The sequence below is a fragment of the Tinamus guttatus genome, unplaced genomic scaffold (assembly GCF_059628265.1).
Source record: "Tinamus guttatus ecotype Peru unplaced genomic scaffold, ASM5962826v1 Tinamus_guttatus_pri_ptg000376l, whole genome shotgun sequence".
Classification (NCBI taxonomy): domain Eukaryota; kingdom Metazoa; phylum Chordata; class Aves; order Tinamiformes; family Tinamidae; genus Tinamus; species Tinamus guttatus.
In genome coordinates, this window is record NW_028288910.1 from 1963136 (window position 1) to 2103290 (window position 140155).

The window sequence follows — 140155 nt, forward strand, 5'->3', positions numbered from 1 at the left end:
GAACAACTTGCCCTTCCAAAGAAAAGGCACCAATTAGCCGGGGATTTTTCCTCCGAGCCGTGAGAGCAGCTCTCGTGTGGCCGGGCAATGATGAGCGCCGCTGAACGCGAGCGCAGCCGGAGCGGCGGGTGGCACCGCTCGGACTCGCCGCCCCGCGCGGTGCTGGCGCTGCCGCTGCGCCGCCCGCTCCTCGCGGGACGCCCTCCTCGCCCACGGGCCGCGTTTGCAGCCTCCTCTTCCCTCCGTCCAACAGCCCCTCTGCCCCCGGCGCAGCCCGCGTCGGGCCCTGCTCCCATCCCGCCTCCCGCTCCTCGCACGGGAACGGCAGGGGAAGGGAGATGCCTCGAGCCAGGCACAAGCGCGCGGCCCTGCTCCATTCCCAACACTCGCTGAACCCGCCGACATTTAAATTCATTTTCCTCTTTTCCATTTGTCTCCCGTAGCCCCTCATACACCCCAGCGCGTTCAGACTCGGGGCCCTCATGCAGGAAGAAGTTGTGAAGTTGCAGTGACTGCCCTAGAAAGACCCCGCAGGACCTCTTTTCCCACAGAGAGATTTTGTGGTTTCACTTCCAGTGAAGTGATCTCACCAAGACAAATATTAACTCCCTGCATTGTGTTGGGTGCTATTCGTGAGAACCAAGTTTAAACAACAGCATTTTTCTGTCTGAAAAAATGAACAGCATCTCTCGGCATCAGAAGAATCCACCTGGACTCCATGGACATGAGAAGCAAGGTCTGAACACGAGCCTGGAGGGCTGAAGCTTGAAAACAATCCAAGTGCACTGAATATCCACAAAGTTTTGGGGTTATACAGGACGATTTCAAGCAAATCCAACAGAATTCCTCCACTCGCTCCTGCACAGGAGCTAGAGACACCGACCCAGTGTTTGTTCGCCAGCCGCCCCCGCTGCCCGGGGCGTTTCGAGCTGCACGGACACGGGTCCCGCTCCTCGTGCAGCAGCCAGACACGGGGCCGAGCAGCGGTGGGACGTGCCCCGCTCACGGCAGGCGCCGGGCGCGCGGCTGCGACCGCCCGAGCACCGCGCGCAGGAGCCGCCTCCGCACACGGATTTACCGGGTCCTGTCGCTCCATCCGCAGCCAGACCTCAACCCACCTCAGCAGACAAATGTGGGGAGAAACGAGAGGTCCTTGGCATAACCTTGCTATGCAAGTAACCATGTTTGTACCATAAAACAATTCCCAACAAATTGAGATGGATTTATGCTGTCTACCACACATTCATGTCTAAAGTCTTCAATATTTGTTAACATGAGCTGAAAAGCTGCACGGTGACAGGGGTACCAAGAGCTGCGTTTGGGTGGTGTCCCCTGCCTGCCCGCAGCGCCCTGCGCAGCCGGGCCCCCATCCAGCCCCGGCCCAGGAGCCGCTGCTCCGACACCGTCACGCAGGGCCGGTCCTCCTGCTCGCGGGGACGGGGCTCTCGGCTCGCTCAGCGTGGAAGGTTCGTCTCGGCCACGCTCGGATCACGGTTCCACCATCACCTCTGCCCGCAGGGCCGCGGGCACGGCCTTCACGGTGCGAGCTCAGCCCCGCAGCGCCTGCCGCCCCCTTCCCCGCGCGTCCCACAAACCCAATGCGGAGATGTGGTCTCGCCGAGGCGCCCGGGCTGCGCTCGTGGGCTCCCCGGCTGCGCGCACGGGCTCCTCACAGGCACCCTGGCAGCGCGCACGGGCTCCTCGCGGCCTCCCCGGCACGCACAGCAGCAGCTCCGAGCGCAGCGCCGCGCCGCAGCAGGGCTCTGCTTGAGCCGCACCTGCCTCCAGGGAGCCGGCAGCCTCCCGCGAGGGACCCTCTTCCCAAAGGCAGGGCCGAAGCCTCCAGGCCAGCCGCAAACAGCGCGTGGGAGCTCGGGACGCGGGGCCCGTCCTGCCGATGCGACAGGAGGGAAGGGAGGAGAGACCAGGACCCCCAGCTCAGGCCAGCCCCTCACCGAGCGCGGCCCTGCGCGAGGCCCCAGTCTGAGCGCTGCCCGTCGGGTCGGTGCCACCAAGGTCCCAGTGCCACCTAGTGGTGCCCGCCACGAAACCCGCTCGGAGCAGGAGGGCTCAGGAGCCCCGTAGCACCGGGACGCGGCGGTGCGAGCGCACGGCCCTGCGGCCGCGGGGACGGCAGCCCCGACCACTCGGCTCCACGGCCGCCACGTAACGATGCCGCTTCAGAGGCTAAGGTTTCCTCTCCACGCAGGACCGTGCACCTCCTCCTCTGCCGTCCCTGCACCGGGATGCCCTGCGACTACCCCGCACATGTCGGGCAATCACTGCTGTGTGGTAACACGTTATTGCTGCTCAGCAGCCCTCCTACCCTCAGCTCGGGTAAAGCCGCCACGTCTTTAGAAGACAACTTAACCAGACAGGTCTTGTTGGAAGGCTGCAGCCTCCACATCCACGAGAGCTGTTCAGAGGCCAAGACGGGCAGGCTTCGACACAGCCCAGCCTCAAAACGAGGGCACTCACAGCAGACAACACACCGGGAGAACGGAAGCAATGCCCTGCCAGCATTGCCTTTGGAAACCCAAGGACAGGTTTGCAGGTAACGCTGTTTCTGAAAATTAGAAAACCCATTGGGAGTTCAGACAAGGGGAAGAGGTTGCAAAACTGCCAAGGGCAGAAAGGCAACAGAACAGAACCACATTATCTGACCCCCGAAAGAGATGGAAACAAGAAGCCAGCACTTTAAAGCACATCACACTCTTCCCAGGCATTTGTAAGAAATCGTTAAGCCCCCCGACCTCACTCAGGAGCGCGGTGCAGGACCTGCAGCTCCAGCTGCCTCTGCTGAGCGCCCTCCTTCCCCCTTTCCTCTCGCAGACCATTCTGGCAAGTCTTGCACTCGTACCTGCCGCTTCTGAGCTTCGCAGACCGCGTTTCCTGGCAGGAATCTGCATGGAATTTTTTCCAAAGGGGTCTCATTTCTCACCGCTATATTGTGCTTGTTTATTGCTAAAGTCATTCTGCACTGACCAAGGGCTATTAGGCAGGGTTTCTGTGTGAAGAGGGCCTTGAACTCTGACCAGTGCTCACCAGAAATATAATTTAAACCACAGGTATATTCAGAAAAGCCATTTTGGAAAAGAGTTTTTAAAACAGTAACATTCAACACCTATGTGAGATCCACTAGTATTCGCCACTTTAATACACAATTGAAGTACAGATTTTAAAGCTGGCTATCGTTTTCCCAACAGCTTTCAAGGAAACGGGCTCTGACATTGTACATACACCCAGGATGGCATCACCTGCAGCGAGTGAAACATCAGAGCTGTCTGACAGGCTCTCGTGACCTTTCAAAACAGTGCCAGGAGCGCAGGTAAAGCCTAGCAGCACATGAGAGTTTTGTTATGGAACAATATCCAGGAATTTTACTCAACCAGCACCCTAAACATGAAGTACCAAAACTTGACATTCTCCTGTAAATAAAGTTTAAGGTAAAAAGCACTGAACACAAGTTAGAACAGCAAAAAGCTGTTTGCTGCTAATAAACCAAATACTGGATAGTACACAAAATACATACACCAAGAAAACGCAACGCATTTGTAGCAGCCTTACATCTCCACACAGTTCTCATGCAAATATACCATCGGTTACCTGCAGATTGCCAAGTGAGAGGGAAGAGCGGCCGTTACCTCTTGGCTATCTTTGCTCTGGTTTGCCCGGAAAATCTTGTGGTAAAGCGTCTCCGCTGAATTGCTGGAATCCGATCTGTCCAAACAGTGCCGATCCAGCATCTCTGGGGTGTAAAACTCGGCTGATGGTCACCCCTGGAAGTGGGAGCGAAGGGAGAAAAGGTTACACAGGAGACGGCCGAGGAGCGGAGCGAGCCGGCTCCGCAGAAGCACGAGCGCTGCCGCGCAGCGAGGGACGTCTCTGCCCAGCGACCGCGGCGGGGGCTCAGGCTCGGCCGCTGGCGGCAGCTGCAGCCGCTTCCGACGGGAAGGAAGGAGCCAGCAGAGGAATGAGCCGACGGGGACGGGTTGAGGCGCCAGCAGGCAGCTCTGCGGAGGGCCAGGCCCAGCCACGACACCCAAGCGCAGCTCGCTCACCCGGAGAGGTGTTTGCAGGAGCCCCGGGCTGAGGCTTCCCCATTCTAGGGAGCGCTCCGCTAGCAACATCCTCCGAGCGCCGCACGAGCGGGTGAAAACGGACACGTCTGCACGGAGCCCGCTCCGAGAAAGGCTCTGTGACAGCAAAGGGCTCCGGCACGCTGGGACCACGAGCAGCATGAGCACCCACACGAGCCTTGCCTGGGGTTTATCTCGTTGCTGGGGACTGTTCTCACTAGCCAGAGCGTGATTTACTCATATCTTTTTGTTATGGAGAAGAATGCTCAAATACAATCGCCACAAAGCAACAGAGGAACTTGAGGACAAGAGAAATGGCCTCGAGTTGTGCCAGGGGAAGTTCAGGTTAGGTATTAAGAAAAATTTCTACGTGGAAAGAGTGGTGAAGCCTTGGAACAGGCTGCCAGGGAAGTAGTGGAGTCACTATCCCCGGCAGTGTCAATAAACGTGTGGATGAGGCACTCAGAGACGTGGTTTAGCAGGATGGTGTTAAAGGCTTTCAGCTGGACTCAAGGATCTTGAAGGTCTTTTCCAACCATAATGATTCCATGACTCCGTGTTTTCTAATTTTGTGTGTTTTAATGCACACATTTCCTGCAGAAGCCTCTGCCCTATCAAGCCCTACCTAAGCACCATCCACAGTCCTCAGCTGGACACGCAGCTGGGGCCAGGAGCCGGCAGTATCCAACCCGAATCTGGACCCTCCGTCTCTACCAACACACCCACATTAATGCTCAATCACTAGTCCCAAACCAGGTGGAAATGGTGACCGGCACCAACACTGCACCCGTCTGTCACACTGTCCTATCCATTACTAGGACCGGTCATAGGGCAACAGGACCATACCCAAAGCAGGGCAGATTTAACCCGAGGCGGCCGACACCTGTTCCCCGTTTGCCTTGCCTCACCTGCAGCCGATTCCCGGCCGAAGGGCCGCGGCACCTCCGCAGCGCCGGCCCTCTGCGTTATCTGCTGCTCCACCTCAGAAACCTCGGCCCGAACCTGCAAGAGTCGCTAATTAGCTGGTGCTGGGGAGTCACAATTACCATTTCTCAGCATGTCAGATTTCTCAGCAGGAGCCAGATACCCTGCAGTGTTCCATAATACTTCCTACATTTGGAAACAACAAATTTAAGTGTGTTCTGTTCAAATGCTTTTGTCTGTTAAACATCATCTAGTGAAATAAAAGATATTTTCCATTTGATCATGATATGCAACTCAGCCAAAGCTAACCTCCACTGTGCCTGTGTCACATACAGTACAAATACAGTACAGTACAATACAGTTCAAAAAGCTGCTTATTTGCCCTTTTACATCTTGGAGTAATTTTAGTTAAATAGCTGAAAGCATCTGAACAACAACTTAAATTCCTGATATTTTCAGCACACAGATGAAGTACAAACCAAGCTTATCAAGAGGTAGCACATCACTAGTCCAGAACTACAGAAACATCCAAACCAGAGCGCTAACGAGCACAAAATCACTCTGGCACTCAGAACAGATCTCTGCAATGGGACAAAGGAAAAACCTTACCTGCTGATTAAATGCTGAATTTCCACTTGGCACAGGTAAACTGGATGGAGCAATTTGAAGTAAATCCAGCGGCGAGCCTGGATTAAGGTTCTTATTCTCATTCGTGGAATAATTCCACACCAAGGCACTTGGGCAACAAGGAGTTACAGTCTGCAAGCAACAAGATAAAACACTCAGCAGAAATTCCTTTGGAAAAACACGTGCAACAGGTAAGACCAAAAGCAGAGTCGGAGCAGCCGGACCCCAGGTCTCCCGCGCAGGACGAGCCCCGTCCCGTCCCGTCCCTCCTGCCTGCGGCCCCCGAGGGCTCCAGTAAAAACACATATGACAGCCCAGCAAGCACGCACCTATTGCACGCTAACCCACAAAGGATTTCCATGTGAATAGATGCAGTCATCACTCTAGCCAGGCTATCAGTTTAATAAGATTAATTCCCCGCAGAGGGAGTTAACTAATCCCCTGGAGAGGCGGATTCCTGCCGCTGAGCATCACCGCGTTGCTGCACAACGGAGCCGCAGGGCACGAGCCCGCCCGGGCCAAGGTGACACGATGTCCTGCCAGGCCGGCAGGGGCAGCACACACTGCGGTGTGCGTCCCCGCCGCACCGGCAGCGCCCGGGGCCCGCACCGCGGGGACCAGCACCTCGCACCGGGCCCGGGCTCGGCGCTAAGGGACACCCGTCCCGCCCGGGGCCCGGCGCCCCCTGGGCACGGGGGCCTCCTCCCGGGCAGACCCTGCCGGCCGCTCCCGCTCGCGCCACGTTCCTCGCGGGGCCGCCCCGGGGCGCGCAGCCCCCACGCGGGACCGCCCCGAGGCAGCCGGTGCCCCGCGCGGCCGCCCCTCCCCGGGCTGGCCCCGCCGCGTCCCCGCGGTCCCACCTCCCTCCGCGCGGGCCCTGCGGGTCCTGCGGACACACGCGGCGCGGCCCGAGGCGCGAGCGCTGCTCCCGCTGCGGGGCCGCCATGGCCGCGCGCGGCCCCGCAACGGGGCGGGGCCTGGGGCGGGGGGTGGGCGGGGCCTGGGGCGGGGGGCGGGGCCTCGGGCAGGGGGGCGGGGCCGAGCGCGGCGGCCGCGGGCAGGCGCAGAGCGGCGGCGCCGCCGGGCGGTGACGGCGCCCCCCGCTGGCCGAGCCGGGCGCAGCAGCGCGCGGCCGCCCGGGCGCGTCCCCGCCGGCGGGAGCGGAGCCCGCGGACCGGGACCGCCCCGGACCGAACCCCCCCGCTCCGGACCGAACCCCGCCGGCCGGGAGCGGAGCCCGCGGGCCAGCACCGCCCCGGACCGAACCCCGCGGGTCGGGACCGAACTCCGCCGCCCCGGACCGCCCGCGAGCCGCCCGGCGGGTGCGCGCAGCGCCCAAGCCCTGCTTGCCTCCGTGCCGGCAGCGCGGGCGCGCTCCGGTCACAAAAACATCTTTTTTTTTTAAATTTTTGATTTTTAAAAAGCCTTGAGGTGCTCCGTGAGGCAAGGGGGCGGGTTCCTGCTCCCGCTGCAGGCTGTGCCCGGTTGTGCCCGCGCCGCTGCGCGCAGGCCGGTGCAGCGGAGGAGGCTGCTTTGGCGGCTGCTGCGCGGGGGGAGCTGAGCGTCGTGCCTGGCCCTGAGCAGCGACTGCGGCCGTCGCTCCCTGCGTGACATTACCCGAAACCTCTGTAATTCGGTGCTGCTGAGGGAGGACACGAGGTGCCGTTGCTGCGCACAAGGAGGACGTGTTACGAAAGCTGCCGAGAAGTTCACCATGGGGCACCCGCTTTCCACAGCCATCAGACTCCGGGGCGCCGGGAGTTCAGCTTAACTGCCCAGAGAGCAACAGGGGTTCCCGGCCTGTGAGCACAGGCCTGTCCACACCGTGCCTGGAGGTGTCCGCACCGTGCCTGGTGTCCACACCGTGCCTGGTGTCCACACCGTGCCTGGTGTCCACACCGTGCTTGGTGTCTGCACCATGCCAGGTCCTCACGGCCAGAGCTGGAGCGGCACGTGCTGCCTCTGACACTGATGGTTTTGCAGCGAGCGCCGTGTCCATCCCCAGAAAAGCAGAGGGTCCAGGCATGACCCACGTGAGGAAAGGGGACATGGCGACACCGCGGTGGGGCTCTGGTGAAGAGCAGTGCTTCTGTAAGACACGATCCACAGAGGTGACACGGGCAGCCCGCAGCCGCCCGCCCCGCTGCAGCGTGACGTGTGGCCAGCATCGTTTTACAGCCCGTTTCACTGCGTTAGCGCGGCGCAGCGAGCGGCGGAGCGAGCGGCCGCGCCGGGGCCATGGGGAGGCCGCGGCGACGGCGCCGGGCCCTGCTGTGCGCCGCGGGGCTGCTCAGCCTGGCCGGGGCGCTGGGGGCGGCGGCGGCGCTGGGGGCCCCGCGCTGGGTGCGGGCGGCCCCGCTGTGCCGCACCGGCGCGCTGCTCGTCAACGCGTCGGGCCCCGAGCTGCCGCTCTTCCTGGGCGAGCTGCGCTACGGGCTCTTCGGGGGGCAGCGCCTGCGGCAGTGCGGCCTGGGCGGCCGGGCCCTGCACTTCGCCTGTGAGTACCGCGGCGCGCGCCCGCGCCACCGGCCGTGCCCCGCGCTGCGCGATGCCGCGCGGGCCTCTGCACGAGCCTGGCGATGGCCCCTCGCTCCTGTGCTGCGCTGAGCAGCCTCCAAATGCCATCATTTAATTTATTTTAAATGAGCATTTTTGCTGCATGCATGTTGTGGCGGTGCCCTCGGCTGCGTCGTGGCAGGCGGACAGGGCCGTGGAGGAACAGGGGCTCTGAGGAGCCAGGGAGCGGGGAGGCGAGCGGTGCGAACGGCGCGAGCAGCTCCCGCTCCCGCCGAGCCTGCGCCGCGGCCCGGCCCGTGTCGCCGCCGCCTCCCCGCAGCAGTGTTGCCTTACATGCAGCGCAGTCTGCAAGGAGAGGCGGGTGGGCTGCGTGACGGCCGGGCTCACGCGCAGGTCACCGCGGGCTGCATTAGGACCTCCCTGTCTTTGACTCGCAAAGAGCCCCCGGGGGCTTCACCATAGGCGGCTCCGCGCAGAGCGCTCGCCCGGGCTGCACGAGCTCGGCCCAGCGGAGCCTGGAGACGCCGTGGGATCCGCCAGGAGCGTCCCGGGCTGCGGGATCAGCGCCCGCGGTGCCCAGGGCGCACGGCAGCGCGGGGGAGCTGGCAGCGGGACAGGGGTCACTGCGCCTCCGCGCTCCCGCTGCCCACGCCGTCCCCGGAGCCACGGGTGGAGGTGCCCGGCAGCGGCCCCGCTCCCGTGGCCCCTCTGCTCCATTTGTCCCGTGGGACTCGCTGTCTGGCAGCCGCAGCTTGCGCAGGCGCGTGCAGCGCGCAGGGGTGCCGGCCTCCAGAGGCTGCAGCGCTGCTGCAATTAATTCTCCCTGATATGTCACCTCTAAAATGTTGATGGTATATAAAGAAGACCTCTAAATGCAGGTGCCGAGGGAAACGTTCGATACAAAGCAACTACATGCTTCCTCAAAACAAGCAATGCGAGCGTGCATTATTAAACACAGTTCGTATTCCTCCCGCAGGATTAAATGGCGCGGCAGGAATTGATGCAGTTCCTCGCAGGAGCATTGCCCAGCAGGGCCGCTCCGCGCCGCGCGGGGAGCCGGGACAGGCCGCGGCGCCGCGACGCTGCGCGCGGGGCTCCGGGACACGGGGTCCGGCCGCTCGCGGTTCCTCTGCCCCGCGCGTCGCGGCGAGGAGGAGCCTGGGGTGCAGCGATGCTGAGCACAGCCCTGCGGGCGCCGCGGCCTCGTCCCGCGCTGCCGCTGGCCCCGCCACCGGGCGCTGACGGAGGGGCACGTGGCAGGGCCCCGCTCACACCTGCCCGGGGTACCGGGACGACCCCGCTGGCCCTCCAGAGCGATTCCGTGGCCTGCTGCTTGTCGTCATCACTGCTCTGTTTCAGTTTTCCCAGACCTGCTCAGGGTGATCCCTGCGAGCATCCACGTGAGCGTCATCGTCTTCTGCGTGGTGCTGGTGGCTGCGGCACTCGTGGGGACGGGCTTCTTCATGTACAACGCCTTCGGCAGCCCCTACGAGACGCTGCACGGGCCGGCGGGGCTCTACCTGTGCAGCTTCATCTGCGGTGAGCGCGGCGCGGGGCCGGGACGCTGCGCGGCTCCACGCTGCCCCGCGCCGGGGTCACCGGCGCCCCTCGCTCCCTTGCAGGTTCCTGCGGCTGCCTCATCCTGGTCCTCTTCTCCTCGGAGGTGAAGGTCCACCACCTCTCCGAGAAGATTGCGAACTTCAAGGAGGGCAGCTTCACCTTCAAGACGCACAGCGAGCAGTTCGGCAGCTCCTTCTGGACCATCCTGGTGTGCTCCCTGGCGCATTTGCTCAACATTGTCCTGATACGCTTCGCGGGATTCGAATTCCCCTTCTCAAAACCAAAGGACTCGGGGGCCAGCACGGGAGGAGCTGACCTGATGTACTGACACCTGTGCACGCTGGAGAACGTTGAAGCAAAGGGCTTCCTCGCTGCCGCGCTCAGCGAACACCAAGGGTGCTAACTTTCAACGATCGGGTCGAATGGTATTAAACAAAAAAGATTTCAAATAAATGTCAGCATGACTATGCAATAAAGGGAAGGGGAAAAATGAAGGAAAACAGAAGGAATGAAAGAGGCAAAAAATCAAAGGAATAAAACAGTTAAAAGCAGGGCAGATGTGATGTTTAATGGTGCTGAGACCTACTTTCCTGCTTCACGGCCCCAGGCCCCGTCGTGTTCGGGCAGCTCCGCGGCAGCCCCGTGTGCCGAGGGCAGCCGAGCCCCGGCCACGTGTCCGGGGTGGCCACCGGGGCGACCCTCGCAGCCCCCAAGGAGCTTCCCTTAGTTCTGTCTCAATTAACGCGTGTGTTCGTCTCCATTAGGACCACCCGTGGGCACTGCACAGCCCCCTCTGCTCGCGCCGAAGCCCAGGGAAACGACGGGCGTTTCCTTTTCCTACCTATTTCTCTTGTCTTGCTCCGTCCAAGCCGTCCCTTCTGCTTCCCTTTTTCCCTAGCAGTCCTACAGATCAGCTGTCCTTTACCACACACAGACTCCCCTTTTCCACACGTCCAGATTTCCGAGTTTTCCCTTCATTTGTCCTGTCCGCGTTTCCAGCCCCATTCCTCCTCACCCGGTCCCACCTGGGGCAGCCTCTCTCGCCACGCTGGGGGAGTCACTGAAGCTGGCTTGTCTTTGAAGGCCCCTTTCCTGCAGGCACATCATACAGGCCTTCAAACCTCACTCATAACCTCCAGTTTTCCTGGGAAAAACCCCAACGATACTCACCATGGAACTGCTGGAATCTTCCTCTAGAGGAGCTGCATCTCCTGAGGTGGCCCCTTCCTCGTCTTACTTAATGTAAACGCCCATTTCAGGACAGGCCAGTGCAGAAATGCAACTGTCCAAGAGATGAGTGCGGAGCTGCTAGCTGGGTTTAAGGAAAAAGACACAATTTCTGTACATACATGCATGTGTATATACACTTACGTATGCCATTTACACATGCATGTATGTATATACATATTTAAACAGACATATAAAACACATATTCGTTTGTCCTCTATCTTTGGTGTGCCGACATGTCCCAGGCAGACTGGAGGAAGCAGCAGAGAAGAGAGGGGAAGATCTGCGAGCTCGGCAGCCATCCCGGCCGCCCCCGCGCGCCCTTGCGGACGCTGCAAGGCCGGGAGGTGCTGTCGGGGCCCTGCGCGGGCCGCAAGCGGCCGCCGAGCCAGCGCGGCGCAGCCCCGCGCCGGGGAGCGCACGCACGGCGCTCCGCAGCGCGCTCCCGCTCTGCCGCCAACAGCGACGGTGTCCAGCAGCGACAGCGCCTGCGCAACGGCCGTCCCGCAGGGAGCTCGTGGGAACACTGACGGGAACCCCTTGACGTGCGGAACACAAAGCGACACTCCGAGCATATACTGCACTTCGTAAGAGAGGTCAACTTACTGTAACTTACTAGTGCTCCGAGAAGTTAATACTGAGAGCATAGATGTTGTAAGAAAGTGCAGTATTGCCATATACTTAGGCGAAACACCCACTAGTGATGACCTAGTGACACTGCGAGGCGAATGCCAACGCAGTTAAGATTATCAGCAGAATACAGCATAAAGACAGCAGGTAAAAGCACTGCGGTGAAGATAACCAGGGCCAAGACCAGCAGTTCAGGTGGTGGGTGCAGACACAGGCGAGAGCTGGGGGCGTCCGCCCGTCCCCGCCAGGCCCTGCACAGATACAACAGCCGCCATACAGGTTTCATAGAGACAGACAGAGACATTTATAGATTATCTGTATTCTTTTTTAAGCAAGAAAGAGGAACAGAAACCTTGCATCACCAAACCCAAAAGGCTCTTGCGCTCGCTGCCTCCCTCGGCTCTTTCCTCCTCCCCCACGTTCAGTGTCTTTTTATAACCAGGGCAGCGCGCGGGTGGATTCAGGCTGCTAATTCCCCTCAACGAGGACCGAGCTCTTGTGCATTTCTGCAAGGCAACACCCCGCTTCTGGGTGCTTTAAAAATAAGTAGCAATAATGACACAACCTGGCTGTTCATCACACTTGTCTGGAAACAGCAGGGAGGACCGGGCATTGAGCAGCTCCAACCCTTGCAAAGCTCAGTGTTCACGACAGGGGGAATCGCTGTCGCTTTTCGCTTCCACTTCAGAGATGTCTTTACCCAAGAGGAACAGCCCTGCAAACCCCACAGCTGTGCAGGGGTGTCACCACGCTCTCAACCCTGGGCTCAGGGGGATCCAACACAGCTCCAAGCTGTGGCAAAGACATGGGAAACAATCCCCAGTGGTTATTAGCGAAGCCCTGCCACGTTCTGCACCTTGCAGGAGTCGCTCTCCAAAAGAAAACGAGTCTCTGAGCCTTGGGGGGCTCGTGGAGGCCGGAAAGTTTTGGCCTCAGGAGAGGCAGACAGGAGGGAAGGCGCAGGCCGAGCCGGAGGAGGAGGCTCCCGAGCGCTGCTCGTCACCGTCGCAGACCAACCTGCACGCTGCGCTGGAGGAAGCCGCGACGCGCGTCGACCCTGGGGTCTCCGGGTCCCGCAGCTGCAGCGGACACCGCAGAGGACGGGCATTGCACAATCGCTGCATGTTCTGCTTCCTCTTTCAGTGCTCAGGGCCATGAAACACAAATCTTTAAAATTAAAACAAAAAATCAATAAACTCTATATAAGACAAGAAACGTGTGCTTATGTTTGCAGTGACGCTGCATCAAGCGTCAGGTGAGATCCAGCCCGCACGGGGTGCTGGCTGCCTCTTTACCCGTTACTCTGCTCGGGCTCTTGCTGTGAGAACCGGCCGGCCGTGCCGCAGCTGGCAGCAGTTTGCTGGGCGGCGGGGGCAGCCCGCCACGCGCTGCGCTCCTGCACCAGCTCCCCCGACGCCGCGGAGCTGCTCGGTGCTCGTTTACGGGGCTCTCCCGCTCCGCGGGGCTCGGCGCAGCGCTGTCGCCGCGGGGCTGCGCAGCTCCGCTCCTCGCGCCCCGCTCACCGCAGCCGCAGGGCTCCCTCGCGCGCGCCGCCCTTTCCCCGGCCTCTGTGCCGAGGGCGGCACCTCAGCCGCAGCCGTCCTGGGGGAGCAGAGCTCTCCCGGCCGATACGTGCGCTGGTCACACGAGCGGTTTGGGGAGGAGGCCGCGGTGGCAGGACACGCCGGCAGCCCCGAGGCCAGCACGAGGCCGGCGCTGGCTGAACCGGGCGGCCTGAAACGCCCTGGAAGACACCCCGCAGCGCGAGGGGCGGCCTCACCGGCAGCCTGGGCAACGCGAGTGCCAGCGGGCGCCTGCCTCCGCGCTGCCCTTGGAGAGCGGCGCCCGCTGCACGCCAGCGCTGCCTGGGGCGGGCGCAGGAGGCCCCGGCGCTGCTCCAGAGGCAGCGCCAGCGCCAGGACAACGAGGACAGCGGCGCGCAGAGCCGAGGCGAAGCCCCCGCCGCGGGGCCGTCACGCTGGTGCCTCTGCTGCCCCGAGACACCCGCGTGTCCTGGGCTCCCAGCCGCCGCGTCCCGCGGCTCCTCTGCATCCCTTCCCAGCACTCCGGTTCTGCTCCCAGACGTCCCCCACGTCCAGCGGGAGGAGAGGAGGAGGCGTCCCCGTCCCTGTGCGCGGCTGCCGTCCCCGCTGCCCCCCGTCCCCGCCGCGCTCTGCAGCCGCGATGCCCCACGGGCCGGCGAGCTGGGGCTGCCGCCCTGGCTGAGCCGCTCCAGCCCGACCTGCGGCGTCTCCCCATTTACCCGGGCGGAACGAGCGGGCTCCTGCCGGGCCATCCTTAAACAAGACACAGAGCTTCCAGAAACCGCTTTGTGCCCCAGCTATTTAGGAGGCGCCTTTGGGTTGCTAAAAAAAGTGCAACGGCCACATCCTAACATTTAATCAAACAGATCAAGCTTAAATTATTTAACTTAAAATTATTCTCTGCTATCAAATGCTCACAAAAACATGTTTTATTTGTATAAACATCCACAGTGCTCCAGGCTATTTGTGGAAAGTTTCTTACTTTTTCTGTCTCCTTCCTATACCACAGAATACAAATTAAACCACAGGACAGTAATGAGACTTCTCTCCAAGACCGTAGGAACATTCTTGCCCTGTTTGTGCTCCAGATTTCTCCAGTGAAACCTGCGCTGCAGAGAGCCCCACCGCAGGCTTTCCTCGAAGCGGGGCTCCCAGGCCTGCTCAAGAAGGAGCACAGCTTGAGTTCACCTACAAAGGCCAGAGAAAAAGTATTCTCACGTGGCCAGACACACTTTGGGCACTTCCAGACAACAAGCTGCAGAGAGACCTTCACCGGCTCTGCTCAGTCGGGTCTGCCGTTCCTCCCGCTCCGTCTCCGAGGGCAGCCGGGAGCCCCTCTCCCCGCGGATTCGCTGACCGGAGTCTGCCTGCAGAGGCCTCAGCGGCCTCGCGCTGCAAACGCGCCCCAGCGAGACACAAAAGCGAGCACTCGCGCAAAGGGCAGCGCGGCCGGGCGAGCCTGCCCCGCGCGGCGCCCTCCCTGCCAGCCGACGGAGCCCGCAGGAGCGGCGCGGGCACGGGCAGAGCGGCGCGAGCCAGGGCTGCTGCGCGCTGCGGGGCACCCGCGACCACGGGCTCCGCGGAGGCAGAGAACAGCTTTGGGGTTTTTCACCCAAAGGGAGAGAAACTCTCCTTTGTTGTTGTTCGATTCGCAAGCGCTTGCAGGTCTCCCAAGCCAGCTGCATCCTTTATTCCCCAAACCCCTGGACACAGGTTCTGCTGTGCCGTTCCCCGACCCCTCCTCGGCACAGCCCCTCTCCCGGCTCTCTGCAGGGAACGTCTCCAACAGGCACCACGCAGGCAGCCCATTAGCTCCCATGAGACCCAGCAGGAATTCAGGCTAAAACTCCCGTTTGCACCTCTGGACACTTCCCTGTGGAGTTTCCGGCTGAGACACCGTTGATTTTGATCTCATAAAGTGCAGGACTTTTTCATTATGTGTGAACGTGCTGTGCGTTACTGTAGGGCTTCCCAAAACACCACGGAAAACACCATAAAACACTCCATTACCAGAAACGCGTTACCAAACGCTGCGGAGAGTTTGGTGGGCGCTGCTGAACCCGGAAGGTTTAGACGCCTCGGGCTGGAGCCAGCAAAGGTCTAAAACGGCGCGTTTATCCCCAGAGCGGCCGGGCAGCAACTCGCTGCAACGAGAGCGCCTGGGCTGCCCGTGCCGAGCCCTGCCGGGGGCACCGGCACCAGCACCGGCATCGGCACCGGGCCTCGCTGCTGCACCAGGCGGGCGGCCGCAACGGTCACAACGGTCCCAACGGCCACAACGGCCGCAGCGACCGCCCCAACGGAGGCGCCCGCGCCGGGCCCCGCCCCGGCAGGCCCCGCCCCGCCCCGCCGGGCTTCGCCCCGCCCCGGCAGGCCCCGCCCCGCCCCGCCGGGCTCCGCCCCGCCCCGGCAGGCCCCGCCCCCCCGGCAGGCCCCGCCCCGCTCCTCCCTCCCTCCCTCCCTCCGGCCGCCCCTTCCCGGTCCGCCCGGCCGGTCCCGGCGCGGGGGCGGAGGAGGCGGCGGCCCCCGCCCCGCCCCGGTCTGCCCCTCCCCGGCCCGGCCCGTCCCGTCCCGCCCCGCCCCGGCCCGTCCCGCCGCCCGTGGCGTCACCGCGGCGCGGAGGGGGCGGCGAGGCCGCGCTGACAGCGGCGCGCGCGGCCCGGCCCGGCTCGGCGCGGCCCGGCCCGGCCCCGGCCCGGCGCGCTCCCATGGTGCCCGCGGCGCGCCATGAGCCGCCCCTCGTCCGCCGGGCCCGGCGCTAGCAAGCCCTGCGGCAAGCAGCCGCCGCACGGCCCGCCCGCCGCGCCCGCCGCCATCGCGGCCGCCGGCGCCGCCGCCTCCCCCGCGGCGCCCGCCGCCGCCGCCGTGCTGTCGGCGCCGGGCGCGGCGGGCGGGCCGGCCTCGCCGCAGCACCACGAGCTCACGTCGCTCTTCGAGTGCCCCGTGTGCTTCGACTATGTGCTGCCGCCCATCCTGCAGTGCCAGGCCGGCCACCTGGTGTGCAACCCATGCCGGCAGAAGCTGAGCCTGTGCCCCACGTGCCGCGGCGCCCTCTCGCCCAGCATCCGCAACCTGGCCATGGAGAAGGTGGCCTCCGCCGTGCTCTTCCCCTGCAAGGTAGGCGCGCGCCGCTGTCCCGGCAGCTCGCGCAGCACCGGGGACCTCCCTGCGCCGGGGCCTCCGCCTGCGCCCCGCTCCCTGCACCGGGGATCTCCACCTGAGCCCCGCTCCCTGCGCCGGGGATCTCCACCTGAGCCCCGCTCCCTGCACCAGGGACCTCCGCCTGCGCCCCGCTCCCTGCGCTGGGGCCTCCACCTGCGCCCCGCTCCCTGCACCGGGAGCCTCTGCTAGGTACCCTGCTCCCTGCGCCGGGGCCTCTGCCGGGCACCCCGCTCCCTGCGCCGGGGATCTCCACCTGAGCCCCGCTCCCTGCACCAGGGACCTCTGCCTGCACCCCACTCCCTGCGCCGGGGGCCTCTGCTAGGCGCCCCGTTCCCGGCGGCCAGGGCCCCTTCCCTGCATGCGCAGAGATGCGTGCAGGAAGGGATGCACGAGCCCTGCGCCAGCGCTCGGCCGGGCCCTGCTCGTCTCCCTCGCAGCAGCTTCCCCCGGGCACCGCGGGGAGCGCAGGTGTCTGCCCTTGTTGGTGCGGAGCTGGCTGGAAATGCCCTTCTTTTGCGCCTGGGCGGTTCTGGGCCCAAACCTCGCGGGTCGGTACCGCAGGGGACGGGAGCGGTGCGGCGGCGGCTGGTGACAGCCGGGCCGGGCTGTGTCTCATCCCGCCGCTGGCTCGCTGCAGGAATGCTGCAGCACCTGACGACACTGAGGGATTTGCTAAGACCGATCCCACCTAAAGCGCCCGGTGAACCTGCCGTCCCTGGTGTGCAGTGATGATTCCTTGCTGCTTCTTTGGGAATACTGCCCCTGCTCTCCCTGCACGCACCGTGGAGCTCCCTGCGCCGCTCCTCACAGGGAAGGGGAAAACCAGAGCCCTGGCGCGTCCCCGGGACGCAGACCCGCAGCTCCGCAGGGTCTTCGCTTGCCCTGGGCTGCATCGTCTTCCCTCGATTCTTCCCCATCATCAAAAATGGAAAGGAAAAGGAGGTGTTTGCGTGACCTCCATTAGGCTGTTTCATGTGTCTGCAGATTTCTAAGTCAAATAACATGGTGGGAATGTCAACAAACTTTAAAAACAAAACTGCTAGTTATTCCTTCTGGTTCGCTGGAAGTCCTGCTCTAAGTCCGGGCGTTTGGCGCAATCAGTAGTTACAAAGGCCAACTTTGTAACTTTTTTTCTTCAAAAATGTTAATCTGATACTTAATAGTGAAGACGTGACAGGAGGAGCCCCTGGTTGGGGTGTCTCTGGCTAGTTCCCTGCTGCCCTCCTCCCGCTCAGGCCAGCAGTTACCTCAGAATTCCTCTTTTTCAAGGCTGTCTGACTGTCTCGGACTCCTTCAAGTACCTGGATTGGATGTTCAAGTCTCGAGCTGTTCTGAGCGATCTGTCCTTAGCGGAGCCGGGTGCACGCGCGGCTCGGGATGGCGGATGGCGCCCGTGCCGCCGGGAGCGCCGCGCCGTGCCGGGAGCGCTTCCAAAGCGCAGCACGCGGCCGGAGCAGCCGGCCTGGCGCGGGCGACGCTCGGAGCCCTGCAAGGAGCCCCGCAAGGCCTCGATGCACCGGTGCCCTCCGCGTGGCGCCGTGCAGGTGCCCGCGCGGCAGGCGCTGTCTGTGCTGGAGCCCCTGCTCGTGCGGCCTGGCGCGACGGCGAGGCCGAGCACGCGGCCTGGTGTGATGGCCCCGTGTTGTGGAGCACCGCGCTGCCCTGCGCTCGGCTCTGCGCGGCCGCGGCTCTCGTGACGGTGACAACGGGGGCGCGCGGCGCTGATGCCTTATGCTGAACAGAGCAAGGCGCTCGGTGAGCCGCACGCCCCGCTGTGACTTAGCCTAAGGGATTAAAAACACTCGGGGCTTTTATTTTCCCTGCAGTGCTGGCCTGGTTTTCGTTTTCCAAGGCCAGGCTCCTCGGCAGCAGCTGGCGTTGGCGGCCGTGCCGGGGAGGGGACGCTGGCACCAGGACAGCCCTCCTGCAGCGCCGAGGCCGGCGCGGCCGCGTCGGGGCCGCTCCGAGCGCGGGGGAGCAGGGACCCGCGCGGCCCTCCCTGCAGGAAGGGCTGGGGCGCTCCTCGCCGTCACCCCACAGGCCTTGTTCACTTGGTAATAGCAAGGTTTGAGCCCCTAACCCATGGGGTTGGCTTGTTCATTCCTGAAGTTTTTCTTCCTCTGTGGGTAGAGCAGTAAGCAGCAGCAGAGAAGCATGCGCAGACATCCCTCCCCCCCAGGAAAACCCGCATCTGAATAAAGATCGCTGCGTCTTTCAGGCGAGTTTCAGTTTACACAGGTCGGTTGTTAGCCCTTCTCCAGTGGGGCACTCTTTAAATAATAATCAGAGCAGGCCCTGTAACAAGAGCGTGTTTGCAGGCCTTCCTTCGGCCCTTGGCTCTGCGAGGACGGGCCGGGCCAGCCCAGCTTCCCGACAGCGCCGGAGGGGTCGGCAAAGCGAGGAGGAGGAGGAGGAGGAGGGCCTGGATGCAGGGGCTGGCAGGGCACCCTGCTCACGGGTACCCTGCTCAGGGCACTGCCGGGCTCGGGCTCCGAGCTGCCTCGCGGTCGGGCTGGTGATGTTTCGTGATCGCTGAAATGACCACGACTCCAGCGCGCGCCTCTGTGCTGTTCCGCGGGGGCCGCAGGGCTGCGGTGGCAGCGCCCCACACCACCCGCAGAGCCGTGGGGCTGCCCTGTGCTGCCCGCAGAGCTGTGGGGCCATCCCGCACTGCCAGCCGTGGGGCCGCCCCGCGCCATCAGCTGTGGGGCCGCCCCGCACCACCAACCGTGGGGCCGTGCCACCCGCAGAGTCGCGCTCGTCCTCCCCGGCCTCCCCCGCTCTCCCAGCAGCGCCACGTGAAGCAGCTCGGTCGCTGCCCGCCCCGCAGCAGCGAGGCCCTCACCTCACACGTCCCGCCGCCCGCGCGCCCCGGCCCGGGGCTGCCCCAGCCGCACGCAGCCCGGCGCCCGCGAGGGACCCGCCGCCCTGCCGCGCTCCTCGCCTGGCCTCGGCGCCGGCCGCGGGCGCTGCAGCGCGTGCAGGAGCAGAGCACGCGCTGCGGCCTGCCTGGCCAGCTGCAGTGTCAGAAATGAGCAGGGTTCTGGAACGACGCTGGCCCGAGATGCGATAGAGCTAGCAGAAAACAGGGATTTGAAGTTACTTGTGGCTGTAGCTGCTCTGAGGATCCATAAGTGCTTTAAGAACTATAATTATTGCAGTCCTGCACTTCACGGGGCTTCTGCAACAAATCCAAAGGGGGATTTAAATCTCAAAGTTACAGTGCAGTTGCTGAAAATATAAAATGCTTTTCAATGCTCTAAGCAATCTGCAGAAGTTAAAATGCACATCATAAATGTACTCAAACTCCTAATTAATGAATGCCCAAAGGACCCCAGTACTTTTCCTTCTTTTAAAGAAGTGAAAGTAGAAGTAATACAAACTGCTGCTTAGTCATGGATATGATTTAATTTGGGTTTAGCTTCTGCTGTGACTTCAGGTGTTTACGTCCAGTACTGGATATGAGGGAAAATAAATCTCGTGATTTGGAAGCTGCGGGAACAGGCAGCAGAATCTATTTTTATAGCATTTATGTGAAATAAACCGCGACTGTTAACTGCTAAAACTGCGAGCTGTGGCCTGGCTAAGCGCAGCCGGGGGAGAGGAGCGTTTCTAGATTGAACCAAAGCTCTGTTGTAAACACGTCGAGTTGCACATATTTGTTTTCGGGCACCGAAGCTTCGCGTGCCCCCCTGCCGCAGCCTCCACGCGCGTCGTGCCGCGTTCCCGGCGGTGACGGCCCTGGGCAAACAGAGCGGCGGCCGCCCGCGCCCGCGGCCACAGCAATGACACGAGAGCAGCGAAACTCTAGACGGTTCCTGCTTGTGTTTCAGCCCGTAGCGGAACTGGCCTCTGAGGACACGGCCCAGGGCAGCCGCGGGGACGCGCGCCCTGCGCCGCGGGTTTGCTCCAGCTGCAGGAACGCTCCCGCAGAGCGGGCAGGGAGCGCGGCCGCCGCCGCCAATCCACAGCGCCTTTACGTGCAATGAGGAAAACAGACTTTTTTTTCCGTGTGTGCACTGACGGGAAGAGCCAAGCACGTGAGGCTTGTTTTTTTTTTTTTTTTTTTTTTTTCCAGGAAATTCAACCCCCCATTTTTCCCTAGATTTCCTGAGTGTTGATTTGCACCTTGGGAGTTAGGCCACCTTGCACGGAATGCGCCTCCCACACAGCAGCTCTAACTAGAGGACTGACACGTTTCGGAGCCTTCTCCTGGCGCTGACGCTCTAGCAGAGCGTGGATGCAGTCGCTGCAGTGCGCTGACCCCCGCAGCCAGGAGGACAGTGGGCAGACCCGCTCTGTGTCCTCGGACAGGGGCTGCACCCCCCGTTCCAGGAGAAGGGAGAGCTGAGTGCCCATGGGAGCAAACAGGGAACCCACGGGAACTGCACGTTCATGTCTTTAGTGTATACAAACTTCTGTATGTTGACTGGTTTTGTGTGTATGTATGTCTGTATATGGATTAATCTACTAATGGTGACTCCACAGCAGTCTTTTCAGAGCTTTTATTTCATTAAAGAAAAAAAATGGTCATATTAAAGGTTTTAAGGCAGTAAACTAAGCCCAAATAAGGTTTCCCTTTCTATTTTGCAGACGCGGTAGATTGCAGTAAAGCGTTCCTGCGTGTCCCTCCCTGTGCTCCCGGTCGGTTCTCGCTCGCCGCCCCGGGCGCTGCGCTCCGCTCCGCGGGCTCTGCTCGCAGCGCTCGTGCGCGCGGGACGGGCCACGAGCCCCGGCCTTCCCCGCGGGAAGCGGCTTTGGCGGCGGAGCAGGTTCATACCCACCCGTCGGGGCGGCGCTCGTGGCCTGGCGCCTCCCGTGCGGGCGCTGCACTCAACGGGCTGCCCGCGGCGCGGAGCCTCCTTCTCCCGGGACCCCCAGCCCGCCTGGATGCCGCCCTGCGCCCCGTGCTCCGGGTGTCCCTGCCGGAGCAGGGGCTGGACCAGGCGATCCTCCGGATCCCCAAGCATCCTCCGGGAGCCCAGCACGTTCTTCGCGGCAGCCTCGGCCGCGTGACGGGCTCTGACCGTGGATCGGCTCTCCTGGTGCAGACGCTCAAACACGGGCTGCGCGGGCAGGGCGTCCTGGCACGGACAGGAGCTCAGGACGCGCGCGGACACCGTGTGCGCGGGGCAGCGCAAGCCGCCCGACACCCGGCAGCGTCGGGACCAGCGGGCCGAGGGGCAGCGCCGCGGCCGCGCTCGCCACGGGGCTTCCAGGGAGCTGCAACAACGTCCCCGCGTCGGCAGCAGCGCGGGGAGGCCCAGGCCTCCTGCGGGCTCTGCGCAGCGCGCCGTCCCCGCACAGCCCGTGCCCCGTGCGGTCCTGCCCGCGGAGAGCGGCCATGGCCGGGCGCGCCGTGGCGAGGGCGGCTGGACAGAGGGACGAGCTCGGCCTCCGCACGCGCTGCGCGGGGAGCTCCTTCCCGGGGCACGGCCAGAGCCACTGCGAAACGAGGAAGCGCCCAGCAAGGTGCCCGGGGGCTCGGAGCGCGCGTTGCGTCACCGTGCTCCCAGCTTGTGCTGAGCGAAGACTCACCTGCGCGCTTGCTTTAGCGTTGGAACTGAATTAAAACTGCCGGGATTCTGCACTGGAATTTAATGGAAGTGCTTTTGCTCTGTGATGGTAATAGAGTATATTTATTAAAAATATTTCACTGTAGTAGATGTTAGCTGGAATCCTTTGCTCTTTATAAAGACAAGAAAATCCATAGCACGGCCACCTCAGCTGGCCTGGCCTGATCAGATCTAACAATCCCTTTCATCTAAGTGCTCACATTAGGAAGGCAACCACAAAGCGCAGCAGAAGAACCTATTTGGAGCGAGGCCTGCACAGACCAAAGCTCAGCTCTGAGCCCGGGGCTGCCCGCAGGGTTTGCGCCGGGAGCGGGGCCGGGGCGACGCGGGGCTCCCCGTCGCGGGCCGCGCTCCCTCACGGTGTCTCTCTCGCTTCGCAGTACGCCACCACGGGCTGCTCGCTGACGCTCCACCACACAGAAAAGCCAGAGCACGAAGACATCTGCGAGTACCGGCCCTACTCCTGCCCGTGCCCCGGCGCCTCCTGCAAGTGGCAGGGCTCTCTGGAGGCCGTCATGTCGCACCTCATGCACGCCCACAAGAGCATCACCACCCTGCAGGGCGAAGACATCGTTTTCCTGGCCACAGACATTAACCTCCCGGGCGCCGTGGACTGGGTCATGATGCAGTCCTGCTTTGGCCACCACTTCATGCTGGTGCTGGAGAAGCAGGAGAAGTACGAGGGGCACCAGCAGTTTTTCGCCATCGTGCTGCTCATCGGCACGCGCAAGCAGGCGGAGAACTTCGCGTACAGACTGGAGCTGAACGGCAACCGGCGCCGGCTGACGTGGGAGGCGACGCCGCGCTCCATCCACGACGGCGTGTCCGCCGCCATCCTCAACAGTGACTGCCTGGTGTTCGACACGGCCATAGCGCACCTCTTTGCTGACAACGGAAACCTTGGGATTAACGTGACTATTTCTACGTGTTGTCCGTGATGTGTCTGTGTAGCTAGTGAAGCCGTGATGCCTAGGCTATCTGGACATAGTGCTTTACATTTACAGAGTTTCCTTTTGGGTTCTGCTTTTTTCTGTTTTTTTTTTTTTTTTTAATGATCCTCAACTATGTCTTCATGTACATTAAGGTTCCTAACCAGCCAACACTTTTAACTTTGGAGGGAAAATGAACAGGAGTGTCCTGTGAGTAATATGAGCAGGAGCAGTTTTTTTAAATACTTGGGTGCCTTAGGAAGATTCCCCACACAGAGTTGGTGTTTTTTTTTGTTTTTTTTTTTTTTTTTTGAAAGAGTGCTTCCATTAGACACGTGGCTGCTGGCCGCAGGGACGAGGAGGACGGCGTTCCCGCTCAGCGTGCGCCCAAAAGCCCTCCCGGCAGGAAACCCGCTCTGCGCCCTGCCCTGGCGCAGGAGCCTCCTCCGAGAGCTGCCGCGGGCGGGAAGGGCGGCCGGGCCGGCAGCTCCCGGGGCTGCCGGTGCTGCGGGGCCGCGGCTCCCGTTCTGCTCCCTCCGCGCCAGCCCGGCTGGCACTGCAGCACCTGCTGGGTCCTTCAACGGATGGAGCGGGATGCGGGGACAGGGCGGCCGTGCAGAGCTCGGGCGCTGCTGCCTCCCGTCCCCGCGGGCGGCTCCGAGCCCAGCGCACGGCAGAGGCGCTCACGGGTGGGCGCTGCGGAAGCAGGAGGCCGAGTCTAACATCCCCAAACAGCTAGAGCCGATAATATACACCTATATGCGGGCTGTCTACACGCAGCTTCTCTTGGAGACAGACTTGATTACTGATTATTGTATCTAAGACTAATTAGAATAATACAGCAAGAGCTTTATGGCCAGTGTCATGTCATTTGCTATTTAAGTTTTGTTGCCATATTTCCTTTTATTTTGTAATAAATATTTTGCAAAAACTACCCTGTGTTATGTGCTGCGCTAAGGAGCGAGCGAGCGCGCAGGCTGTTCCTGCTGGGTCACTTGCACCCTGCGGCGCCCTGGACCCGCTGGGCCCTTCCTGCAGGGCGCCGGGAGGAGCCCGGCAGCCTCGTGGCACGGGCTGCGTGGCCGGGGGATCTGCCGCCCCGCTTCAGAGGTAGCCCCTGACCCATGTGAACGGGAACGCCCTGCGGTGCCGCGGGGCTGCACCTGCCGCCTCTGCTCTGTCTGCATCGCTCCCAAAAACAGCAGCTCTGCGCGCGGCCGCGACGCCCCGAGCCGCTCGGGACGGGCAATGGGCCGCGCCGCCTGCCCCGTCGCCGGCGCTCGCAGACCTCGTCCCACCGCGGGAGCGGCACCCAAATAAACGTCCCCACTGCAGCGGGAGCAAGGCCGGCCTGGCCGCAGCCGTGTGGGGAGCAGCTCCCCGGCCGAGGACACAGCCCGTGCCAGCGGCCTCGCTGCTCCTTAGCGGTCCCGAGGCACACGGCAGGATTACAGGGAAGCCCGAGGGCAAGGACGCTCGCTCCGTCCCGGGAACTGCGAAGCGCTGTGAAAACACCTGCCGAGGAATGCCTGTGCTCTGCACACCCAGCGGCGGGGAGGCCCCGCGGCGACGGAGCCAACCCCTCTGCTGCGGCGCAGCAGGGACCGAGGCCCCATGTGTGGCGGTGGAGCCAACCCCTCTGCTGCGGTGCAGCAGGGACCGAGGCCCCACATGGCGACGGAGCCAACCCCTCTGCTGCGGTGCAGCAGGGATCGAGGCCCCGCATGGCGGTGGAGCCAACCCCTCTGCTGCGGCGCAGCAGGGACCGAGGCCCCGCATGGCGGTGGAGCCAACCCCTCTGCTGCGGTGCAGCAGGGACCGAGGCCCCACATGGCGGTGGAGCCAACCCCTCTGCTGCGGTGCAGCAGGGATCGAGGCCCCGCATGGCGGTGGAGCCAACCCCTCTGCTGCGGTGCAGCAGGGACCGAGGCCCCACATGGCGGTGGAGCCAACCCCTCTGCTGCGGTGCAGCAGGGATCGAGGCCCCGCATGGCGGTGGAGCCAACCCCTCTGCTGCGGTGCAGCAGGGATCGAGGCCCCACATGGCGGTGGAGCCAACCCCTCTGCTGCGGCGCAGCAGGGACCGAGGCCCCGTGCGTGGCAGTGGAGCCAACCCCTCTGCTGCGGTGCAGCAGGGATCAAGGCCCCGCACGGCGGTGGAGCCAACCCCTCTGCTGCGGTGCAGCAGGGATCAAGGCCCCGCATGGCGGTGGAGCCAACCCCTCTGCTGCGGCGCAGCAGGGACCGAGGCCCCGCATGGCGGTGGAGCCAACCCCTCTGCTGCGGCGCAGCAGGGACCGAGGCCCCACATGGCGGTGGAGCCAACCCCTCTGCTGCGGTGCAGCAGGGATCGAGGCCCCGTGTGTGGCGGTGGAGCCAACCCCTCTGCTGCGGTGCAGCAGGGATCAAGGACCCGCACGGTGACGCTGCCGGAGGTGCCTGGCTCTACCGGGGCCAGGCAGGAACCCCCCAGCACAACCGCCGTCCCCATCTCCGCTCGAGTCGCAGCGCGAGAGCGGCCGAGTCCCCGTGGCTGGGCGGAAAGAGCTCCTTGCACCGAGCAAGGCAGCTCTGGAGTGCGCCCTTGAGCGCGGGAGGATTCATGGAGCAGGCGATTTCCCTGATGTTCCTTAAAGCCCACACTAAATCTTTTGAGAGACTTTTTTTCATTAGGGCTTTCTACAGCATCTTTTTTTTTTTTCCTGAAGGCACAGAGATCCCATATCTCAAAGGAAAAAAGAAGGTTTTTTTCCTATTCTATGCCACATTCTGCCGCTGAATTGCAGAAGGGCCCCCGCGCTGCCGAGGGGCGCCGCGTTCCACGGGGACACGGGTCTCGCGGCTCCGGACCGGCCCGGACCGGCCCCTCCCAGCAGCCCTCGCGCCGCGGCCCGTCCCAGCAGCGCCAGCGTCGCCATGGAGACGCGCGGGGCCGCCGGGCCGCGCCTGCGCGGGCAGCGATGGAGGGGCCGGGGCGGTGCGGGCGGGGCCGGGGCGGTGCGGGCGGGGCCGGGGCGGGACGGGATGGGGGCGCAGGGCCGGGATAGGGCAGCGCGGGGCGGCGGCGGGGCCGGGGCCGACTCGGGCGCGGTGCGGGGCCCGTCGCTCCCCGGCGCCCACGCGCTCCCCTCCGCGCAGGTCGCCGCGGGACGGGCGCTCGGACGGGAGCCCGGCGGGCAGCGAAGCCGCGGCCTTGGGCAGCGCTCAGGGGCGCGCGGAGCAGCCGGGTTCGGCTCCGGAGAAAGGTACCGCGGTGCCGCTGGTGCCCGCGCCCCGTGGGCAGAGCTGGCGCGTCCCGCAGGCCCGCGGGGACCGTCCCCTGCAGTAGGGGCGCCCCAGCACTCGCTGCCCCAGCACGGGATGTGGTTCCCCAGCCACGCACAAGTGTCTGGAGGGGGGACTGCCTGCAGCAACCCCCCCTTTAGAAGCTGCCCGTGAACTTGGGGGGCAGGACGGGGCTCTGCTCTGCGCAGCCCGTGCAGTGTGGGCCGCCCCGCGGGCCCCGCTCGGCTGTGTGACACCCGCTGCACGCGTGTCCCTGCTCCCGCAGGCTCCCTGCCGCCCACCGGCCGCCCGCGCGTCCTGGGAGGCGTCAGGAGGGAATCGGCCCTGCCGCCGCTGCGCGCGCTGGGGTGAGCAGGGCCGTTGGGGCGAGCAGGGCTGCCGGGGCGAGCAGGGCCGCCGGGGCGAGCAGGGCCGTTGGGGTGAGCAGGGCCGTTGGGGCGAGCAGGGCCGCCGGGGTGAGCAGAGCCGTTGGGGTGAGCAGGGCCGTTGGGGCGAGCAGAGCCGTTGGGGCGAGCAGGGCCGTTGGGGCGAGCAGGGCCGCCGGGGCGAGCAGGGCCGTTGGGGCGAGCAGGGCCGCCGGGGCGAGCAGGGCCGCCGGGGCGAGCAGGGCCGTTGGGGCGAGCAGGGCCGCCGGGGCGAGCAGGGCCGTTGGGGCGAGCAGGGCCGTTGGGGCGAGCAGGGCCGTTGGGGCGAGCAGGGCCGCCGGGGCGAGCAGGGCCGTTGGGGCGAGCAGGGCCGCCGGGGCGAGCAGGGCCGCCGGGGCGAGCAGGGCCGTTGGGGCGAGCAGGGCCGCCGGGGCGAGCAGGGCCGTTGGGGCGAGCAGGGCCGTTGGGGCGAGCAGGGCCGTTGGGGCGAGCAGGGCCGCCGGGGCGAGCAGGGCCGTTGGGGCGAGCAGGGCCGCCGGGGCGAGCAGGGCCGCCGGGGCGGGCAGGGCCTTGCTGCCGGCCGGGCAAAACCCTGCGGGGAGCAGCTGGCACATCGTCATTTTGCTGGTTTTCCCGGTCACCCTTTGTACCCCCCCTGTAGTTCTCGTGGGCTGCAGTGTCCACCCGCCAGGAAAGCCAAGCCAAGGCGGTTTTGGTGGGAGGTTCCCCGGCCGCCCCTGCCCCGGGCGCCGCTTTGCCCAGGTTCGGGAGCGCTGCCGCGAGCCTTGTGCCGCAGCAGCCTGCGGGGCTGCACCGGGCGCCCCTTTGGCCCCCGGCACTGCCCGGGAACGCTCCTTTGGTCCTCAGCTGGCCACAGCCGGCACAGTTCATTCCCCTGTTTTGCTAATTACCAGCTGCTTCCTATAGCGTTAGGGCATGCAGGCTGGAAAAGGGGATCGCAGGGGGATGCTCATGCACACAGACAGCACGGTGAGGGCAGTGCTTGGCCTTGAGTGGGCTGGCACTTTTCCCCCCTTTGCATTTTATAGGATATTTTGCTTAGAAAAAGAATGGTGCTGCCCTGTGGTGTGATTTCTTCCTCCTGCCTGCCTCTCTTTCCACTGTGAAGCTAAATCTCCCCACACTTTCCCCCCCCCCCCCCCTCCAAACACTTGAAAAAAGTTCCTGTTTTCTCCTGTGGTGAGAGCTGATGTATAGATGCTAGGAAATATGAAGTAACCAAATCAAGTACTTAATTTTTAAATAGGCACCATGAAGGAAAAAAGTTGGTCAAGCATCTGTCAGCATCTGCCCCACTGCACGGGTTTAATTACTTCTGCTTTCTCAGCTTTCATACACTTCATTTCAGTTTTTAATATGAAAGATAAATAGACTTAAGTAGTTGACATATTAATCAGATCATCCTGACACTCGTGGTAAAGGAGATTATGTAGAAGAAAATGTTTGTGAGTGTTATGAAACAGTTAGAAATTTACTTGGGACTTGTATGACAAATTCAAAGACTTCCTTAAGGCTTCCTTAAGGCTTTTAGACTTGATCCATCTTCGGCCAGGACAGCAAAACTGGCCAAGTCCCACTTGCTACATCTAAACTGTGTTTTTAATAAAATATTTTTGCCAGCGTCTCTTCTTCAAGGGAAATGGAAACATGTGCCGGTGCCCCCGCTGCGGTGAGGCCGCTGGGCGTTGCAGTGGCAATGCAGACAGAAGGCAGCTGGCTGTATGAGCAGTTCTGCCGGAAGGCAGGTGAGCAGCGGCCGTGCGCTCCGGACGCGGGTCACCCACGTGCCCGACGCCCGGCCGAGCGGCCCGGCGCCCGCGTAGCCGCTGTGGAAGGCACCACCACCGCGGGTTGCGGGAGCTGGCGGCAGCTCTGGGCGCAGGAGGCAGGAATCCCCCCGGCCCTTGAGCTCTGCAGAGCAGCTCCCAGGCGCGACCCGCGCGTTCAGGCGTTGGGGAACGGCAGGAACGTTGCCCGCTGCCCTCCTGGGAAAGGGACCGCAGAGCCTTTAAGGAGAGCTGGAAATGTGTCACCTTTTTTCTCCTGCTCAGCTGAGTCATCCTGGCGCATGACTGAGTAGCGGCTCCTTCCCTTCCCAGCATCGCGCTTAGGCGTTTAGTGCCAGGTTTCGCCTGATCCTGTTCTTCCTGGGCACCACCTCAAGCCTCCTTCGTGCTTCCTTTCCAAGCCAGGCAGCTGTTCTCTATAGGGGAGCATCCCTCATCTCCTGTGCCCCCAAGGGCAGGAGGAGAGATAAGGGCCACAACACACAGCCTGCCAGCTGGAAGCACTGAGAGAAGCTGCACGCAGCTCCATCCCGGCAGAAAAGGGGCACATACATCCTACAGCAGATAAAGTGCTCCCTCTTCTAGCCTTGGCAGGAGATTTGTTTGGAATTTCACTCTGAATGCATTTGCAGGAGAAGGTATTAGAGGCAGGATAGCGCCTTACGTGTCTTTGACATGAGCGTCACCGTAGTGATCACAGTACAGAGCAATCACACTTGTGCCAGCAGTTAATCATCTACCCGGGGTTCGGGCGCTGCAGAACCCCCAGGGAAGCTGAGAGCGGAGCCGGCGCTGCCGGGCGCGGGGCAGGCCAGGGCAGCGGCGCCTCGGGAGAGCCCGGCACGCCGGAAATCCCTGGAAAAGAGGAAAACAGCAGCCACCTCATTCATCCCTCAAGAAGGATAAGCGATTCCCAGCGTTCGGCTTCTTCTCTAGGAGCATTTAGTTAATTCCCAGATGTGTTCCAGAGCTGCAGTTCCCATTGCAGGCCCGTCAGCTGGGGTGTTAACCAGGGACTGTCATGTTATTTTTTTTATTTTATTATTTTTACTCCATTCTTTTCAAATATGTGTTCTGATTTGTTAATACTTTCCAAAGAGAAGAGTGTAGAAAGGAATGTGAAACCTGCCTGGGGTTTTATCTGGCCAAGCATTTTCTGGAAAGCGGGGCAAGCTGACTTAGGAGAACACAAATTCTACAGGATTAGGGGACTGAAATTCCAGCTAGGGCTGTGCTGGGTTTCCGCGGAGGGGAGGGCATGCCGAGCAGCGTGCTGCAGCCGATGGAGGTGTCGCGGGAGGGCCGCGGTGCTGCCTGCGCCCTGCGGTGCTGCCCGCAGCACGGCCGCCCCGGCGGGACCCCGGCCTTGTCGACAGCGGCGCTAGAAACCCCGCCGGGGCCGCGGGCGCTTTGTGGGGCCTCCAGGTCCCCAAACACCTTCCCGAGCCCTCGCAGCGTGTGGGCTGCGCTCCGAGATGAGAAGAGCTGCTGCTGCCTCTAAGGCTCTTTCTTCCCGGGATGAGAGTCTGGAAATGCTTTGGAATGAGGCAGTGTTAGGCTGGTGCTCTGAGCTGTGGGCCCCGGGCTGTAAGCCATCTCCCTGCCTTCTGGAGGACTTTCTAAAGTTATCTCTGATCCAATGATGCACTTTAACTTGGTTCAGGGTCCCAATGAATGTCAGGCAGCTGACAAGGGTGGCTGAAAGAGGAAAGGTGCCCAAGGGGCCCAAAAGTCTGCTTTTGGGGATCCCAGCAAGTAATTCTCATTATTGCTATTGCTTGCAGCGCTGTCAGAAGAGCTCAGCCGCTTAGATATCCTGTGTGACTTGGAGGTAAGGGCGCTCGCAGTTCCTGCAGTTGCAGCTTTCGTTCCTGATGGTTTTACCCCTGAACAAAGGACTGACTCCACCTTGTTATTGGCATTTTCCCCTCTGAGTTCAAAGAAGATTTTGTGAAGCTGTTCAGGAAGTCACTGTGCACGCTCCCCTCTGTTGGGCTCCCTGCTCTGCTGGCCTACAGACCACAGTCGTCCCGAGAAAACATACAGATTGAGGTGAGGACTTGGCGGGGGGGTTATCCTAAGGTCACATGTAGGAAGAATAAAAATAATGCCAGTTAGAATCATAGAATCATTTGTCAAACTCGTGCAAGAGTTTCTTTATGACCGAGAGTCTTTCTTTGGTTAGGCTGTTGAAATGATGCTCGTTGTACATGCCTAAACAGCGGGAGGCTCTACAACTCCTCTCCCCATCACGTTTCCTGCACTGAGAATTTCCTAGCAGATTTGTCCCTTTGTCTAAAACAGAGATAAAAACTTAATGTAGGTACTAGGTTTATAGTCAAACGCCATAAGCAGAGCACAGAATTCCAAGTAACCCTGAGTCAAACAGGTGTTATTCCTAGGCATGAGGTGGGAAGCAAGGCAAATTTCAGCATTTCAAAATTACATGTTCAGAAGATAATTTTAATGATAAATTTAACTATAGTTTCTGGTGTACCTAGGCTATAGTAAACAAAATGTGAATGTATAGCCCTAGCTAAGTTGTCCGTGAGAAGTACCCATTCAGCCTTACGCCTCTGTGTGGTCGCTGACTCTCTGAGGAGTGAGTACATTTCGCAGTGTGCTCTTGGCAGTGTCACCTTCTATAACTGAGATACAAGAGTTCTTTTAAAAATAGATAGATAAATTATTTACAATATTTAGAGAATCATTCTCAAAACACATTAGCGCAGAAGCCTTGTTTTGCATCAGACGTGCTCAGCTGGTTTGGTCCACAAATCTGATGAGTCCTGCTGAACTCCCCCATGGATTTTTGCTGTGGCGCACAAAGTACAGCAGTCAGGGAACGTTTTCTCTACAAACCCCGAGTGACGTGTTTGAAATGGCTGGTGAATGAGCACAGACTGCAGCGTTCTGCTTGCTCTGAAGTTTTCCTTCATTCGGAATGAAGGGATCTTACCACTACTGTTGTAATTCCACTTCTTTGAGCAACATAGAGATTTTAAACAAATATAGATCTGCTTTTCTTCTTAGGAAATTTCCTGAATTTAATGGCTTGAGTTAAACCTTTCCGAGTATCACAGACACTTTTTTTTTTTTTGAAGCTGTTCTTACATGCTTTAAATATTGTATTTCGAGCAAATCGTTCTTTCACCAAGGTAAAACATGGATTTGTGTGCTGATATGTATTTCTATCCTCCTCTCTCCCTCACCTCGACTTTAGATGGGGGAGGACTATATTCCAAAGTGCGAATACTGTGGTAACCTGCTGAAACTGTTTCCTTCCTTTGAAACTGTGTGCCTGCCGTCGGCGGACTATAAATCGGTAAGGGCACGGGGAGGATGAGCACAGCCTCGCCGGGGAGCCGCGCGCTGCCCGACGCTGCCCTGTGCCTGCAGAAATTCTGCTGCGAGCGGTACCAGGAGCTCTACGAGTTCATCCTCGAGGAGAGGAGGCGCCACGAAGCCGCCTGGAGCAACCCCATTGCTATCGGCCCCCACGAGTCCCACGGCAACGAGACGGAGCGGCGCCTGGCGAAGGAGCGCGCCTACCAGAGGTGCCTGCGCTGGCGGGGCGGGCGCGGGGCTGGCGCGTGACGTACCCGCGCGGCAGGAGCACAGCGTGGAGCTCAGCCGCTGTTAGACACGCACATACGGAAGAAGCTAGACAAGAGGAGAGGGGCTGCTCTTGGACATTACCTGTTTGGTTGGTCTAATGGGCAGCATTGCTTTTTTTTCCACATAAAATCTTCATATAAAAATCCTTCATAAAAAATCCATTACTGTGCTTAGCTCTATTATCAGTAGAACTGATGCCATTGCAGTCATAAAGTCTGTTCACTAAATATTTCATCATAGTACTTTGCATTGGAGCAATTTTAATTTTTGAGGTTTTATTACATTGGTGCCATTCCATGGCCTCCAACAGTTATTTGCAATTATGTGAGTGGAGAGAAAAGCACGTTCAGCAGCTTGCATTCCCAGTAAGGACAATGTAATAAGGATAGGACAGTATCCTAAGGATATCCAGTACTACTTTACATCTGAACAAGATGTGTGAAATGTATGTCAAGAACAGTTCTATTTTGCAGGCAGCAGGAGAGACAAATGGCCAAACAGTTAGCTTTCCTGGCAACGGAGCCTGCAAGTTTACCTGAATGTGAGTTTGCATTTATTTATGTATTTATTTATTGCAACAGGAAGTTAAACCGAGCTGCTTGTGTCTAATGCTGCTCTGATCAAATAGGAGGATTTATGCAGGGGCATGTTAGTTCATTATCTAGTGTGAAATCCCATTAAATCAGGTTCTGCTGAGTTAAATGGTTCCTCACTTTTCTTTTTTTTAAAAAAAAGGCAGTTAGCTTTTCATTGCAAAGACAGGGTCCCCTTGCGGTTATTTTCAGTACTTAAATGTGAATATTCCATCTGAGATGCACAGAAACTGACCTTAAGGAGCAGTAAGTGGGCAGAGCTGAGCTGGGAAGGTAGGAACAGCCGGTATAGCGGACTGTGTTCTGCCTGGCGGGCGAACACCCGGAATTGCTGGTCCTGGCTGTGGGTGCCGAGCAGCTCCCTGGATGCAGCCTTGTGTGCCCAGCTGAGCTTGCAGCGCGGCTGCGTCTGCACGGGGTGGCCGGGCAGCGCGGCCCATGGCAGCTCTGTCCTCCCGAGCACTGCCAGCGCTTTCCAGAGAAAATGTCAGTATTTACGCACACACACACAGATAGATAAAATTATGGGGGGAAATACTTTGTTTTTCCCTACCGCTGTTCTCTGAAACAGGTGAGCAGTTTGGACCGTTCTCGCTGGGCAGACATGCCCAGGTGCAGACTGCAGCGTTGCAGCCAACCCCCAGACCTGCAGCCTCTTTCCAGAGGCGCCGTCACCCCGCGTGACGCACGGACCCTTCTTTGCCCCTCAGTGTCGAGCGAAGTCGATACCATCTCGTACCTGCTGTCCCGGGAGCCGCCGTCGCGCAGCGGCCGGACGCTGCCGCGCGAGGGGAGCGCCGCGGCGCCGCCCGACGAGGGGCCCTGCAGCGTCGCCTGCTGCGACTTCGCCCTGGGGGCCGGCAAGGTGCGAGCGCGGTGGCGCCCGCGCGGCCTCGGCCTCGGCCTCGCGCTCAGCGTCCCCTCTCCGCCCGCAGCTGCTGAAGGGCGAGTTCCTGGAAAAGCACTACAAGCACGGAGGGAAGTTCCTCACCATACTGCCAGACGGGACAGCGCAGCTCTTGTATCCTTCATGGGGCTCGTTTGCCTCCCTTGCTCCAGGGCTGTAACTCTGATTTTTAGTTTTTCTAGTCTGCTTTACCATAAAGTAATCTGGCCCACCAGGTATATTTACTTCTAAAACCCCCCCAAAAAAGAGGAGGGGGGCAAGCACCAGGGTGCTGCGACGAGCGGTACCATGTTAAGAAACAAAACCAGAAGGGCTTTCACCAAAGGACCCTGTAATTTCAGGCTGACTTTGCCATTATCTAAACCACAATGTTTTTAAGTCATCGAACTTTTCCTTACTGTGATTCACTTCTTTCTGACTCAGGGATGTAAGAAATGAGTCTGAGATCTGCTCCCAAGGCAGACAGGCCGCTGCCCACGGCTGCAACAAACCCAGTGCCATAAACGCATGCGCTCCCAGTAAGGCCTTGCTGGAGAGAGGCTGCTGCGAAGCAGAATAGCTGCTGTTTGGATACACCCGAGGCAGGCGGGGTCGGGGCAGAGCCTTTTACTCTCACCCTCTTGTCTGTTTTTCCTCCCGGGAGAATAAGACCTGACCCATTTTCTCTGCTCTTATTCAAGCTCAGTAAGTTGAATCATCAACCTTACAGACCCCAAGAATGTCTGTTTAATATAAGCTTGCGAAGTACTTCTGCCTGGGTGATTGGTTAAAAAGCAAAAGTATCTTTATCTCTAATTATTTTGTGCCAGTGTATAGAAAAAAATAACGTAGAGAAAAGTTTGGCAGCCTCCCAATTAAAACTGGAACCTCATTCTGGCTTCAACACAGTAATCTAGATAATATGTCATTTCTTACACCCCAAAGTGGTGCTCTGCAATATTTACTGATAGCTGCCCCGCCAAGCGAAGCGGTTGTGGAGCCCTTATCCGGCGCGGCTATCCGTCGGGAAACCTGGCGGCCGTGGTGGCGCGCGCCGCGGAGCGCTTCGTCTGCGTGGTGCGCGAGGACGCGGCCAGCACCGCCGCCATGCGGGCCGTGTTCCAGTCCACCGGCACCGGCACCTGCTACCACCCCAACGGCTCCGTGTGGTAGGTCTGCGCCGGGCAGCGCCTCTCTGCTGAGCGCCTCATACGGCAGAGGTTATACAGGGTATTTTTAACGGTGCTCAAACGTTGAAGGGAAAACATGTAGCGCAGGGGAGAGGCGAGCTGCAGGGAAAGGAAGGATTTTTTTTTGCAAAGGCTCATTAGTACCACTGGAAACAGCCCAGGCCTTCGGCGCGCCGCAGCACTTGCTGAGGGGGTCGCTGTGTGCCGCAGCATCGCGGGCGATGAGGCAGGAGGCCTTGGCCCGGAGGACTCGGGGAGAAATCAGTGCCATCTTCCACCTGCCCGCTCCCTCTCGCGGCACCGGGGAAATGTGTTTGTCCTGGTAATGTTCAAAGCCAAGCTGTTTGGCTGTTGTGGTTTTTATATATTACATAGTGTAAGGAGGACAAAGCACTCGGTGGGCTTCAGGCCTCTTGTTTTACCACTTTTTTTTGTATTCTGGTCCCTGCCAGAAGGGTTTCCCAGGAGCTGAACACACCTGGGAGGTGCTGGGCTGTCTCAGCCACTGCATCGAGCTCGTGGGGTCCTGCTTTAGAACCACAGAATCATTATGGTTGGAGAAGACCTTCCCAATCATTGAGTCCAAGCGAGCATCTGAGGTGCCCCAGAGCAGAAAGGCCCCAGGACTGCGTTGCAGGAGCAGGAAGATGTGTGTGTTGGGTCAGAGCCCAGGAGGGGGCTCGGCTCGTGCCCGCCTGGCCGCGCGTGCGGTCCCTCCGCCGCGGGGAGCTGGGCACAGGCTGCTGCCGCTGCCGGCCGCGTTAGCTCGGCTGCGGAGCCGCCCTTTCCTCCTTCCCGTTAGGATACACATGAATATTCATGGCGGGCAGTACTTGGACCAGGCAGGCAACAGGGTGAGAACGTGGACGTGGCCGAACGCCAGAGCGTCGCCAGGGCCGCCCGTCCCGCTGAGTCCCATCTTCATCTCCCTGAACCGGCACGTGGGAGTCCGCATCCTGGGCCAGGACAAGATCGCAGTTTCCTTCCTCGCCATGGGGCAACAAGCCAAATTCAACGTGGGAACGAGAGTCGAGGTACTGCTCAGAAGCACCCGCGTAGCGCGAGAAGGGGGTGGCCGTGCGGCGGGACGAGGGACCCCGCGGGCCGGAGGAGAGCCCGGCCGCTCTGCGGGCTGGAGCGGGACCTGCCCGCCAGTGAACGGGGCTCTGCGGGGAGGCGCTCGGCCTCGCGCTGCCCGCCGCCCTCGGACAGCCGGGGCCGAGGTGCCCCGGGCGGGGAGCGGGGCCGGGATCCTGCTCCGGAGCGAGCGCTGCAGCCGCCCGCGCTGACGCCCGTCGCCTCCGCTCCGCAGGGCAGCGCCGCGGGACAGCTGCCTCCACGCGCCCCGCTCGGGGAGGAGCAGCTCCTGCTGCTCGCCTTCAGGATAAGGATCCGGCAGCTCTTCGACAAGCTGCGCGGATGCTTAACCTTTCCTTCTAACGAGCAGTGGGACAAAATCAGCCCTCCAGCCTACCTCAGCAGCCAGGCTTTGAAGATCACAGAGCTCTGCAAGACCTCGGATGTAAGGGAAGAGGTTCACAGCTTGGTGAGGGCTATAATAAACCCGCGGGTCTGAGCAGCCTGTGTCTAGCGTGTGGGCAAAGTCAGCCGATCTGGGCAGAGAGCCCGGATTTACCTGAAGGCAGCGCGGCGGCGGGGCCGCGCTCGGGCAGGACGCGTGCCCTTGGTGCAGGCGCAGCCCCCGAGCAGCTCCCCGCCAGCCCGGGCAGGAGCAGCCCAGCCTCGAGAGCCCGTGAGCTCCGGGCGGCCGGCGCAGGGGCAGGAGCGAACGCAGCCCCGAGGCCTGGGCTGCCGGGCAAGGAGGGGCGGCGCTGCCCGCCCGGGCGCCGGGCTCAGCCGTGCCGGGGACGGCCCCGCAGGGCGAGCGGGCAGAGCCCGGGGGCTGCCGCGGGGCAGGAGCGCGGCCCTGCTCCCATGCCGAGGGGACAAGAGGCCGCGCTTAGCCACAGGCAACGGGCAGTCCCCATCTCGGCTACCTGCTGGGGACAGCAGCTGGGTACCGCGGGCGCGGGGCAGCTTGCTGAGCCCCAGCCCCGGGGAGGCTTCCCCGGAGCTCCCCAGCGCAGGGGAGGGCTCCACGTCCCGCAGCCCTGGAGCCGCGGCGGGGCCGGACGGGCCCTTCGGGAGCGGGGCGCCGCGGGCCTGGCCCCCACGCAGCTCCCCACCGTGCAGACGGCTGGCACCTCCACCTTCCCCAGCCCTCCTGCAGACCACAGCTTACAGTTACCAAGTTAGAAATTCAGCTTAAAAAATACAGGGCAGCTTTTCAAGGTATGCACCAAAAAACCCGCTGTCCTAAGAACACTATTTCCTAAAGAAGGACAAGTTCCTTCCACCCCCCTCCCTCTGTAAGCGTGTACGTAGCTACCCTTGGTCTTGCCTTTGGCACAAGGACCTTGCGCTGTCAGTGAACCGGGGCGCTCCCGGGTCCCACGTCCCGCGGCTCGCGCTCCAACGGCACCCGCAGCCTCTGCCGAGCACCAGGCGCCACCACCCAGCGTCTCGCGGCCCCCAGCGCACGAGGTGTGGGGTCTGGCAAGGGGGGGGTTTTACACATTTTCTCCTTGCGGGTCCAGGAATCTGATCACCATCCGTGACTCGGTACTTCACACAGTAAATGAGAACTCTTTATTTAAATTAATTTTCTTAGTTTATGTTTAGGACATTAGAAAGGCCCGGCTTTTCACCTCCTCAGCCTGGCCCAGGAAAGGCCTCTGCAGCTGGCCAGCACAATTTAAAAGCAGTTGGTCTCAGTTTTTACTGACGTCACAAAATGATGTAATTACTCTGCATATAATTTTGTTCATATAATTTTGTATATAATGCACGTTCAACTCTGCCATATATTTTGAAAAATATACAAACCTGCTATAACCACATTAGAGATTTGATAGACAGCTGTCAATTATTTTACAATTTAGGACAATATCAGACACTCCTATAATTCCATTTTGAACTACAAAAAGAACATAAATTCATATAAAATACAACAGATTAAACAAACTTTTTCCAAGGAAAAAATCAGATATCAACTCAATCGGCCATTGTGTGAAACATGAATATAAAATAAGTTACAATTAGTAATGCCTGCATTGTTGAGCTATGAACTGGTCGAATGAAATCTTAAAAAAACTATACAGTATTATTGCACTCCATGACTGTGCAGTATCGGGAAAGGCGCCAGCACTGAAACGTGTCCGTCATTAAGGTGTCCCCGGGAGGCGCAGCGTGACCGCGAGAAGCATCCGGTCTGAACCAACAGCGGGCTGTCTTCGGCACAGGCCTTCACGGGCGCGGGCGCGCTGCCCCGGGGCCGCCGCTTAACGCCTGCAACGGGAGCGGAGCGTTACCGCCGCGAGCGCGCGGAGCCGGCGCCTCGCAGCGCCGGGACGCACGGGCCAGGGCGGCAGCGCCGCGCTCAGCCAGCCCCGGCACCGAGCTGCCCCCATGCACAGCGAGCCCGGACACGGGGCGGCAGCGCCGCGCTCAGCCACCCCGCACACTGGGCCGGACACGGGGCGGCAGCGCCACATCACAGGCCAGGGCTCGCGGCGAGAGGAACACCACGGTGTTATTCCTGGCAGCCGGCTACAAGGCCATCAGAACACTACACTAGCGTGACTTTAAATAAGGCCATAGGAGGCAAAATCGGTAAGCTTCACTATCACTTTCCCAACATGCAATACTACTCCCATAAAGAGGGTAATCAACTGAGTTTCCTTTTTAAAATATATATTCACTTAAAAATCAACATAGCAGTTTTAGCATGTTTTATAAGCTTCAAAATCATGCCATTGCCTCACAAGCCATAATCTACTTTCCTGCACAAAACGCTTGAGACCTTCTCAATCAATACATAAAGGACACTGGGCTTCAGGGAGCCTCTCTGCAAAGCACAGGGCATAACTAGTTTTATGAAGCAACTTATTTGATGGCCAGGATGACTTTTGCTAAATTAAAGCAACCGAAAGTCAACGGTTTCTCATGCTCCCTGCACTCGTACTTCGAGGTAGCAAGGGCCCTGAACACGTGTGCGAGGATCAGCGCAGGAGAGCACGGCAGGGCACAGAGCGGGGACAAGGCCCAGGCTCGGAGCGGAGCCGGCGCCCTCGCCGCGCTGCCTCGTCCGCACGGCCCCGGCGCTGCTCCCTGGCGCTGCTCCTTGCGGGGAGCCCTCGCCGCGCTCAGCAGCTCCCACGCGGCCCGCTCCGGCGCTGGCACAAGCCACGCGATGGCAGCCCACAGCAGCGGCAGCGCTCGGTCTGTCCCGCGAGACACCGCCAAACGTGCAGCCTCTCAACCCAGAGGGTTCTTGTGCAAGAAAACTGCCACGAGTGAAGTATTGTGCTGCTTTTGCTGCCAGTCAGTGCTCTGCCAGCACATGAACGTTCCCACAAAGGACTGCAAGCTAAGCGCTTCAGAAGCCACATCTCACTAAGGCACTTGAAGTCTAGAAGCACGGAAGAATATTTGCGAAAGGTTGAGGCAGCACAGCACCATGGATACACTAGACACTGGGAAGCAGGAAAACAGGTCCTAATTTCTAGGGTCGTGAAATTCATACAGTGCAAGTTACAGAGGAAACCTCTGCACACTAAATATTCTAAAGCATGGGATGAAATATGTTTTCTGATCTCTGCATAACCCAGTTTATTTACTTAGGCTTCCTGCATACACAAATACCTTTTGTTTTCCCCTGGTTGGAGGAAAAACAGTTTCCAATTTTGAAACAGGTAAGCACACACAAAAAAACCCCACATACCCAAACCAAAACCTCTCATCAAAACAGCAGCTGTGAAATCACATAAGTGTTTACTGGAAGTTACTAGAGTGGTGAGTTTTTTTTTTTTTTTCTTTTTGCTAAAGCACTTTCAAAATGGGAATCGGTTCATTAAAAGGAAGCTCAATCTCCAAAACATGGTCCTTTACACGAGTCAACAGGTAGCCAGCAGCTGTAAAAAGACTTACCAGAAGTTTCAGTGCTGATAGATGGGGCTATGATCGATGATGAGGCATTGACTCCATGTGCACATTGAGCTTCATTTCGTTATCGAGAATTTGTACAAGCTGCTGCATGGAAGGAAGGTGGCCAGACTCCAGCTTAGACCACACCGGAACATCTAGCACAAAACACGTGATCACACGACACGGTAAGAAAACACAGGGCTAGTTCCACGTGGAAACCTGCCACCACCTCGTACTGAAGAACACTGGCCCAACACCGCGTCGAGCCTCCGATGCACTCAGACACGCTCCAGCTACAACAGCCCAGCTTCTCCTTAGAGTGTTCCTTAAGGATTTACAGACCCCAAATACCCATTCTACTACTAGAATGTCTAAAATTAGACCGATGAGTGGCCGGATAATGCACTAGGTTTCTAAACTATAGCTACACCTTGGAAAGGTGTGGATTCCGTCAGGTTTCAGCTCCCTTTTGGCCAGCTTTTAAGGCTGCCCCCCAAAAGCCCTGTCAAGGTCTGGCTTTGAAGGTTCCACTCATAATGTAACAGCAAGTGCTTTGGGGAGGGAACATAAGGCACGGCCAGTAACACTTTCGGGTAAGCACAACTTTCATTTCTGACATTGCTGTGGACTTTTCCCAACCTACAGCACTTCCCGACCCCACAGCAAAAGATACAGTTGTGGCCACCTGGTGAAAACCAGAACTTCATTGTCCCTAAAAGCCAAACGGGAGCTTTATTAAACCCACATGTGATGCTCATCCCTAGGGAGGCTCTGCGCCAACCCTAACCTGAGATTTAGAACTACAAATGCAGCAAATTCTACCGCTTTGGGGCAACACAGCCAGTCTTTAAAAAGATTGTGGGGTGTAAGACTTGACTTAGAAACCACTAGGTTGAAATGCAGCCTGCACAGTTATAAACTGAGAAATAAACCATATTTGCAATATGTACTTGTGCCTAGAAATCGACAAATTCTGTACATTCATTTTAAAATGATTACATTTGAAGGCCTAATTATTTGAAGACCTAAATTAAAGAGGAAGCTCCACAGGAAACTCAGGAGGAGAAAAAAAAAAAAAAAAGTACTGCTGTGCACAAGCATTAAAAATCTGGTAATAGCAATAGATTCATTAAGATCAAGTATTAACCATACTAAGAAACAGAACAGGAAAAGCATGTAACAAACTGGAGAGAAGTTTCCCTAGTTGAGCATTTCTTCATTAATGTTCGCTGCATACAAAAAAAGAACATTCCAAGTTATTACGTATGACCAAGCAATCCCCTAAACATAAGCTTTTTGCAGAGCCATTTTTTTAAAAATAAGCATAACTGAAGTTTAGAGGAACTGCTCCGTAAGGCTTCCACATTTGTTATCACGTGTGGTAACAGCCAAGGCTGTCTCAGGACAGAAGGCAGACGGCCCACGCGGTCACGCCGAGCCGTGCCACGCTCCATAGCACAGCCCCGGCGCCGCGCGAGCCCCGCGGACGGGCGCTTGGGACTCACCGTTCAACGTTATCTCGAATGCGCCCGTGGACATACACTGGTTTTCAATCATGTTGCTCAGGAAGAAAACCATCATACAAGCATAAACCTAGAAGAGAATGGTGAGAACCTCAGGCGCTTTGGCTTCGTAAACTACAGCTTATTTTAGATACTCTTAATTTCTGACCATTTGCAAGTACCTTCATACTCTTCCTTTACTCCTTAGCAAGCAAGTTTAAAGGGGCACTGACACCTTCCTTTCTCATTCCTTTAGAAAACAGTACAAACACTTTTTTTCCCCTCAAGACAGACATCAAGCTAGTTCTGAAACCACCTCAAGTCACAACTTAGACTCCAGCAAGTGCAGCAGCCTCTTCTCCCTCTTTTCCTCCACAGATCCAAGCATACCCAAACAGGCCGTTAGCAAAAGCAGCGCATGGCTCCCGCGGCACTCGCAGGATGCCAAAGGAACCATTCCTACATATGGCCTCTTCTGGGTAATGCTTCAGATCGGGACGCACAGGCTCGCACAGAAACAGCAGAGCGGGTCGAGCTGTATCTGTCCAGCAGAACTGCCGACCCTTGGAGCATTTCCTCAGGATAACCACCTAGATCTTAGTTTCTGTCTGGAGGCCTCGGGATGAGGTGCGGGAACCTGCAGCCACGCAGAGCCTCGTGCTGCGTTAGCACACGAGTAACCCCCTTCTCGGGCACAGGGCACATTCCCAGGGCTGCCACAATGCCCAAGAACCCCGCACGTGAAATCACTGGGGCTTGGGGCGCCGCAGAACTTCCATCAGATGTGCCACACACAGGGGAGTTCAGTGCTACACGTGGACCATTTAATTAAGCAGGACACATTACACAGTATGCTTTCTATGCATTCAAAGAGACTCACTGCACTGAACAGTTCACTTTGAGAACTTGTGCACCAGCAAGATATGTAATGGTTCATATACCTAAAAATGTCTTTTGCTTAGTAGAATAAATCTGGAATAAGGTTATAAAACAGAGTACAGTGGCATGAATGTGTCAGCATCAACAGTACTGACTCAGAAGAATATTCACCTCATAAGATGCAGAGTCCCTCATGCCCAAATCCTGCAAAATTTCAGTACGGTTTTTCAAACCACCATCAAATAGTGGGTCTTAAACAGTTGCAAAACTCATGAAAGCAACAAATGCAAAATAGTCATGAGTCAACAGCAAAGGGAAGCCATGATTTTAAAGCCAGCAAAAGCACCCTGAAATTCTCCTGGTCCCCAAGTAAACCCTTTGCTTCCTACTAACAGGAGTCTTTCTTTAGCAACCAGTGCTGCAAGGCTGCACTCGAGCAGCGGTGCCGGCCGCCCCGCTCGCTCCAACGGGCCGCTCCGACGGCAGCGCGGGCGGATGAGGCTGCAACGCTCCCAGCGCGCTCCACGAAACCCCTCTGGAAACACTCTTCCAAAATTAAGAAATCAAGAGGTTTACCTTATTTTCTTGGCCCCACTGCCAGATGCTCGGAGCTTGCATGCCAAAGAAAGCAAATGGATCCTTGCCAACAATTATTAAGCCTATTAATACTAGTTTGAAGACGGACAGGAAGGATGCTATGTGCCTGTCGAAAGACAAAACACGGAAGTCCCTTAGGCGGTTCTTAGTTACCTTACTGCTCCACTGCTGTAACTTACCTCCTTAGAATCACTTTGATAACGTTTCATTAAGTACTTTGCAATAAACAAAACTTTTCTAGTACATTTATTTGCCTGTAAGAATATGTGTGTAACATCTGTATAATAATACATAAGAATACTCCCCAAAATTAAAACACTAACAAAAACATGCCCCAGAACACCACCACTGTAATATACCATGCACACAGATTTATTCTTTCTCTGTCAGCAGATCTCAAATTGAGATTTGCTTTCAATTTGTACACTTGTCTAAACCAGAGAGTACATTTAGTTTCTTAGAGAAGCTGTTCCAAACCCTAGAGACATGTTTAATTGACATTCACTCCTTCCTCTCAAAACGTGTTGCGAGCAAGTGCCAAAACCCCACAGATCCCACTGAGGATTAAGCATTTAGCCAGACAGCAAATTAACATGGAGGTATTCAGTTCCCAGCATTTACTCTCACCATTGCAATTACTACAGTAATTAGGTCGAGAAGTGGTTCAGAAGCTGCGACCGTCACTATGGCATCGCTCCCCAGCAGGTAAACAAGGGTAGCGGGAACACTATTCCAGCCCTGCCTTTTCCCAGCCCTCCGTTGCGCATGGGGTTCCCTCCCGCCCCCAAACTATGGCTAAGGAAATCCCATCGGCCTCTCCAGGGAAGCTCCCCTGCCCCAAGTTTGATGCTAAACACAAGTTCTTGTCTCCAACGCAGCCTTAACATATTTCAGAAATGAGTCTCTAAGTACACAAGTCTGAGCAACAAGAGCAGCAACGGCAAATTGGTGTCCAGGCATCATAGTGTAAAAAGGGGAAAATTTACTGTGAAAAAAATGTGAATTATGTAATTTACTTCCAATTGCCTCGAAACACAGCAGGCCTCATCACACAGATAGCTGCATCAAGTTTCCATAGAAATACTACCATCTGGAGCACAGGAGCAGAGAAGACAAACCCATCTCGCCCGCAGCCGCGGTGCGTGCGAGTGCCCGTTCCGAACCCCGCTGGGTTAAACAACGCGCAGCCTCCCCAGCCCCGCGGCACGCCGCCGGCTCACCTGTAGATCGGCTGCGGAAGGTAGTTCTCCCCTTCGATGCGGATGTCTGGGTACCGCTGGCTGATGACCCGCATGTACTCCTCAAACACCCGGCGGTACCCTCAGGACACGCTGCGACAGACACGCGCGTGAGCGGCCAAGCTCCGAGCCCCCCGCGCGACCCGCCGCAGAGCGGGGCGTTTCCACGCGGATACCTTCGGATGGAGCCCGCTCCGCAGGGAATTACTTGTTTCCCACGTGAAGAAAGCACAGCGGTTGAAAGCTAAAGCAAGCGTGACCGCGCTCTGCACCACCCTCCAAAGGACAAGGAAAACCCTTCCTGGCACCGCGCTTCACGGCTCTGCGGGGCTCAGCGGCACCGGTTTGGTGGCGGCTTCACTCACTGCACGGGCCGGGCGGCCTCCAGACGCGCAACGTTCCGCTGCGCCTTCACACGGAGGCCTCGGTCACGGCGGAACGGTTGGATGTTCCAGGGCCGCCCTCCGGCCCGCGCTTCCTGCGCGCCGCCTCTCCGGGGACAGGAAGGGGGCCGGGGAGCTGCCGGGGGGCGCCCCGGCCCGGGCCCTTCCCCGCGGGGCTGCGCCGGGGCCCGCGGCCGCCTCCCGCCCTCCGTCCCGCCGCCATGTTCGCGCCCTCACCAGATCTGGAACTTGAGCAGCGGCCCGGTGGCGTAGGCCATGCGCAGCTTCTTGGCGGGCAGCGCGCCCTGCTCGGCCGCGCCGCCGCCCGCCGCCAGCGCCGCCGCCGCCGCCAGCACCAGCACGGCCGCCGCCGCCCGCATGGCGGAACCCCGGGAGCGAGCGCGGAGCGAGCGCGGAGCGAGCGCGGAGCGAGCGAGCCCCGAGCGCCGCGCGAGCCGCAGCGCCCGCCCCGCCGCGACAAGGTCACGCGGGCGCCGCCCCGCGCTGCGCACGCGCCGCCCCGCCCCAACGGCCGCCCCGCCCCGCCCCAACGGCCGCCCCGCCCCGCCCCAACGGCCGCCGCCCGCGCGGGCAGGGAGGGGGGCGGGGCGCGGCTCTGAGGCGCCCGCGCGGCTGCGCCCCCCCCCCCTTTTTTAAATTCTTCTTTTTTGTCCGTTTTTCGGTTCCCCCCGCCCGGCCCCCCCGTGCCCGCCCGGCCCCTGCCCCCCGCCCCGCACCCCCGGGGCCGCCGCTGGCCCCTTCCGGGCTCCCCCCGCCGCCATCGCCCGGAGAGGAGCAGCAGCCGCCCCGGAACCCGCAGACACGCGGGTCTCCAAAGACCCTGAAGGGGTTAAATCACTTAATGCCTCAAACCAGGTCTCTGCTATTTTCCCAAAATTTATTATTTAAAATCCCTCCCTTTTTATTTATTGCATAAGCAAAGAGGCAAAACATGTACACCAAATATTAATAATCATCACGACCATGAACTCTATCCTGGAAATAGAATTTTATGAAATTCTAAGGGGTGCAAAACACCTAAATACTCATAAACCATTAAATTTAATAGGTATAGGGTACTGTCAGCTTGGAAAAGCTCATTGATGTTGGATTGAAATACATAAAGCTAAAGAGCAAATTAACATTATTGCCCAGACATTAAAAACTGTCTTTGTTGTAACAGGCAATGCACTATAGAACTGAGCCTAATATTACTCCAGATAAAAGGATCAGCAAATCTTTTGTGTGTGTGATTTTGACAACATAGTGTAATAAATGTCTTACCATATTTTCTCTGCATATTTAGTCTTTTCTTTTTAAGGGTTACAAATAATGGATCAGAAAAAAAAAAAGGAAGGGTAAAAACAATTTAAAAAGAAGGATAATACAATCAGTAATAATCGTGCAAAGGTCACCATAGCAGTTGCAGTATTTGAAACTTCATTCAACCTTAGCAGTGAATTATCTTTGATATTGGTGACATGGCCTCATTAGTTTTTAAATTCTGCCCTTGTAACAAAAAACAGAAGTACTTCGATTATTAAATGCTCTTTATTTTGTCTACATCCTATTGCTGCATAAAGACCCTATGTCTTTTAAACAGAATAAAGCTTTCAAATGGGGTAAAGCTCATTTCCTTTCCCTCCTCACCCCAAAAAAGGGAAAGACAAACCAACATGCTTCTGTTTTTTTAAGCAATATGCTTTCAGAACATAAGCACATTTCTGTTTTGAACAGCAGCAAAAACAGCTGATGTGACATTCTTCACTTGTTTACAATTTTGCATGTGCACAAATCTTTATGAAAGGTTTTAGAAAGGTAAGTGCAGCAAATCTGTAAACTTTTGCATTCTCAGTCATTTGCTGAAACATTTTATTGTGTTCAAGTTAATACACATATTTTGCATGAATTTTGTGTTAAAGCCCCACTGGATTAACACAGATCTTTAGAGACCCAGTTCTAGATCTTCTAATTCTTGAAGGAGAGCAGTTTCTTTCTGAATCTTCTCAAGCTAGAAAAACAAAAACATGAGATATCACAGATCTAGGTTGTTATATGGGGAATCAGAAGAACAAAATTTATGGAAGCAGAACAAAGTCATGTGCAACTCCAATCTACAGCAGAACAAGAGATTAAAAATACACCATAAACGACCAGGAATGGGGTTGGATGAGCAGACGGGCAAACACGGCCGTGCTGCGCCTGCCCTGCCCGGCCACCCCACGCCGCCTGTGCCCGCAGCAGCCGGGGTGCCGCGGCCCCGGCCGAGCGGGCACACGCGTCCCGCCGGGTCGCAGCAGGGCGCCCGCTTGGGTTCCCTCGCCGCCCGAAGCCAGCGGGAACGCCAGCTCCGACCTGGCTACACAGGGCACTGCCATTGCCTTGCCCGGTACCATCTGCACGGGTTGCGTCCAATGAACAGCAGGAAACGCGTTCAACGTCCTGCTTCTCGGCACAAGAACGAGCCCTTCCACAACACAGGGCTGCTGCAGCCCTTCCTGAGAACAAGGCTTTCCCTTCTGTAGCAGGCAAATTCTCTGTCTTCACAAATGCTCCCCGACTCCTTTGCCAAAAACTTAAAAGACCAGAAATCATGTTAACACAAGCTCGAAGATCACTTTGTAATTGTTTTGAGCAAGGCTGCCTAGAAGGTCTAGATATTGATACTTGTGGATATCGATAGATACTAGCTCTTGGATATTTTCATTTATAGAAAAAAATGAATTAAAAATAGACTTTTCCCAAAAGAAGCCTTCCCTAAACACTACTATATCATACCCAGTAATTACAGGGAAAGGCCATTTACAAAATAAAGCTCAAAAATTGCTTAAACGAAGTAACTTGTTAAGTTAATCATGTAAAATAGTAAGGATTAGGGAAAACGGGCCACTTGCTGACACTACTTCGGTAGTGTTTCCCACCCCGTATCTGTACCCGTTAACCACCACGCAGTCTCTCGGGCATTTCGGACCCGCCGCCGGCACCACCAGCTCCGGTTTCAAAGGCGCAGGGGCCAGCGCCGCCCCCGCTGCTCCCGGCCCGCAGCCCGTGCACAGCGGCACCGCGGCGCCCGCCGTTTTCATCCTCCTCACTCACCTCTCCCTCCTTTCCCATTTTGGAGCCACACAGTCCAGCCTCCCCAGGCCGGCACCCGGGCCTTGCCATACAAACCTGGGAGCCAAGGTGCCATTTCTTTCGCTATTAGAGAACTCTGAACGAGCCAGGGAAGCTGGGGGACAGGTACTCTGTCCCAGAGAGGGAACGGCGTGGCGGAGCGGGGAACACAGCCCCCATGCACCGACTCTCCGTGCTGAGTGCAAGGCGAGCGCAGCCGCGCGCCCAGAGGCAGGAGCGCTGATCGCGCGTGCGAGACGCACCGGGAGGCTGCAGGGAGCAAGGGGGCCCCGCGGCGATGCCCCCCGGCCTGGGGGTCGTGGTCAGCACGGGCATTTGGCGCTGCATGCGTGCCGTGGCGATGGCACCAATGCTGAGCGTGAACAAACGAGCCGTCTGCTGACCACGCTGGACACAAACAGAGGGTAGGGCACCCGCTCAACACACACCAGACCTGCCCCCTGCACACGGTGTTAACTGTCTGCTGACAGCGACCCTGCCTCTCCAGAGAGGCATTGGAAGTCATTTCTTCCACTTACCTGATTTTTCTGGGTAAATGTAAAGGACACACACAGGCCATAATTTTACATGATTTTAAAATGAAGTATTGCTAAAAGCACTATGGATTGAGTACTGCGGCAAAAATCCAATCTGAATAAACTGTGTACACCTTAACAGTACCTGGTTTTTCTCTAGCTGTTTGCCCGCAGCTGCTTGTTCTTTCAGTTGCTCAATTGCCTTTAGTTTCTGAAAAAAAAAAAAAAAAAAAAAACGTGGGTGAACCAAGAAAAGAAAACAGTCTGTAGAAGTCCCTGCACTTGCTATTGCCTGGTTTAAAAGGAGCCAGTTCTCAGCAGGGAAGATATTTCATTTGAGCATCTAATCCAGAATTTTCCCACCCATAAGAAACATGTCTTTCAAGAACAAGAACCTAGAGAGCACAAGTACTTAGTCTCTGACACAAACAGCATGCAGCGCCAGACTGAAGGCCTCAGCCAGAAGCAGAAATGAACATTTTTGCTATCATTATGCAACTTCTCCATATATTTTCCTCAGAAAGTTTGGAACATTAATCAAATCATAGGAATATAAAAAGCAGGAAAAAGCTATGAGAAAAAATCCCTGATATATTATGGAGAAATGGGAAAGATTTTCTAGACTGTAGCAAACAACTTCCATCCTGAAATTATCTAAAACAAAGAATTCCTGAGCTTTGCAATGAACTTTCCACTCATGTCATTTAAAAGCTTAGGAAGAAACTCAGCCCACATAGCATGGTTCACCTTCTCAGATTCAAAAATCTACCTTACACTGCTCAAAAACTCTCAGGAAAAACAAAACAAAACATAACCTTAAAATTAGAGGAAGAAGAGAAACAGTCCTGCCTAGAAGCAAAGCAGCTTCCCAATCATTCACAGCTGGGGCAAGCACGGCCTGAACAAGATGCCCACACAGCTGCTCTCTAAGCATAACCCCTATTAAGCTCTACCCCCATTCAGCAATAATATTCGTAAGTAAGAGAAGACTGGACTGTTTTTTCCATATAAGTTTCAGTGTCTTCTACACTGTCCAGATGCTCCTCTGGTAAGGGCTGTAGGGACAAGTGACGACTCTTACTATTTTGCAAGATGGAAAGCAGAGGAAGATGTTTCTGGAATCTGGCAAATCTGCTACTACGTTAATGCTATGTCACTGAACTCAGTCACCTTACAGCCAAGATCTCAAAGACCATCTCTTGGAGAAAACAGCCACTCAGAAAAATCCCCTCACCTTTTTTAAATTCTTTATCTTTTTGTCTACTTCAGGATCTCCCGATGTCACGACAGGCCCAGTGTTGCGTGGCGCATTCTGCGACGCCGAGGGCTGCGTAGATTCCTGGCTGGCATCAGCTTTGGCCTCCTGCAAACAGATGTAACATGTGCTTTACCTACAGAAAGCAGGTGAAATTACAAAGGGATTGGTACAAATCTCTATAATCACTGGAAGCAATCCACTTCTTCCTCCACTAGTTTGCTGGTGCTCTCTCAAACTTGCAACTTACCTGTTGCATAGTTTCCATTAAGGGAAAAGGGAAAGGTTATCTGTAAAACGCACATGCTGTTCTTATTTATCGTTTTTTCTTCCCCAATACAAAAATAGACAAAAATCAGTAGGGAAGACAAGACAAGCACGTTCATTAATATTTTTAAAAGCAGACTTGTGGTTCATAGTCTCCAAAGCAAAAGAAAGGGCTCAAACCAATAAAAGAAAATAAAAAAAACCAAGCTTGTACTTAGAGATTAGTATTTCAGAAGTTTGCAAGAACTGGAGGGCTGGTCAAAAGCTGTTTTTAATCTACTTAGCAAAGGAATAAAAAGAGGCGAAGAAGAAAATAAAAGCCGAACCAGCACCCAAGGGCAGCCTCTCGCTGCTGTGCCCTGCTGAGCTGCCGGCGGGACGCACGGCGCAGCCGGCCCGCGCTCACCTCTCCGCTGCGCCGGGGCAGCCGCGCGGGCTGCAAGGGGCTGGGAAGGCAGCGGAGCCCAAGAGCTGCCCCCTCGGCCCCAGTCTGCCTCAGCCAGCAGCAAGGGCACAGCAAGGGCACAGCAAGGGCACAGCAAGGCGCTATCGCACCAGGACAGGCGCCCGGAGCGCCGCCCTGCCCCGAGCGGAGCACGGGCAGCACCGAGAGACCATCTCACTGCAACCAGCAGCCCTTGTGCTGGCACTGACCGCCACGTTGGTGAAAGTTAACGTAGCCTTTTCCCTAAAAGAGCTACTTTTGCAATACCTGTTTAGCAGCCTTCTTCGCTTCATGTTTCCTTTGATTTTTGAGAGCTGTTTTAGAGAGGGGCTTTTCACTGCTTCCAGACTGTGGTTTCATATTTTGAGGTGGCTCATCCTCATGCTGTAGGATAGGCAAAATTAAAATTCTTGAAACTTTTATTCTGTGTTGATAAACATGATTTTACAAAAAAAAAAAAAAAAAAAACACCCACCCCACACTGGATCCCCAAACCTACTAAAGGCATCAGCATATGCCAAGATGAACCAGGAAGGAAAAGGATATATATATATATATATTTCTTCTTCTTCTTTAAAAACACAAGATTCAAAGTTCTCTGAGGTTTAAATTTAAACATCAAGGCCACAACTATTAAATGCAATTATCTGCCTCACTCAACCTACTTTGAAAGCTGACAGAAAATGAAACTAATTAAACGAGTAGGTCCCTGTGTGAAACCTGCTCCGACAGCAGCGGAGCAGCCGCCTCCGGGCGCGTCCCGGGCAGCTGCCCGAGCCCAGGGGCAGGTGCTCTGGGCAGGAGGGTCACCAGAGCTGCAGCTCCTCCTGCAGCCGGGGCACTTGGCCTTACTGGGCACCAAATCTGCAGCTCCCTGTTCTAGTGCTCGTTGTGGGCAGCAGTTTTCAAGCTTGCAAACAGTTTTGTGGAAGAAGAAGGTTTTGACCAAAGAAAATTTCTGTTTTCTAGGATAGGTTATTCCAAACAAGCAGGAGAATGCTGGTCAGTGAAAGATTATCCAGAAACAAACAAAAAACCCACCACCACCACCACAAGCTCTCAGAAACCCACAATATCCCTCGAGTTTGATCGCTCTTCTAAGTCCCCCATTACAAACACGCGTACGCGTGAGGACCAGCTCAACGCTGCGGCAGCGATGAGCAGAGCAGCAGCCCCGCGCGGGCCGCGGCGCACGTACCAGCTTGGAGGCGGCCCCCGGCTTGTTCCTGAGCGCCGGCGGCCTGTACGCCTGCGCGGGCCGCGGCTCGGCGCCCGGCAGCTCCCCGGGCAGCGCCGCGTGCCGCACGGCTCTGGCGGGAAAGGCGCCCTCCGGGACGGGCTGCCAGGACACCTGCCAGAGCTCCTCGCCGGGCGGCACCTCGCGGCTGTGCAGGACGGCCCCCGTGTAGTGCCACATCTTGTAGCCGTTGCCCACGCGCAGGCGCGGGGCGCACGTGGCCGTGACGATGTGCTCCCCGTCGGGGCACCAGGCAAAATACGTGGAATCCGACGCGACCGGCTTGGAAATCAGCTTGTAGTTTTTAACGTCCCATACTTCCATCTGTCCTCTGAGATTTCCAAATCCTGCTAGCACTAGAATGTGTCCGGGGGGGCTGTAGTAGGCAGCATTGCGAGGGCCAGTTCCAAAATCAAACACAGGGTCACATTTCAGATTAAAAACTGTTGCTTTGGCAGGCATAAAACCATACACAGCACAAAACTCGACAGAATTGGGATTCCAAACAACATCATAAATAGGACCGTTTTTTGCTAAAGGAAAAGGAAAATGCAGCTATTGTTATGAAATTTTCATTTGCCCTGAAAAGATACTAATAATAATTCTTATTTTTATATTTTGCTAAACTCCAATAGCCCAATTATTGACAGCAAGAATGAAGTCTGCTAACAATAATGGCAGAAATAAAAAACATTTTATATTCTGATAATCTGAGATAAGGTTTGCAACAATAACTGCAGCCATTCCAAATTACCTCTGTACGGTCAGCAGCAGCACTTTAATAGTAAGCATATTTTTTCATGTATAAAAACTCCTTTATCTTTTTTTTTCCTGGTTATTCAAGTATGATATCTCAGAGCCTTCTCAAACTGTCCCACTGGAAACCTGCAAAAACAGGAGTTTTATACCAGCTGGATACTAGGGTTTTTTTGTTTAACTCTTAAAAACCATTACATTAACTTAGGTTCACACAGCTAAGAAATATTGATCTAAATTTTCTTGGGACCATGCTCATACGCAGTATTTTGAGACACAGATTTTTAAGGGGGAAAAGATGTTTTTATGCACTCTGATCAAAATTACGTGCTGTTGGAAACTACTCTGGGGCTATAACATTAAGGCCTACTGAAGGAGATGGATATGTGATCAAAATGCGTATAAAATGTCAAAGGGTTAATAAAAAACCCAACTCATTATAACACTCCTAATCTGGGCTCCTTCACTTTTACCTCTTTTAAATTCCAACTGCAATAACTCTTAAATTCACACATTGACCAAAAATACCACAGCAGCTTGAACTGTTCAATCCTGTTGCTATTTTAAAGCCTTGTTATCTTTAGAAACTGGGCTATGCAATCCCACTGTGGCATTTGTCCCTTCACAAATTTTTAGATGATGTTAATCAAATGTGACTTTAAAAAGCTTCAAAATTGGACCTTAAAAACAACCAAAAGATACAACTCAAAAGGAAACTCAACTTCTTTCACCCCCAAGTGCTCACTCTGCTCCCCATTCCTTGCGTAACTATGTCTAAAAACACATGCAGGATTATTTTGTTTAGCAACATACTTTTCTGAACATTTTGGATTCTTGAGCATTAATCTGGTTTCACTATGCAGGCCATTCCTTAATGATCAACATTCCTGAGCTATACGCACGAACCCAAACCAATTATTTATTTTAATTGAAAGCATTGGAGAAAAAAAAAAGGAAAGAAAACAAAACAAAACTCTGGTAAAGGATTATTATTTTTGCTTGTTTAGAAAACAGAGTACTCATTGCATCAACCCCCAAGATGACACGCTAAGCAGGAGCTGATGACACAGCAGCTGCTCCTGCTGCAGCTCCGCGCCGCGCGCCCGCCCGCGGTACTCACGCAGCTGCACGACGGCGCTCTCCCCGTTCGTTGCGATGTAGTGCAGGGTTTGCTCTCCATAGTAGGAAGCTCCTGATTTATCGACTTCTGTGCTAGCTATTACTAGCACAGCAGTGGCTAACAGAAAGACGTACAGCTAGTTCAGTACAATTGCTGCAAATCACATAAACTATTTCACAAACTACCACTGATGAAGAGGAAATTAGTTTGGCTGTGAATTCTGCAGTTAACATTGCTTCAGTAACAGTGCTGTTTATCATTCCCTTCTCAGTTGAAAATTTCCTAAACATTGACCCAAACAGAACTGGTATCTTAAATTTTTGGATGAAGAGTGTAAGCTAAGCCCATTCATTCATTCACGGTTCCATTATAAGGAAGTGAATTCACTTTTTAAGCATAAAAAACCTGTTTTATTAGGTTCCCACAGTAGCAAGGCGCCTTAAGCTTTTCACCTAAGCCAGAGATCAAGCATCTTGATCAATCCTCAACTAAAGTATCTCATCAGCAGCTTTTGTACACACATCTACTTTACGCAAACGTGCAGAAATCACACGCAGGTACAAAGTTATGCAATACCTTCCCTGTAATCTAAACAACGGGGGTTGAAGTAAAACAGGTTTCCAGCATTTTCTGAAACAACCATCATTGCTCACAAACAACAAAGCAAAGCATGCAGAGGATTGTGCAAGCCATTCCATTTGCTATGCGCCTGTATAAATACAAATTTACAGGAAAGTAAGAATGTTTTATGCTCTGATGTAGTCTTATGTTTACATCTTAAACACGGTATCATCACAAAACTGGATTTAAATTTGCAAATCAATTGCAACATTTGCAGATATGTAGAATATTCTGAGTTACTATACACAAAAATCAAACAAGTCAATATGGGAAACTTCACGATATTCAGAATTGTAACCTGAACATTGCATAGCTGAATGGCTATCTTAGTATTTATTTATGTATGCAAATATCATGCAAAACTTGCACAGTAAACAAATAAATTAAATCAGTAATAATAATAATAATAATAGGAGTTAAATATACATCTGCTATACCTTTTTTGTTCCATAGCATTGTCACCTTGTCAGCTTTAAAGAAACTTTTATTGGCCAGTGCAGAGTGGGGACCACCGAAGTTGGGGTACTGATAGAGCCTGACGAAGGAGGGTGCACCCTTGCTGCCCGGCACGTACACAGCAACCTGCAACAAAGCAGCGCGTCACACCGCCCACGCTGCCCCCGGGCTCTGAGCACTGCTCATTCTCTGTGTTTAAATTCACACAGAGTTTGAAGGAAACCAAGAATCAAATTGTGAACAAACATCAGAAATACCTTGGTTGGCTGTGCTCCCGGCGACAACACGAAATCGCTAACCTTTTGCAAGTGTAGTTTATTTGCAATAGTATCTGAAAAAGAAAATCACAGTTGTGATGCTGTTAATGACACATTTCATCACATTACATTTCTGATTAGATCACTTTTTATTTACAAAAGTACCTTGGTAATCATTTGAGTGAAGCCTGGCTTTGAAATCCAGTGCAGCATTAGGAAGTTCAAACAACAAGGAAATTTCCGGGCCCGTGTGAACACAGCTCGTGTTTTAAGGAAGTGACAGTGTCATTCATCTCATCTGCCCTCACTTGAGGAGCAGCAGCAGCGGTCACGTCCAGATAACACGCACCATCACACAAAGACAAGGGCCTCTCCTCCCTGCAGCCCTACCGTATGTGTCTTCCTAATATGAAGTTTTCATAAAGGCCTGTTCTGCATTAGGCAGTGTTCTTTACACAAAGAAATTAGGGAAGTGCATCTTGGATGCTCTTAAAAAATGAACAAGCAACAACCCAAAACATTCCCTCACAGAAGACTGGAGATTAGCAGCAACCCTCACATTACAACACATTCTGGATCTCTCTAGGACAGTGTCAGGCGGGAGAATATGGGTGCCTACAAACACCAGAATAAAAATTAAATAGTATATTAGCACAAGAGAAATGGACAACTGCTCTTTAATTTGAGCAGAACAAAGTAAAAGCCAGCATCCATCAGAATGTGGACACAGTAAACTACTGCTGTGATGAGTAGCCCCTTGCAAGGGGTCTGGGCAAGACTAATACCCAGCATCACTTGTAAATCCTAAGAAGGAGGTTTGGTAGCTGCGGTTAAATACAGATTTTCAAGCTGAACTGCAAGTTCATTTCATTGACCACCTCCCTGCTGATGCTGGGGACATTTACACTGCTCTAATACACACTGTAAACACACAGCATTACGAGAATTGCTCTCTTAACATCATCTCTAAATACACCAAAGATCAGACAGGAGGCGGGAAAAAATAATTAAAGCAATTGCAAGTTCAGCATATAAAACACCCCAGCGGTAAGAAATTACTTTCCTCTGTACAATGACTGACAGGCACTGTGGTTGTATTTTTTTCTAATGGAAAAGAATGGTGAACATCTTCATACAAGATTATTAATCCTGTAAAAGCTAGTTTTAAAAAAATAAAAATAAAAAAATAAAAAAGAGAGAGAAAGGAAAACTGCGAAGAAGAACAAAGGCCAACTCCTGTCTTACTGAAACCATCTTATTGAAATACTTGCGTACTAAAGTTGTTGTTTTCAAAGAAGTGTACTTCATTGTTTACATTCCTGGCACAAATGCTTTCATCATCTGCCCAGCAAGGACACCTACATTTAAGGAAAAAAAAAAAAAAAAAAACAGAATTGAAGAAACAGTGAATAATGGCCATCCTTAGCAGTCTACTTTTTTTCTTTGTTTTATAAGGCAAAGCTAAATGAACCATGCTAAATGTTTCAAATGCACAAAATGCATTCTCCTGATTTAAAAAAAGAAACAACCAAAAAAAAAAAAAAACCACCCCACAACTACACTTAGAGTTGCTGTCTCCCCAGTTTACTTCATATTGCAAAACAACAGTGAATTTATACTGAGAACAGTGAATTTATACTAAGAAATGAACAACCATGTACAAAGAGATTTACAAGCATGGATGCTTGCTTTCAGCTTGTAGCAGGCAGTATTTTGAAAACCAAAACCATACTAAATACCATATTTAGCTAGAGGAAATATTGGAAATCACACTTTTTTGAAAACAATTGGTATCTGGAAGTGTCATTTACCAGTTCTGCATCTTTTTCTGGATGAAAGACTTTAAACATTTTCCAGTTTTCAAATCATAAAGTTGCAGGTTGGGCGCCCCTGCTGTGCCGTCTTTCGCAGCTGCAACAAAAACACATATTACATTAAATCTGCATCATGACAAGCAACCAAACATACATAAGCAAATCCCCTATACCCAGAGGGCCAAGCCCAAAGCTGTTAGCAGCCTTGGCTATTACCTGAAGTCTGTTTATAGTCTTTCAGCCTGCACAAACAACCATTTGGCATTTCGGGGTTACTACTCTCATTGCTGTAGAAAGGAACAAGACTAGGACCACCAGTGCTAGGACAACTTTTTATATACATGTTTTCTAATTAGAACGGAGCTTTAGAGATGCTCCTTCTTGGCAAACAATAGCAAGCAGACTTCTGTCCTCCTAGGGATGTATCACACATTTTGTCCCTCATGTCACATTCGCTGCTTCTACAAGCTACAGAAAATGTCTCTCTGCTGGTTTTACACTTTCTGTACCCCTTTACTCACTGTGAGCACGACAGCTATCAGGCTGCCTGTTGGAATCATTGCTGGAAAAGAGCTCTAAGCGTCTTCCGACAGTCCAGGCACTTGTCCTGTCCTAGGACCTGCCCCAGACACTTCCCACACTCTAGCCTTTCCACCACGGGAAGCACCTGCAGCACTCACTACGGTCACACCGCTTGTAAAAGACTCAGGCTATGTGGAATTATATTCCTGACTTGCACAGAGTCAGAGAAGAGGAAAAACCCCAGCGGGAACACTCCACGTTAGCCGTGCCCAGTGCAGAACACCTTTACTCTGAGGCAGTTAATAGTTTTCTTTGTTTAGACAAAAATATAAATTGCCTGAACAGCATGGTAGGCAAAGATACTCTTAGTTAAAGCACCAAGATCAATCAAAATCACTTAGAAACATGGGATTTTCTTAACGGAGTAATAACCACACGGGAAACCTGATCTGCTGCTTGCAGGAAGGGTAAATGCCAAACACCTTCAGGACAAGTCACCTCTGCTAGGTACCCAATTAACCACGCAGCATCGGCACGGTCCCTATCCTGCCCTTTAGCCAATTAACTTGCTAGGATGTCAAACTGGGCAGTGAAAAGTCTGCAAAAAGAGTTCAGACATGCAGCTATCTATGTATTTTTGCAGCTGGTAAAATACTCACTTGAGTAGGCCTGCCATGTCACCAGAACATTATTCTTTGGTGAGAATTCAAGGCAAACTGCCTTTGGAAGATCAAAAGAACGCAGTAATTCAGCACTGGTGACGTTAACAATATTTACTCTGGAATCAAAAGAGGTCATTTCAGTAAAACACACTTAAACTGGTTAATTAACAGCCAAGGTAATTTTTTACATTTTTACTTCTCAATCTGTTCCAAATTTGGCCAGGGTAACAAAATTAGAAGAGGGATTCTATTTTCCCATTCTGCTTTGACTAAGTATTTGTAGAACATTTCAAAACAGATGTCCAAATGTAACAGAAACTGAGCAAGTGGAAATCCTGGTCAAAACACCGTGTCTTTTGATCTGCACATGTGGACCTGAATCGAGACATTTTCATCCATTCCTCCACGGTGTCAAAGTTGAGCAAGGACAACAGAGAATCTTCTAACAGAATCAAAACATATGTTTGTCCCACACATTCTTACAGTTCTTCTGCCTCTAAGGGTTCTACATTTAATGTTTGGATTTTGGGAGCAGGGAGGGAAGAGACACAGACAATAAGAATCAAAGGTCACAAAGTTGAACTAGCACAGTCAAACAGTATCTCTGACACTCTATGTTAAAGATCCGCAACACACAGGATCTAAAGAACACAAAATGATAAAGTCCACTGTTTTGCTCAGCACCCAAGGTAAAGGCTGTGATTAACCCCCTGCCCCACGAAGGAGGGCGGCCGGACACGGCTCCCGCGCGGCGCCGCGGGACGGGGCAGCTCTGCCCTTGGGAGCATCTGCAGGGGACTTGGCAAGAACATGATCCTGATATTGCACTATTTCACAACCATACTGCTGTGATACTGCTACTGCACTAACACGGACATTCCAGAAGAAGCCTGGTCACATATCTGCAGCAGCTGCCCCAGGATGTCCTCTTATACAAAGGACAATCTCCAGGGTGCTCTATCACACAGCGTCTATAAAACAGAAATCTTGTGATGTTCGTATGTGCGGTGCAAAGAATCTTCATTTTCCATGAAGTTTACTACTACTTTATATTCAGTATGATGGATATCAAATTATTTTCAAATAACTCAGTAAAAAAAGCCACTTACACAGCTAGACAGCAGTCCTACACCTGCTGACACTCAGAATATTCAAAAAAACCCACATTATCATACAGTCAAAAGGCAGGCAAGAAAGCCAAGAGTCTACTTCAGAGGCAGCAATGCAATCCTGGGTTGTGCTGCTGGGATTAACCCCAGAAGGTCAGGTACTACTGTACTGGGAAACCTTGACAACCCCCTTACGGAGCGTATCCAGATTCCACAGCAATGGGTGCATTATAAATATGAGAAAACAGTAAATATTTCACCTGAAATACGGAAAACAAAACCACTGCTGCAGACAGTTCAAAATGTTAAAGTAACACACCAGCATGTTCATTCACAGCCTTTAGGCACGTGAGAGTAAATGTGGCAAAACTGACCCAGCTTGCTTGATTCAAAATAAATGATTAATATCATAAAGCACACTAACTTTTCACCATTGCACCAGCCAAAGAGGGAACCATCCTTGCTAAAAGCAACAGCTTTGCAGTTTTTTCCAGAATCCCTAAAGAAATAAGAAAAGCACATTAATATTTAAATATACTGCATAAGTTAAGCTACTTTTAACAAAAGTGAACAGCAACACTTTGGTTTTCCAGCTGCATACCTGAATAAGTCTTTGCAGCAGTAACAGTGCAATATACCCTGCAGTTGTTCAGTCTTTACTGCTTTTAAGTACAAAAGGCCAATCAGAAGTCAGGCAAGCCTACAAGCTTCAAAGTCACCAATTTTCTAAACTATAGACAGGAAGAAAAAATCCACTTGCACTTCTAAATGTTTGAATTTCACAGTGTACATTTACTATTTAGAAAATGTTTTTTTTTTGTGTGTGTGTGTGTGTGTGTGAAATGTCTGAAATGCCTGGAGGGACAGTACCTCTGAAACGTTGCACTCTCCGTGAAGCTGGGGGGCCCGTTCACCATGTAAAGCCCTTCAGATCCTCTCACTGCAACGGAAGCAGATAAAGCAGTATTCATTTCACATTCAGAGAAACATCCAAAGCAAAAACTTTAACCTGTCAACCTCAACACCTGCACCCACCTTTCCCCCGGCCAGAATTTTAGAATAAAGGTTGTCAAGGAGGAATATTGCAATGGAAATTCTGAATATAACGTGCCCAGACAGCCTGCCTTCCCACAAGGTAACTGCAGGACTGAAAATAACAGAGGCCACGAAGCGGCAGGGCTGCTGCTGGGCCCGTCAGCGCCAGGCCTGGGAAGCCCCCCCGGCTCTCGCAGCTCCTCGGCCTCCCGGGCGGCTCCCAGCAGCCGAACGCGCCGGGGCCGGCGCCGCCGGCCGGGAAGGGCCGGGCACGGCGGGACGGAAAGGCAGCCCGAGCGTCCCCCGGAGCGGAGCGAGGACGGGGTGCCTAAACCCACAGAGGGCACCTGCACCGAAACACTGCGCTGAGCTAAGCTGACATGAGACGGAACGTGCCCTGCTTTTAATTGGAACATTGATAATCCACTTGGAAAACAAAGGCATGAAAGAAATACTGCTGTAGAACGTGTTCCAATTCTCCTTTTTCAGAGATATTGCCATACTTACAGCACAAACAACCAAGAATAAAGACAAATTCAGTGCAAAATCATGAATATGCAACTGCTGCAGAGCAAATAATACACGTCCTGCTACTGCCAACGTACTGGAACTCACAGTTAAATCCTGGAACAGGCACACGGTACACACACGTTGTTCTGCTTTCTGCAATCCCTCGGAGCGCCAGGGACGCCTCCTTGCACCCTGCTTTCCACACTGAGGTTTAACAGCACCGGGGAGAAGGGTGGAAACGACACGGTGTTCCCGGGGCTCCGGGAGGGAGGCAGCAGCCCCTGCCCGGCCGCGCAGACCGGCCCTTCGCAGAGCGGCAAACGCCAGCGGCACCTGGGGCAACCTTCCCATGGAGCTCCGTGCACGAGCCAGGGTTTGTTTCCTTGTTAATGCAGGATATAGAGCTGGGCCTCAGCTTTTAGCGCTATGTTTAAACACTATGTGGGTGGTACACTTAAAATAAATTTCCTTTTTTTTTTTTTTTGAGTACAGTAGGTCAACACAGATAAATCATGTTGTTGCACATTGTTGTTGTTGCACATTGTTATTTGTCTTGGCAATATCCTAATCACACCCAGGATCAAACGGAACAATCAGGAAAAAAAAAAAAAAAGAAAGAAAAAGAGGGTTCAGCTAGACAAGTGTTAACAGAAGAACAACCGTGCCGTTCCGTGCAGGTGTCTCAACCCCCGTACTCAACGCGCTTCTACCAAGCGCCACCGCCGGTCCCGCTGCCGCCATCACGGTCCGGGGGCCCGGGGCGGCTCTCGAACCCGCGCCGCCAGCGGACAGCGGCCTGCGCGGGACAAGCGCCCCCGGGGCCCCTCGGAGCCTTCGCTGCAGCCGCGCTCGGCGCTCCGGGAACGCGAGAACCGGCCGGCCCCGCGCAGGTCCCGGCGCCGCTCCCGCCACGCGGGGAGGGCCGAGCTTGGACTCTCCTCCCGGCGCCTAAGGACGAGGCCCCGCGCGCTCCACGCGCTCCACGCGCTCCACGCGGGCTCGGCGGGCCCGGCCGCCCCGGGGGTGCCGGGCGGGACGCGCGGGGTCTGGGGCCGCGGCCGCCCCGCGCACCCACCTGCCAGCAGCGGCGCGGGCGGCGCCATCTTGCTCCGGAAGCGCGGCGCGGCACTTCCGGGCGGGCGGCCCCGCGCGGACGAACACGTCGCCCTGGGCGCACGGGCCGCCACGTGACGCGGGCGCGGCGCCGCCCCGCCCCGGAAGCGCCCCTGCGGCAGGAAGCGCGGCGGGCGGCGCGCGCGCTGGTTGGCCCGCGGTGGCGGCGGCGGTGACGCGGCGCGGTGACGTGGTGACGCGCTTCCGGCGGGCGCGCGGCGGTTCCGGCGGGCGCAGAGGCTACGCTGGCAGCGGCGGGCGCGGCCGGCTCCGCTCCGCTCCGTTTGGCCTCGTTCCGCTCCGTCCCGCTCCGCTCCGCCCCGCGCCGCCATGGTGGCCAAGCAGCGCATCCGCATGGCCAACGAGAAGCACAGCAAGAACATCACGCAGCGCGGCAACGTCGCCAAGACCTCGGTGCGTGCGCGGCGCGCGGGGCGCGGGGCGGGGGGCGCGGGGGCCGCGCGCTGACGCGCTCTGCCCGCTCTGTGCCCGCAGAGGGCGGCCCCGGAGGAGAAGGCGTCCGTGGGGCCCTGGCTGCTCGCGCTCTTCATCTTCGTGGTGTGCGGCTCAGGTGAGCGCGCGGGGCCGGGCCCGGGGGCGCCGCGGGGCCGGGCCGGGCCTGGGAGCGCCGGTGGGGCCGGGCCTGGTGGTGCCGATGGGCCGGGCCAGGCCCGGGCGCGCTGCTGGTGCTGGGCCCGGCGGTGCTGGTGGTGCCGGCTCCTGCCCAGGGCGCCCGGCCGCCCCGCGAGCCGCCGTCTCTTGCAGCCATCTTCCAGATCATCCAGAGCATCCGCATGGGCATGTGAGCGCCCCGCGCCCGCCGGCCCCAGCGTCATTCCAGCTGCCCAGCTCCGCCGCAGTGCCTTGGGACGCACCTCTCGTGTAAAGCAATAAAGTTCTGTTCTTGATCCGCCGTCGTGGACCCACTTATTCGGCGAAGCCAGCGCTCCTGCTCCCTGTCGAGACGCCAGCCCCGGCCGTGCAGATCCCAGGACCCAGACGCTGCCCTCGAGATCTGCGCGAGCCCCCGCGTGGCTGGAGATGGCCGTATTTAACGCTGGACCGAGGAGCGCCGTGGCAGGCGGAGCGCAGGGCTGCCGCCGGGACGGCCCGGGCTCTGCAGGCAGCGGGCGGCCCGGCCGAGCGCGGCCCGTGCCTGGCGCTGCTGCCGCGCTGCGCCGCGGAGCCCGGCGCACGTTGAGCCCGGCGCGCGTTGAGCCCGGTGCACGTTGAGCCCGGCGCACACTGAGCCCGGCGCACGTTGAGCCCGGCGCACGCTGAGCCCGGCGCACACTGAGCCCGGCGCGCGTTGAGCCCGGCGCCTGCGCAGAGCCCCGCGCGGCAGCAGCCCCGGCTGCGCTGTACATACTCCCCAGGCTGCTTCCCACTGAGCCACAGGCTTAAATATTGTGCGGAGCCGTCCCTGCGCTGCCCTGTCCCTGCCTGCTTGTGTGTGCTGTGTCCTGCGGTGTCCACCGACTGCCGAGGCGGCCGCCGCTCCGGCTCCGTTCCGCCCGGCCATGGATCCCGCTTAGCTGCTTCCCTCACGGGGGGTCACCGTTCCCTTAAGGCTCTCCTTACATCTGACAAGGACATAAAAGTCAAAGCGGAAACCTGCTACCGACTGTACCTGATCGCTGGTGGCCGAGGCCTCGTGACGCTCCTCGCTGTGTCGTGGTACCTAGAGGCAGCCCTGGATTGCTCTGCTTCTGTGTGCAGTTGCTAAAGGAGGATTTCTTTTTTTTCAGGCTTCTTGGTGGAGGATGACAAATTTCAAATGTGGTTGTATTAGAAATACTAGAAAAATAATCTTTAGAGAGAGTCATTAAGTGTGTGCACGCTGCGAAGGAGCAGATCTTTTGCTGGGACCAGTGCTGCTCCCGGCTGAGCTGTCATCGGGACTGGCGACAGGCAGCAGAGCCAAGAGCGTGCCCAAAACTTAGCCATGAAACTTAACAGACATTCCTGATTCTTGGAAATCCGTATTTTGTAAGTGGTGGGGGAGAATGATGTATAATCACTTATTTTAAATAAAGTTCTTTTCAAATGTGGATTTTGCTGCTTCTGAGGCTGGTGAAATGGTGCGTTCCGGATTTGAAGCGGGCGGCCTCAGGGGCCGCGGTGGCTCCGTTAGCTGCTGCGTGCGATAGCGGGGCTGGGGACAGCAGGGCTGGGGACAGCGGTGACAGGGACAGCAGGGCCGGGGGCGGCTCCTCCGCAGGGGGCTCCGTGTCCTGGGCAGGCGCCCGCGCGGGGGCTCCGGCCCCTTCCTGCCCGCGCGGGGGCTCCGGCCCCTTCCTGCCCGCGCGGGGCTTTTGCCCCCACAGCCGTTTCCTGCTGACGCAGCCACCGGCGCCCGAGGCAGCTGCTTCCGCGCGCCGTGGGTGACGGGGGAGGCCCCGGGGCCGCTGTCGCTGTCCTCGCCGTCCTGCCGCGTCGCGGGGGCTCCGGGACGGGGAAGGCGCCGCCTGCGGGAGGAGGCTCCGGCCGCACGAGCCGGGCGGAGGGCGCAGGGCTCGCGAGCGGTGGCAGGAGACGCTGCGGGAGCCCAACGGCCGACGGGGACAGCGCTGGACATGGTCACGCTGACCCAGCTGGTGGGGGACGCCCCGCACACTGGGGACAACGCGCACCTGGCAGCGTTGCAGGAGGGTGTTGCAGTTGCTCTTTGGTTCGGCGTTGCGTAGAGCCAGCCGCAGCAGTGGCTGCAGTCAGGCCTTGCCCGTTTGCAGCTCATCGCTTCCCACGGGCGCCACGCGGCCCCGGGGGTTTCCTCTTACTCTCACCCAAGGCGCGAGCGCTGACAAAGCAGCAACCCGCGTTGAACGGTACCGGTGCTGCTGCTCGGAGCGCTGCTGCCCCGGGGACAGGAGCGAATCCCCTTGTGCCAGAGGGAGGAGGAGAGGAACAAGGGAAGCGCCGAGCTGGACACTGCCGCATCTCGCAGCAGCTCGAGCGACTTGTGCTTTGGTGACATTTTAATGCAGCGCAATGAAACTTGATCAGCCACCCCTCACGGGCCGATTCACGCCGCTGAAGTCTGTCCTTGCTGCGGCGTCCCTGACCCCAAACCCCCACATCGTGGAGGACGTCCCACACCGGGGCGAGCTGCTCCCCAGCGCTTCCCGCTGCCCCCGGGCGCTGCCAGCAGGGACAGCACAAACCAGAGCAGCCTCTGAACTCTGCTCTGCTGCTTTAGCGGGTTTTTCCCAGTTAATATTTATAGCGGAGCACAATCTCACACTAGGAGGAAACAAAAAGAAGAAACAAGAGGGCAGAGCAAGGCAAAGCACTCTCCATGGGATGTGTAACCTTTGCTCCATCCCCTATGTCCTGCCGTTTTGCTAAATACTTCTCTTTCCCCTCCCCAAGAGAGACGAGCTCTCTGAACACAGGTGTTCAAGGGTTTCTAAGCCAGCCTCCATCTGCGGTCACAGACGACGCGCGGGGGGCAGAGGCCCTGAAGCCACCGGTTCTGCGGAGCGGGGAGGGCTCCGCGCCCTCCTCCTCCTCGCCTTCGTCTTGCACCTCCACCGTCACCAGAGCAGGAGCCGCTGCGGCAAAGGGCCACATTGGTCCTGTTGCTGCTTCTCTCCCTTAGGAAGGGAAGGGTGTTATTATGGTGGTGCCTCTGGAAAAGTCTCAGTTAACCACTCATCTGAAGGAGGACTTGATATCCAGAAACCCCCAGATACGTCCCTTTTTCCTCGGTTTACCGGCCATTCTGGTACACGTCTGTATCTTTAACACACAGGCAGCGAGCTGTTACTCACACCTTGGCAAGTTCAGCTACCGAAATGTTTTGCTTGCTCTCCGCTCCGCACGCACAGGCCTTGCTGCTCCGCAGGCTTTGCCACGTGTGCTCAGAGCAGCCCAGGAGCAGCAGCCTTCAGCCAAGATGAAGATCCCTTAGCACTTTACCTGTGAATACTTAAAATACAAACATATATGTAAGCATACATATACACATATATATATTAATACATATATGCTGGTTTGAGCTGTGCTGTGAACTGATGCTTACCGGAAAGGGGCAATGCTGGGGCACTGGACAAAGACGCTTCCTTGCTAGCTGAAGACATCAACATTTACAGTTTCCAGGTATGTTTAACCCAGCCAGAGCCGCGGTGCCGGCGGGAGCGGAGCGGGGACGGGCTCCAGCCGCGACTCCCCGGCCCCGGAAAGGCGGGTCCTGCCCCTTGGGCTGCGCGGATGTTTCTCCAAAGCCCGTCCTTGGCTTAGGAACATGAAGACCCCAAAGTGTTTCAAAACCCCCGTGCACAGCCACATTTTACCTGTATCACTGCAAAAACGAACTAATAAAAGAAAAAAATAGTCATGGGCAGGCTTGATGCATGCACACAACTATGCTTTTTGCAGCATAAAAGGGAAAAACCACATTGCCAAAAAAGCTGCAGGGTGCAGGAGCAGCACCCAGGCCAGCCCATGGGCAGCACCCGGCTCTGCCGGCCGCCTCCCTGCGTTGGCCCCCGCTTCGTCCCGCGAGGGTCCCCCCGTTGGCCCCCGCTTCGCCCCACGCGGGTCCCCGCTGCGGCGGGCGGGCGCACACAGAGGGTCCCCGCGTTGGCCCTCACTTCGCCCCACGCGGGTCCCCGCGTTGGCGGGGCCGGCCCCGGCTCCTCCGCGCTCCAGGAGGGTCCCCGTCCCCCGCGGGGCCGTCCCGCCGGAGGCGCCGCTGCAGCCCGGGCGGCCGCCCCGGAGAGCTGCCCTTCTACCACACCTGGAGGAGAAAAAATGCGGTTTAATTTCAGAAAATGTGTTAAAATATATATATTTATACAGCAATTTGACACACTGCGGTAGTTTACACAAATGATGGTCTCTCTTGAAACTGTATTTATGAAATGTACATTTTAATTTAAATACTCAGTATACACTGCACTTAATCTGCATGTTGCATTTATTAAATACATTAAAATCTGCAATGTAACAAAACGTTTTCTGCATACGAAATTCAAAACACCATTTTAAATGAACAAAAGATGGCTCACTTCATTTTTTTAAACAACTAGTGCATAGCACACTAGCTCAACTCCACCAACACCAGCTGTTCTTTCTTTTTTATTTGACATTGTTCACAGACTATTACATATTACAATAAGAGTGCTGGATAAAAACATGAGGTACGAAAGTGGTTCAAAGATTATAGGTCATGCAGATCATGCTAGACAGCAAAGAAAGTTGTGAATGAGAAAACACTAAATAAAAATACATAAAGAATGTGCATTATAAAATAAAAAAAAAAACAACTCAATTACACAGCTTTGCTTCTTTGGTTACAAAGTAGGTTGAACAATTTCACAGCTTTTTATTCCCACCAAAAAAAAAAAAAAAAGTTATACGAAATGTCAAAAAGCAGAGGAATCATGGCAATTTCTCTCTATTAGAAAGTAGAAACAGAAATGAGCAAAGTTTTCTTCATCAAAATAGCCCATCGATTATTTATTATATCACAATAACTGGTGACTACCTGTACAGATGCACTATGGTCTTCATACTTACACTCTATACAAAATTTACATTCAAGCTGGATCTTTACTACCGTAAATAAATACCAAAGGTAAATTGCCATTAGTGTTAGAAATATGCCAGGATTCTTTTGTTCAATTATTGCCTAAACATTTTATCTATTAAACGCAATCCCGTCTATCATTTTGCTGATACATACATTTATTAAAAAAATTAAAAAAGTTCTGTGACATTGTTCATGTACATTATGAAAATAGCAGCCCTGTAATAAATAAAACAAATAAATGAAACTAATGTAGGCAAAGGTTTCTTACATGGAAAGAAGAGTGGTTCTCAGGATGAATTGTTACTGCTCACGGGACAGCAAGGCTCAGGGTGCGCCGGCGGCCGCGTCCCCCGCGCTCGGCCGCCGCGGCGCGGGCAGCGCTCCGCGGGTGATTGTCTAATACTGAAAAGGCCGGACACACGACAAGCGACGGCGCTCACGCGGCGGGAGGACACCAGCGGCACACAGGGACACACTGCGCTCGGGTCGGGTGTTGCGCTGTTTGTACACGAGGCCGGGAAGCTTCACGCGGAGGAGACATTCGGCTGCTGCGGAGGCTGCGCGGTCGCGGCGGGGGCCTGGGAAGTGCTACTGGGATTGGCCTGTTGGGCCGAGAGCTGGGACAGCTGCTCGTTGTTGGACAGGGATTTCAACAGTGCATTTTCTCGTTCAAGTAAAGAGTTTCTTTCAACCAATTCTTTTATTTGTTCCTTCAGGACTTCCACTTCTTCTCTTACCGCATACATCAAATGGCTTTTGACTAGATCCTGTGAAGAAGTCGACAGTTACACCAAATGAACGAGCAGTTTCACTCCGTTCCACCCCCGGAATTTACTATTTACTGTTGGCACCGAAGCAAGCGGTAAGGCTGGAAAACTAAAGCACTTAGAGTAAGTTGGCCTTCAGAGCCAACAACCTGGCTCTTCAATTCGCTCCTAAAGCTTCATTTCCAGCATTAGCCAACACCTAGCACATAGCAACCCAAGTATGCCTATATCCACTAAAACAGAGATTATTCACTTAAAAGAAAAAAAGGAGAAAAAGAATAATTGATATCAGGCAGCCTGTATGGATACAGAGCTTGTTAAAGGCCTCTTTTCCCCCATATTGTGCATATGCACAACCCGACACGGAATGAAGCCGGGGGCCGCGCGGGGCCTCGGCAGCCCCCAGGGCTCACCGGAGCGGAGCGGACCCGGCCGGGCCGCGCGCGGCGGCTCCGCGTCCACCCGCGCGGAAGCCTCCAACCACCACAAACGGGATCAGACGGACTCAGCTGGAGCTCAACGAAACGCACAGGGCAGCTCAGCCTCAAGCAACACTTCAGCAGTGAATTTTACTGAAGACACTCATTTATCTCAAGTGTGCTATATGCTTTTAGCACCCCTTTAAGTTCAACCAGCTTGTTGGCAGCAATGCGTAGAATAACCCATTTAAGAGACCTTCTAGGCCAACAGTGTAACTGAGAAACTGCCCAGGTTAAATGTAAGAACAATCCCAGTTCGTGGCCATCTCCTAGCTGGGAGAAGGTCACTTTTTTCAAAAAATGGCATCGTCTGACCTGACTGAAGGGGTATTGAGAGACTTGCAGAAAGACCACAGAGCTGGAAAGCTTTGCTGAGTGATGGACTGTTCATGGGATCAGGAATAACAACTCGCTTTCTACTCACCATTGCCTGTTCTATTTTGTTGTCAATGGCAACAACACTTGCACCAGACGCACTGCAAAAAGAAAGAGAAAGAAAACGGGATGAGCATGACGGCATGGTGAGAGCAGGGCTGCACGCTGACATCCCAACGCGTCCGCAAGGGAGATCCACCGCGAGGCCAGGGCTCCGGGCGCAGGAATCCGGGCCGGCTGCCCGCAACCCCTCTGCACCGGCCCAAGGCACAGACAAAGTGCATTACAGCGGGCAGCAATAACTGCGTTCACTCCTTGCCTCACTCCTCAGCTTTCTTCACGTGGGAACACAGGGACCCACTGACTTGTACTATTTTTTTCTCTGGCTTTCCTGGAAGACCACTTTCCACCACAAAAAAAAATACTGCTTCTGCACCACGTTTCTTTTTCTGTAACTGCGCGGCAACAGGCAGCAGAAGACAGGACAGGCAAAGCTCTGGGTTTGCACAAGAGCGCGTGTTTGCCGAGCCGTTCCAGCGCGGACGCTCTCCCGAAACATCCCAGCCGTCCCCCGGGGAAGGAAGCGGCCGTTCCCTGCAGGAAACCGCGTCCAGGGACATCCCCACGCTGCTCGCGGCGGCTCCGCGGTGCCGGCGGGCCGGGCCCGCTCGCCCCCGCGCCGATAGCGGCGTTATCGGCCGCACGCAGCCACGCGCTGAAGAATTGGCATATGGGGAAAAATGCAGGGTTTACAATCATACTTGGAATCTTGCTTCTTTACAAATACATAAATAAATAAAATGCACAAAAACTAAGTGCTAAAAAAAACTACCACAGTTTTTAAAATTATGAGTTTTGGCAATAGGCTCAGAAGTGCCAATTACATAAAGGAAATCGGAGTTTATTATTAAATATGCCCTTACGTAGATAAATTAATTTCACCGAGTCTCAAAAAAAAAAAAAAAAAAAAAAAAAAAAAAAAAAAAAACCACCTCGTGCAGCAGGAAATCCTAGCACTAAAACCGCATTTACAAGCCAAGTGAATCAGCTTTTGAGATTGAGAAAGTAGCCTAGGCCAAAACGCCGAACACCCATTTGCAGAGCAAACTGTCCCGGGCTGTTATCTCCCTCCAAGTGGTATTTACGGAGCTTCCTCGGAGCAGGAAGCGTTCGAGCGCGGCGCCGGCCCGGCAGCGCCGCGCGGAGCACGTGGCAGCAGAGCAGGGCCCGGTGCAGCGCCGCGGGGCCGCAGGGACGAGGACCGGAGCGCCCGTCGCGAGGGCCGCCCCGGGCCCCGGTTTCGGCCCCTTGCTGCACGGCCAGGCCTGAGCTCCGCAGCGCGGAGCCATCGCTCGCCCCGCTGCTCCTGCGGCTGCGGTGCCCCCTCCGGGCCTCGGCCCCGCGCTCCTGCAGCTCCGCGTTCCCGCCGTGCCCGAGCCCCGCCGGACGGCAGCGTCGCTGCCGGCAGCGCCCCGGGATCGCTGCGGCTCGTGCCCAGCGCGAGGAGCCCCGGCTTAACGGGACCGAGGCCGTGCAGCGCTCCGGGCGCTCCCACCCCTCCTCGGGCCCCAAACGTGCTGCCAAACCCTACGGTTTCGGACTCTTCCCCAAGTCTTAAACACTTCATACCACACCCAGTTTCCATTGAAAAAATTTCTAATCCTATACCTGCAAAATTGAAGTTACACCTAAAATTCAGGCCTTATGAAAAGGTCAGAAATATTTTCAGTCAAGTAAGTTTGGAAAGAGATTCTAATAAAGAAGCTTCAGTATCATCAGCAGGCTATAATGTTGTTAAACAAGTGTTTAATCCAAAATACCAAAGATATGTTTTGCATGCTAAAAATTACTTCATTTTTAAAGATTTCACAGTCCTCAGTAATGGACTAAGTCTCAGTGCAGCAGCAATGATACCGCCCAGTATCAGACTGGGTAAAAGTGTTTCTTATTTCAAGGCAACTGCAAGCCCTGGTGACCGGTCACCGTAAACGCGTGACGAAGGCGGCCAGAGCGCCCGCGCTCTCCCGCATCCCGCGGCTGTCGCCACCTCCTCTCCCAGCGCAGCAGCCCGAGTCGCTGCGCGCGCACGAGCGCCGTGGTCGGGCTGCGCCAGCGCTGCGGGGACGGGCTCCGCGCGGAGCGGGGACATGGCGCCGAGCGCGGCGCCGCCGCCTCCGCGTCGCCTTCTCCGCTCCCTGCCTCACACGAGCGAGTTCCGCGGCCCCGTCGCCTCCCGGGGAGCAGCAGGGTGCCCGGGAGCGCCCCCACATTTGTGCTGCTTACCAGCAAAACGCCAATTCACAGGCACGTTACTTCTGTCCCTTCACCGATTTGCTCACTTAGGAGCTACTGAAAACCCCTAACTGGACAAGGCTTGTATCCTATCATGGAGTGAGTGGCTCCTGCTAGAGAAGCCTCCTCTCCTCTCGAAATCGCGGAGGCCCCTTCAGGCAGTCTCCATCCAGCTGTGAGACCCAGCGTGAGGGGCTCCCAACAGGAACAGTTATCCAGTCCTGAAAGAGCAACCACGCAGGTATTTCAGATTTCTACGTTTTTCCTTTGTTAAGGCACACGAATGAATTCACAGCCTCAGCAGTGCTGGCAGGGGTCAGTGTCTAACCGGCTGCACGCTGGCTGGCTCTTCGTCGGACAGCCAAGTACCTGTTTGTACCAGACAGCTGAGCTCGCCAGTCGGACAACACTCCGCAGATAAACTATCCACTGCAGCATAACTGATCCCAGAAGCTAAAAAAGAAGCCACATTAAATCAGCAGATTAAGAAGCTCTTGATTCTCAATGAAAAGCTTGAGTTAGACAAGTATACTTGGCTCATAAGAAGTAATTCAGAGGCAAATAATGAAAGCAAAAAGCAGAGGCTTGTTTTGTGCAAGCTTAAGTGGTTCCGGTGGTGGGGGTTTGTCTTCTTGGACTTGTTTGTTTGGCTCTGGACACATTGAGGAAAAACGTGGTTATTAGTTGTGATAAGATCTCGGGCAGCACTAATCAATCACCGCTGTGTGACAGTCGCCTGCGCTCGCCGTCCGCGGGGAGGAGCAGCAGGTCGAACCACGCTGAGCGCAGCGCGTCACGACAGGCGCTGCCTGTTCCACACAGCTCCTCTCATTTCACAGGTCTAGGGCCTCCAATCCCAAGTCGGGAGAGTTTCACCAGAAAGTTTCACTTTCCAGACAGGGCTGAAACAGCCAGTATGAAACCGGTCACCCTTCCCATTCTCCATCTCGCTGGAAGGGCATCTCACTGACGGAGAGCCGCAGGACAGGGAAATGCGAGTCTGGCGTAATACAGCACACGGAGAGATTCCAATTCTTCAGATTTACCGATCAAAGATGTTTCCAGCATATCTTGGAAAATGCTTATCTGAGTGGACATGCAAGAAGAGTTTTTTTTTAAAAAAAAAGAAAAAAAACCATAATGACTGGTTCATGATGCGCATACAAATGCAACGCAACCCTACACTGCATTGCCTCAAATCAAAGCTCACCAACCACGGCTACGCTTTAGGCAAACTCACCCAGGACCACGAGCAGGGAGTCCGTGCACGAGCAGAGCAGCCTCTCGGGCTCCCCTGCCGCGGTACCCGGAGGCTGTCACGCTCCTTAAGCCTCCAAGACGCTGCACTAATTGGAGAGCGACCCATGAGACTTGTGCGCCCAGGAACACCTACATGAACACTACGCAGAAGAAATGTTTCCAAGCTTTCCCAGAAGTCTGTAGCAACTGATATTTCACTAATATTTAATGGTTTGAATGTTATTGGCACTCTCTCCATGATGACATATCAGCAGAAAATAATCATCAGGTCTCTTTCTAGAGCATTTTCTACTAATACCTTACTGTTCCTTGCCATAGCCTGTGATTTGCTTTGTTGACTCAGATGGCCCCAGGAGAGGGCTGCTCACAGGAGAACAAGCCATATTTGCTAGGGGAAATAAAACAGAAACAAAGAAACAGAAAGCTGACATTACACAGGAAGATTTCCACTGTGTTTGGGCTACAGTCACCTTATTTAAGCCCTTGGAGCACATTAACTACTTGCAAAGGATCTGCAAAATGTAATTAAAAAGTCTGTCAGCAGGCTTATGATCCATACACTTGTGGTTCACGGAGCCCCCAAAATCTGGGATGGAGAACTTGGATGGATTTTGACAGTTTTATGGTTTCAGAGCAGAGATTTGTCTTCCACAAAGGAGTCACCACAAAGCCCAGACCCAGCGGGTTTGTTATCAAGCAGCTCAAACCCGCGACGGGGCCTTGCTGCAGGCCCAGAGGGGCTCCCGGGACACCGGCCTCCCGCGCCCATCGGAGCCGCGTCCCCGTCCCCGGGCGCCCTGCAGAATTGCCTTTACTGAAGCTCCCCCTACTAGGTTTTCACTGGAAATGTATTGTTGAAAGCAGCTCAGGACGAGTCATCTCAATAAGTAAAGCCAAACTACACCAAGCGACCTTAAGAAAACCTAGTAAGCTGGATATGAATGCAAAACCCCCTACACCTTCGCAAAGAATTGGGAATCCGAACCAACTGGAAGCTTAAAACCCATGTTAATCCTGATGAAGTTGCTTCTGTGGTGTTTTGTTTTTGAACAAATATCAGTTTTTGCTAAGAAGCATTCAAAGATCTACCCAAATTTGGTGTTTCTCCATAACCCACACACTTGCAGTACTTGCTTTGGATGTTATTAGGTACACCTAAGATACTTGAATCCTCAACTTTAATCATTAATAATTTCAGTTTTTAAATGTGTTTCTTCATTTCAGAGCTATTTTAAATTGAGACACGAATACAGAGAAGCAAGTGACATGGACGTTTGCCCTGCGTATCGCGTTTGTATTCAAGGCCCCGAAGCTTATTTCAATTAAATAAATAAAGCACTTTCAACCTAAACAGTGACATTGTCTCCAAATAGAGAGAAGTGACATGACTTGAAGCACAAAGCAAAAAAAAAAGTTGCAAAAGTTTCTGTTAGAAAGGAAAGGTGTGCTTTGAAGCTCAGCCTGTGCTAGCACCTCCACAGAAACCAGAGCAGGATGCGTTAGCTTTACGCTGAGCCACCAGCCTTGCACAGCAGGCAAATCGCTGCCAAGCGAGCTGTGAAGCTTCTCCAAGCTCTGTAAGCCTCTCAAGCCAAACACAGCCAATACCATCCAACGGATGTCCAGATTAAAAAATAAATTTATATTCTACAGAGCTCAAGCAGAGATCTCGTGAAAGGCCAGAGCATCACAAGACAAAGTTAAATAATCACTAGGACTTCAATTTAATGCTGACAAAAAAAAAAAAACCTTAAAAAATCATTCAAGTGCAGGAAAGAAACACTGCTTGCAGCTACTGATGCATTAGCAATGCATCTCTGACAAGTCATATCCGTAACAAATATGACTTCACTGCAGTTTCTCGCCATGAGCTCAGAGCTAACTTAATAGGTTTTCTTTGTCCTCTTATCTCTTCACAGAACAGGTTTGTTCCCATCTAGCTTAACTTCAGCAGAATGAAAGCAAGCCACAAAACTTCCTTTCCTGGTTTTAAGACCGAAAGATTTTAACTTCGCTGAAATCGCACTTAAATACGACATTTTCACAACTTGTCTTCTGACACCAAAGTTTCCTTTTTTGGAAAAGGAAGCTGCAGATATTTTAGCGAAGGTCAGCTAATAGCTGACTAGCGTTAAAACTTTCAGCTTACTCATTATGTAGGGTACATGCATAACGGAAGGAGGAAGGAGAGAAGTACTTTAAACCATTTAAATTGCAGCTGAAGTAACTCCGGGACTGCTTTCAGACTTTGGGGTTGCAAGTGCAGTGGGGTTCTCAACACAAGCAGCATACTTTGCGCAAACTAAGATGACGAGAAACTTGCACAGAGCGAAGCTGTTCATGCATACTTGGGCACGTATGCATCCGGCACCGAGGGGTTCATACCTATCCCAGAAGGTCTTTGACTCACGCAACTTGTTGAAATGGAACGCTTGGTAGAATGCGGTTGACGGATTCCTATGAGATCCAAGAATCAAACAGAGATATTGAAAACGGATATGTAATTAAAATATCAACTCTTATTCTACCTACCTTACAATTAGCTATCCAGATGGGCTAGATTTCTGCCCCAAAGCGTATAGACTCCACAGAACTCCTTAGGAAGAGATTAGTGACTGAAAAGCCTTACTGTTTCACTAGAGTAAACCTACAGGTTGCTGTTAAGGAGATTTTAGTTAAAAACATCCCCTTCAACCCACCCCCAAAAAAGAAAAAAGGAAAAAAAAAATCCCCAAGCAAAACCACCCCAAACATCCTTTGGATTTTCAGGCCATTTCAAGTTACTACTGTGAAAGCTCTTAATAAAACATCTCATAACGTGCTGACAGCATCCTACAGATAAGTTGCATATCGCTCTAGTGTTACACATACCTTAACTCAAAGATATTTGTGAAATTTAAAAGAATAGATATGAAAGGTGTATTTTTACAAGCACTACAGGGTATTCCTGTGCCGAGGCAGCGCTAACCACGTCCCGTCCGCACGGCGGCGGATGGAGCGGGAGCCGCGGAGCCGCGCGCAGCCCGGCGCTCCCACAGCGGCTGCCTGTGCACGGGGCCGCGCGGCCAGCGCCGACACGGGCTGTGCACGGCAGGAGGCCAAGGAGCAACCGGGGCGCCCGGCCGCGCGTCCCCACGGGGAGCGCCTGGGGCGCCCGGCCGCGCGTCCCCACGTACACCAGGAACGGCTTGATCCGTCCCGGAGCTCGTCTTTACGCTGGCCTCGCTGTACTGACCCTGGCAAAGGCTGCAGCACTTAACTGAGCAACCTTTAGAAAAGCCAGCGCTAGCTACAGCCCCTGTCACAACAGTTCAAGTCAAAGTTCACACCAAGAACAGAAGCACATCTGTCCACCTCTTTTCTAAGCACATAACAGGATACCTCTTACAGCAAAAAAAAGATCCAAAAGTAATTATTGTTCCAATGCAACATTTATATTATTTGAGCTGTATCAAGAGAACATTTTTACTCCATAACTGCATTTTAGCACAATGGTAATTGTTCGGGGAGGAAAGGCCTTTACAGGAAGAGCTGCCTGACCAGAAAAAGCAAAAAGGCAAACCCACATGAGAGGCTGCACGAGCAGCGCCCGACGCGCCGGTCGGAGCTCTTCCCTCCGAGGCAGCTATTTTTAACGGCACTGAAGAGCAGATGGGCTGGAGGGTTTCTCAGGGCTCCTACGTGGTGTGCCCAACGCCTGGAGCGCCGCGCGGGCACAGCCTGGGCACGCGCCAAGGGCCGGCCGGGAGGGCAGCACGGAGCCCAGTTCGCGCCTGCCCTCCTGCCCAAGCAGCCCATTCTGCTCCCTTCCGCGAGGCTCGCAAGCCTCAACATCACCTGCAGCACCAGGCTTCTCAGAACAGTTTCGATGCTACAGAACTCAGTCTAGATTCAGAGGAGGAAAGCGGCACCAACCCTCCGAATACCCAAGACACCGACCATCCCTTTAGAGGGGAAGCCGAAGCCACACCGAACGTCACCCCCTGTCCGGGCGGCATCCTCTCGCCGCCGTGAACCAGGACAAACATTTGCCAAGTAAAAACTGTATTCCAGAGAGCTCGGCTTCTTGAGAAGCCATGCCTATGGAGGCAGGTTACGGATAAATACTGCTGGGTTTCTGTAATGATTCCGGCCCTGGAAAAACCAAATGTCAGCTCTGTGCTCAGAGACAGGCTACTGAGCAGACTTCACCAGCTAACTTTGAAGGGGGAACGGGAGCACGACTGCTCATTATGTAACAGCGGATGCTTCAGGCTTCAACTTCTCAATCGGCAACTAAAGGCAAAAGCTTCAGCAAGAATAAGAGAAGAAACACCTAAACAATACCTTTTATTCCCCAGGGTAACAGAATCAGAAATTCGCACTAAAACACCTCAGACACCTCTCTAACCACAGTAGCACTGTATTATTTTCATTAACTTTGAGGACTGGGAAGATCCAGAACGGCCAAAGTCCCCATCTTTGAAGTGGGCCATGAGAATTCGGATAGCCCAGGTATAACACACCAGAGGAAAGCCAAAGCTAAGCAGCAGCTGCCTACACAGGCCAGCACAGACTGCCCCTTCAGGATCTCCCGCACCCAAAAATCTCTTACAGAACAAACCAACAGGCCTTAAACAAAGGGGAAGCAAATGACGTGGCCAAGTAACTGCCATCCTGGTAGAGCTTTTAATGTCCTCTTGCATGGGTTTAATTGCAGCATGGTTTATATGAAGTGGGCCCACAACTGCTATGTCCACTGTACGTGTGGCTCTCCAGGGGTTCGATGCAGTATGGAAGGTCACATCAAACTCCATGAGACTGCTCGAGGACACTTGGGCAGTGGGACACAGACCATCCTTATACCTGTGTCTGGTCTGCAAGCGCAGTGGGCAGCAGGAGGAATTCATCAGAGCCCTGCACCACTGGAGCAGCGCTCTGAAATAAAAAGGATGCAACTCAATAAGGACAAGCATGAAGTACCTCTGGTAGCAGTAACCAGCTGCACAAGATGAAATGTGAAAAGAGTAGGGAGCCACAACTCCACAGAAGAGAATTTAAACAGCAGTTAAAAAGACCTTGCAGAGGTGTCATTTTCACAGGATGTGCACGTATTAACTGAAATCTTGTTTTATTCAGTCCTTCTGAGCCCCTAACCTACATTTTATGTCCAGTTTTGAAAATGACCTCTTCAAAAGGAGGTCAGCTTTCCAGAGCTCAGATAAGACCTCTAGAAGAAGTGTCAGATTACTTTTCAATAACCAGAATCATTATTAGGAAAGTTAAGCATTGAAACGAGATGAAAGAGGCAGACTGCAAGTACTTCAACCTGTCGGCAAAGGAGAGGTTCTTTCATACCTGCGAGGTACCGCACAAGCATTAGTGTTTTTAACTGCAGCCAGGGAAGCTTGAGCTACGCATCAGAACGGGCTCGTGCACGAAGCAGCAGCAAAATGACCTCCTCCCGCGGAGACAGAACTGCCAGCCCTGCTCATTCCGGAAGAGGCCAAAGAGGCGCCCCCGGAGCCGAGCCGGGCGCGGGCCGCTCGCGGCGCTCGGAGCCCAGCCCCGCCACCGCACCTCCTAGCAGAGCGGGGCCTTCCCTGCGCGCGGGACATGAGGACGGGTGCCTCTGCCTCCCTCACCGAGCTCCTCAAAGGGGGGTTTAACGAGGAAAGTCCTGCTCTGACTAGAGGTCTCCAGGCACGAACTGGAGGGGACTGTCCCAAGGGCAGAGCAAGCAAGTCTGGCAGGGCCATTTCACCCGTCGTCTGCGTGCCCCAAGGTGCCGTCAGCAGCTCTCCCCTCTCCGAGGCGGGACAAGGCTCCCAGTGTCAGTTTTGGAGACACTTTTTCCAGTTTAAGGCATCTACAGAAGAGACTGAAGTTACTTTTACAAAAAAGCAACATGATCGCTTGCCCTTGGTTTAGGGTACACAAAGCCTTGCATCAATAAGAGAGGGACAGCTTGCCTTAAGATAGACGCCAAGGGCTGCTGCTACTTCAAGCCAGTGCAAGACAGAAAACCTTTTCTCCTGCAAGTATACAACACACATGCTGCTGTCATGGGAAAAGTTCCTTTCTCTTTACAAGGGTGGCACCCCAAATCATTTGCTTGGGACCTATCAAGACAGGAGGCAGCAACACCTGCTGCTGCAGGACGAGATCTTCTTGTCTCACAAAACACTTCCTCCTACATTAGGTGACTTATTCAGAGGAAGTCAGCCATTAGTCACCACTAAAGTATCAGGTATCTGTGTATTAATGCAAGCCTAATTTTATTTAGGCAGGAAAACACACATGCTCTCAGAACTAAGTTTTAATAATTATTCAAAGAAAGTCTGTCAGTTTTGGCTACATTAACATAATCAAAAATGAACTACTCAACAGCTATGTTCAAGTATCCATTATTGTTATTTTTTATAAATAGGACATCCACAACATGAACTTAAGTCACAGTATAGTCTATATAGGCTAATTTATGGTTATGAAAGTTTTACTAAGTCAATATTTTCATTGTCTACACAGAAGGTAAATCAGAAAAGAAACTTCTCACTCACCTGACCTCCTCCCTTGCAGAAGGACCAGCTATCAACCTGCTGCTGTTGCCTTCCCTTGTTTATGCTTCATTAGCAGAGCACCAGAATTGTCAACCAGGGCAGATTTGGCCCAACTGTATTCCCAAAGAACTTGGGAATTAGAAACAACTTAAAACAAAACAAAACCCAAACCACCCCTACACAAGCTGAAAGAAAGCAGGTTCTTTTCTGCACACAAGTCTTAAGACATGAGGAGTGATGTAATTATGTTTATGTATGAAACAACACATCTTATTAGACTGCAAAAAAGGCACTGTATGCAAGACCCTCTTGCCATCCACTTCCTACAAATGACCTTAAGGATCATACACAATTTTCTTGGTATCTGTTGATAGTATTGGCAGAAACTCAATCCATCTCTCTTCATGTAAGACAGAGCATCTGATTTATGAAATTCCCACAATATTTTAGTGTATTATGAAAAATCTTTAAAGACATTTTACATTATACAAAGAAAACATGTGGTAGTTACGACACCAAGTACTATTTAGCCTGTGTTCTGAAGCCTTTCCCCAAGAACTTTTAGAGTTTTAGCCCCAGAAGAACACTCTCTTTTCGAGGAAGCGTTTCGATACTGCTTCTAAGCAGTAAGATCCTAAACAGCAAGATCCTAAAAGGGATCCATCGATGAGCGAGGACAGGAAAACACCCTCCCAACTAAAATCTACAGGGCCACTGAAAATGAAGCCTCAGCATCGTTGGCAAGTGAGCCAATCAGTAGAGTCTGTCTCGGTGCTGTGTTTACTCCGTAAGGAGAGCGCTGCAGATCGGCTGTAAGCAGATACCCAGCCAAAAGACCCTGCAGCTTTCCCATTTCAACAGTTGCTACTCAAAACTCTCGAGGCCAAAGTCTCTCAGATCCCAGACCCCAGAAGTCCTATATATAGCAGCTAATCCTATAATCATGACAGCTTTAAGGTAGTTTAAGACTTGCCAGTGATCTTTTCCATTCTCTGCATCGTGCCTTGGTGCTGGCACAGGGTGGGTTTCGCACTCCTGACTTGCTGCTGCCCACCCAAATTTTAATTGTTTCTTAAATTCTAATTCTGCAGACTGAGTAGGAAGTGGTTCGCGTGATCTTTTCCTCCAAATTAAAGACTCAAGTCACTAGCATGACAAATCTTACACCTATCTTCCCGCTGAGTGAAGTTATCCTTCCGTTCTTAGAGGAAGGACGGACGATGGAGCTCAGGAATTAGGACAGCAGCTTGGCAGGAACCTGGAGAGCCCAGTGCTCCGAGCGCCAGGAGGAGGCCCCGGCACTGGGACCCGGCTCCGCTCCGCACCCTCCCCAGAACCAGCCCAGGACCCTAGGAACCCCATAAACCCCACGGCAATAGAGAGAGTCTCTACTTGCGACTCACTGGGCGCTGCTGCTCCAAGAAGCTGTTGTAAGAACTACAGGAGCAGGAGCGCCTGTTGGAACCATCCACGTGCACACCATATATATATATATATTAAAAAACAAAACAGCAACAAAAAACCACACACACATTCCAAGCAAGCCAAACCAACCAACCCTAAATTTCTGAAATAAAAGGATCCACGTTTGCTAATTGTATATAGAAAAAAAGAAAGTAGAAGGGTCAAATGCATTAAAAAAATCAGTTTTTACATTTGCTCAACTCAACTGGTAAAGAAAGAGGCATTCATTAACATGCATGAACTTGTTATTGCAGCAGATTAGGCCCCTGCTGCCTGCACTGCCCACAAAGCCAGATTTCATCAAAACTCCGGGTGAAGGGAAAACTGCCTGTGATTACTGGTGAAAGCAGCACTGCAGAGCGCAACAGCTCATCTGAGAGTATCCATTTTCATAGAGCCTGGCCCCAAAAACGAGACTTCCCCCTGCCAGGACAGGAGTTTCAGCTATTTCAGTTGTTAGATATTCAACTAGTTCTTTGTTTTTGCAACTCCCTCTCCCGTTATTTTTTTTTCCTCCCCAAGACTTGTGGGGAGGGAAAAAAAAAGACAAAAGAAAACATTGGAACAGAGGTGGCCAAATTCTAGCAGTTATTGGGCATTGGCCAAAAAAGCATCTCTTGGCTTTTGAAGATACCATGTACCGCATAGTTATTCCACAGTACATGACAAGTGTATTTGCTCTTCTACAACTTGAAAGTTTTTACAGCCCTGAGCTCTATGCAAGTTGTAGTCTGCTGGAGTTGAAGCTGGGTAGCTAAAGCACTGTCAGTGTGACAGCTTGCTTGGCCTGTATTGGGAATATTAAACGAACAGCGTTAGTAGGGCTGGCGAAGGCACTCACAGAGGCGGCTCCAGCGAGCTGTTCTGCTCGAAGCCCCTTCCCGGGGGACGCTCCTGCAGCCCCGCTCGCACAGCCAGAGCGGCTGCACACACGCGGGTGCCTGGGGCCCTCGTCTCGAGGTCTCCTCCTGCGAGCCGGGCAGCGCAGGCCCCGTTTCGTGGCACGGCGCCGGCGCCGAGCCCTGTCCCCGCTCAGCGGCGTCCCCGCGCGCAGCTCCGCCAAGGGCCCCGCTCGGCCAGCACAGACACCGCTGCAGGAGGGGCACACGAGCCTCCTGGAGCACTCACTGCTCAGGACAGGACTGAACGCCAGCCTCCCGGAGCACTCACTGCTCAGGACAGGACTGAACGCCAGCCTCCCGGAGCACTCATTGCTCAGGACAGGACTGAACGCCAGCCTCCCGGAGCACTCACTGCTCAGGACAGGACTGAACGCCAGCCTCCTGGAGCACTCGTTGCTCAGGACAGGACTGAACGCCAGCCTCCTGGAGCACTCGTTGCTCAGGACAGGACTGAACGCCAGCCTCCTGGAGCACTCGTTGCTCAGGACAGGACTGAACGCCAGCCTCCCGGAGCACTCACTGCTCAGGACAGGACTGAACGCCAGCCTCCCGGAGCACTCACTGCTCAGGACAGGACTGAACGCCAGCCTCCCGGAGCACTCATTGCTCAGGACAGGACTGAACGCCAGCCTCCCGGAGCACTCATTGCTCAGGACAGGACTGAACGCCAGCCGTCCAACTGTCTGTCACAGGGCAGAAGGGACGAGCAGCTCGCCTGCGCGCAGCGGGAACGCGGCGGCCGTGGAGGCTGAGCGGCTCCGAGCGCGGCCGCGCCGAGGGACCGAGGGGGCCCCCGCGCAGCCTCCGCGGCCGCCACGCGCCGTCCCCGACGCTGCCAGCCGGGGCAGCAGGGACACCCGCGGCTGGGCTGTCCAGACCTGCCTGCCGGGGCCGGCACAGCCGTCCTGCCCTGCGGGAATTCCCAGGGAAGTTCTTACGGAAGCTCTGCTGACCCAGAGCACGCAGCAGGCAGATATTCAAAAATCCAGTATGGTATCAAGGAACAATTCCTTTTTGCTCATATATATATAAACAAACTACAGCATGGCCTCATGCTGTAAGAGATTACCAGCACTACTTCTTACAGGAATGCTCCTCAGTATCCGCAGCCTGACAAAAGCTCCACATCAGTTAGTTTGAATACAGTTACCTATATCCTCCAGTCATTTATAGCCTGCCCCAAAACCCAAAATGCTTGAACATCACCTTCTAAGAACTTTTAAAAAAAGCTTCCATTAAACATATGTTGTTATTTCTATCATATGAGACAGCATTCAGGGGAAAAAAGCTGACTAGGGAATACTTGTACTCTTATATAGAAGAGCGGGGGGGGGAAAAAAAAGAAAAACAACCACTCTTCCAGCAGCACACCAGAATAGTTAGAAGTACACAGCACAGAGAACTGCTTGTTTGAGAGCTAGAACACTCCAGGCTTTAAGAGAAATTCGACTATTTCGCCTTGCGAATTTTGCAAGTATCCCCCTACCTGCCCTTTGAATGAGTGTCTCGTTCAACACTCCTGCAACACGAATTCTCAGACGGCATCACCTCCTCCTCAGCACAGCCTTCAAATGTCCACACTGGGACAGACAGCTGCCAAACGAGCCCCTTGCACTGTTTTTTCTGACTGATCAGGTATCTTTAATGCTTGGTAAGTGACTACATGATAGAATAAGTTTTTCATAATCTCAACATTGGCGTAAGACTCATGTTACTTTACGTAATTTTTATTTTAGGAAGTATAGCAAAACCAGAGTAAAACTAAATGAAGCTTTTGTGTGCACTAAGTTTCACTTGATATCAGCGGCTGTAACGCTCACCTAAGAAGTTCTACCTCAACTCCTTTTCAAGTGCATTTCTGGACAAACGTAGTAACATCAACCAAGCTGAAGGCCCTCAGGATTTGAGGAGTCTGCCCATGTTTCGTTCTCTTCTGCTTCTACAAACACTCAAGCAGAACCCGCCGGTTCTGAGAGCGGAAAACCTGCAGCTCTGCAACCGTGAGAGCTGACAGTTTAACAAGCTTTAGAATAAAGTGGAAAAAAGGGACAGTATTGACTAATAATGCAATTCAAGCACTGCTTATTTGCATATATTTGCATAACCCTTTCATTTTTTAGGAGTACAAAATATGCATCCTGCGGATAAAGAGCTGTTATCGAGTCATATCAATGCCTATGCCCAGTTTTGCTCTTATACTGAGAGAGTATTTTGCCCCCAAAGGCTGCCAAACATGCGGGATACTTGAACACGCTTTCTCAGTAACATTCTTTTATGATTTCCCCCTGCTGCCAATCCAAAGGCTTCCAGACCCAAAATAAAAGTATAAGTTAGTTTGACTATTGCACTTGTCAGCTACGAACTTCTGTATATACAGGGGTGAAGGTGAATGCACAAGCAACACGCTGATCCTGAGATCATCTCTTGGGTATTCTGGCTTTCCTTCACCCAAAATAATGAGCGCTGCTGTAAGAGCGGTGAAACAACAGTCAGGGCCATTCTCGATCCAGTTCCACACAGCCGCTTTCACTGAATCTGTCGAAGATGCAAGGAAATTCAAAGCGGATTGCAATGCTCCCCCCTGCCTCCGCAACTGTACCATTTCCTCCCTTCGTGAATACTGTTGCAATTTATTCTGCGCATAGCCACATTTGGAGAGGAAGAGGAAATAAAACTATTTGTTATGCTGTAGATATACCTTAACTTGCGCAAGACGTGTTCGTAGGAACTTAGTAATTTAGATGCTTAAGCTGAAGAAGTCAGTTTTCCTCAAAAAAAAAAAAAAAAAAAAGTTGAGACATGCCAAAGGCTTCTTTATTCCTCTGGACTCCCTACTTCCCCTCTGCCCCCAGTATGAAATTCTGAGAGTAACTGATTCTTCATTATTCATCAGATCAACAGCAGCTTTACAGCAGTAGTACAGCAGTTTTATTTAGGCTCCTGTAAGAGTTCTCTCAACTAATAGGATGGGAAATTAAAGGTTATTGGGCAATGTCTTGGGCAAATAAGTCCTATGTTTGTAACAGGCTATAGCCTTATAACTCCACATACAGCTATTTTAGATATAGGCTAATCTAAAATAGCAGTCTGTATGACTGCAATAACACAAATAAGTTTCCTCCCTCCCCAGATAAGATGAGAACATAATTTTAATATGAGAAGTTGCTGGCTTGCATTCAGTGCAGCTCTCATACTCTGCTTTCAAAGAATTCCCATCCTAAACCTTTTCACCTTTAAAGCAGTTCCTCTTCAAAGTAAAAAATGGTGATACAGTTAAAAAAAAAAAAAAAAAAAAAAAAAAAAAAAAAAACACAGAATACTTAGACCTATACATCATCCCTTGAATATTTTAAAAAGAGAATGGTTATACAAGTTCGTCGAGTCTTGTCAAACCTCAGTTAGGCACAAATGCTTAAGTACAGTAGGCAGTACCAGAAGGAACATAAATATCTGCCTACAAACTGGCTACTCCTTCCTTAGTATAGTTTGAATATTACACATTAAGATCAAGACAGACAGACAAGGTTTTCTACAACTTTTCCTGTGATCAAAGTACACCTCTCTCAGAGAGAAGTGTTAACTTCCTGAGGCTGAAGCAGCGAGAGTGACTCATGATGTGCGAGTTCCCTTTGTGCCCTGTTTGATCAGTGCCCACTCTCTGCTTATTAATGACACCTGAAAGTCTTCATTAACCATCTCACCACTGATTTCAGTAGATTAAGCAGCTGAGAATAAGTCCACAGGAGTAGTGGTATAATTTAAACAGCTGCAAAGAAAGAAACAGAAACAAAAACAGAAGACAAGTAAGAGCTAAAACTAAAGCCTTTTCACTGAGTAACAGCAAATAAAGTGGTAAGACAGCATTTACCAAGATGCTAGGGTATCTCCTCCTTTCTCTCTCTCTGAAGCCAGTGGCAATCAGGCTATTACTAGCAAGCACAAACATTTACCACGTGCATGTACTGCACTACCCGTGTAAAGCGAGCCGTTACCGGTGACCAGCAGCACTGCCAGAGCAAGCTATTCCAAGCCTGGCACAATGGTTTGCACAGGAGTTCATGCAGGTGTGGAAAAAGTCATGCAAATCCCCTGAGTTTTGTCTGAAATTGTGCTGAGAAGCAGTATGCCAAATCCAACCTACCAACCCCTCCAAACGATCTCGGAGCACAGCTCTGACCAAGACCCCCACGGAGTCCTCCAGGGACGAGGAGGGATATCCAGAACACTCCTCCTTTCCAGACCCCCAGCCCAGGCCGGTCTCTCCCGCTGGCACAGCGGGATGCAGGCGGCTCAGTGCAGGACACTGCCGGCTGCCAGTGTCACAATCAGGGCACCCGCCACCCCAGGAACCCACCTGCTCTGCCTGTGTTTCTCGTAAGGAAGCGTAGGCAGAAAGTTAACGTTTTCTAGCTTGTATAAAACATCTCTCTACCCTTCTGATGTGTTACAAGAACAGTAGTACTATGTACTGCGGTTGTGAAAAGAAAGCAAAGGTTGTCCTCATTTCTAACATAGCATTTTCCATAAAAAAAATAAATAAGTGACTGCGGGAATCGCCTGGATCCTGCGGTCCTCAGTGCAGCGGAGACGGGAGCCGCGCGGACAGGCCCGCACGGAGCCGCCTGCTGCAGCGGGAACCCGCTCCCCGAGGAGCCCGCGGCGGGAGGCACCGGCACACGGGGCAGGGAGCAGCCCGGACCAGCCTCCAGGACACGGAGGGAGCCCCCCGGCACAGCACGCGGCTCCTCGCCCCGCCGTGGCCGCGTAGGAGGGCAGCTCTAACCACCACGCAGCTCCTCTGAACAGCCTAACGTGGGAAGCAAAAGTAGGACCCTCAATTTAAAGCCCATCCCTAATTTTTACTCTTGGTTCTCACAGCAAATCTTCTGAAAAAACTTCATTGGAAATAAACAACATGAGGATAATGCTACCACAGGTCTCAAGTTCATAGACAAAACTGCTACTCTAACTTTAAAAAGTCATTATTCAGAGGCAGACCATCCGGGATTACCTCACTACCATGCGAGTTGCAAGTTAGCAACTTGCACTTTAGAATAACTGGGACGAGTTTTTCCCTTGTTGTTACATAAAGCTAGTGATTCATTTGCCACAGATGATCATGTCTGTTACTATGATTTATAGGAATATTAAGTACTATAAGCTATGCAAAAGGAATGTATGTCCTCAGAATGACTTAAAAATGAATAAGATATTTCCCGATAACTATAACAAGCTATGAAAAAAATAAGTCACTAGTTTGAAGTCGAGCCTTATTTGCACTAAGACACATTTGCCAGCTGGATCAGCAATCCTCTTAAGGTAGGCAGAAGTGCAGGAGTATTTTTAACAGTATAACTTTCTTTCACGTTCTTTACTGTTCTATTTTTAAATCAGAGCTAGCAAAACTGTCTACAACTTGGGCTTTGTTTACATAAAGGTATAAGCAGAATTACTATCTCAAACAGTGCTAGTTAGAGCTTCAGAAAACACAAAGCCTGCATTAGTGCAGACTTTAAAAAAAAAAAAAAAGTCTTAAAGGGCAACTTGAGTTACCTCCTCCATCATCTGCACCCTAAACCCCACACATGCAGCAAGGCTCCCAAAAGGCATCCTAAGCAAACCTGAGTTATCTTAGAGTCTGATATTCTTCCAGGGTGCCAGAAGGATCATAGGAAAATTCAGCAAGCTAGGCTTTTTCATAACAGTGTTATTTGTATTATTAAAAATAGGAGCAAGTATAACCCACATGCATTTTGTTCCTCCAGTAATCAAACATTAGTAACATTAATTTAACACTCAAACGTAACTTCCTTTGAAAGTCTTCCCTCAAAGAAGAGGATGAAGAGCAGTTTTAGCCATCGTGCCACCCTGCAGAGCAGGCAAATAGGCCTGGGAAAGAAGCCCCTCTCTCATGTTTCCTCTCTCAGGCCACCTGATGGCCTGTCCCTACTGAAATCCTTATTAAAAGGAATGGTTCCATGATACCCTTCTCTACAGGAGACTTACTTTGAGACTGTATTTTCCATTTCTACATATTTTCCCCAAGTAAGCAGAGCAAGCAGCACAGTCTTGCTCAATTTAAAAAGGTTGTCACCTGAAGTTTATTGTATTAGCACATTCAAATTCACATCTATGTTGCAGGTATTTTCCTTATTGATTGATTGATATTGCAAACTGCAAGCCTGATGGCAGGATAACAATCAAGTATCAGAGCTAGAAACCTGCAAGCTTTCCGAGGCTCCTCACCCAACAGCCCCGAGCAGCACTGTGTTTTCACTGCCAACATTGCAGTCTAGCAGTGCTGATAAACCCATGTCGTGCCCATGTCCAGGGAAAAGGAAACAACCAGCTTCCTCACGTACTGAGCCATATGCAGGAGCACAGACAGTTTTCAGCTAGTTTGCACATGGAAGAGGTTACTTACAGCTTTCTGGGTACTTCCTGCCCTGTTTTCAGGGGCGGATTACCACACACTCAGATGGAGAAGAATCAGTACTGTTCACTGCTTGCCTGTGCACTCACCATGCTCTGTACTCTTAAAAGCACACATATAAACAAACAAAAACCCACATAGAAGCCCAGGGATATTTTGGTAAGAGGCTTTTTAAAAATACGATCTACTAAAAAACACCTGACCGTAACCTAAAGCTTTTTTGACTGTTTGTTTTTTCAGAAATAGAGTTTGAAATAGTTCATACCTGTCTTCATCACCATCAACAGGAATAGATATGCCAAAGACAGAGCTGGCAAGACTGTTCATGGGAGTACTCGTAGGTAACTGAAGAGGATTTGTTAGAGTGTCTGCAACGGGAGGCTTCACAAGAGGCTTATTTTCAGCTATAACAGCAAGTGGTGGCTGAGGTAGGGGTTCCGACTTTCTTCTAGTCTCATCGATCTGGCCCACTAAGGACTGGGTCTGGAACTGTCCGAGGCTCGAGTGCGGCAGGGCCGCCGCTCCGGCGGGCGCGCCCTGCATCAGCGCGTGCGCCCCGTGCTGCGGCGGGACCGCGCCGGAGCTCCTGCCCACGGGCGCGTGGCTGCTCAGCTGCGACGGCGCCGCAGCCGCGGGGACATTTGGCATAGTAACAGAAGTGGTGGACACACTAGGCACACTAGTACCGGGCACGGCTACAGGCACGCTCTGGACCCCAGACACCATGCCGTGGGGAGCACCGGGCATCCCGGACACCTGACTGCTGCCGCCTAGTTGATGCTGAGTCACAGGTTTCTGCTGCACGACGCCTGCATGCGCGATGCCTTGCTGCACCACTGCCCCGGGCTGCGCCGGGCCACTCTGCATCACTGCCGACCCCTGCCCCACCGCTTCGCCGGCCTGTGCCGACACCCCCATCACGGGGGCTCCCACGGGCGAGGGATTCTGCCCCGTCACCTGGCCCACGGACAGGCTGGAGGCCACAGTACTCGGGATGGAGCCCGCAGCAGCTTGCTGAATTGCTCCTGGAGGCTGCATAATTGTCACGTGCTGCATGTACTCGCCCGGACCAGAAGGCTGCGTCGGCAGTAGATGCACCGGTGGAATTTGGGGCTGAGAATAAGTAAATTGCTGAGGCTGAGTCACAGGTGCGGCTCCTTGCTGCACCTGCTGCGGGGCGGCGGGCAGGCCGGGCTGGCCCACGGCTGCGCTCGGAGGCGCCACGCTCTTCCCGTTGGGCCCGGCCGGCCCCACGCTCTGCGCGTTCACCTGGGGCTGCGGCGGCACCATCATTTGCTGATTTGCTACTGGAGTCGTGGAAAACAGAGGCTGAGCAGCACTTTGAGGCATGGCCCCGCCTAGGGGCTGTTGTGGCTGCTGTTGTTGCCCAATGACAAAACCAGGTTGCTGTAGAGAGGACTGGTTCATTTTTTCTGCCTGCAGCAGCTGCGACACAGCAGCAAGCGAACTGTCAGCTATAGAATCGGGGCCGTGCACTGACACCGGCACGGCCGACACCACGACCGAGCCCCCCGTGGCGCCCAGGCCGCTGTCCCTGTCTTGGGCGGCCTGCTCAAAGGTGCTGCTGTGCCTAATGCAGTCCCCAGTCCTGCCCAGGACCCCGCCGCCATCCGAGTCCCGGTCATAGTACTCCATACACGTCCATCGCCCTCTCCTGTAAGGCTCCCCGGTGCCGTGGTCCAGCTTGATCACCCTGAAGCGCGAGCTGCACGCGGCGGCGGCCGTCTGGGCCCCGGCCCCCGCGGCGGGCAGGGCGGGCTGGGCCGGGCCGGCCGCGGCGCCGGCGGAGCTCTTGGGCACGGCCCCCCCGTTGGGGGCCGGCAGCGGGGCGGGCGCCGCGGCCGCCAGCTGCCCGTCCAGGAGGAGGTTGGGGGAGACGCTGCCGGGCGTCTCGGCCTCGCCCACATTGTTGAGCGTCTCCTCGGAGGAGCTGCGCTCGCAGGCCTCCTCGGGGCCGTAGTCGGTGGCGCGGGACACGTCGAAGATCTCGGAGGACACGTCCTCGGTGCGCGACTCGTCGGGGTCGTCCAGGCTCTCGGTGTCCTCGGTGATGCTGCTGGCCACCTGCGCCGTGGTGACGCTCGTGATCTGGAAGCAGCTCTTCTTCTTGGCCGGCATCTTGGACATGGCTCCCGCGCGGGGGGGCGGCGCGGCTGTCACGGGCCCCCGGCGCCGCCGCACATCCTCCGCCTTCCTGCCGGGCTCGGCGCGCTGGGGGGCGCGGCGCGGGCTCCTCCTCTTCCTCTCGGCCCGGGACGCGGCCTCCTCCCGCCGCGGCCTCCCGCCCTCCCTCCGGCGCGGGCCCGCGCCGCGGGCGAGGCGGCCCCGGCCCCGGCCCGCCCTGCCTGCGCGCTCTACCTGGACACCAGCGCCAGGCGCATGGTGCTGTGCGCGGCGGGCGGCCCCGCGGCGGGCGGTGCGGCGCGGTGCGCGGCGGTGCCGGCGCTGCGCGGAGGTGCCGGTGTTGGCGGTGCCCGCTGCGGTGCGCGGTGGCGGCGGCCGCGGCGCGCCCGGAGCGCGGGCTCCCACTGCGGCTCCCTCGCCCAAGATGGGGCTCAAATGCCGCCGCGGCGCACGCTGGGAAAGGCGCGCGCCCCGCCCCCGGCGCCGCGGCGCGATGGCGTCACCGCCCGCCCCCCCCGCCGCCCGATTGGCGGGCGCCGCCGGCGGGGGCGGGGCGGCGCGGGGCGGGGCCGTTGCGCACGCGGCGCCGCGCCCCGCCCCCTGCGCGCGCGGCGTGGCGGGGCCTGCGGGGGGGCGGGGCCGCGCGCGGCGGCCGTTGGCGGCGCCTGCGCAGTGCGCGGCCCGCCCCGCCCCCCGCCGCGCGCGCCCGTTTTTAACGGGCTCGTTCCCGGCCGGGCCGGAAGAGGCTCCTGTGGCGCGGGGGAGGGTGCGCGTGCCCGTGACCGCCGCCCGGTGCGGGCACGAGCCCCGGTAGCGCTGTCAGCCGAGGTGCGAGAGCCGGCGCTGCGTGCGCACGTGCGCGCTGCTGGCGAGGGTCCGGGTACAAGGGCCGCCACCGCGGGCCTTGTGCGGTGCCTCCCCCGGAGCGGTGCTGTGCAGGCCAGGCCAGGCCGGCCCTGACCCGGCACTGCGGCCCTGCGCTTGCCGCTGGCCGCGCTGCTGCCGCCCGGGGAAGGGCTGCTCCCCCAGCATCAGGGCAGTGCGCTTCAGAAACCCATGCCTCTCTTCACTTGAATCTTCTGAGTATTCTGTAGATTCAGCTTTTTCCTAGTGAGATTCCCCATTCTAAGTTCAGAACATGAGTCTGCTCCTAGTTCCTTCACTTAAAACAAGGTCTTTTGCCTGGTCCCTTATAGCTGCACGTGTCATGATTTTCAGCTTGAACTGCTGTTTTTTTTACAGAGCAATGAGCAAAACTGTAAGCAGAAATGCCAATGAGGTATCAGTAATACAAGTGGCAGTGCTGACTCCAGAGTATTTTTCTATAATCCCGTTTCTGTTCTTCCCACAGACACCCCGTACTGATGGTTGATACCATGGTGGCAACGAGCCTCCCTGTGCTGTGAAGATGTGTCCTTGTTCTGCAGTGTAAGGATCTTCTGAGTCTGTCCCATTTCCAGCCCCGCTGTCATCCAGGTTCTCCTCCATGATACTCTGATCCGGTGACAAGCAGCCGTTCCTTACCCTTCATCATGAGCACGCTCCTGCTGTCCGTGTAAGGACACAAAGTACTTAATGGATCAGGCCCAAAATACAGAAAATACCCACCACTAACTTCCCTTCAGTCAAGGTTCCTGTTAAATAGAACCCCTCGATTTGGATTTCTTTTGCAATTTTGTGCACCAGTCCATCATTTCTGTATCTTCGGTAATATGTCCCACTATGGTGTCATGCCAAATACTTCTGGAACTTCCACAGAGGTTAAGCTACTACATTAACAATGGAAAATGTCATTTATATTAGAAAAGAGTTGTGATTTAATCAGACCTGTGCTACCTACCTTGGTAAATTTATCTGTTAAAATCAGGCACGCAGGTAAGATGAATCTTTGCTAAATGTCATTTCCTTTTTTTTTTTTTTAGTTGGAGATTTTTATCAGTTATGATAGCCCTAATTTCTGAAAACTAATGGCAGAGATATTCAGGTATATTCATGTTATTGATATCTTCACTGATCACGTGTTTCAAACCTTTTGCATAACCATAAATACCATCCTTGAACTTTCTCTTGATCTTCATTATCTTGTCACACCATCTTGTTCCTTTTTAAAGAGGAAAGGATTGTGCTGATGATCACCCAAGTCTCCGCTTTTCTGAGCATTGCCCTAATTTCCAGCAGATTATATAATTTGGTGGGAATCTGGCAGTGTCATTTGACCAAATATAACCAGTGGGGTTTTCTCCGTTAGCCTCAGGTCACCATCCCACAAGGTATGCCCTGGCAAGTGATAAACCTTCACTTTCCTAGGTTAATACATAAATTGCAATCTTAAAAGTTAGCATTCCACAGTCTATGTCTAATTCATGACTAATATCTACAAGAAACTGAACTTTTGGCTTGGACATGAGATATTAAGCTTGCCATTAGTCCAGGAATAATTCCTTCTTGTTCTGCAAGTCAACCTGGTGTAATTTGCGGAAGGAATGGAACTCTGAGCAGGGAAGGCAAAGCTTCCTGATAAGTTTCATTTTGAAAAGCAGCAATTTGAAATGTGTTCTGTGTGTGGATATGTTTCATATCCTTCAAATTAGTCACAGCAAAGGTGGATTAAACAGCTAAGGGTGAGTTGAAGTTGTAATAATGCAATACATGACTCTACTGTTTGTGTTGCACATTCCAGTGAAGTCAGCACTTGTGTTCTTTTTTTTCCCAGGTTAGCATGAAAGCTGTAGAGAGGCATTAACGACTGGAGATGATCAAAGCAGTCTGGGCTAACTGGCTGGTTTTCGATTCAAATGTAGATGTTGATAGAACAGATCCTAAGCCAGAGGGTTTTTCAGTTTTCAAGTGAAATAGGCTTATAGTGTCGCAGCTGACCTGTATATGTGGCTCATCAAGTATCCCCTTTTTTTGGATGATATCTGGCATGGACGATGATGGAGAAAATTTCATAAGGGCAAGTAATGGCCAGTTATGGGATATAGGAAAGACTTGATTTAATTTTTGTGTATGTATATATATATATATATATATACACACATATATATATATATTTAAATTTCTTTTTGTAATTTTTAAATTGAAAGCATTTGGACATTTATCTAAGAACATGAGGCTACCCCCTAGATCCTTTTTAATCAATAAGGCAGTTTGTGGAGAACTGTTTGCCATGAGCAAAGGTGACAGTCTCCCCAAAATTGTCATATTTAATTTCATTAATTTTAATATTTTAGTATTTTTATATTTTAAATAAACAGTAACACCAGGCAATTACAAAGAATCTTACTGACTGACTATTGCATGTGTGGTATTTTGTATCATAACACCTGAAAACAAAATCTTCCTCGAGAAGCGACGTTCTGCGAACGTGCATGAGAGGCCTTAAAATCAAGGGCAGAAGTTGTTGAGCTTGACCTACCCCTGCAGGTCGTCTTTCAGAATGAGTAGAGGGAGGAGGCTGATACAGAATTAGCAGGATGGAGTTTATGCTCCTAATTATTTATGTATGTGTATATACTTCTACCATATAGGGTAACATTTTTAAGCAGCAAGTGTTACACAGGTTACTACTAGACTGCTAAGCTTTCAGAAGAGTTTTTTCTAATAATGTGATAATCCAAAGTAGGCAACTAGTGTATTATACTTAATGTATATTCTTAATGTATGAAAATACTCGTTTTTAGAATACAGGAGTCTTCTGACTTAGGTAAGCGTGAAATGTAAAATAGCAAAAATGCAATTAGTTTGTGACTGTTGTTCAGAATAAATTAACACTTGCCATTGTAAAATTCAAAATCCCAGATTGAAATAGTCAGTTAATAAACACTCCATTCATGAACTGTGCATCTGTGAATATTTTAATGTAACCTAAAATGTAATGAGCAACTTCCAAACAAGCTCTTTCTTGTAAATAAATATTCATCAACTTTTTTTTTTTTCTGACATTTAGTATGGCCTAGTAAAGGAGAAAGGAAAATTAATAAAAGGTAAAAATAGGGAAAGGAACAAGAATGAACAAGATAAACTGATTCATTAACAAAACAGAAAGGTTTTGAAAAGTCAAGTATAAAAATGGCTACAGCCCATGGCCAGGTTGGGCAAGATACACACAAATAATCCACACAATGGCCTTGGCAGCGTGGCACCAATAATATTTTTTTTGCAAGGTTCAGTTAAGGCTGAACAATGTCCCAGTATGTTAGGCACAAACATATTTTTATTATGTGTCAAACAGGCATGTATTCCTTTTCTGTCTTTAAGAAAAACATCTGCCACTGTTGTTTAAAAGAGATTTCCGTATTACTCTTCTTTGAGAGACTGTGTCTCAGATGTGCGGGACTCAAACGATTTGTGAGTGTGTGTCTGTGCGAACGTTCATGTTTTATGTGGGATGTGCACTTGTGGTTCTGGAACTTCAGGGGAATTATTACATTTTGGAATTCAGGGATCAGCTGTCACGGAATAGGCCTTTTAGAAAATTTGTCAGTCTCAGGAAAGTGAGAGCACAAAGTCTCTCACAGATGACAAGGCAAAACAGCATGAGAGAGTCAAACATGGGTCCCATGCGGGCATCCAGTGAAAATGATACTAAAATTTTCCGTTTATTTGTTTTTATGATTTTAACTGACCGTATGTGAAATCTTTATATACAGACTGTAATAAAAGCTATATATTAAGAAAAACCTAAGGCACAATTTACAGACATACAAGCACAACCCTGCCCATATAGATATATATATATGGTGACTGTAAAGATGTGTGTTTATATGTGTACATGGAAATTTATAACTTTAAATATCTCTGATGATAATACATTGTTTTTTTAAAAAAGGGAGTCAGACTATTTATTCATGTATACCGTTCTAATTCCTTAGCTTTTAATAGTATTAGGCAATTCCTGTTGAAGATTCCTGTGGAAAAGCAGTATGGTCTTACATACAGGGTAGTGACCCAAGAGCCAGTAGTCTATCCAAAATGCAGTTTTCATGGAAGTCAGCAGGAAAAGTTCCTGAGGACCAGTGTTTAACCTCAGTTTTATACCTAGCTTGGTACTAACCTGCGGTGTGACCTTATACGAATTGTTCTTCCTTTGTGTCTCCTTTTTTCCTCTCACACTTGTTACTCTGGTCTGTGAAGTCCCGGTCAGGGCTCTGCCTTCGTGCTGTGCTGAGCACTGGCACCTGCGTTTTGGTCGGGCTGTGTGGTACTGTCATGCCCGTAGGGACATGGTGGCACGGTCATGGAAACACGAGAAGCCGTTCATTTAACGTGAGGGATTTTTTTTTTCAAATTTGGCTAGAGTATGAGAAATTACTACAGCTCAGACTCCCAAATATGTGGCTTTAAGTGAACCAGTTTGGAATTTTAAGCCTGCTATCCCTTTCAGATGAATCCTGTATCAGGATGCTGAGTTAACAGCTTAAATTTTTAAACAAACAGCAGTATTAGTAATCCCTTGCTTGTACTGTAAGCAATACATTTTCCAGTTTTGGATGCTCAAAAGTAGGACAATCATCCAAATTCCTTTTGTTTTTAAAACTCATTCAAATTACCGCACACAATCTCAAGCCAGGATGACATGCAATGATAATATGAATATCAAGTTGTTTTGAATATCAAGATGCAAGACTGACTTCAAGACCTAGAAGGTGAATTCCAGGTTACAGACTGCTGGAGGGAAGAGGACATGGAAAAGGGCAAATGAGTGAGTTGAATGTCTAAGTAGGGTTTTTGCATTTATAAAGGCTGCTAACTATCTGGAGAACCAGCTAATAGTATCTGCAGCATTTAGCTTCAGGCCCTTCTTAAAGTCTCATGTGACAAAAAACATGCACCTTTCCTTTTTCTTGACCCTAACAAAATTGTTATTTTGCTGTCTTTACAGTGTTCTTCTATGTAGAAAATAATAGGCACTAAATACAATTCCTAACTATGAAGGAGGAGAAAAAAATAAAAAGGAATATGGTAGAAAGGTGGAAACAGCGGATGGAAGCAGTTACACGGATGGAAACATAGACTTAACTGCAGATGGAAATGTATAAATGTTAACCTGATCCTGACCTCTCTTAAGACAATGGCAGGACTTGTTAGATGTCAATGGGAGCTGTGTTTTACTTAAACCGAGATGTTAAAATCTGCCACGAACAAGCGCACAGATAGCTGGACATGACTCCAGTGCCGTGTGCTCTTCCTCATGAACCGCACGTCTCCCGGGCTGCCCCTGCGTGTGGGTTGGTTGGGAATGCTCCGGGGCAGGTTTTTCCCTCCAGCCTGCGTTGTGCACAGCTAAGGCACTGGCTGAACAGTTCAGTTCCGCGGTATGGAACAGTTGCCTAAGGAGCCTTGTTTCGCTAGGGGAGTCTGGGGGTGCCTGTTAATAGGGCAGGTTGTTTCCAGTTGCACGTGGGCTGTGTAAGCCCCTTCGTGCTTTTCATCTGTTTGATTTTGCTGTTCTCATTTACATAGTGGTTCTCAACCCTGCTCTCTGCTTCACTTCAAATCATCTGTTTTTGAGGTACAGAAGTCTATATGCAGAAGAGAAATATAAGTCAAATCTCAGTAGTAAGTACAGTTTAGAATTGCAATATATTCTTGATGCTGAAAAAAATACATTTGGAAGGGACTGTAAGGCAACTGGCATGTGATGGCACTAACAGTGAAGTATTGCTGCAGGAACAGCACGTTTAGGGAAGGCAGTATCTAATAATTGCTCTAATGGTTTCATTGAAATCCAAGACAGAATTCTGTCCTTCAGGGTCTTTGTTAAGAAGCAACTATTAAATATGTAACAGCTGGCCAAGAGAGCAATTATTTCAGCACATCTCTGTCCTATACAATAAGCTCAGAGCTGTAACTTTCAAAATCTAGGAAGTTGTTTTCCTGGTAGTTTTCCTATCTAACCACATGAGACTGTATTAACTTTATATTTTATTATTATGTGAACTAATAACTTCAGCAAATTTCCTTCTCAATTTTTTAAACTGCTTTTCATTGTTATTTATGGAGCAGACTTGGTTTTGGGCCATACTTTAAAATCTATAAGGAAATAAATTGAGTTTGCATCTCTTTCTCACACATGGAACATGTTCTTTGCACATGGAACAGTTTGTAAGCTATAGATACTAATTCACACACTGGAATGCCATGAAATTTAAAGACATAAAATTTCTTCAATTTGATGTATAAATAGCTTACAGCATTTTCAGCATTCCAGTCGTATGATCCAGTGGAATCCAGATCAGGTTTCATAAAACTCTGTTGAAGAGCAATGTGAAGTATTTCAGATATCTCAGATGGAGTTCAGGGGCATATTCATTCACATTTCAAACTGATAATGAGTAAAAAGATACTGAAGCTGTAGTATCAATAGTGGAGAAAATCCACGTTTCTCTGATAAACTTTGTGTAACTTTTACGTCTTTCTGTTTGGCAAGAATGCATATTCTGATGGAACATCTCAACAAATCATTGCTGTATTTCCTGGAACCTGGGCTGTTTGTTATCCTCAACAATTCGTCTTTGAATAGTAAGTAATTGCTTTGCTTTGTGTATCAAAAATTACTGAGGTTTTACAAGCTATATCATTATGTCTCAGAGTTTAGAAGCAAAGATAGAAGCCAACCATTTGGGTTTTTTTTTCTTTTTTTTTTTTTTTTTTTTTTGATGGGTTTGGATCTTGTCTGAGCAGAAGGGAAATGTACACAAGTTCCAAATAGCTCATCACTTTTAATAACCTAAGGCACAACTGCATATCTTGACATTAGTTAGTTTGCAGCACTGAATTCCCAAGGTGTATGTCCTTATGTAATACTTGTAGCATGGGAATAAGAGGTAGTGTGAAAGGAAACACTATTTTTAGGATGAGAAAACAGTTATAAACTAGCCAATGAAATAATTGTAACTCTACGGTAATACGCAGGTGGCCTGTTTAAATTGTCTTTCCAGGGAATCCTGGCCTGCTCGTTTGCTCCAGTGCTGTCTGTGCTCCGCAGCTCCAGCTGCGACGTCCGTGTGGTTGGAACATGTGAGAAGCCGGGTTCAAAGGTGGGTCTGTATCTGCGCCCCTCACATTTCACTTCTGCACATGCAAAGCCTCTTCTTCTCCTTTCCACTTGGCGAGCACGTATTCAGGAGCAAAGATTAGAGCTGGGTAAATAAAGGTGGGTGGTGACTTGCATGTAGTTAGGTTCTGAGTAATTTTTGACAGTTCTATTGCTAACATATCATAGGGGATAATGATTAGCAAAACCTGTGCTTTCTTGGCTTTTTCCATGTAAACAAGCTACATAAAACTTACATTTTGCGATAGCTGTGACATTTCAACAAAATCATAAATACTGGTGGATTGATGGATTATCTGATTCCCTTATCTGCATGCAAAACAAAGCCTCCATAGTATTTTTTGCTATGCTTAATTCCTGCTTTTCTCATCAGGCTATGCAGGTGCTATAAAGCCTGGGACTTCGCACTTACTGAAGCTCCCATGCTGATAGACACTATAATGATGTGATAAATATCAATCTAAAGTTTTGGTTACATACATTTTAGTTTTTCTGCTGTTAATTTTGTTTTAAAGCTTACATAAGTAATCTCACTTAAATCAATAGAATTAATTAGGTGATTGGAATTGGGGCATTAGCAAAAGTAAAAGTGTTAGAAGTAGACAAGCAATAGTTGTTTATGATGGTCTTCATTTTATATTCTTATTATTTGTAATAGAACACACCTTAGAAACTTGATTAAAAGGACAGGCACTTTTTTTCCCCTTATCATTAAGTGCAGATTGTGAAATATATTTAAAAGATAGAATAGTGGCAGAGTGATCTCAGTGAGATTTTGCAGATTTAAAAGGCTTTCAGAATATTCTGTGTTAGGATTCTTTAAAACGAGAAATCAGAATATTTGGGGAAGTGAGTATTCTGAAGCTCATCAGAATAAACTGAGAAAAATGGCACAAACTTACTTGTGGATGAAATGAAAAATATTGCAATACTTTAAAAAATCACTACTAGGATTTCTATAAAAATTATGTATTTCATGGCAAGTCTAACATATTATGCATTAGGAGTTTGATCAGTGGAATTGTCCCAAAGGTGTTAAACAGTGTTGAAAGTCATTTGTAATACTTTAAAAAAGCAATCATATACCGCATAATTCATTTTGAAGAGCATATTTTTTTCTCAGTTGCATTATATGTTATTTCCTATGAATAAGAATTAGCTTGTGAATTTTGCAAGTCAAGAGTACAGGGTGTTTTTCTTTGGTGCCTGGTAAGTCATCAGGCATCAGAAAATCACTAAAGACCATGAATATGGAGTGGTCTCCAGGAAGAGGAGCAGTGGGCAGAGATCAGGGCTTGTTTCTCCCTCTCATAGAAAGAGCGTTTTGGGGTTTTTCCTCCTGTCCCGCAGGGTCTGACTCTCCCTGGTGGTTGAAGGAACCTCACGGCGTGTGAAGTGAACCAGCAGGTAGGCTGCCCAACGTCCCGTCCCGGCAGGCACGTGCCAGCGTGCGAGGACACGCGCAGCCCCCGGGCAGCACAACGGGGCCGTCAGCCCATCCCAGCGCGCGGCGGCTGCAATGGGAACGCGGCTCGTGCCCCACGTGCAGCCCCCGGGCAGCGTTGGGGCCGTCGGCCCATCCCAGCGCGCGGCGGCTGCAATGGGAACGCGGCTCGTGCCCCGCGTGCAGCCCCCGGGCAGCGTTGGAGCCATCAGCCCATCCCAGCGCGCGGCGGCTGCAATGGGAACGCGGCTCGTGCCCAGCGTGCAGCCCCCGGGCAGCGTTGGGGCCGTCGGCCCATCCCAGCGCGCGATGACTGCAATGGGAACGCGGCTCGTGCCCCGCGTGCAGCCCCCGGGCAGCGTTGGGGCTTCCTCCCCGCTGGGCTGCGCTTCGGGACGGGGCTGGGGAGGTCCCTTCTCTGGTGGCAGCGTCAGCCTTGCTGTTCCTGGCGCTGCTGCTGTTCCTGCTGCTCGTAATAATGTGAGTTATGGGGCAAAACCATGTTGCCTCTTGCCATTCCCAAAACAATAACTGTGCATGGTTAGAAAATCACCTGGAAAAGCTGCAGACAGGCCTTGTGACAGGCTTTATACCAGGAACCAGATCAAAGAAAGGGCAGAGCAGCGTTTCTTCTGACAGAGTATTGCAAGAAGTATCTCATAAGAATACCCTTTTCACCTTTACACTACTGGAAATAATCCCTTAATTTTGCATTTTCTGCTTCCCTATCCATTGCCATTTACGATATGTTCTTCAGTAGATTAGTTATAGCACAGATGTGTATGAACTGTTAGCTGGAAAAGTAGTGACTGGCTCCCTTTAGTAGCTGGTATCAGCAAGACAGAACATAGGAACCCCTTTTCCACAGTCCTTAGTGACCATCAGCAAGTACATTGGACAAGAGGATGGAGAAGAGATTTTGTCAGAAGAAATACTGTTCCCCACTAAGGAGGATAGTCCTGACAGGAAAACTATGAACCCATTAACAAGCTTTCAGAGCTTGTTAATACCAGGCCGTGTTATTCTGTTAGAAAAAGAAACATTTTATTTTTTTTCTGCATCTTGAGTAGGAAATACATTGAGCTATTGTGTGCCCTTCCACATATTAGGGATTTATTTAATCATGCAGTAAATGTCATGTACAGATGTTCAATCTATTTTCTATTAATAGCAACATAATTTATCTTACAGTAGTGGTTGTAAGAATAAATAATTATGTGCCCAGAACACACTGGTTTCTGTTTAACCAAACTTTATTACTGATAAAATAAGAGTTCTCCTTCCTTTACAAAACAGAATGTTGTATTTCGCTATTTCATGACATACAAAGTCATAAAAACCCACAAATTTTATTGATACATACAAAGAAATATTTCTGTAGTATCAACAAGTGCAGTTCTTACATGTTCTCGTAGTTAGTGATGGAACTGGCAGTAACACTCTGACTTCCTGATTTATGGAAGAACTTGCTGCACGGTGCAGTGCACGTCTTGTGTGACGTTAGGGCTTAAAGCTGTATTGCTCTCCACTTAAAACTTGATGAGTTCAGTAATAGAAATTAACACTAGCAATCACAAATAAAATAAATGACTCAAGCCTGAAGTCCTTGTTCAAGTAGCATTCCCAACGAAATCCATATTGGAAATAGGTGTCAATGAGCACTCAGTATTTTTTAACAATATCTGTTAACACAAAAAGGCACTTTCTAAATACTTTGCACTCTTAATGTTTCTTTCCTTCTTTTTTTTTTTTCCTTTCATTAAAATTCTTGTCGAGGACAGGCACCATTGACAATTTGACTTACAGCTTAGTTCCTGGCCAGGCCTGATTAAACTTGTGGAATTCTAAAAAAAAAGGAAAGTCCATCTGAAACTGAGATGAATACACTGCCAAAGTGTTCAAACATAATATATGTAATAACAGACGTTGGAAGATGTTGCAAGGCAGGCAGTGGATATTGCCTTTTCTATAGTATAACACTATCCTATTGTGTATTGGTTTTGGCAGGAGATGACACAGAGATTAAATATAACTGTGAACATTGTCTGAAGTTGCAGAATCTGAATTATTTTGACCTGTCTAATGCTATTCCAAATACTAAAAAAAAAAGTCAGATGCATTTATATTAAAAATGAATGAAAGATGGGTTAGGAAAATAATAGAAAATAGAAAAAATAGAGGCTAATCCCCTTCTAATTTAAGATTTTATTTCATTATTGCCGTCACAATCTTGTATGCATTCATTTGTGAGTGGGTCACTCTAAGAAAATCAGACTCTTGGCAGCTATGGCTTCATTTTCATGCCGTGTGTTATCCAATATCAAGGAAATTTGGTCTCTGAAAATATGTGGACTATTTCTTTCTAAAATAGTAAACCTTAAATTTCTATATTCACCACTTCTTTTTTTCCTTTCATCCTTCCTCTGTAAAGACAATAACAATTTGGACTCACATAAGCACAGTTCCCTTGAGAATGAATCTAAAAGTCTCTTAGAGTTACTCTATCATTGAAAACACTTACATGAGTCAGCACAAATTTGGCCTGTATTTTTCAATTGTTTTCTTTTTTTCATTTTTATATAATATTTGCAATTAGAAAAAATTCCTCTGCACTACTCAAGTAGTAGACAGACAAGGCTTGACTGCTGCATGCCATGGCTGATGTAGGTTCCCTGCTCGGGCAGTAGTATTTTGTTTGCATTGGCTGACACTCACACCCTCCAGATAACTCACTTCAACAGCGTGTAGAAATGTACATTATGACTAATGCAGCTTGTAAGCAGTTTCATTGTGATCTATCCAGTATAGGAGTTTTTGGCATTTTTTCAGCATTGTCATACACAGTTTATGTGTATGTATGATTTAGATGACTTAATCGTACAAAGAGAAGATAGACTAAAGTAAAGGGAAAAGCATTTCTGAATTTCCTGCTTTCTCAGCACCTTGTGTTTGCAATACCTTTTTCCCTTCAGTGAGGCTCTCAGAAAATTAGGTATCGTATAACGCACGTGTAGATCAGAGGTCTCCTGTTTATTTCAAAGTTTGGGACATTTTGCCATCTATCTTAGAGCTGAATTATTTTCTTTTCATCTGGTGCCAGTAACGAAGGGCAGAGTTGATAGGTGAAATCAGTATTTTCTGATTTCTCTGTTGTTTCCACAATGGCATAAGGTGGATTAAACTAAATTCTGAAACAAAAGCTGAGCCGGGGCTGCAGGTCTCAGACACCTTTAATGACTGGGGAGGTTTGCTGACGGGTTGTAGGGCCATTACCCTCGGAGACAACAACGGAACGCTTCATCTGAGCAGGCCAGTGCAAAACAAGCACACGTGCACCCTAAACGTGCGGATCCTGGCCAAGGAAGGCTACGAGAGGACGTTACGGGGGGTGCGCGTGGCCCTTGCGCCGTTTCCGCGTGGGGACCGGCAATGCCGCAGTGACAGGGAGATGACGGGCCCCGGTCCCGCTCGATTCCACCTGGCCGAGGTGATCCTGACGAGCACTTCCCGTAAGGAAAGGCCCAGGGACACAGTTCACCTGCAGGCCGTGCGGGCCCCGGGGCTCAGAGCTGCTTCCAGTGGTTGTACCTGGGTGACTCTGTCCTGCCATCGTGTGCTCCTACTGGGAGATCATCATATCATCAGGGTCTTGAGGAGCACGGGTGGGTCAGAACAGACTAGAATAGATAAAGATGATGGGAGAAGTATGATACTGTAATTTTTTTTTGAAATTACTCCCTTCAAGGAGATCGACACCTTCAACTATATCAACCTGAAGGTAGACAGCTAAGAAAATGCCAGCTTTTCTTCCACTGCACTTTACAGAATCAGACCTTCTATAAAAGACTATGCAGTATGTTCTATCCCTTTCTGTAGTGCTACATATGTCAATAGCATGCTGAGACATTTCAGCTTCAGGTAAAATTTCAGGTAGAACATATTTAACAAGGTTTAAAGGAATTTCCTGGAAGTTCCACAAGGTTCAAAAGTGATATCTTCTAGCTTTTTTTCAAGTAGAAAAACTGAAACATTTCAAAATGATTCATTCAAAGTTGCAGACCAAGTCAGTAACCAAGGCAAAATTAAAATCTAGGATTTTTTATCTCCTGCCTAGCATAGTGAAAAGCAAACAGTGCATTCTGTGAGATAGGTTTAGCAGGTAAGTGGATTTATAATATATGTAACACTAGTTTATTGTTTCTGCATTTGAATTTTTGCAGATGTATTCACACAGGATATAGAGGGAAAGTGATTTTGAGTATTAAATTACTAAAGGATTTTTGTGTGTTTACTTCCTTCTGTGTTCTAAGACAGGAAGGGAAAAAAAAAGGCAGTGCTCATAATAGAGGTGATGCAGAGCAGAAAGCTGGAAAGCAGGACATAAAATTGTGCAAGGGAAAAGGAGAGCCGTTCAGTTTCCTCCCACGTTTCCTGCTCACACCTTTCCATATCTATCGCAATTACTTTCTCTTTCCTGCTTCCTCCCTTGTACAGGTGGCAGCCCCACCATGAGGGCCCTTGCGAGGGGCATCGAGAGGCAGCCTGCTGCTCTCACCCGAACTGATCGATGGAGATCAACGGGTTTAGGCTGTGTCAGCATAAATGCAAACTGAAATTTAGATCTGTGATTTTACTTTGGCCAGTATTCACAAAACCGAGATATGGGAAGTGAAAATCAAGTCAGTAACAGGAACCTTGCAGGGACTTGGTTATGTGCTGAGAAATCCCAAGTGACAAGTTCATATGACTCTATCCTGTAGAATGTATATGCGTATTACTTCCTTCCATGATTCATATTCAGTTGCACGTAGACGGGGATGTAACCCAGTTTTTGCTTTGTAAATCCCTAGACTTAATACCTCTCAGGCTTGTGTCACTGAAATACTGAAATGAAAAACACCTTCATAGTCCCTGCTGGTCCTCATCCCAGTTTGGATGAGTTCCACTTTGCAGCAGTAATTGGCACTGGCCTGCTGAACTGTAAGAGAAGAAGTTTTATGACATAGCGCTGATGATGGGACCATGAGTGCAAGACAATCCTGCATTTATTTTTGCAGTTAGCTTTATAGGCAATATCTTGTGGTAACTTAAGCCATTTGAGAACTGTACAAATACAGAGCAAAAAAAAAGATGGGTAACAGCATACCAAGATTATGATCTGTAATGAATCCATCTAGACAGTATGCTAATTTAAATAATTAAAAAAAGTTTTAATGATTAAAGAGATCAGAATGTGATACCACATGGGTGGGAAGAGGGGGCAGAGATGATCATTCTACAGTTTTTCCCACAGATGACACAGAACCTGAATTACAAGCTCACATCACAGCTCTGATAATGAGTAAACTTGAAAGCACTTGTCCTCAGCCTCCTCCATGCTATTTTGTAAAGCAAGAATATCAGAATATCTTGAAAGGCATGGAAGTTAAAGCTGTCTTAGAGTTTACAAGCTTATTTTTACAGGAAGAAGAAACTAATTCAGCAACCTTTTTCTTCTTGTATCTTACATTGTTAGCTTTTTAAAAACTAGTAGTGAATTGTATAGGTGATCAAGAGAAAACAGAACAGGTACAGAATTTTGGAGTAAAATTTGTTTCTAAATCCACTAAGTATATGCAAGTTAAACTTCGTTGTTAATTGCAGTGATAACTATCTGGAGCAACTATATTATCTTCAGTGGATCTAAGACAGAAACTCTCAACAATGTGACTCTATTGATTCAGGAAATACAAAGAACCTGAGAAGTTCTCAGTAGGCATCTATGAAAATTCTTTATTTACATGTCAATCGTTTTGATTTCATACATTTGTATTTTCCCCACTATTTTTTTAACTGCATAACAGAGAAGATTGCATGAAATCTGGAGCTCGGTATTCATGGTCACAGCTCCATGAAAGTCACAAAGCTGTGATGATTTGCACCCACTAAAGATCTGCTTACCAATCCTCCTCCAAGTCAGGGAAATGAAATGTCATAAAAATATCATGGCTGCATGTGCCGATTTTATTCACCTCGTTGGCTCTCTGAAGCTTAAAAGTACTCCCAAAACCACAAGCTTCTTTATGTAGAGAAAATCAGTTCTATATAAAACATTGCTATGTGTAAATATCTTGCATTTATAAGAGCCTTTGAACAATCTGAATTCCAGCCCCTAAAATGCTGTGATAGGCCAAGCTAAATACTGACAGTAATTACTCAAGCAAAGTCTCCCTTGAGACATAGGCTTTGTCTTGCAGGATTGCTGTTGAAATCACCCACATTTTGAGTCACCATCACTGGAAAAAAAACATGCAGAGGTGCCATTCTCAAGGCCATAGGTTGGAGGAAGGGCCAAGAGGAACCTTGTGCAATTCAGCCCGGACAGGAGTGTCGTGCTGGACGTGAGCGGGAAGAACCGCGTCCAGCGCTGCAGGCCGGGCTCGGCCTGCGTGGGGAGAGCGCCCTTGGAAAGGCCCCGGGGCTCCTGGTAGAGACGAGCCGGGCACGAGGCGTCCACGTGCCCTGACAGCAAAGGTCTGCACGTCCCGGGCTGTATTGACAGGAGCTCAGCAAAGGTCTGCACGTCCCGGGCCGTATTGACAGGAGCTCAGCCAAGAGGTAAGAGGAGTGCTCAGCCCACCGCTTGATACTCATTAGGCCATAGCACTATGATCCGGGACGGTTTTTCCCCCACTCACTACAAGGATACCAATAAACTGGAGCAAGTTCAACAGGGCCACTGAGAGGCTGAGGGCATGGATCTTGATGAGCCTGGAGAAGAAAAGACTCCAGAGGGGCTAATAGCAGCCATGCAGGATAGACTAGGAGGTTACCAAGAAGATGGAGCCAGGCTCTTCGCAGTGGTGGACGGGCAAGAGACAACAAGCATGAGCTGAAACAACTCAGTTTCAGATTGGCTTTAAGGAGAAACTTTCTCCTTAAGTGTGAGAAGAGTTGAGCCGTGGATCAGGTTGCCCAGAGAAGTTGAGCAATCCCCACTGTTGCAGATTTTCAAGACCAGACTGGATAAAGCTCTCAGTAACCTGCTCCTGACCCCATAACCGACTTTGCTTTGAGCAGCAGGTTGGACTAGAGCTCTCCTGAAGAGCCTTCCAATTGAATTATGCTATGACCCTAAAACAGAAGTACCTCTTTACCAGGGAAAGCTCACACTATGTTCTTCTCACCCCTGTGGTCAGCACACCAATAGCCTGTTTTCAATGCATCTTGAACAAGAACTTTACTTTGTGCCACTGCAGTCAGCCAGATTTTTTCATTTCCCATGTCCCTGGTGCAAATCAGAAAAGAAGACTAAATAATACCAGTCATTCTCCTCTTATTGGCGGCTGTGGTGCTGGTAAGAGCAACATGAGTTGTAGAATCATGCAGAACAAATGGGGGTCTGTGGCTCTTCATGGGTCTGTGAGCCAGAAGAATGCCTTGTATCCCCAGGTGTGTTTAGCTATGCTCTATGTTTCTGTGAGGAGCAATAACAGAAATAAATTGACATAATTTGATTGCAGACCTCGACACTTACTTGTCCAGTCCTTTAACTCTTACTTGAGGTCATGACGTCAGTTTCATATTTTGCTGATTGGATAATGTAATAAACATGACGTCAACACTATTAAAAACAGAAGAAAATACAAATTAGTAAGAAAGGAGAAATGTTGAAGTCTTACTTACCCAAAGCCTCCACTGAAGTTTCAGGACAGCACACATTATACATTATATTAGTATCAATTGTGTACTTCAAGGCACCAAACTGATCTTCAGCTAAAGTTAAGCATACTATCCTCTTTCTCTTGTCTATTATTGCATAATTAAATATGACAACATTTTTATCTCCTTCAAACATCAGAATTATGAGGGTTTAGATTGACTACCGTATTGGTCTGTTGCAGAAATGCTTTTCTTCTAATCACATCCCTCTCTGTCAAGCAGAGAACTTTTATATTGGAAAAATAATTCACAAGCAGTGAAAGAAAAACCTAAAACGCATGTAACCTTTGTACTGGAATAAGGATATGAAGTTTCACAAGCCACTCAGTTTTAACACATGGAAATTGGCACAAGAGACACACATTCATATGTTTAACTTTAGGAGGCACACTGAAAAACATTACCTGCTTTATACTGCTTCCAGCTCCATACAGTAAGTAGTACTTGAGTAACTCTTTTTTTTTTTTAACAGATAGACTAAATCACTATAAAAATGGTGAAAACCTAACAAAGGTGAAGCAGCAGAAATAGCTGCCATGAGAGGCAAACATCTACAATGCCTGCAAAAATCAGGCATCTAGGGCTTAAGAGAATGACATGAGGTCGCATTTTCTACAGCTGCTTTTGGCTGTGGGCAAGGTAGCTCCTGGCCATCACCGCTTCATTATGTGAAGTGAATCATGGACAAGAGAAATGGCCAAACTGGTATTCATAGTGACGGACACAACCGTGAGTAACATCTTGGAAGAATCCTCCAGACCTCCTGGAGCTAGAAACTCAGCTTGGCAGCAGCAGTCACCAGGTATTTTTTTAAATCACATTATGAAGATATAAAACATCGTGTCTTTCACCAAAGCGGAAAATATACATGTGAACTTTATTCAGTTTTTGGTAATGGTCACATTTAGCCATTATTACTTTAATATCCAGATACACTAGTCTACTGAAACTCAATAATAGGGTTTTTTGTCACTCTTGTTCAGTATATTATGAATGGCATGAAAAAAATAAGGAAATATATTCTACTCCTCAGAGGGATGCTAATTTATGTAATATCTAACAAATTTCTTAATTGCATTACATCGCAGTTACCCTATCTTTGAAATAAGGTTGATGAATATTCATCAGTGTTAATCATCTTGAGATGTGCATGTATAAAATAACAACAAATTTGTCAGATTCAGGATGACAGATGATCCAAATGCAGTTTCATGATTCTGGCCTATGGCAAAAACTGTATGTTGCCATGATAGTTTATTCAATAGCCTGTTGCAGCTGCTAAGTTAGCATTGTAGATTATGAAATTACTGATATTTGGCATGAAATAATGGGGAAAGATTTATAGGTTTGCCATAAGACTACTTGAGACACTTTCTCAGTTTTTCTGGTCTGGAAAACATTTTAAATTTAGTATTGCCTTTATTTTTATGTTGCTAATCCTAGAGCCTTATTCAAGTTTAATGCATTGAAAAGAATAATTATGTTATCCAAGCAAGTCTTTAGATAATGACTGTGGAGTCTTCATCCCACATCCCTTGACTGGACACAGTCCTGAACAATCTGCTTGTGAGCAGGGGGTTGAACCAGAAGATTTCCAGAGGTGACTTAAACCCCAGCCTTGCTTGAGATGGCTTTTGCATGCTAGTTCCTTCTTGTTTGTTTTTCTGAGCAGTATGGATGAGCTTTCAGTCCCATCCTCCTTGGAGCAGCAACCACGTGTCTTGTGGTGACTCCGTAATGTGGAGAAACTGGCAGGAGGATGAGATCACACCTTCCTATCCTCTGACCTGCAGGAGCGCAAACTCACTGACCTCGTATATGTGCAGACGTTGGCAGATACTCTATTGTTCAATCAGTTTAGGATTGTACATTATAGTTAGCAATTATGCTGCTTCATGCAGTGCAGAAATCAACAGCAAGTGAAGGAGCAAAATCTGTCCATATTGAATAATTGCTATTACCCTCTAGGACCGTGGGAATTTGGTATTAATCTCTAATCATGTCCTTGTTTCCTCCTATAACATTAGATAGGCAGCATAAACTGCTCTTGAAAGGTAGAACTTAGCATTAGTTTAATTACAATTGTCTGCAGTGTAGTAGCTCACAGGAGGGTTTTGAGCTTCCTGCTGTGCTCACTGGGTGCCTTCGATGGCAGGTAGGGTAGAGGGGCCGAGGTGCTGGCTCACTGATAAGTCCACTTGCACTGTGGAGGTAGGGTAAGTTAAATAAGCTTCAGCTAAAATATTTTTTTAAAGATACATGAGTAATCCTATTAATTATTATGAATAATTGTATTAATTTTGTTAACTTCAATATGTCAGATGCTACAAAAAACGCGCCGGAGAGCTCTGCTGTGCGTGGAGGTGGGCGCCGGGCTGCGTCCCAGGGCCCGGGGGAGCCGGGTGTCCCCGCGGGCGGCCGCGGCGCCGGGAGCGCTCGGCAGCGCCGCGGGAACGGGCTCTGCCTCCGGCTGCGGCTGCGGAACGCGCCCCGGAACACCCCTTTGCCGGGAATGGTGCCTTATTCCGGATTTTCTTTAAATCAGTTCCCTTCCTCCAGTGAGTCTGATATAAAGCTGCTTGAGCAAATAAGTAAACAGAATTATAACATGCACACATCGTGTTTAAACAGTAATCATTTCTTAGTGATAATAAAGTGATTCAGCACTAATAAAATTATCTGGTACCGCTAAATAATTACCAAATTGTTACAGTGCAGCTGTACAAAAGCAAAGGGAAGGTTGTTCCTGCTCCAGTTAGAGGTGCTGTTTCCGTGAGGACCCGTGTTCTAACCCAGGGTTAGTGCAGGGCCCACTGATGGGAGCAGAGCAGAGAAGGGCAAAGTGGAGGAGAGAGAATAAAACATTCAAAGAAAAGCTCTGATGAGGATAATTCAGAAAGTAGGCAGCACAGTAAAAGACTCCTCCATTACTACTACATCATATCATCTCATTCTAAATCAAACTCTCATCACAAACCATTTTATTTTTGAAATGTCTTTGAAAAATAATGCAAAACACAGTAAAAAAGCATTATCAGGTCAGCCCATTTGCATACTATGGAGTGATAAAAGATGCTTCTGTATCTTTACAGGATATGTTTGTGCCAAGCCATGAATAATTTAGCTTTTATTTGATTTCAAAAGCTCTAACAGGATGGCTCATGGTTCAAATCTGTATTAGGCTGAAGTAATGAGGGGAAAAAAAAAACCAACAAACTTTTTAGCAATATTCAATGTCTAGACAATGTTGCTTTCAGAGCCACTGTGGAAAATCAATAGTGATAATATGGCTAGAGAAAACTATAATTATATAAAAGAAAAAAACAGGCATTTTCTAAATAAGTTTCTGAGCTTCTGCCTATAAAGTCCTATCATTTCCTCTTTATCACATTCATCTCAAAAGAATGCACAGATATGATATGAAGTGTAAATTTATCTACAGAGCCAAATTCAAACACAGGTAATAGTTACATGCAGAGGTAGCCCTTCTCCTCTAGGAATGGGTAGCTCAGAGCTGCTATACCGCATGCCAGGGAGGATAGCTGTGGGAGTAGAGGGACATGAAATCAAATGCAGTTTTTATTTGCTTCTTCTAACATAGCTCCTTCCTAGGAGAGCGAGCAGGAGGCTCTTCCTTCCTGCGAACTTGTGGCATCGTCCCCTGTACCTCGGGAGGGTGGAGAGGCCGGTACCGGAGCTGCTCCCGGCGCCGCTGCCCGCGCTGCGCTCCCAGGAGCGGGTGCAGACCAAGACACCCCCGGAACGCAGGGATTGAGCCGCCCCCGAGGGAGTGCGGGAGTTATTGGTGCAGGAAACCTGAGAACAGCTCCTCTGCCTTAGAAAAGGTGGCAGAGCGTTTGGGGGGAAATAAGAAGGTCTGCTCCTGTTTGCACTGAAACTGCTTGAAATGCATAAACCTCAATTTGCTAGGGAATATGAGAAAAGTCTGATGAAAACTGACACTTTTAACTATCGTCTCTTATGCAGCTGTCAGAATCCAGTGGATCTAGCGACAAGATGACAGATCAGCTCCTACCACTGTCCTGGTTATGCCTTTAAGGTGGCAAAATGCATGTTAAAAAACATACAGTCACCTGCATAAATCTTGAAGGTTTTCACCTATATTTGGATTCACAGTTTTTTATCTCAATGACAGCAATCTCTACACACACTATAAATCCCTAAAACAAGTCAGACACAACACGAAAAGTGGTTAGTTATTGAGTGAAAAAAGAAAAAAAAATCTCATTGTGGCCATCTGTGAATAAAAGGAGTTTTACCACAGGAAATGCCAAAGTCACAATTGTAAAGTCTAATGAGATTTTTTTAATTAGTCAAATGCATAATTGATTTCAAAGTGTTAAAATGACTGTGCTACGTTATTTGGGGGGCTGTTGTTTTGTTTTGCGGAGATAGGGATTTTCAGAGGAGAAACACGTGAAACCACAGCAGCAAATCTCCGATCGCAGAGCGGGTGTCTCCAGCGTGGCGTCACGGCAGGGCTGGCGGCCTGCGGGGGGACGTGGCCGCAGCCCTTTCCCGACGGCCGGCACGGCGGCGGCTTTCTGTGCCGGCTTGTCCTGGAGCGAGCGCCCATTGCTGAACAGAGCTCTGCTCTGAGGGGACACCACACTGTTTCTAACGAGACACGTATCACTACAGGGTAATGATTGCATCGACCACATGGTGCTGACCCAGTGGGTGCTCGGGTAATTCCAAGGCAGCAGTGGAACTGCTGTGTGCACATTCCTGCTGCACAGCGCAGCTGCACCTGGAGCAGGTCGGCTCGCAGGGAGGAGTTCCTGGTACCCCCAGGGCGTCTGGGCTGCCAAGTGCTGCTTGCTCGGAGGAAGGAGAGCCCCTGAAAGAGCTTTTCTTTGTGGAAGGAAGAAAATGTGTGAAAACCCCTCAGGGCTTTTCCAGATGCCAAACTAGGGATCTTTTACTTCAGGAAAAGGCTTAAGAGCCTTTGGGGAATGTCCTGTACCTGTCTCCTGTAGGCACTGGCACAAGATTTGTGTTTTAACTGCAAACAGTGTTTTTGTTTGTTTGTTTGTCTTTTGTTTTCTCTTTTCTAAGGAGACAGGTCAACATGGTCCGGGCCAGGGAGTTGGTGCTGGGTTTCAGCTGACAAAGGAAAATGTCCCATGCGGAAACCCTCACAGGCATCACCACACTGAGTGTGCGGTCAGTGTAAGGACATCAGCAGCAAAAGGAAAGCAAGAAAGTGAAAAGTGACCAAAATGATTCTTCACTTTAATATTTTGATCTCCGTATCTTCCCCGCATGTAAATTCATGTACTTTCAGCTGATACATTTTCTTGTATCTTCTTTTATCTATAGCCGTGTTGAGGTCCACGGGGTAACACAGAGTCTCGCAGCGTGCACACCTTCCCTGATGGACTCTTGTGTGGCTGCTGGGAGGTTTCTGAGGCTGTGAGTCTAGAGAAAAAAACTAGGTGGGTCTGGTTTCCCTAGTCATCATGCTTAGAATGGCACATACCGTGATGATGAAGCATTGTAAATCATGAGTCTGCTGGCGTTCACTGATAAACCGGTCATGCAAAGGGATTTTTGCAGTAGGAATCCAGCAGAAGGCATTTTGCATCTGTCAGAAGTAATTCAAGGGTGTGGAGTGACTAATTGGGAACCTCATGAATAACCAAGACTGCAGTAAGACAAAGCCATGAACTTTTGTCTGGCAAAAGTGGGGAATATATTTCCGGTGTTAGGAATGGTATTCTGGGAACTGATGCTAGCAAAAACATCACAGAGCAGTTTCTTTCTAAATAAAAACAGACTGCCCACTTTTAAAGTGCAATTTTATGCATGCCAGTATAGCATGGGTGAAACTCTGGAAAGCTCAATATAGAAAATAAAACCAAGAAAACAGGAAAGCCTTGCACTAGTGTTTAGTCACAAGAGTTTCTGCTGCAATCAGACAAGTGATACCACAGCTCAAGGTGTGTCAGCTTCCTAAATTAAAACAGTATTGCAATGAATCCACAAAAGAAATCCACAACCTCAAAGCAAGTATGGGTTGGGATCTGTCCCAGAGGAATAAACCTCTCCCACCGCTAGATCATTCCCCAAATCCTTCCTCCTTCTCAAGAAGTCTTGTAGACTCCCTGTCATCAGCAGGATTGCAGACTTTCACATGGGTGACAGCATGGGCTTGTCTGCCAAAACAGCCAGCTTGGTTCCTGCTGTTTATCTTCATTTCTCTTCCCAAGCATTTTTTCTAAATGAAATTCTTTTGCAAAGGTTGAGATGAATCTGTCAACAACCTCTTTACCTCCTGCTTCAGGGTGGACTCACATTAAGCGATAGCATTTTCCCAGTGTCATTCAATATTTATTCAGTGACATCATATTTAACCCCACTGATTGTCCTAATCAAATTTACAATTTTAAGTTTTTTTTTTAATTTACCATAAACAAAAGTTTAAAGCCGTATGCCTCCGTCTTTTAGGATGCTCACCTGGATCTGGTAGCTGGACCTACCTTTGGAGAAAGGTGACTAGAAGAAAAGAGGGTAATTGACAGAACTTGGGGGCACCTTCTCTACAAAATCTAACAAACTTGTCTTAAGTTTACACTTCTTAGATCTTTTCAGAACAGAATATCATTTGCATTTTAATCATAAGTAATATGTAAAATAACAGCTAAGAAATATAATTAATGGAAAGAATAAACAGTACTGAGAAGCAGTTGATGCCAAGTAAGCCTTAAAAACAAAAGATTTCAATGAAAGGCATAAAATTTGAGATGAGAACAGAAAATGAGAAATGAGATCAGCCTAAGCTCAATGTTTTAATATTAGTCAAGAACTCACATCTTTCCATTGCCCCAGTAAGAAGCAAACAGATTTGTATCTGAAAGTAGTGATAGATTAACTATTTCCTTTGCCCTTGGCCAAGACTAGAAAGTTGCCAACCACTACTGGTTCCCACTTGCTGTTTGGAAATGAGGAGCTTGATTTTTTTTCCAGACTGCAAATCAAGCAGCAATAGGAATTATGCAGATCTGCGGTTTTGATTTGCTGCACTGAACAAGAAGAACAAAAACGGGGAAAGGAGGCATCATTTTCAGCTGGTCTGTGCCAAGGTCCAGACTCAAAATATCCTCCAAGGTCGCTGTTCTGACCTCAGATTTTGTTCCATCAGACCTGTAAGTACTGAATTAACTGGAAGACAGAGCTGCCTCTGTCAGGGAAATATCGGGCTTGAAAGATTAGTGGCATTTGGAAATTGGAGATTTAGTAAACACGAGAGATTAGGAAAAGCTTTATAAACTGAGAAAAGCTGAGAGAAAGCTTGCAAATTTTGGTCATGGATCTGAGAGCAAACCAAAATGTATCTAGTGAATGTTGTTATGTGTATACTTCCATCACTTAATTTTTTTAAGCGAGTTGTAAAATATTGACAAAATTAAGCTATAGGGTAATGTGTCCTTTATCTGTTCTTGCAAAGACAGGATCTCTTGGCTTTCAAGGCTGCGGGCTAAATCATCATTACTGTAACTCAGCAGCTCTTCACAGGATTACTGGCTCCCACATGAATAAGTCAGAGGACGGGAGCTCTGAGAGTGCAAATCCATGAAGGAAGCACGTCTTGGAGCGCATGGGAACGCAAGGAGCGTGCGGGAAGGTGGGGCAGGGACGTGTGAGCTGGTTAATTGCTGTGCTGAAGGAATCCGGGTGGCTACAGAGGTGAAGGAGGCCGAGAACTGGAGGAAAACACATGCTGTGACACGAACTGAGAGACCGGTCTGCAGCCATAGCAGCTGGTGGAGATTATTAGCATGGAAATGCAGTGTTTGGCAGGGACACGAGCTAACAAAAAGAATGTACCTGCCTTGTTGCTATCTTGATTTACAAGGTCTTTATAATGCTTTGCATGGCCATACCATTTTCCATTTGAGGCTGTTCACCACCCAGGGTACATTGTAGCTGTTATTAACACCACCTTTACAAGGCCTCTCTGAACTAGGCATCCTTGTCACACACTTACAAGTGAGGCACCAAAATTACGGAAGAAATTTTGAGGAATTCAAATGATTCTTCTGGAAACTGGATGAAAATGAGAAATCTGATGGGTGAAATGGGACAAAAACACTATTTAGCATTATTAAGGCCGAAGTATTGAGAGCTGCAGTTCTTGAGCCGGAAATGTAGGTAGTCTGTCAGACTGCAAGTCAAAGCCATGGCAGGATCTGAACGTGCCTTTTCAGCCCATAGTGACGTAGTCTTAGGTCTGATTATGTGTGGAACTTGTTTCTGCTGTGGAATACCCAAGGGACCTACATAATCCGTACATTAACATCTGCTCCACCTGCTCATGTTGCTTAGCTGCAAAAACTACAGTGTTAGTGGTCAACATTGCACAAAAACTGCTTTCCCCCCAACAGTGCAGTACCATTCTCCTTATTTGCTTCGTTTGATTTTATAATTCCTCTTGTGGTCGCATGTTGCTGTGAAATGTTACGCCCCTTCCCTGAGAACAACCACAAAGCTGAGGCTGGCTGTGATCAGTGCCTTTTACATGAGAAGTAAACTGTTCCTCGGCTATAAAATCAACCATACACATAAGTGGTCTTTCCTAACGCCTGGCAGTTGTCCCAAGTCATCACCTGCTTTTTGCTTAGCCAGGAGGAATGATAAAGATCTCGCAGCTGGCACGTCGGCAGCTATTGCTTTGGCTCTGCTGTCTGGCCAGCAGTACGTGATTGTACCTGTCTCCATCAAATGCTTTCAAATATTCCGGGCAAGACACATGCCAGTTCCATCTCATTTACACTTTCAAAATCTTTCATCCCAAAGGACTGGCTAGGTGATGATTTTTTTTTTTTTTGCATAGTAACTTGAGCTATGTCCTTCACAGATAGTGGTTTTGGTTCCTGAAAAATAGAGACAGATTCAGTTACTGAAAGTAGCTTCTGGGTTTACACTTGGTGCCTCCAGACTTTGGCCCTGTGCTGTCTTTGTGCAGGTCTGATGGTGCACAGTGCCAACAGCCGCTTGGGGTGGTTCCTCTCCGCCTGTACCCAGAGTTGCTGTAGGCAGCTGCTCTGCACTGCCAACCACGGTAGGAAGTGGGCACAGCAGCAGGAGCACATGTACTCAGTCTGGAGTAACGTAACAAGAGGACTTTCTGTTGGAAATGTAATAGGTATGGCAAATATTACCATGGACATTCAAGGAAAGGGGCCACACTGATAGAGTCATCTGTGTTTTAATATCTGGTGATTGTGAAACCTAAGGAATGCCACAATAAGAAGCTATGCCTGAATCACAGCCTTCAGTAAACGTTGTGCAAGGAAGCAGTGCAAAGGAGTTCCTTATCCTATGCATATTAAGAACAAAGTTTCTTGGCAGCAAGGGAAGGATCCAGGGAGAGCCATGCTATTTGTCTCACGGATTCTCTTTTGCACGTGGAAAGCTGGTGTCACTCACCCGCAGCAGAGCGTGTTCGTCGTCGCGTCGCCGGGGCTTCGTTCAGCTGGAGACAGAGGCCAAGTCCTGTGGCTCCTAATTCAGCGTCTAACAACACGGCTGCCCATCCTCATCCAACTGAGGGTGCTTGCTCATCGCTTCTGAAAAAACCTTAGCCTGTAGACAGCCTAAAAGTGAAGTAACTCGGGAAAACAATAGCTTCATCTGTAGAAATGGGCTCTGAGCTGATCACTGCCAAACAGGAATGAATCCTGTCTCATGCTAGATAGCATGAAAATATTAGCTCAGTGTTCAGCAGTGGTCAAAAAGTCATATCAAACTCTGGTGATTATTCAGAGACTGAATAGAGACCCAAAGAGAACATGTAATTAGGCACAGGCCCTTGTTCTAGCCACACACTGAATGCTGTGTGCAGTTCTGGTCACCTCATCTCCAGCACATACAGCAGACCTGGAAAAGATGAGGACAAGGGTGATCACAGGCATAGGACAGGTTCCATATGGAGAACAGCTGAACAGGAAAATGGGTGACGGGGTGGAGGGAGGGAATTACAGAAGGCTCTGAAATGATGAGCAGCGTAGAGGGGTGCTAACAGCGCTGACCAAAAGCTAAGGACTATAAGAGCCAGTCTGAGAGCAGATAGGGGAAGGTTATTCTCCACACGGGAGAACCAGTGCCGTGCAGCTCCTCACAAATGGTATTTGCAAAAACATGCAAAAGTTTCTCAGGGCGAGAGATGATTTAGAATGGCAGATAGTAGATATGTTTGTCCTTTTCCTACTCTTCTGTAGGCACCTGCTTAGAGCTGAGTTGGGAGACAGAACGCGGGGCAAACTGGAGCGTTGGTGTGATCCGGCCTGTCCCTGTCCCACCGTGCAGCAGCTCTCAGAGGCTGCCGCGTGTCCTGCCCGTCTCTGCTTGGGACGAGCAGCGTCCCGGGCTGTGGCTGCGGGGGGAGCCTGGGCACGCAGCGCCACGCAGGACCGGCCCCGCTGCGCCGCGGCGCGTCCGCGACGGCCGAACGGCACCGCCGCCCCGCGGCGCGTCTGCGACGGGCCCAACGGCACCACTGCCCCGCAGCACGTCCGTGACGGGCCCAACGGCACCGCCGCCCTGCGGCGCCTCTGCGAGGGGCCCAACGGCACCGCCGCCCCGCGGCGCGTCCGCGACGGCCGAACGGCACCGCTGCCCCGCAGCACGTCCGCGACGGGCCCAACGGCACCGCCGCCCCGCGGCGCGTCCGCGATGGGCCCAACGGCACCGCTGCGCCGCGGCGCGTCCGCGACAGGCCCAACGGCACCGCTGCCCCGCGGGCAGCCATGCGGGCAGCGCTGCCCCGGGCTGCGGCCTCCACGGGATGGTACTGTGGTTGTTCAGACAGGGACTCTTCTCCTGTGTGGTGCGAAGCTCTTCTGGCAGCTTCATTTGCGCACAGAGGGAACAAACGCTATTGGGAAATGGTCCTCTGACCACATTAAGTACAAATAATTGTCTCTGCTTACGTATTGGTTTGGAAATCCACCTATTGGTATTCGGACGTAAAGTGAGCGGCTGCCTGCAAGTTGCAAAGTAATCCCTCACCTTCCCGAGGTGAGTCATCCATCTGGGTTGTGTTTACCAGAGAGGCACTGTGGATTCTCCGGCTGTTTTACCCTATAGCCCAGGGTCATATTGGCTTCTCTTCAAGCCATAAGCAGTGAGATAACAGGCACATGAAAGCGCGGGGCTATGAGCTGTAACCAGCGCAACGCAGACCCGCGCAGCTCTGCTCCGGCCTGGCACGGTCCCGGGCCTGCTGGGATAACCGTCGTTTTCCAGGGTGCAAGGGCGGGAGACACGGATGAACTGTGATCGTTCGGGTAAGGGGTGCCAATCTTTCATCTCTGTGCATTTCGCCGGTCATTTTCCTCAGCTCCCTGGAATTCACTTTTATTTACGTAGTTTTATTTTGCATAATAATGTCTTCTTATTATTTGAAATTATAAAATGTTTTTTCACTTCTACCTATATACTATCCTAAGTTATCACAGTTGCAATTCTGCAATTGCTCTAGAAGTATTCTGTAAAAAATGTTAAAAACTTTCCTCCAAAAAGCTTTTTGTATGGTATATGTTAAAAAGTAGTCTTAAGAGCATCTTTCACAAGGAAAAAATATATCTCAGACCTGACACAATTCTGTACCCTTTAAGGGCAAGGCAATAAACTGATATAGGTTGAATTTTGGACAAGTTCAGACTTCACTTGCAGTTAGTCCACGCTTATGTAAGAGCCAAACTATCTTTAATTTCCTTTTATTTTCCCTTCTCCAAACATGCAATCAGAGAGCAGAAATAGTATTGCCTGGCCAGTCAAAAACACCTCAAACATCAAGCAACAAAATGCCAACAACTCCTCCCTCAGCGAAATGATCGCTAGCGAGATATGTCAAAGGGAAGGGTTCCCTCGCTGCCTTGTTTTTCGGAGCTCGCGGGTGCTCCTGAGCGCGGTGAGCGGAGCAGAGCTCGCAGGCGCTCGCCCGCGCCCCGCGTCCGGCCGGGCACGGGAGACGTTCCAGTCCCGCTGCAGGCGCCGCTCGGCTCCAGGGCAGGGACCTCGGCCCGTGCGGGTGCTCCCACCCGGCTCTGCCTGCCTGGCGCCGCGTGGGCAGTGCCAGCGATGCCCTGTCACCGCACGGCGATGCCCCGTCACCGCGTGGCGATGCCCTGTCACCACATGGCGATGCTCTGTCACCACATGGCGATGCTCTGTCACCGCACGGCGATGCCCTGTCACTGCGCAGGGATGCCCCGTCACCGCGCAGGGATGCCCTGTCACTGCAGAGCGATGCCCCGTCACCGCGCAGGGATGCCCTGTCACCACATGGCGATGCTCTGTCACGGCACGGCGATGCCCCGTCACCGCGTGGTGATGCCCTGTCACCGCACGGCGATGCTCTGTCACCGCGTGGTGATGCCCCGTCACCGCGCAGGGATGCCCCGTCACCGCACGGCGATGCCCTGTCACGGTACGGCGATGCCCTGTCACCGCGTGGTGATGCCCTGTCACCGCACGGCGATGCCCCGTCACCGCGTGGCGATGCCCTGTCACCGCGCCGCGATGCCCTGTCACCGCGTGGTGATGCCCCGTCACCGTGCAGGGATGCCCCGTCACCGCACGGCGATGCCCTGTCACCGCACGGCGATGCCCTGTCACCGCGTGGTGATGCCCTGTCACCGCACGGCGATGCCCTGTCTCCGCACAGCAATGCCCTGTCACCGCGCCGCGATGCCCCGTCACCGTGCGGCCCGCCGGGCGCCGCGTCGTCACCAACCGTCCCTGGAGCAGGCGCGCGCCGCCCTCCCGGCGACATGGACGGGCCTGTGCTGGAAGGGCTGCGGGTCACAAGCGCCCGTGCAGCTCTCCAGCCGTCCCCAGCGGTTCCTCGCTGTGTCTGTGACACCAGGGTGATTTACTGGAAGGCTAGAGACGGTGACCCTGCGCACTCAGCATCCTTGTCCCGCTGCTCCTTTTGCCGGGGGCAAACAGATGTGAGCAGCAGAGCCTCTTCCTCGGGAGCAGCTGTCCCAGGCATCTTTGTACAGCGCGTTTGTGCTTAGAGAGCTCTGCCAGGTCCGGGAAATGCCACCAGGCACCGTCCCCAGCTCTGCTGCTCGAGAACATCCAGCTGGTCTCTGCAGTCTGTGCAGTTCAGAGCTGGGATGGTTCATTGAAACGATACCAGAGAAGGGCAACGAGGAGCAACGTGTGGGTGAAGGGAGTTCAGCAAGGAGGGGAAGAGCTGTGGCTCTGGCTGCAGAGACAAAGGGCCTGCTCTTGTCTGGGGCCACACCGTGACCTTGGACGTTCGTGAATGTGTTCAGTGAAGAAAGAAGCAGAGAGACGCGGCGCCTGCCCAGCTCGAGAGGGGAGCCAGGGGACAGGGGACGGGTCGGCTGTGGCCACCCGGATTACAAGCCTGGGCTGATGATGAAGCTGTCGGTACCAAAATTAGCAGCCGCTGCCCACAAGGTGCAGTTGTTTTGTATAGGGTAATTCAAGGAGCTTCCTGAAAGGCAGCATTGCCACTGCCTGCCCAGGAGAGCTCTGCGGAGCCAGCGTCTGCCCGCAGCTTCCGTCACCTGCAGCAGAACGTGGCTCTGGGAGAGGGGACACGGGGACCTGAACGCACCGTTCTCGTGGGGCAGCGCACAGGGAAAGCTAAAAACAGTCACTGATGCAAATAGAATAAAGAGGAGGAAAACGTGATGAAAACGTGATTGACAATCATGAATATTAAGACACTTTTCCTAGATGTTCAAAAAGACGCATGCTCAAGCAGAAGGACCATAAGGATGGGGGAAAGTAAATGTAGCTTAGAATTATAAAGCAGATACCTTTTTTAAAAAAACAACATAATAATAACTGAAGAGAAACACAAGCAAATAGCAGAAAGGTTTGGTTGATAGTAATGAGTATAAATCAGAAGCCAGCAGTTTCAAGGACTTGATAGGGAAAACAAAATGGCTTAAGGAACAATCTATATCCAACAGAGTGGAGGCAAATAAAGGAAATTCCCAAGTAGGTTAGGATCCATCAAAGCAATAGTACTGGTTCATTACTACGTGGAGGTGATGCGGCTGTAAACAATAGTGCAGAAATGGCAGATGAGTTCAATAAATTTTGCAGCATCATATTCGAGAGGAAGCAAACTGATGAATCCATAGATTATAAATGATAAATGATTTCCATCATCCAAAGGAGGGTGCTAAAACAGCAGTGTCTAAAGCAAGAAATGTCCTAGCAGTGTACTGTGATAACTGGCCTGCATTAATCTTGAAAGAGTTAGCTTAGAAACAGGAATGGTAGAAGATGATTGATCGCTATCTCCACGGTCTTCTGAGGTGTGGGGAGCAGAGACCTGCCCAAACGCAAGGGCAGGTTCGGCAGCACCGGTGGGACGGGCGGTTTGGCCGTGAGGAAGGCAGGTCCCGTCCCGTCCCTTCCTCGCACTGCAGTGACCGGGGCCATCGCGCGAGGCCGGCGCCGCGGGCACCCGCCTCTGCACCGCACCGATGGTTCCTAAACCCGAACTCCCCCCGTGTTGTAACAGGGGGCAACGACAACATCACAGCTCTGCACATCCCAGCCCTCGCCATGAGCTTTTCATCTCCCACAGGCATTAAACGGCTTCAGACTTGTCCCTCCATCTTGGTGCACAAGGGTGGCATCCGTAGGGGATGGCTTTGGGATCCGGGACCACATGGAAGCAAGCTGTGATCCAGGGGAAGGGCAGTGCAAACGCCTGTCCTGGGAAGCTGGCGGTCTGGAGCTTGTGCTGGTAAGGGGCCAAACTTATGTGGATATTTAGCTAAAGGATTAAAAGAAAGAGCCCCTGGGTTTCTCCATTCTTCCTTCCATGGGGTCTTTTGCTCATTTGTGTCCTCTGTCAATGCAGCATTTAAATAAATGCCCCATGTTGGCCCAAGGTCCCCAGTGTGCACCGCAGAGCAGCCCAGCCCGTGCCTGGTGCCGGCCCCGCGGAGCGGAGCCGTCCGTCCCACCGCAAACCCGCACCGCCGCCGCTCACAGCGTGCACCGAGCAGAGCTGCTTGCATCTTGTGTCTGCTCCGCTCTATTTTGAGGTATTTAAACTTAGTAATTGGCTTTTTTTTTTTTAGAGCCCTTTAGGCTGAACGGCAAACAGTCTATAAGCACAGATCAGGTGGTCATCTGGGGAAATATGTTTATTTAGAGATTCTAGCCACAGCCTTCTCTAAACATAATCAAGGCTATTTAAGTAGCTGCTCAGAATTGCCTCTCGGTTCCTACAAAACACCAAGTATTTCCCTTGTTGAGCAATAACCCATGCAGATACAAGGGTGAAGAACCACAGGCTATCGAGTTCCTCACAGATTTTTATGTGCTGCTGTGCGGACGCTCCCTTTGAAGAGCTGCGAGCCAAGCATAGGGTGTCATTGTGTTAGTTTTGAAACTAGCAGGTCTCTCGGGCAGCTTGGCAGCTGCTAAGGTCCCGTAACCTCCCTGGCTTCTTTGCTATATTAAGCAGAGAGTCTCTAGGCGAGAAGCAGCCCGGCCTGCAGCCATGAGCGCATTTAATGGAGACCCAGCAGGTCCTCCCCGCGCTACGGGCACCGCAACTTGGGACGGCTCCCTGCAGAGGCTGAGCGGGAGAGCAGGGGGCAAGGGTGATGCCTACAAGTTGGCACTCATTAATACTATTAATTACTACTGCACTAATAATAGAGAGGGAAGTTTTGTACGTTCCAAAGAGCACATTCCTTTCCTGGGCTCGTCCCTTCCCCCTGGGACGGCAGGGCTCCGCTCTGCTCTCCTCCTTGCCCTCTCCTTCACCTTTCTCCTCCATGCCCATGTTTTGTCCTCTTTCTCTCCCTCCTGACTCTTGCACTCACCTCCCAGTTTTCCCTCGTGCTCGTGGCTGCACCTTCCCCTGCTCTCATCCCACCCTGCTCACTCCTACCTTGGGCATCCATGGACCTGAGGTATCACTATGGTGGACCTTCAAAAGCCACCTCAGCACGGGGTCAACGGAGGGTGGGCAACAACTCACTTGTTCAATGAGTAAAGTGACTCATTAGCACATGTAGCAGCACAGGTAGGAACTTTCCTGCAAAGCTCTGTAATGTTACTGGAGGGTGTTAGATATTTTTAGAATTTAAAATGAAATTAATTGAATGACGAGGATGATAAAGCACTGAGAGGGCATAATATAAAAAGAAGTTAGGAGATTTACATCATATGAAACAGAAGAGAAAAAAAATGACATTTGAGGTAATTATAGTTCATTGGGAGAAGATTTAAAATGATCAAAAGTGGTTTTGACAAGGAGAGCTCTGAAACTGAAACCAAGAAAATTAGCTCACATATTAGAAAAAAACGTGAGATGAGAGTTGATTAAATGAGCATTACTGGCGACTAGACATCACATACACAGCTTTAGTAGCAATATTCAAGCCTAGACCACAGAAAGCCCTCAGAAGCTTAACACCTAGACAAACAGTTATTTCCAGTCCAGTTTAATCTGTTGCCTAGGACCATCCAGGGCCAGATTACACTTGCATCGCACCATGAGCAGTTAGAAGGAAATCGATGTGTTTGTGCATCTATGAATGCTCAGACAATGAGGAAGGGAATAGAAGAAGGAATAACTCCAGTTTTAATTGGAGCAATTAAAGCTCCAATTCTAGAGCTTTAAATTATGTATAAGCAACTCGTAAGAATGCTGTGCTGGCATTTTCATTACAAAGAATATTTATCAATTTAATTTAGGTTCTACGAGCCACACAGACACAGCCTTCCTCCTGGTCCTTCAGAATATGGATCTTCATGTTTGGAAAGAGCAGTGGGAAGAAGGAGGGCAGAGTGTCCTGCTGTGTTATTCAACAGCAAATGGAAGGGCAGTTAGAAAGCGCTTCCACCATGAGAACCTGGGAAGCTTCAAGTCTGCTTCCATACAGTTTTCTTCAACAGATCCAATTGGCTGCTCAACGAGGAATTCATGTTGTTTTTGATTGCATCTTGGTATATCTGAAGATGCCTGCTTTGCTACCCAATCCATCATGTGCGTATCTAAGGGCCAAACTCTTATTTACAGGGCTGCAGTTGTGCAATCTACAGCGGAAGAGTGATGTTAGCTGTAAAAAAAGGTATAGGAATCTGTCCCCAATATGATCTGTGGAAATGTGGCAAGTTTGAGAGAGAGTGAGGAAGAAGCCAGGAGCTTACTGTACCTGCTGATAGAAAATTGCACGTACAGAACTTCTGCCTAAGTCAACAGGAGACTTTGCAATGCCTCTGTATTAGTGCACACTGTGGGCATCCACAGCTCCCCTTGCATCCATCTAGCCCTGTAGTAAATACAGTTGCTGCAAGACCTGAGCAGGGGAAAAAAAAAATGAAGGGTGTAAAGGCTGTTCATAACAGCTCTTCCTTCCTTCCAAAAATGCTATTAACTAAGTCATAATGTTACGCTGGCAGGATACCTCGTGCCAGTGTCCAGGATTACAGATAGCAGTGCCTGGAACTCTGAAAAACAAAGAAACATTTCTAAGAAGAAAATGAGACACAGAGACGTGTGAGCCGCTCAGAACCCTCTTTGTGCTTCAAGTCTCCTCCTGCTCCAGCGGTAAGAGCGTAAATAGACACTGCAGCCTGCTCAGGCAAAACCCGGGTCCTCTTCCCCCCAGCCGCAACACAAGGTATTTGATGGACTCTTGAGAGGACTGCCAGGGCAATGGGATTGTCTTGTACCAGCTCCACAGTGAAATTTAGTCACTTACCAGAGCTACTAATAACATTTTAATGAAATATTGCTAAATCCCGGAGAAGGATGAGGCTCAGCTGACTTGCAAGCAGAATTACAGAGTTCCACTTACAGAGAGTAAGGCTCTCATTGCGGATACCTGGTCTCACCCTCATCCAGCCGCCGCAACCAGAGCAGAGGCGGCTGAAGATCCGCACCACACACAGCTTGTCCTGATGATCTCAACTTTACTGTGCCATCCACGTGGCGAGGAGAGAATAAGAGTTCAAAGAGTACCTTGTAAATGGGGGTTTTACGTCCCCCCCTCTTGATTTCCTTGCTATGCGATCTGTGCTGTTGGTGCTAGTCAACGCCGCACGCCATCTGCCAGGATCGGGCGCTCCTCACGCAGCCATTTGTGCTTTGGAAATGGGACAGCTCGGACGCTGCCACCGTTTTTGCTGAGGTAGAGAGTGGCTGACAAGTGCTCCACACAAATGAGAGTTGAACTTAACCGTGAAAGGGGAATTCCCGGAGTTTCCTCCACAGTAGTTTGTACCCCACCTTTCTTTACGCGAGTTGCCTGTTTGTGGTTTCAGTGGAGAAGCTCTTCTGCTGTGTCCTTCCTTTGCCCCAAATACTTTCATGTGCAGAATTCAAATAAGAAAGACATTATAAAACTTATTTTCTCCATTAGGCTCACAGGAATAATTTTGCTTATGAAAGGTCTCACTTACACTGGTTTGAGTGACATTATTCTGGGTTTGTGCAAGCATCAGGGGAATAGAATTGGCCCCACTAGGGTCCGAGTTATCAGGTTTTCTGGAATAAGAGAGTCTCATTTTCACAGCAGTGCAATTTTCTCCACAATGATATTATCTTTGTTCCTTGGCTTCTGGCAGCATAGCTGCTAACACATGCTATTAGCAGATGGCATGAGACATATATGCAGGTCTCTCCAGAACATTTCTTTCATTCTTCCTTTCAGATTGAAGAACTGCAAATTCAAGCTAAAAGCATACATCGACTATAAGCCCTTTTCCAAACAGGGCTATAGATAGTTAAAAGGAAAGCTCCAGCATAACCCTTTCAAATACTTGAGTTTCTCTGCCATAGTTTAACTACCCAGTACATACCTTTTCAGTCAGAAATGCAGAGAATGCATTTCTGTAGAATGATACTCCCTGATGTCCTTATTTCAGCTCCTTTTCAGGATCAGCTGTTGGGATCAGCATGCATTACAGGCAGGCGGATCACTTCCATGCAGACTCTACAGCAAGCACCAGCATCCATCTGTGGCCCGTGCGTAGCCCTGTCGGACATGGTGAACTTTAATGGGAACGTATAGGCCAGGCGGGCAGGCTGCTGGAACGGGCACGAATGCTGCATCCCGTGCAGCAATGGGCACGAATGCTGCGTGTCCGTGCCAGCCCCCGGAGCCGTCGGCCCCGGCTGACGAAGGGCCCCGCACGCCGTGTCCGTGCTGCTCTCCAGGCGGGACAAGGCAGGTCCGCGAGGAACGGCCGGGAACTCTGCCGGGAGCTGTGGGCCTGGGGACACACTGAGGGGTTTCTCTAAATAACCCTTTACTCCTGATCCGAATGTCTTATCTAGGAGAAGAAATGTCTCTCTGAAAAAAAACCTTCTCACTCAAAATTCTTCTTTTGTTTCTAATTTTACTATGATGTTTTTTCATTCCTAAGCTGAGGCAAACCCTGCTCAGAGTTCCTGAGACACTGATAAAAGGTCTCAGCTTTCAGAAGCCTCAGAAATCAGCACTTACATGAGCACCCCCCCCCCACCCCGCTTTTTTTTTCCTTTCTTAAGGACATTTTTGTCTTGAAAACAGAGCTGAATCAGAAAATCCAAAGTTCTAAATTCTGTGGAAACATGAGTCTAACCTTTCGGGTCCAAATTTAAGCTTTGCATGTTGACTCCATGTAACTCTAGGTGGACCAATTTTGTAACATGTCAACAGGACGGTGCAATCGTTCCAGGCTCTCCAGATAGCTGCGTGCAGATAACACACTGCACTGGTGACCACCTCCCTGCCATGACTTCAAGCACTTCAGTTTAATAAATCAGTCAAATGGACAACAAGGGAATAGCAAAGCCTCCTTTCTATGCAGACGGAGAGCAGCAGAGCAATATTTTATCACGATGTCCTCTCCAATTTGCAAAAGATAATTCATTTTCCCCTATGCTAATTTGTTGACTACTTTCTTGTTATTAACTGCTATTAACTAGGAGACTAGATTAGGAGTGTCAATATTTTCTTTGACCAAAATTTTAGGGCCAGTGCACAGCAACAAAGATCCAGAGGAAATCTTCCCACCAGCTGCGAAAGGCTTTGGAAACTTGTGGCTTTAGCCCTCCAAACACTGCAGGCCCCAGCCAAGAGCCTGAGTATCGCGGCCTCCTCCTGCCTACGGGAGCATCCGCGGAGGGACCTGTGGAGCCAAGGAACTGCGGGAACCCAGACATCCCGAGGGAGCCTGCGAGGCCGGCACCAGGACGAGCCATGGAGGGAAGAGCTGGATCCCTGCTTCCCAGCCGGGCATTACCCAGTCGTGAACTGCCTCCTGCAGGTGAGTGCCTGGCCCTACAAGCCGCCTCTGTCCTCTCATCTATCCTCTATCCTCTGTCTTCTCCTTTGTCCTCCTCTCTATCCAGTAACTCCCTGATTCGGGCACTTAGGAAGCAGAGACCAAGTCCAAGCTCTGTTTGAAAGGACTCCAAGAGCACATCTTGCCCTCTCTGAGTGCCTTCATCCTCCAGCGCCTGCTTGTCCTGCCTGCGTGTCCCCGCTCAGGTGCTCCCAGTGCGCTGGAGGAGCGCGTGTGGCGCCAGGGAACCGCGGCACCGCGACGCCGCGCTCTGCCTCTCGCTGCCCTCCACAACCACCTGCTCGGTGCAAAGTGCGCAGGGTCAGGAGGAATCGCTGCTGGCGACATCCCGCTGGCACCGCGCACACGAGCCCTGCTCCAAAGCCCAAGGGGGCCGAGGGGAAACCTGAGCCCAGGAAACCCCCAACCACGCGGTGAAGACGGCAGCAGCCCCGCTGCTGTGCGCCCGCGCTGCGCGCCGGCCCGCGCGCCGGTCCCCTCGGCCCCAGCAGGGACACGAGCAAGGGCTTCGCAGGCGTGACGGGACGCAGCAGCCGCCTCGGGAACTGAGGGTTCCTGCTATTACATAAAGAAAGCCCAGAGGCTCCCAAAATTTGGATCGCTACCTATCCAGATTTAGCATTTCAATTTACAAGCCTCAAATGTAAAAACTAAAATTTCTTTTATAGCAAACATATTTGTCCAGATAATTAAGAACCATTTTAGGGGTACAATTATCACATTGTCCAGTCTGACTCCACAGTCCCTACCTAATTCCATGAAGCAGTTTTTATGGAGTATGGTTGATACCTCATATCTTTCTTATGTTATCTTTTTTTCCATTTTCATAGCTAAAAAGTGACTTTGAATCGGCTCCATTCATTTGCCCTTTGCTTCCCTTGAAGCAAACATAATCAGTAAAATTCCCTGGCATATTTCCCTCTCCATCCTGAAGTTTCACTTTTCTCTTGCCCTCTCTGTATAATCAGAGCCCTTCTCACACATGAGTGAACCTAGAAAACTGTTTGGAACGGAAATCACCCAAACCAGTCCAGCAAAACCAGGTGATTATGCCCTAGAGGCACTTGGGAAGGTCAAGTATCTGTGGTTAATTTTTCCAGCTCCTTTCTTTGTTTAAATGAAAGCCCTGAAATGGCCTTTGTAAAAATCCCTAATTCACTTGACCAATGAAGCCACTAGCCCGTATTCTTGGGTGATTCCCTTCCATGTTTTCTTTTCAAGGGTTTCTTTAGGGTTTGATTGCCATGGGGACTCTGCTTAACTTCATCTTTCTTTTCACCTGATGTCCTTGGCGAGTCTCCTTTTGCTTTCCCTTCCCCATGAGGCTCCCCGCAGCAGAGCTTCTCTCCTAGATGCCGCACACATCCGCGTCCAGGCCGCGAGGCTGCATGTCCAGGGACATCGCTGTGGGCTCTGTGCAAGGATTTCCTCTCACGTTACAAAATTATTATAGTTCACTGTTGCTCTGAGAATGATTGAGATTTTCAAATATATTTTTAAATAGATTTTACACTGTTAAGTCACTGTGAAGCTTTTGGGAAAAAGGGCTAACTTTACACCTGCAGTGCGATGTAGGAACGAAGCAAGAGCTGCCTCTCACACACACAAAAAGGAGACAGAGCAGAACTCCCAAGCTCTGGAAACCAGACATTGCTTTTGGTGTGATGGCCCCAGGGTCCCGTGTTATAGGAGCGCTCACATTGCAGCCTTTCCTTCAAGGCGCTATAAATTTGAGTCTGTCATCGCTAACAAATCAAAAACTTTGAGAATGAGTGAGAAAATAACACACTGGTTGAAATGAACAGACTGGTGCAAGCCACAAACCACAAGATTGTCACATAGTTACAATTTTTGTTCAAAACCAGACTAAGAGCACAAAACAGAATTAAAGTATCTTGTCCTTCTTTAATGCACCCTATTTCAAATATAGAAGCAAAGAAATTTGTGTGATATTTCAGTATTCTCAGACTACAGACATATTTTTGCCTCCATTAATAGTTTTCTAAATCTATAAAATATATTGTACAATATTTGCAGTAGTTATTTTTAAAGATAAAATCTCCTTTAAAGTCAGTTACATTCAATAATTTGTATTTACCATGCATACTCTCAAACTGCAGTAAATCACCTGATTTGCAAAATGCCATATAAGGCATAAAACAATTTCAGTGCATATAAGCACCAGCAAAACCAGCATAGTATCCAGATGCTAGATTTCACCTTGCATCCCTCTCTCCCACAAAATGTTATTAAATTATAATTAACACTAATAATATAATTTTTAGTATATTAATAATTTTAATTACCACTTTAATTACCAGTTTTGGAAGCCAGTGCTTTCCAGAAGACTAGGAAGGTTTCTGAGGTATGACATCTTGCCTGGTAATCTTTGAAAGAGTCAGCAGTAATGTGGTTAATTAATAACATATTAATAATATGTTATTAATATAATAATATAATTAATAACTTATTAAATTATTTAGTGGTTTGGGAAACAAATGCTAGACGATGGTTTCTCCAAGGCTGTTCGGAAGAACAAGCACCCCCAGAACAACCCACGAGCGGGTTGTCCATGGAGCCTGTGTCACACCGGGGCCCTTTTCCTCCACTCCGAGGTTGCGCGTGCAGGGACAGGACGCGGCGCCCGGCCCCGCGCTGGCCCCGTCCGGCTGCCCCGGGCTCCGTGTCCAAGCACGGGGGCTGGAATGAGGGCTGAGCTGATCTGCTCTGCTGGGGCGGCTGCCAGGAGCCCTCCCGTCGCTCGGTTCCATTCACAGCTGCATCCGAAACCAGCTCTTCTGCAGGGAGGGAGCCAGAGCCCAGAGAGCCCGGCCCAGGGTGCAAAGAGAAGAGGAGCATTAATTAGGATTAAAGGGAAGTAACTGGCTTAGTATAATATGACAGCTGTGCCAAATAGAAAGCCACATTTTCTAGCTGTAATCCCCACTGTCCAATCTCTTTGTTATATTTTGGGCATTGGCCAAAGTGTGCTGGCTGTAGAGTGGTCTTTATTACTGTAAGTCATTGGAGAGAGGCAGAATTATCTATATTTAGGCCACCAAGTTCCCCATGTTAATCTTCATTTTAGTGCTTGCTATTTTGTATTCTGTAGCAGCCCTGGACTCTTGAAGAAGGCGGGCCAGCCTTTCCCCAAAAGAATTAAATTGATGTGTTTGCAGTTTGCTTTCCATTTGCTTCCTCTTTCCTTTCTTCAGGTGTGGGTTTTCTTACCATACAAGCTATTTAAAATACTCCAAGCAGAAAAGAGCAGAACTGAAATAGAAAGCAAATGTTAAACCGAATTACAGCATAAAAGAAAAGGGACAAAGTTTATAGTGTAATTTCACCTTGAATTTCAACAGCAGCTGTATTTAATTAATAGTAAGAAAGCAAATTTGCAAAAGAAAGCAAAGGCTTTGCAGGTAAGAGCTGCTGGCGATAGCTGCACTGTGACCACACTGCAACACGGTGCCGCTCACCTCCCTGGGCCGGTCCCTGCCCTTCCTCACGCTCATTGGGACTGTGCTCAGCTGGGGAGACGGCCCTCGAAATGAGCTGCTAATCACAGTTAATAAGGGTGGTAAGATTTGCCACGACATACGAAAGACTAACATATTGATCATTGTTATTTCTAAAATAAGAATAATGCCATTTATTAGTGCTTTAATACCTTTAGAAGTCTTGGTTTCTCTGTTAAACCAATTTGAACAAGGGTCCAGAGCTCTGATCTTTCAGTTCATTGAGTCTAAGTCTGACTAATTTCCCTCTCTGTAAGATGACAGAGGAGCTCAGGTTTACTTAGAAAGAAACCAACATGAAGTCCTGCAAAGCTGCTTCACTCCAGCCCTGCACATCGAAGAGCCTGGCACTTGCCTGCTGGACCCTGCTCTGGTTGCTTCTATAGATAGAGTTAGACAGATCCCTGTGTCATCTGAGTGCACAATTCCCACATTCCAGCTCAGGATTACTTTACAGACACCTGGCACTCCCTTCAGAGAGAAGTAAATTATTGCACTGGGCGCAAGAGAGTGGAACCAGAGTACCTAGGACACTGAGGCACCTGCAACCTCCCCAGCCCTATATTGAATTCCGGAAGGTGGATTAACGTGACTCCAGCTGAAAAGATGGCAACAGGAGGCTGTAGAGCAGATGCAGTGTGAATTGGACACCAAGGCAGAATAATGCAGCGAGAAGAGGCAGCGCCATGCAGAACGGTGGGAGGATAACGTAGGCAAGGTGGGGAGAGAGATTATTCAGAACTGGAGATAATTGCATAGACTTTGACCGTTAAACAAAGAACTACAGTGTTTTTAAAATTCTGCTTATTGAATTAAATTATTCTCCTGTCAATTGGATTGCTTCAACTGGCTAAACAATCTGACAACTCTTTTTAGAAAGGAATTTGCTAACATTACCAGCATAGTATGATGGCACAATCATTCCCTAATCATCCCCTTTCTGTACTCTTGGAGAAAACCAGCCACTACAGCTGAAAACAAAGCCCATTTATGAAAAAGAGAAATAGAATCCAGAAAATAGTAGAATAGAATTCAAAAGAAAAATCAAAACATTTTAAGTCTAATAAAATTCCTTGCTTTAAAAAGAAGTCATAGATTGCTACTTATTTTCTAGCATTGTTTTCATAAATCTTTTACATTATTTTTTCTTCTGAGAGCATTATTAAGAGTTCTGTGGAACTCTTCCGTTGAAACCAGGCTCTGAGGTGCTACAGTGAGTGCTGACCCGCTAGCGCGGATGGGGGTTCCTGCGGTGGGTTTGTGCTGCAGATACCGACCCGCATGGGGAGCGGGTCTGCTCGGTGGTGCCGGGACGCGTCACACGAGGCCACGGGCCTTGGCCCACGCACGGCTGCTCGGGAAGCCCTGTGTTTGACATGAGGGAGCTGGCGCAGGAAGATGCTCCCTGCCACCTGACGTGAGACTGGTGGAAAACTTTCTTGGCTGCCAAATCAATGGCTTAATCAGAAGATTCATGTCTGCTAAGAGCAGATCACTATTAAACTGCCCCATTTCTTGACTTCTTTACTTTCATAGTTTTATTACTGTGTAGCCTGAATACTAATATAACTCAGTCTCTCCATGGCTTCTCTCCCACCACACTTCAACTTTCCTTATAACTTAGTTCTGAAGCTGCAGGAAAAGTGCAAACACATCAAGTTTTCCATCGTCAGGGGCACCCTCTGACCCTTTCAATGGCAGTTCCAAGGCAGCTGTGTCACCTCCAAGGGCCTTTCTTTTTTTCTGAAATCCAGTTCTGCCTTCTTGACAAACTGACAGGAGCACAGCTGATTGCTGGGCAGCAGTTCACAATTTTCCATCAGTTTGGGGAAATAAAAGCAGGAAAAGCACATGTTCTGGCTGCAGGACAAGCACCACCCCACAGACCCTGTGGGGCAAGACTTGGTGTCAAACAGACTCTCCGTGCCTGTCAATTGCATCGTCACATCTTGCAGCTGCAGCAGCTGCTCTAATGACCAACAATCACCCTGTAATCTTCAGAGGTCTTCAGTAGTCTGAAAAAATGAGCTCTCTTTGCAGACCATGACTCATCGCCACTGCAATGTTCACCTACTCTTCTGCACGACCATTGGAAACGGTCTCTGCTGTGGATTTGAAAAGGAGCCATATGGAAAAAATGCAGATGCTGGGGAAGTAGGATGCAGTCTCCTAATCCTTTTGGCTTGTGCGGCTAAAGGGCTGCTAAGAACAGCAGAGGAGAGAATAGAATGGAATGAGCTTCCAGGAAAGTTCAAGGGCCCCCAATGGCAGAGCAAGGAAGGTTCAGGTCCACAGACTACAGTACAGGCAGCCGAGATGATACATCTCTTCTATTCCTCAAAGCCTGGGGCTTCTAGGGCAGCACATAAGGCAGTTCAAATTTGGTGGCCCACTGTGAAACAGGAAAGTGGAAGTGGAAATTCAGGGTCAAAGGACTGGGGGCAACAGCTTCTAGCGCCTTTTCAAAGAGTTCAGAAACAGGTCTGGTCTTTCTCAGAAATAGAAGCAGGTATTTTAACCTCAGCAAACACTTTTAGTGTTAAAACACAGACTTCATAGGACAAGACAAGGCAGCTGGAAAGAGCTGGAATTCTTTAGATGGGGGTATTATGAGAGATCATTTGTGCTGTACTGACAGCACAAAAATCTTTGGTGACTTTTCTTTTATATCTCAAATTCATAAAACAAAATCATCAGACTTCATTAGATCAACCTGCCATGTCTCTTCCTGCCTACAGATAGACAAAGCATAGACTTTGTCCAACAAGTTATATCAATTGCTCGTTTCTGAACTAACGTAATTCAATTGGCATAAAGCCAGCACAGACAAATTTAGATCTGTTCATAATGTTAGTTTAAAATGAGCACAATCTAAGATCTGCAAGGCAGCTTCATATTAACTCAAGACAGGAATCTATATAGATCTTTGAACCAGTTTGGTGAAATCAATTTACAAAACGTCTTTAGTTAAGGCAGTTAAACTTGGCACTGTTATTTAAATAACAGATATTTTTATGGCTAGTGTTCATCTAAAAACTGAATGCACAAACCATATGAAGTGTTTTTTATAGTGAAATTCTGAGATTACATATATATACACACTATATATAGAGAGATAAATATACACATACATACACATGCATATATATGCAGAATTCTATCTATTGTAGTTCCATACTTTACTGATAGCATATCCAGCCCATAGCATCCACTTCCACAGGGGCTGTTTGTCTCATTCAGCGTTTCCTCCTCTCTCTCCCACGTCTTGAACACTGGCTCTTGCCCAGGTTAGGGCCTCGCTGCAGTTGTGTTTTCCAGATTCCCTGGAATGAAGGCAGAAATCCCGTCTTCTCTTGCGGAGGGCTGAGGAACGTGCACCAGGGCTGCCAGGCTGATAAGCAGGGAGACGCTGTGAAGGACCAAGCACCCTGTGCAGGGGGACAAACAGCACGAGGGTCCCACTAGGGTGGTCATAGCGGGGGCCACCCGCAAATATTGGGACAACTTGATAAGAAGTTTTCCCTGGGGTTGTGTCATGCATGTTCATTGTTAGAAAATGATAATGAACAACGGTCCATTTGGAGTATTTAATCTTCAGCTACTTCCTCTTTCTTTCTCCTGGACTATTTTAGCTGATACTTTATCCTAATAGGGCTAATGCATTAGAGTTTTCAACAGTCAATATTTATTTATTTCCTAATAAAAGCAGGGTAAAGCTGGCTGAGACTCATCGTTTTTCTGTGTACCTTTGTGATCTGGCTGCACTGAGCCCATTTGTTCAGCGGCCGCCTCTGCTCGGCTGCTGCAGGCGAGCGCTGTGAAACGCAGCACGTCACCTGCCCCTTCCCTTTCCCCTTCCCTTTCCCTTTCCCCTTCCCTTTCCCCTTCCCTTTCCCTTTCCCTTTCCCTTTCCCCTTCCCTTTCCCTTTCCCCTTCCCTTTCCCTTTCCCTTTCCCCTTCCCTTTCCCTTTCCCTTTCCCTTTCCCTTTCCCTTTCCCTTTCCCCTTCCCTTTCCCTTTCCCCTTCCCTTTCCCTTTCCCTTTCCCCTTCCCTTTCCCTTTCCCTTTCCCTTTCCTTTTCCCTTTCCCTTTCCCTTTCCCTTTCCCCTTCCCTTTCCCCTTCCCTTTCCCTTTCCCTTTCCCTTTCCCTTTCCCTTCCGTTTTCCCCTTCCCTTTCCCTTTCCCTTTCCCTTTCCCTTTCCCTTTCCCCTTCCCTTTCCCTTTCCCCTTCCCTTTCCCTTTCCCTTTCCCTTTCCCTTTCCCTTTCCCTTTCCCTTTCCTTTTCCCTTTCCCTTTCCCTTTCCCTTTCCCTTTCCCTTTCCCTTTCCCTTTCCCTTTCCCTTCCGTTTTCCCCTTCCCTTTCCCCTTCCCACACAGGTGTCTCTTGCTCAGGTGTGCGCTGAGGGCGCACAGACAGTTTTCCTGACCTTGTTCCACTCGTGGAAAGCCGGATCCATGATCGTCCCCCGCAGACACCACTGGCTGCTTCTCTCACCGACACGGGATCAGTGCCGAGAGCCGGGTCCAGCCCAAGGAGCCCCCAAACTTCACCAATTCCGAGGTCCTGAGAGGGACCGCAGCACCCCAGGGGCTGCCACCCTGCAGGGGCACCTCGGGGCACACGGAGGTGTCCCCTCTCACTTGTGCTGTAGCTCTAATGTAAGGGACGTCCCTGCGTACAGCCCGCCAGCAGCCCTGCCTGCTGCAGTCCAGCAAAGCCAGCAGGCCCACGTGCATCACATAGATGCAATCAAAGCGCACACCTGCACCAAGGAAAATAACGTAATTGGTGAGTAGGAGAGGGGGATCCGGTGCGAAAACTCCTCACTGTCGTCTGCCTGCATTGCGCAAACTGGCAGCCTTTGGCTTTCCGTTCAGAGATTGTCAGTGCTCACTGAAAAGCGCTGGTCACAAGCTGCATTACCCTGATGCATGCATGCACCTTAGTACAGTAATTTGAACATATCTCCTTTTTTACACTCAATACAGGCAACTATAGTCTCAGTGCCCCCTCAGGACATCGTGTGCTCCAGTAAATGGCCCTGGAACAAAGAGCATCTTGTGAAGGCTGCCACTACTTCTGGGCCACATTTATCATATCTGATAAGCCTATCTGTGAAATTCCAAAAAGAGATTTTTTATCTGCTCTTATACAAATAACTTAGGCTAAGGTTACTTTGATACAAACCTTCTGTGGCTCCTTTCTGTAAGCAAAGAACTACTTAAGAGCTACTTTTGAAGAAACACTAGTACAATGTTTGACATTTGTCTCATTTTGTCCCTAATGAAGACTATTTTTTGTACCAGCTCTGCCCATATATCATTACAGTATTTTTTTTTTATTTTTCTTCTTCTTTCAGTATGCAGTTATAATTATTGGTTGTTGCATTTATAGGTTTGAATATATTTCTCTTTGGAATCAGCAAATACTAAATACATTTTACATGAAAAAGGTGAATTTTCAAACAGTCTAAAAGGCATTTTGTAGATTTTTCTATATCCTGAATATCTTAACTTATTGATAATATTTCAAAGTACATGAGAAATTAAAAATTGTGCCTTGAAAACTGTACAAACTGTCACCATCTGGATCTGAGAGTAAGGCCTATAGCCTTGTAGTGTCACTCAGCATCACGCTGACTCTGTATTGAACCGTCTTCCTACTGCCAAGGAACATGATTCCAACTTATCCATGAGAATGGCCAATTCTCCAATGACAAAATGGGCTCTAATGAGCTATCTTGGATGGACAGATAAATGAGAACCCAGTTCTGTTGAAAATCATGGAAGCACGAACAAAAAGGCAGCCGTTCCTCCTGTATCCGAACAGTGGATGACTGGGAGCGCTGGCCAGGCGGGCTCGGGAAGCAGCAGAGCCCTGTGCGCGCGGGGCCACGAGGCTCTGTGCGGGGCAGCGCCGGGGGCCCTTGTGTGCACAGCGGAGCCAGCCGGAGGCATTAACCCGGTGTCCGTCCTCCGGGGATCGCGGGACCACGGACGGAGCCGGCGCACGGCGCTGGTGCCCGCACCGGGGCTGCTCCTGCACGAAGAGGTGTCCTGGCTCTCTGGTTACTGGGCTCCATCGCTCTTTGCTAGCATGCACACAGAACTGTGCGTGGAAGGGCAAAACAGAAACACTCATGGCACTGCTAGGAATACCTACACTTTTCTGCAAAACATGCATTAAACCAGTCTGGGGAAGCTTATCAAGGCTTAGATCTCTGCATGTTGCTCATTCCAATGAACAATCTAGGGCTAACCACAGTAGAGAGAGAAATAGCTGAAAACAGAAACACAAGAAGAATTTTAAGCATTCACAACTAAAATACAGGATATATTAAAAAGGCTGTCAGTGTTTACTGCTTAAGTCAAGAGCATCCCTGGTTTTAGGCTTTGTTCTGTATTCCATGCTGAGTTCAAGAGTAAATATTCAATCAGTTACATGAATTTAGTTTGAAAGTTCAGAAATGTTTTAGAACCCTCACAAAGTTTAAGATGACACCTTAAAGCGAGTGCTCTCTGCACCATGCTGAACGCACTGAGATTATTATTGCAAATGCCTGAGCTCGCAGCGTAACTGCAAAGTTGCAAAGAAAACTGCATGTTAACAAGTGGTTTATGAATGAATGGATCTATTAAGGAACCTAGATGAAAGGTCTGGGAACCCCCCAGCTCCTCTCGGCCGTGGGGCAAGGCCCCGCAGAGCAGGTCCCAGCGCCCCCGTCCCGCAGCGGCGCCGGCTCTGCCTCCCAACGGCCCAAACGGCTGCTAACGGCCAGGCCGCGGCTGCGAACCGGCAAACCCCGGGCCAGGACCCGCCGGAGCCCGGCCGCTCGCGCAGGCGCTGCCGCAGCAGCTCTGCCGTCACCAGGCGCTCGCGCCCCGCGAACGCCGCGGCGCGGCGCGTCGGCGCGGGCTGCCGGAGCCGGTTAGCACTGCCGTTCACGGGGGCTGCTCCGTGCGTTGGAGCTCTGCGAGGGCATGAAAATCCCCCTGGAAACAGCCCCATGTGAGCTTGAAAGCCTTTCACAAGCACATCTTCCACAAAGCGGCCTTGTCCCCTGTCTTGCTTATTTATAAAGCAGAGCAAAGGCCTGAAACGCTAGGGAGAAAAAGCGAGTTTGTTTTATTTGCCTAGTCTTATAAGCGTTTAAGAAATGTTAAGCCTGTCTAGGTTTTACTAGAGAACCTCTTGGGGCCCTTAAGGATGCTACTTTTCCCACTGCTTTCTCAATAATCCCACAAAATTTCAGGACCAGACTTTCTCATGTAGAATAGAAAACAGAAAAAAAAATTTTATATATATATATATATATATATAAATATATATATATATATATATATATATATATATATATATAAAACCCGTAATTTTCTGTAATAGTTAAACCTGGTTATTTTCAAAATGACATTTATCAGAGTCATAAAGTCCTTCTCCCTCCCCTCCTTAGATGGTTCACGAAATAGTGAACGTTTGAGCTCAGTGGCTCAACCTGGCAGCCGCGTTACCGACCTGCAGCATCTCTGAACACTCTCCAATGACAAATGACTGTGACGCCAGTCACCAAGAGCTGGGGAGCTGGGCACTCACAACACAGTCAGCCAGGAAGATGAATCAATGTGTCCCATAGGCTTGCAAGACCCATGAAGACATCAGCACAGACTGCCTAGCTGAAAGCAGATATGATACGAAACACTCCTAAGCAATTCAGAATCTCCATCCAGCTCACTTGGATTTTAAATGATGGACATGCTCCCTGGCTGGATCCAGTATGGGATAATTTCACGCAGTGCCACATAGTGACACTGATGTGTAAAGGTACCTAGATCTGGATTAAATAAACCGAGGTCTGGATTGCTTTTTATTTCATTTTGCAAAGGGCTATATCTAAGTATCCTATTGAGAAGATTTTTTGATTAAAAACTAGCTTCTACAAAATGATGTCAGAAAACATCTTTTTTTTTTTTTTCTGAAAATGACTGTCTTTTTCCTTAGAAAATTGAAACAACTCCAATTTCTTTTTTTACCTGAAATCTCTGTTATGTGTCAGTTCAAACAAGTGTCGCGCTCCATCTCCTTACCCGTGATCCCATCACAGCAGCAGTTTGCACCTCCAGTCCTTTCTGCGGGCCAGGCTCCGGGTAGATTACATTTCTGCTAATGTGCTGCAGATGTCTGGAGAGCCAGTGTGCTCTTTGTGCCATGGGAATTGCTGACCTCTCTCTAGGGATCCTGACACTAGGAGAGATTTAGGTTCCTGAAGTATTAGCTGAAAAATGCAACTTAACAGGGAAGAGGCTCCACATGGAAACTGACTTTGAAGTCAACTCAACAAGCAGTCTAGTTCTGGGACTGTTTAAATGTTTTATTTAAATAAAAAAGATATTCATGCCTCGTTTGGATTTTTATTTCCATGCAAAATATTACATTTCATTTTTTTTTCATTCTTCTCTGGGATGAAAAAAGAGAAACTACAACAATCTCTTCTCAGATATATATTTTGCATTCCATCCAGTTCTGCTTTCATTTCAGGGCAATTTATTCAGAGCACAGACAAACAGTAGAAAAGTTTTAAGTGTATATGATGCAGTTACAGAATTGTAAGGACATAATATATAACTACTTTTTTTTTTTTTCTTTTTTTGAACAACCGGGAAGAAAGAAATCTGACACCTCACTGCTGGTGTTTGTACAGATGCAGCTTTTTAGCATATTTGGTTAATGGCACTAGAACTAGAAGAGCTTGAGGGCAAATCTAAGGAATGTGTAAACAAAATGGGCTCCGTGCAGACCTGTGTGACCCTCTGCACTCCCCATGGCCAGGCACTTGGGGCTGTTCAGCTGGCGAGGTGACCCCAGCGGAACATTCCCAGCTGCAGCCGCTCGAATCCCCAGGGCCCGGATGCAGAGGACTCGAGGAGCAACAGGCGGCTATGTAGGAAAGGGCGAATAAGAAAATGCCCACCATAAGAAAATTTATTAGCACCCCGCTACAGTGAATCCAGATCACAGTGCAGTGCTAGAAAAAGAGGTCATGGTCACATTAATATAGACAGGTTCAACTATGGATGGTGATGCCATCAGGTCACTCCCAATGTGCAGTATATTTAGCCAGCCAAGGGCCGCAGCGCATGGCATGCCATTATTTAGCAGACGGAAAATCCGACCCTTGGTGAGGCTCCTCGTGTTACAGGCAGGGCTGAGCTCGGGGCCTCCTTTTGCAAGCCCTTCTCGAGCAGTGCTGCAAACACGAGTTTCGGCCGTCCCGTGAATGGAGGGTTTGCAGGAGGCAGGTCCTGGGCCCTGGGCAGAAACACTGCCACACAGCAGCATGCAGGACTTCTATGGCTGCATCCATGAAAGAGACCTTGTTATTAATATCTACACTCAAATTCAAACCTTTTCTTTTCTGTCAAAGTGTTGATTACTCATTCACAACATTGCCTATTCATTTTTGCAGAAATGTTAGAAAGAGTTTTGGCTTGGCACCTGGAAATTTTGATTAACATGAAAGACAAATTAACAGGGAAGATTAAATCACAAGAACAATCACTATATTCCCTCGGTTGATACCATTTCCATTAACTGTGTGACAGTTAAAAATACTCTCCAACTATCTTCCTTTTACTTTTGAACGTTTTTCTACTTTAAGCTCCAACAGGCTGCAACATATTTGCCCACTCATATTATTTATTTAAGAAGTTTTGAAGTAGGAGATTTGCATAGATGTCTCTTCAGTGGTGCTTTTGAAGTGTTATGTCCAGGGTACCTGGTGCAATCCCTAGAAGTCTGCATACTGCCAACATAAATAGAATGTATATTTAAGGATGAGAGATTACCCATTTCTTGACAGGGCTGTGCTACATCTCGCATGAAGTCTGCTGTCATTCCTAACAGCAATTTTGTTTGAAGTTCAGTCCAGCACAAATAATGCTCAGAGAGGGTTTTCTTCTGGAAAACAAAGCTC

At 51.2% G+C, this 140155-nt stretch overlaps 7 protein-coding genes across 8 annotated transcripts; 4 read left to right on the forward strand and 3 right to left on the reverse strand.

The window, feature by feature from the left end:
• Positions 1-7868: 7868 nt before the first annotated feature.
• On the forward strand, positions 7869-10035 carry CLRN1 (clarin 1). The gene is made up of 3 exons (XM_088530495.1): positions 7869-8127; positions 9507-9686; positions 9770-10035. Exons 1-3 carry the CDS (start codon positions 7869-7871, stop codon positions 10033-10035), a joined length of 705 nt encoding a protein of 234 aa, XP_088386621.1.
• A 5796-nt stretch (positions 10036-15831) lies between these two features.
• Positions 15832-22849, forward strand: SIAH2 (siah E3 ubiquitin protein ligase 2). Its single transcript, XM_088530494.1, has 2 exons — positions 15832-16225; positions 22227-22849. Exons 1-2 carry the CDS (start codon positions 15836-15838, stop codon positions 22782-22784), a joined length of 948 nt encoding a protein of 315 aa, XP_088386620.1. The 5' UTR covers positions 15832-15835; the 3' UTR covers positions 22785-22849.
• Positions 22850-25084: 2235 nt separating this feature from the next.
• ERICH6 (glutamate rich 6) lies at positions 25085-36099 on the forward strand. The gene is made up of 14 exons (XM_088530447.1): positions 25085-25233; positions 25914-26020; positions 26326-26407; positions 28082-28191; positions 30018-30064; positions 30169-30285; positions 31457-31558; positions 31633-31790; positions 32325-32392; positions 33155-33309; positions 33380-33465; positions 34320-34499; positions 35323-35554; positions 35833-36099. Exons 1-14 carry the CDS (start codon positions 25085-25087, stop codon positions 36094-36096), a joined length of 1857 nt encoding a protein of 618 aa, XP_088386573.1. The 3' UTR covers positions 36097-36099.
• A 1047-nt stretch (positions 36100-37146) lies between these two features.
• On the reverse strand, positions 37147-44485 carry SELENOT (selenoprotein T). The gene is made up of 6 exons (XM_088530506.1): positions 44343-44485; positions 43705-43815; positions 42464-42590; positions 41012-41099; positions 39510-39661; positions 37147-37868 (listed from the first exon to the last, which is right to left on the reverse strand). The coding sequence occupies exons 1-5, from the start codon at positions 44483-44485 to the stop codon at positions 39537-39539; spliced, it is 594 nt and encodes a 197-aa protein (XP_088386632.1). The 3' UTR covers positions 37147-37868; positions 39510-39536.
• A 1454-nt stretch (positions 44486-45939) lies between these two features.
• On the reverse strand, positions 45940-60943 carry EIF2A (eukaryotic translation initiation factor 2A). Its single transcript, XM_088530510.1, has 14 exons — positions 60897-60943; positions 59147-59216; positions 58701-58775; positions 57165-57283; positions 55981-56080; positions 55445-55527; positions 54170-54243; positions 53894-54038; positions 52836-52952; positions 50921-51492; positions 49990-50106; positions 48990-49118; positions 47901-47966; positions 45940-46116 (listed from the first exon to the last, which is right to left on the reverse strand). Exons 1-14 carry the CDS (start codon positions 60922-60924, stop codon positions 46051-46053), a joined length of 1761 nt encoding a protein of 586 aa, XP_088386636.1. The 5' UTR covers positions 60925-60943; the 3' UTR covers positions 45940-46050.
• A 320-nt stretch (positions 60944-61263) lies between these two features.
• On the forward strand, positions 61264-61842 carry SERP1 (stress associated endoplasmic reticulum protein 1). Its single transcript, XM_088530509.1, has 3 exons — positions 61264-61348; positions 61430-61505; positions 61700-61842. The coding sequence occupies exons 1-3, from the start codon at positions 61265-61267 to the stop codon at positions 61738-61740; spliced, it is 201 nt and encodes a 66-aa protein (XP_088386635.1). The 5' UTR covers position 61264; the 3' UTR covers positions 61741-61842.
• A 5135-nt stretch (positions 61843-66977) lies between these two features.
• TSC22D2 (TSC22 domain family member 2) lies at positions 66978-89334 on the reverse strand. Of its 2 annotated transcripts, XM_088530502.1 has the most exons (4): positions 87247-89334; positions 74029-74100; positions 68141-68192; positions 66978-67237 (listed from the first exon to the last, which is right to left on the reverse strand). In XM_088530502.1, exons 1-4 carry the CDS (start codon positions 89127-89129, stop codon positions 66995-66997), a joined length of 2250 nt encoding a protein of 749 aa, XP_088386628.1. In that variant the 5' UTR covers positions 89130-89334; the 3' UTR covers positions 66978-66994. The 2 variants fall into 2 exon arrangements, with proteins under 2 accessions (XP_088386628.1, XP_088386629.1); XM_088530503.1 differs by lacking the exon at positions 74029-74100 and having other exon boundaries at positions 87247-89333.
• Between the last annotated feature and the right edge of the window lie 50821 nt (positions 89335-140155).

Bases quoted from the DNA above. Each gene is read 5' to 3' on its own strand.
- CLRN1 (XM_088530495.1), top strand. From the start codon at position 7,869: ATGGGGAGGCCGCGGCGACGGCGCCGGGCCCTGCTGTGCGCCGCGGGG. The intron at 8,128-9,506 runs GTGAGTACCGCG...GCTCTGTTTCAG, and splicing joins CCGGGCCCTGCACTTCGCCT to TTTTCCCAGACCTGCTCAGG. The intron at 9,687-9,769 runs GTGAGCGCGGCG...GCTCCCTTGCAG, and splicing joins CCTGTGCAGCTTCATCTGCG to GTTCCTGCGGCTGCCTCATC.
- SIAH2 (XM_088530494.1), top strand. From the start codon at position 15,836: ATGAGCCGCCCCTCGTCCGCCGGGCCCGGCGCTAGCAAGCCCTGCGGC. The intron at 16,226-22,226 runs GTAGGCGCGCGC...CTCGCTTCGCAG, and splicing joins CCGTGCTCTTCCCCTGCAAG to TACGCCACCACGGGCTGCTC.
- ERICH6 (XM_088530447.1), top strand. From the start codon at position 25,085: ATGGCGGTGGAGCCAACCCCTCTGCTGCGGTGCAGCAGGGATCGAGGC. The intron at 34,500-35,322 runs GTAGGTCTGCGC...CCTTCCCGTTAG, and splicing joins CACCCCAACGGCTCCGTGTG to GATACACATGAATATTCATG. The intron at 35,555-35,832 runs GTACTGCTCAGA...TCCGCTCCGCAG, and splicing joins ACGTGGGAACGAGAGTCGAG to GGCAGCGCCGCGGGACAGCT.
- EIF2A (XM_088530510.1), bottom strand. From the start codon at position 60,924: ATGGCGCCGCCCGCGCCGCTGCTGGCAG. The intron at 58,776-59,146 runs GTACTGTCCCTC...TTATTTCTTTAG, and splicing joins GAGAGTGCAACGTTTCAGAG to GGATTCTGGAAAAAACTGCA. The intron at 46,117-47,900 runs GTACTGTTAAGG...TTGTTTTTCTAG, and splicing joins AACAGCTAGAGAAAAACCAG to CTTGAGAAGATTCAGAAAGA.
- SERP1 (XM_088530509.1), top strand. From the start codon at position 61,265: ATGGTGGCCAAGCAGCGCATCCGCATGGCCAACGAGAAGCACAGCAAG. The intron at 61,349-61,429 runs GTGCGTGCGCGG...CTGTGCCCGCAG, and splicing joins GCAACGTCGCCAAGACCTCG to AGGGCGGCCCCGGAGGAGAA. The intron at 61,506-61,699 runs GTGAGCGCGCGG...CGTCTCTTGCAG, and splicing joins CTTCGTGGTGTGCGGCTCAG to CCATCTTCCAGATCATCCAG.
- TSC22D2 (XM_088530502.1), bottom strand. From the start codon at position 89,129: ATGTCCAAGATGCCGGCCAAGAAGAAGAGCTGCTTCCAGATCACGAGC. The intron at 74,101-87,246 runs GTATGAACTATT...TGGATCTCATAG, and splicing joins GTTGATGGTGATGAAGACAG to GAATCCGTCAACCGCATTCT. The intron at 67,238-68,140 runs GTGAGTAGAAAG...ACTTCTTCACAG, and splicing joins ACAAAATAGAACAGGCAATG to GATCTAGTCAAAAGCCATTT.